General features: G+C 40.2%; 1 protein-coding gene across 2 annotated transcripts; it reads left to right on the forward strand.

Moving 5' to 3' along the window:
• The first annotated feature begins 5,486 nt into the window (after positions 1-5,486).
• On the forward strand, positions 5,487-100,848 carry PTCHD4 (patched domain containing 4). 2 transcript variants are annotated; one of them, XM_050314634.1, is made up of 3 exons: positions 5,487-6,077; positions 29,249-29,729; positions 83,157-100,848. In XM_050314634.1, exons 1-3 carry the CDS (start codon positions 5,652-5,654, stop codon positions 84,788-84,790), a joined length of 2,541 nt encoding a protein of 846 aa, XP_050170591.1. In that variant the 5' UTR covers positions 5,487-5,651; the 3' UTR covers positions 84,791-100,848. The 2 variants fall into 2 exon arrangements, with proteins under 2 accessions (XP_050170591.1, XP_050170590.1); XM_050314633.1 differs by having other exon boundaries at positions 5,520-6,251.
• The last annotated feature ends 29,844 nt before the right edge of the window (positions 100,849-130,692 follow it).

Below are 130,692 nucleotides of genomic sequence, written 5' to 3' on the forward strand. Positions count from 1 at the left end.
ATTTTAATTTTTCAGTCCTCTCAAGAAAAATAATAATATTAGCATTACGCATTTTATGATGCACTTACTTGTTACAGATCTGCAGCTCCTTGCTAATACTGGAAGATTTTAGCTGGTGACAATGTGAATTAGCTGTAAATGCTTAGAAATTGTGAGGATATTTTTGAAACCAAAAGAAAACCTAAACAGAGGAAAATCTGTTTATTTCTTTCTAATAAATTTCCAAGAAACCTTCTAATTTTTGGTTAAAAAACTGAAATTTAATAAGATTTGCAACAGTAATCGGGGGGGGGGGGGAGGATTTTAAATATGTTCCCAAAAACTTTGGGTTTGAATTGACAAATTTTACTTTTCAAAACTAAAATAACTTGTGTGTTGTAGGAGAGACAAAACAATGGGCCAATCTGCTAAACATAGAATAAAGCACGGCATTTATGCCTAGTATTTTTCAAAACCTCTTTTCATATGTGAAAGAACTGACCAAGTTTATCCAACAAATATTAACCCCTTCTAAACCCTGGCTTGACAACCTTTATTCATGTGAGCATATTTTAGCAACTTCACCAACTGCTCTGCAGCTACTTAAGGAAATAGAACCCAACTGGGGGAATAAAACCTTTGCAATAAAGCTGACCATTTGAAAACATATCAGTACATTACACAATACTTGTTTCCTCCCATACCAGAGTTTCAAAGGCTCTTTAGCATCTATTCCTTTTGCTGTTACCATTCCTTTTGCTGTTAAAACCTCCTGCACCTTTACTGACAGGATGACTGTCCATGCTTTTCATCAGTCTCAGATGTTTCTGTATTAAATTCCCAAGGTTAATGGGTGCATGTTTCTGGTCCTACAGGCCCTGACAACCTCCCCAAAAGGCACGAGGTACCTTGGTGTTTCATACCCTCCACTTCTGCAGCTGGCAGGGTTTCCTCAACCATTTTCAAGACCACCACATAACACAAAACCAAAACAGCCAATTCAACCGCAGGTTTTGCTTTGTATTTTTTTCCCAGAGGGTAGCACCAGCTCTTACATCCTTTCTCCAGTGCTCTCATCTCCCAGTAGGATACACAGACACTCTCTGTCTCCCCATTCCCACCCATGCTCACCCTATGAAGTGCTGGCCCTGCACTTTGAGGAAGCTCAGAACTGAAAGGAGAATACCTAAGGGATTTTTCATTAAAAGCCACATTTCTAAAACTAAACTTTAGATCACATTAGAGTTTTTCCTTCTCAGTTCGAGGTAGAAAATCATATAGGTGTATGAATACGAACTGCTAGTCAGTCTGAAGTCTGTTTTACACAGCCTCTGTGGCTATTACGAATCATTCCCCTGCTTTTATTTCACTATTTAATGTCTTTTTATACCATAAATTTTTACTATATCCACCCAGCTATTAAACCATAACAACCTAAATTCACTATGTCAATAGGACCATTTGTGCCTTTACTTGCTTGTGAATCAACATATGGCAGTCTGGCTCCTTGGCCTCCAATCTACCTTTCTCAGTACCTAATCAGTGCACCTATGCCAACACCTGAAGCCTGATAATAATTCTTATTTAAACTAGTGACAAGTTTACTGTGTCTCAGTAACCCCCTGAGCTGAACACTACTGCAGTCACATCAGAGTATTAAAGGGACTGTTCCCTCCCTCCTTGCTTTAGGATACCCTGCAAGTAAATTTGATTTGCTTTTACTTTCTGCTCTGTAATGCCTTTTCCAAAACCATGTCTACCTTACCCTGTGCTGTAATCCCATTATTTCCTTTGTGCCGAGTCATTTGTTTCCAAAGTGGTCTCTTTTCTGGGAATAGGCAACTCCAATTATTTTCCTCAGATAAGAGCTGCATTTTTTCCAAGCTGAATCTTGTTTCAAATATTTCTGACTGTTTTGGATCTCTCTTTGTGGTTCGCTATTTCTCTGTGAACTATCTCTCAGTTCCCCCAGCTAACAACCCTGACATGGCTGTTATTCCCCTTTAAAGAGGATTCATTGGATGACACCAGGGAGGATATAAATATCAGCACATCCCAGCACTGTTCTCAGAAAAGGTGCTGATGCCCTGCTTGTTTCTGAGACGTACTTCCAGCTGACTTTTCAGATCCTCCATGGATTTTGCCATTTGGGATGACCAATGTAATGCATTACTTGCTTTATCATCCATGTTTCCTGCGGGGTAAAGCTTTCAGGCACCTTCAGATCAGCAGTATCTAGGCCACTACATAAAAACAGCCTGGATTTGAAAGGCATGATGTGATTGCAGCACCCATTGAAATATCTAAAAATTAAGCCAGTTTTACCGGCACTAATGCCGGATTACACGTTGTTACCGTGTACTCCCAGGGACAGGCAAGACCAACTGGCAGTGCCCTTTGGCACTATCCTCTATTCTCCTGCTCAGGAAGGAAACAGCATGTACTCAGTCACACCTTTCATTGCACCTCCTTCTTTGCCCTCTCTTTGCATGATCTGTGCCTCAGCAATGCCGTGTTGGAATGTTCCACTGCAGCATCCTGGCACACAGGAGTTGTCCAAGACCTGCAGAACCTGCAGAAAAGAAACATCCTTTGCCATATCTTATTTAGACACTAGAGGGACTTGCTCCTCCCAGGGTGGTCCAGCCTACTCTGTGTTCCTGAACTGTTCCTGCGATCATTTGCTGAAGTGAATTGTCTCATTTGCTTCCTGTGACCTAATGGGTGAATGGGGAAAGGTTTTAAGCTGAAAAAGGGTAAATTTAGATTAGATATTAGGAAGAAAATCTTTACTGTAAGGGTGGTGAGGCACTGGAAGTGTCTAAGGCCAGATGGGGCGGAGGTTTGAGCGACCTGGTCTAGTGGAAGGGGTCCTTGCCCATGGTCTTTCAGGTCCTTTACTTCCCCAACAAATCTGTCCTTCTCTGATCTGGCCAAGCTCCTGAGCCACGATTAGCTCTGTGAAGGACTCACAGGGTAAGGCCACACAACCAAGAGAAGTGACTGCAGGTTTCTCCCTGCCAGATCCCAACATCTGTATAAGCCACAGAAGCAATAAGAGCCAAGGACCCAAAGGCTTCAGGCAGAGCTTCTGTAGTCTCTGCTGAAGTCCACAGTGCTCAGGTATCTCTGCTACCAACACCCACAGCTTAGACATGATGACAATACTCTGTCAAAGGCTGTTAGAAGACTCCATGTGTAGAAATTAAGAATCAGGCTCTGACTTCCCACCCAAGGTCTCACTTATGTAAGTACAAAGGCTCAATAAAGCCTTTGCATTTAGACTTTATTCACTGGGAGCACTCAACCATTGGCATAAGTGCATCATAAAATAGACAAAGAGCTGTAATTTGTACCAATGGAGCTTAGCATTTCCTGGGGTTGTTGAGGCAGATTTCCATCATAGGCAATATCTTAAGACATGCAAATAGGTGGCTGATAGGGGTTTTTTCTCCAGAATTTCCCACCTTAGACCTCTGCTTTGTGTTGCCAGTAAGAAATCCAGCCCACATTTGCAGATCAGCAGTACCTAGGCCACTAAATAAAAACAGCCTGAATTTGAAAGGCATGATGTGCTTGCAGCACCCATTCAAATGCCTAAAAATTAAGCCAGTTTTACTAAGGCAGTTTTGAATATTAGTCACTGATTTCAGTCATGTAGGTTTCCAGTCCAGTGCTCCCAGCATCTCTGTTCCTTGGAGGAATTTCATGTTTCCACACTTCTGAGGAACTTCAGGTTCCTAGTCTGAATCACTGTCTCCACAACCTAACCCATGCTGTCCAAAGCCCTCAAAGGTGAGCTTCTTCTTTGCAAGTCCTGTTCATCAACACAGAATCATAGGATGATTAAGGTTGGAAAAGAGCTCTAAGATCAAGTCCAAGCATTACTAGCAGTAAAAGCATATGTGTAGGGGTGTCAGCGTGAAAGGTATTGTTGAATATGGTGTTTTTTCTTCAAAACACTAATTAATAAATACTTCAAGCTGAGCATAACCTGCTGTTTGTCTAGTCCTGAATTGGGCAGAGGCTGCTAACTGACATTATTGAGCTTCTCAGTTTCCACTCACCCTTCTGTATCTGTAGGGCTTTATTATGGAAAAGCCTTGTTCTCTCAGACTTTGCACAATATCCTTGGTCCCATCCCAAAACAAATAATTTCTACTTGACAAAACTAACAGAAGTATAACAGAAATTTGGTGAAGGGAGAGACGCCAAGCAGAGATCTGCACCATTTTGGTGGATGTTTTTTAATTGCATTTCTGGGATTTAGAGTTACAAATATAAAGCTCCTGCAAAGCTAGCCTGCCTTTCCTCCTGTCTTTCCTGCAAGGGGCTGTCAGGTCTGCTGGGGCTGGACCTGCTGTCCTCAGCAGTCCTGGCTGAGGGTCCCAGAGGAGCAGAGCTTGCTGCCTGGAGAGTTGGTGGGCAGCTCGCCTGCTGCAAATGCATTTCCCTGCTGCTCGCCTTTGGTCCGGAGAGCTGCAGAATTTTTCTCCTCTTATGTAATGGTCTGCTGGTGTCTTTGCTTGGAAAACCTCTTTTTCAGCTGGAGGATGTCAGGAGCCGTGTCCTACCTGTCTTGGGTCACTGCTGAGAGAGCAGCTGGCCGGGGGAGATGTGCCAGGGCGTGGGGCAGCAGAAAGGAGCAGCTCCCCTCCCCTTCCTCCTCTTGTCCCCAACCTTTCCTTGGGTCACCCTCCTCCTTGTAGGAGCACGGGGCAGCTCCACCTGGGCGACCACGGGCAGCAAATGGGGGGAAAGTGTAAAGGGGAAATCTGTGCTGGAGCGCTGTGTGTCGAGTGTCCTCCCGACTCCGAAAGCCACAGCGCGGCTGGGGCAGAGCCGAGCGCGACGGGGGGATGCGGTGGGACTGGGGGGCGAGAATGGAGCGCGGCGAGGGTATGCAGCAGCCGTGGGACCGGGGGATGGAGAGGGAAGTGCGGTGGGGGGATGCAGCAGCCGCGGGACCGGGAGATGGAGACCAGAGTGCGGCGGGGGGATGCAGCAGCCGCGGGACCGGGGGACGAGAGAGGAGCGCGGTGGCTGCTGCTGCTGCTTCTGCTGCTGTGGGAAAGCGGTTCGCCAAGTCCCCGAGCCGAGCTCTCCCTCCTCCGGCAGCCGGCGTGGATGGGGAGGAGGGGGTGAGGGAGGGGCGCGGTGGGGTCGGGGGACGTTAAAATGCAGCATCATCCTCCTGCCCCGGCAAATTCCGTATATGTGTGTGTGTTTGTGTGGAGGGGGAGAGCGGGCAGTGCCCCGGAGCAGCGGGGCCGGGCGCGGGGCTGCGCGGGGCGCGGAGCGGAGCGGGCACTGCGGAGCTCCCGGTGCAACGCCCGAGCCTCGCCGGAGAAAGGGGGGCACCGGGAGGGAGGGGAGGGAGGGGAAGGGGGGCGGCGATGATAGCTGGCTCGCGGGGAGGGAGGAGAGAGAGCAGGGGGGAAAAAGAGAAAGAGGGAAAAAAAGGCAAGGAGCCCCCCCTCCTCCTCCCTCCCCTGCCCGGTCCCTTCCACCCCCGGCACACACACACACACACCCGCACGCACACACACACCCCATTGATCAATATTTGGCTGTCTTGCTGCAACTTGCTGCAGTCTTTTAAAGGAGTAGTAGAGAGAGAGGGAGAGAGAAAGGGAAACTGGCAGGAAGGGGTAAGGAGCTACACATGTCACATGTGCTTTCTAAGACGGCCAGGAGCATCTGCAGGCTGGATCTGGTGGAGGATGCTGCGGCAGGTGATACACAGAGGGCTCCAGTCGTTTTTCTACAAGCTGGGCTTATTCGTGAGCAGGCATCCGGTGTTTTTCCTCACTGTGCCCGCAGTCCTGACCATCATCTTCGGCTTCAGCCTGCTCAACCGCTTCCAGCCTGACACTGACCTGGAGAGCCTGGTAGCCCCCAGCCACAGCCTGGCCAAGATCGAGAGGAGCTTAGCCAGCAGCCTTTTCTCCCTCGATCAATCCAAAAGCCAGCTGTATTCGGACTTGCACACCCCGGGGAGGTATGGCAGGGTGATTCTCCTCTCCAAACCCGGAGGCAATATTTTGCATCAGGCTGATGTGATCCTGCAGATCCACCGAGCCGTACTGGAAATGAAGGTGAACTACAAAGGCTATAATTATACTTTTTCCCATCTGTGTGTGTTGAGAAATCAGGATAAGAAATGCGTGCTGGATGATATTATTTCAGTGCTAGAGGATCTGAGGCAGGCTGCCCTCTCCAATAAGACAACAGCCAGGGTGCAAGTGAGCTATCCCAACACTAAATTAAAGGTATGCTCTTACTGCATGCTTTTGCCAATTAAAGAGGCAGCACTTCATTTCTTGTCCTAAACAGCAAAGAGAAATATAATCATATCTATCTCTCTCTATCGAAATGTGTGTGATCTGGGCTTTCCTTGGGAAGCAGCTGAATCCGGTGCCTTGCTATTGTTCTGGGAGAGGAGGGAGGGTGGGGGAGTGGACGCTACTGAAGCAGGAGAAGCAGGGAGTGGAGAGCCTGAGCACCGGGAGACCTTGCAGTGCCCTGAAGGTTCAATACATGGGGGAAAAGGGACAGGAGATCGGTGGGTGGTTCAGAGCTGGGTTGCACTATCACCTTTTCCAGCCTCACTGCTGTGGTGGGATAATTTATCTTTAATGTGCCCAGAAAAAGCTTTCCTCAAAGACACAGTGAGCTCCTCTATCTGCCTTCCCCTTCCAGTGCTGTAGGAGCACAGGAGGTTTGGGCCAGAAGCATTTTCAGGTGTCCTGCCTTCTTTACCTGCATGCAAAGAAGGGGAAGTGGGATGTTTTTTTTTCTCTCAGTGTGAAAATTATTAACTCCGTCGCTGATGGATAGGCTGGAGTTTTGGGAGGGATCCCACCAGCTGGAGGCTTCCAGCAAAGTTGAAACAAGGTAAAAGGTGGAAGAAGTTTCAGTCGTTCCAATTAAAAGAATAAACAATTTGGCATGAATTATGTCAGGACTACTTCCCTGGCAAAAAAGCTCCCGTCTTCTTTTCCTCCCATCTGGAGCAACCCAGCTCACCAGGACTAAGCTGCTGGGAGTAAATAAGGTACGAAGTTTGCAGGTGGCTCAGGAAAGAACTTCCTGTGGATTACAGTGTATCTGCATGCTCCCCTGGGCATTGCACCAGAGGCAGGATTTATTTAACAGAGTGTAACAAACTCCCTAGCACACTATTTACTCGTGGCTCAGGTCATACTGAGGAGGATACGGTCCTTCTTGTACACCAGAGATCTTTGGGGTTACCTGTCCCCCCCTTTTTTAAAGAGTTCCTCAGGAATGAGGGAGGTAATGCTCTTGCAAGTACCAGCACCAAGATCCTGAAGTCATAATTTGTTTCTTACTGTTCATTTACCAGGAAAAAAAAAAAAAAAAAGTCAGTCCCTGTCCCTAAATCTGAAGCAGAGACATGTCTCTGTTTTTGTTGGTCTCCTTGCTTCAGTAAAAGGGTCAGGTGGGACAGCTGGGATTTGGTCCCATGTAGATGTTACAGTAATTGCTTTGTGCAGAGTTGTGGCTGTTTGAGCTGAGTGTGTGGAAATGAAAAGGTGTCCTTGCTGCTGCTGGAAAGTACTGAGTGTAAGGAGTGCTCAGAAAAACAAATTATTCTGGGTTAAATATCCCTGAACAAATTTTATCTTCTAATTTGCTGCAAAGACAATCCCGCTATTGCAAAATTTGGGTTCTTCCATTCCATTTTGCTTATTTTTAAAGTTAAGACTAAGGTAGTTCAATGGAGAACATTGATAATCTAGACTAACATAATTGTAACACACTTTCATACAGAAATTGTAATCCTACTCTCTCAATCCAGATTAATTTTCTTGTGTAGAGAAACACTAACTGAGCTTGGCAAAACTAGGATGGGGTCACTTGCAATGTGTTTTTTTACTAGAATAGTGCCTACAGCTCCTCCTTTTTTAAAGATAAAAGCAAAGGACAGTATATGTGATCTGGATTAGCGACCTATTGGAATAAAAGTGCTTGGTAGATAATTCACACAGGGAGAAAGGTTTTCCCAAAGCATAGATGTCTGACTCTAGGTACTGCAAAATACTAGCCTAGCACCTTCAAACTCCCAAGCAGTTGTTCTGTATCATCTTCTGGATGAAGGAATAAATGCCCTTAAGTATCTCAGTTTAAAGTTGGACAGAGCAGGCAGCTTTCTACCCACTTTCCAGTGAAAGAACGTAAAGCCACCAAAATCTGTGACTGCATTTCAGAGAAAAGCCAGCAATTACAACCCATTTCTGTGGATAAGGAGAGTTCCTGCTTTTACTGAGAAAAAGAAATACACTTTGCCACAATTTTTTGTCTTCTGGTAAGGTAAGGACTTTGTTGCAGTCAGTCCTGAACCTGCACTGGTCTTCAGCAATGGTTCTTCTTAGAAGGCAGAGTCTCTGTCCACAGAGACTCACCTCCTCTGGTCCCTTTGGTTCCAGCTCCTGGGATTAAATTACTATTTTTTTAGATTAATTCATTAGGTCATCCCTGTCATGTCTGTTGTCCCATCTACCAAGGGTTAGGAAGGTGTGTGCTCTCCTTCAAGCCACGAACAAAGTCATGGTTTAATCGAGGCTCACAGGCTATTTACTGACCTCCCTCTCTTTGCACTCTGAGCAAAGGCTGTAGAAATCCAGGTCTGTGTTGCTTGTTCTGAGGTGTCCAGTTGTGCTTAACCAGAAATATCTCAGATGCTGCACCCACTAGGGTAGATCAGTTTCTGGCTGTTCAGCAGGAGGAAACAAGCCCTGTGGTTGTATCTGCGAGGGGTTTTATTTCTCTGTTCTTGAGTTATGACATGAAGGAGTGATTGTGGCTAAACCTCATGGGACTGCAAATAAGAGGGCCAAATATGCCTGCTCTCATTCAGTGTGGACCAGTGCTCATCACATTCCCTGGTCCATGCCCTTGGGATTCTTCTCAGCTAAAATTTTCTGCATCATTAGGACCCACTAGATCTTCTAGGTTGCCTCATTTTCCCAAAGGTCAGGTTGCTTGATTAATACTGGTAGATTTTGATGTCTTTTTCTTTTAATAATGGCCTCAAATTGAACAAAAATCTTCTAAGAACAATATGGGGATTTACAAACCATGAAGGTGCCCCAGACGTGTTTAGTCTGCAGCTGACATGGGTCAAGTGTCAAGCTGTACTGGTTTGAGAACCACAATGACAATGTTGAGCTGTTCCAACCTCACTCCTGCTCCATATGGGAGCTGCAAAAACACCTTGTAGTTTTTCATTTCCCTCAAGCCTTGTGAGCAGCTCTCACTTTGTCCCCCTTCTCATGTCCTGATGAAGGCCAAATTCTTTCAGTTCTTTCAGGTAAAGCTGGCTGAAGGCTCACTGAGGGTGAACTCTTGACAGGTCTCCCATGGGAACTTTGTGGGAGCTGTCTGAGCAGGTTTAAGCAAACTGCTCTAGTTTTGAAACAGCTCTTATTGGGCTGCAAAATCTGATGAAACTGCTCGACTTTTGCTAAGGAAATCTGTATGTGGAAGGTGATGTTTGTTTAACCATTACTTGCTGTAGTGTCAGAAGAGGTTGTAGCCCTGAATACTTCCATCTTCACTGCCCTTCTGTGAGTCAGGAAGCCTTGGTCTCTCCACTTGCCAGAGAAGGAGCAGAGACAAGGCACTCACATTCAGAGCGCAGGCTGCAGCGTGGTTTCCAATGCCTGAGATGTGTTTAAAATCCACTCTGGCAACACAGGGGTCATTGTAGGCTAGCTCAGGTGAAACAGGCTGTGGGAAAATGCTGGCTCTTGTTGTTTTGGGGACCGTGTCTAGCCTGTTCACGGTTATTGCTACGCTGCAGTCTGCAGCCCAGTCAGAGAGTGACTTGCCCAAGGTCATGCAGATAGACCGTGGCGGAGCAGGAAAACAAAGCTGGATGTATGAAGTCTTGATGGAGACTTTTGAGATATGTCCTGGAGAAAGATTCCTCGTGCTTTCCTCGCTCCAGGACATAGAAATGGTGTCCTGTGCTTGGGGTCTGGATTGTGCCCTAACTGCATAGATTGAGCTAATCTACACCAACCATCAGTCATCAAACTGTTAAATCTCAAGTTCTGGAAAAAGTTGGCATTATTTTTGTGTCAGCTGAGACCTCCAGGATAGTGCCTGGGCATGATTTGAGGGACAGCACAGGAAAAGGTTCACTTATAGCTGGTATATCTACTCTGTCCTCGGCATAACAGTGTGCAGTGTTCTTAGAAGTGGCCACATTGTACCCTTGGCCCCAGAACCAAAATGTGATCTGAGACACAGTTTATTTATTGGTATAGACAGAATTATTGATTACATGGGGATTACTTCTTGTGTAGAGTAAAATATGGGAAAAGAGATTATTTTTGACCCTGATTTTTTAATAACCCCTGAAAATTTGCTGTCCTATTCCAGGAAAAAAAAATAAATATTTCTGAACATAGTCCTTACCCAGAGAGAAAAAAAAACATGAAAACATTTTTTTCTGGTGTTTCACCTTCACTGTTTCTATTCGTGTTTATTTGTGAGTTTGTCTGGGAAGAGATAATAACTGAGAACTTGCCTCTCTGAGATCAGAATGAAGATGACAACTGCTGGTTTAAAGGAATCTTTTTCAACAGATTGGTTTCTGTAATACTGCCTTCAATTAATTAAGTATCAGTCATTTATGAACACTATGTTAAACAGCAGAAAATAAACCAGAGATCTCTATTACCACATTTGTGATAAACACATCAGCTGGATATTGGATCTGTTCTTGCTTAAGCAGAAAAGTTACTTGCATTCACTGAACATCTTGAAAACTCTAATTGCAGATTTGCTACTGGCCAGATTCTCAATTTTTCTCACACTAACATTTGTACTTTTAAATGAGTCTTGCTCCGTTTACGTTCGTGGAGTCTTTCCCACTGCTCTAAGATTAATCCCTCCTTAGATGTCCCTGAGGCACAGGCCATCTCCATGGCACAGAGAGGATACAAAACCAGAGCCCACCTACATCAGAGTAGGCATCTGTGCACCAATAACATCCACAAACTGATTATTCCTTCAGTAAAATCAGTTCAAGTATAAGATTAACTCCAAGGAGCAGATGCTTCCTTGGAGGCAATGTGACTCTGTACCCATTTGTGATAGCCCCTGTCCCAATCCAAGCCTGTGGCTCAGAATCTTGTGAAGTGCTCCGTGGCTGGCAAAAGCTGCTAAGTCAAAGCAAAATAATAAAACATGTGCAGGGAGAAGATCAGAAGAGGAAGGCTGGAGGCTGCAGATAGTTTTCATCTCAGCCTCTCAGATCAAGACAGGATTGGGCAGGCTGTGCTTGGAGCAGCTGCTCAGTAGCATGAAAGCAAGCAGAAAATGTTTGAAGGCTGGTAGCATCTTCTGTCTCACAGGTTGAGAAACTTACTTGAAAAAAAAAAGACCCTTTTGTTCTTCCAGCTGTGTTTCCATACTGGCTGGCAGGACTAGGAAGGGCTCCTCACCCTCCTCAAGTGGATGGGCTGGTGGAGTCAGCAAAGACTGCAAAGAAAATATTCTCCATTGACCTTTTGGGTGACCTTGGTCACCCACTTCATGCCATCACCATCCTCCCAGCTATTCCACCTTTTAGTTTTGTCAGCACTTGCTGGGAGACATGGCCTTTTGAGCAGTGCCAGGCCTTGATGTGAATAATAATAGAGAAGCAATTGGAAGGTTGTTTAGGTAGAGAGAAAAGGAAGATGCAATTACAAACCCCTTCAGTTAGCAACAATGGCTCATCCCCATGGATCTTGGATAGATGTCAATGGCTTGCCAAAGAAAGAAAGCCCAGTAGCACTTTGCCATCTTCCTACAATAGATAGTCTCTGTGGAAATAATCAAAATACTTATTTCCTTTATTAAATATCTGGTTAACACTTGGCAATGTTTCTAAACTGACATACCCTATTCCTTTACAAAATATCTTTGGAGACCCTTTACTGTATTGGCTGTATGAGCTGTTGGAGGGCTATGCTAGACATCTTCAAAACAGTAATCTAAGAGCAAAACCTGTATTAGACCTCTTCAGACATTAAAGGATAAAAGACCTCTTTGCACTCTGCATAGTGGTTATTACAGATGTCACAGTGAAAAAAACTGCTGACTGGTTTTCCAAGTGAATTGAATTAGGAAAATCATGATCTCACATTTCCACTGAAAGCTTTTAATTTATGCAGGCCCCACATCCACTGCACCCTCCTAGTGCAAACAGTGAGACGTGGCTGGGACTTGAGCTGTGAAACTGCTTTAAAAACAGATGAAGAAAAGTCTTCAGAGATGGAGGAAAGCAGGTGCTGTGTGTGATGGAAAGAAGAGGGGAAGGCAACAGGAGGCTAAAGGGCAAACTGTAAAGTCTTTTAAACCTCTCTTTCTCACTATGTTAGTCCTTTTCTCTGTCTTCCTACCTATCAAGGTACAAAATACTCATGTGGAGAATAGACAGTAAAGGAAGTTTTGGAAGTGGGGCTGTGAGGCATCCTACAAAGGGAGAGAGCAGTGACAGAGCTCCTGAGCATTGCAGAGACAATCACATGCAGTGCCACGTGTCATTGCCCTAGCCCTGGATTCACTAGGTGGGAATTAGCCTCAGTTTTACACTGGTCAGGCCATTAGGGAGCAGGAGCTTCGGGTAGAGTGCTGAAGATCTTTGATGACACTAGCAAGGGTGACCTGGTGGCAGCAGGAAGATTTCCAACTTAAAAGAATTATTGTGGAATCAGCTCAAGGGCAAAGTGGCAGTAATTTCTTGGTGGGCAGCTCTGGTATGGAAGAGAAATTTTACTGAAGCTTTTTTTTCCTTCCTTAACACCACTCACACATTGGTGAGCAATTCCTGCACAGTGCCAGTTGTGCATGCCCAACAGTGGCTCTGTGAAACACCAGACATCCCCACAGCTGTGAGTTGGCCAGATCAGCTTTTCTCACTGGTGTTATATTTTGCCATCACACATGCCTTCCTTTGTTCCACCCTTGCCAGCAAACTGGCAGAACAGCCAGGGAGCTGCTGGGTGATCATGGGATGACACACTGGAATGCCACTACCTGGCTGATATTGCAGGAGGTTTTGTTCTTATAATGATCTATAACTAAGATGGAAAAGTTAGTCGGCAGCACAGGTGTGTAACGCTTCCTGAGTATGCATGATGGTAAATGTTTTGCTGTCTCACAGAATAATTTTTCTTTGAAAATCTCAATGGCACAAGCCCTAAAGCCTGCTTGTCTGCTCTGAGGGCACCTGAAAAGGTAAAGGGCAGTTCTGCCTACCTGCCTCACACCTTTGAATGCAAAGCACATCACAAAGACTTAGTGTAATGCAGCCCACCTACAAAGGATATGCAAGCAGAATTAAAGAGGAGCTCCTAATATGGTCCAGTTTGCCCTAATTATTTCTTTGTTCAGTTGGTAGCAGAGCTGGGAGGTGCCATTGAATACCTCCACGTGTATCCTCTCACAATATACAAGGAACATAAACACCACCCAAAGGACTGGTTCAAGGGTACCTAAAATTTATGCCCAAGTTTGGTACTGAAACAACACAGAAAAGTTGCCCTTGTGTAAGACAGGGTCTTCCTTTTCTTACACCTTGTGTAATTGTTTCCACCAGTGTTACCCAAGTGTTGTCAGTCTGGTGGGGAGGTGTTATTCTTACCACATACAGGGTGCATTTTTGCACATGTGTCAACAGCTTCCTAAAGGGTGCTACGATTCAGCAGTGGCCACGGAGCATTTTGCTGCTTCTGTGCTAAATCTTGTGTTAGCTGCACTAAATCATGTATTATCTGTGCTGCACGTAGGGCTGGCCCATAAAATTTCAGATTAATCTTTTCCTATCAGAAGGTACAGTACTCTTGAAACCAAAAGCATCTGTGAAACACTGTCTACCCTGCCCCTAATTTCATTTTAGAGGATGACAAGAGAAGGGCAGGTTCCCTTAATTTCATTTTGACGGGCCCCTAACAAAATGCTTCCTTTTTTTTTTTTTTTTTTTCCTTTTTCTCTAATATTATACTTTGGGTTAGAAAATGAAGGAGATAAAAAAACCAAAATCCCTTTAAAAGGAAATGTTTTCCCATGTTCAAACTTCAGGGAAGGAAAATCACAGCCATCAGGGTCTGCTAGGCAGGAACCCTTCATGGCTGAGGAAACAGCCCAGAACCCTTGGACATGAATGTATCCCCAGGAGGATGCTCTGGCTCTTGTTAATGCTATTTTTCACTGGAGACCAAGACACTGCATGGATGGGCCAAGTGATCCCGGTTTCCAGTTTTCCAAGTAGGTATAGTTTGTAAAAAAATTTGCAGTTCATTAAGAAGAAAGACGTTGTTAGCAGTACTTCATTATGCAACTCCATCTCTGTGATGGGATTTGTGACTTAAATATAAATCACCTATTTCCTAACCATTTTTCAGGATGGTTTCTTTGAGTGGATTTTGATTCGTTAACCAAATACACTAACAAATTCAGTGCAGAGTAGATGAAACCCAAAAATATTCATGTGCATTTTTGTCCGTAAAATCCACACTTCAGTTTTTTTATGTTCTTGGCTCTTACCAAGGAAGGGAAGTTTTATTCACAGATAAGCACAAAACATTCCCCAAAAGAGATTTCAACACACAGACTTTTGCATCCAGATGAAAAACCCATTTCTTCTGAGGAGTGGCTGGAATGTGTGGTAATAAATGCTCTAGTAGTGTTTCTTTGTTAAATAACCTTTATTTTCCTGTCCATAACTGATTTCCCATGTGCACGTAGAAAACACTGGTCACCCAGTTGATGTAAAACAGATTTATCATTGTAAATTGCACAGAAATTTGGGACACCATCAGAGAAACGTGAACATTTCTGAAGATTTACAAATTTCTCTCCACTCTTTTCTTTCCCCAGGCTTCAAGATTAGCACAAGTATTAAGTTTTCGGTATATACACAAAAATAAATTTCTTAAGCTTGATAAGCTTAAGAGTTCCCCTGCTCTCATAAAGTATTTGATGTTTTGGTTTTGAGAATTTAATTATAGAGAAAAGAGTGCTTTGAGATTGGTTTGACTTTTTTTGGTGTGTTTTTGTTTGTTTGTTTGTTTGTTGTTTGCTTTTTTTTCCCCTCATAAAAGAATACAGCTTGTATCCTTACTTTTACCATTTTCTTGCTTCAAGTATCAGATTTTGTAGGTGGGAGAAAGAGGACATCCTTGAAGGGAAATTCATCTTATATAAATGCCAAATGCTGTAATTGCATATGGTCCATGGTCTTAATATCACAATATTCACCTCAAAAGGCAAGTTAAAACAGGTCGTTTGTCACTACTTAACAGATCTGAACAAAGTTCCTTTGGGAACGATTCTTATACTGTTCTTGTGGAAAGCCCAATTACTTTTCAAAGTAGCAAAAATAACAAGGAAAAATCAGGCAGAATGGGATGTGTTTTCACTTTGTATAAAGCAGTTAAAAAAGGCAGCCAGGACAAAGAATAGCCCAGGATGAAGCTCAAAGAGGCATAGATCCACTCTTAAACCACTTGAATTGGTCTTTCCTAGAGCCTGTCCAACAAGGATACAGTGGATAGAAAGGATGGCATTTCAGATACTGTTTGGTGAAGGAGCAGTTTGGGGTGTGGGATGGTGATTTTGGTGCAGCATCAATGTATTCAAGAATTCATATTCTGCCGTGACTTCTCCTTTACATTGATTTTCCCATCATAAAGGAGGACTGTGGTACTGTTGGGGAAATTCAGAGATCTTGTTGGAGTTTTATGAGCAATCTCACACTTCTTCCGTGTAACATCAAGAGGTCAAAGACATAAAAGGTTTATAAGGTCAGTCTAACGCGTTCTCTGGCCTGTGCAGGATTATGAGGAAACCATAACAGAAAAATTAATTCAGATTGGCTTGAATGGGAAATCAGTCATGTGGGTTGGAAACTGGCTGAAAGATTGTAAACGAAGAACCATGATAAATGATAATGTAACAAGTTTATGGACGGTATCTTGCAGGGTATCTGGAGAATTTGTGTTAGGTCTGGTCTCATCTAACATCTCTATTAATTATCGGGAAACAGAACTGAATTGCACAGGAGTGAAGTTCACAGATAATATTAAACAAGGAGGACATGTCAGCAGCAGCTGAGTCAGAGAATTTACACAGACAGAACCAGAGCAGTTAGAAAACCAAACAGAAAATAATGCCATTTTCTGAAGAGTTTTATTTGCAATCTGGTGCCCAAGGGGCAATGTAGGGTCCTCCTTTGGAACAGATTCCCGTTAGTTGAGTTTTGCAAATCAAAAAGTGAAGGTGAAGCACTTAAATGATATGACCAAGGTCAAAGACAAAGTTTATGTTGAAGTTGGGATTTTACAGCCCCCAGGCACTTATATTTACTTCTGACTCTGACACTGATTTGCAAGGATGGACATTTCAGTACTTGATGTTCTCCTTCGTCCTTCACCTTCATGTAAATCAGGCTCTGCAGGACAAACACATCTTCCTATGTTGAGCTTGAACACTGCTTTGGAGGCTATAGATGGTGTGTTAAATTATTGGAGAAGCCTTGGTTGTTCCTTTGCTTTGGTCCTTTTGTTATCTTTCTAGAAACAAATAAGTCCTCTTCTGGAGGCTTGTACTGACTGTGAATTTTTGACAGGTGAATCATCTGATTGTTCCCCAGCATCTCAAATTCAAATATCCTTATGCTACTAATGTCACAAATTGGCTCCATTTCATCCATGTTGAATTTTATCATTTATTAATTATATTCTGGTTGTGCCAGGGAAAGATTATAATGGAAAACATTTTTAAAACTCAAATTTCTGTTCTTTTTTGTCCAACTCGACCATGATTGCAGACCAAGTGTCTAGGAAGAGGCTGGTGATGTTTGTGAAATGAATTGTAGAGTCAGACCATTTTGTCTCCTTTTCTTGACAAATGTCCACAATGTCAGGACCTTTGCTGCAGTGGATGGGACCCGGTTTGGTCTTCAGAGCCAGGCTGTGACCCTACCACTGAGGGTCCACGATGTCTCAGTTTGTGGATGCTCATGCAGAGAGTCACTATAGGATCACTCATCCCAAAGATGGGATCCATTTCCTCTAATCTGAGCCCTTTTCTATTCAGCATCTGACCTAAACTGTGCCCAAGGTGCAATCACAGGAGAGAAGGGCGAACCTCCAGAAGCAATGCATTTCGTTTTTTCTAAACATCTACATTAGGAGGGGATGAACTCATCCTGCAGAGACAACATGGACCAGAGATCTTTACAGAAAAGAGTTACATCGGGTGAAGCATTTCCAAAAGACCAAAGGAATGATCTGCACTTGCACTGACATGAGAAAAAAATTCCCAGAATGATTCCATGGGCAAAATCTAGGCTTATTCTCAAGTCCACTGCAATTTTGTCTCACTCCAAGTCTCTGACAGGGTTTTGAAAAACTCTTTTTGAAAATTATTATTAGACAGTTGCAAAAGAACTAAAATACATTAATCTGAATAAGGAATTAGCTCCCACTGAAAGAACTGGAATTAAATGCCATCCTCCTGCAAAATAGATTGCCAGATATTGGCAGTTTATTGCAGCAGGGAGACAGAGATTTTGCATAGTGCTCAGAAGACAAATGCTAAGATTCCATCATCTGGTAGTGCTTTACCATCTGATTACTCTTTGGCTTACTCTATCAGAATTTTTGCTTAAATATTTGTTTGAAGTCCAAAGGTGGCTAAATACCACAAGGTCCCACCATCTGCAGCATTTTTGTTTTAAAATCAAAAGTCCAGCCCTTCCTGTTCTGCCAGAACCAAAACCTTTCCAAACAGACTATACTGATATAGACTGAAAAATCACTTTGTACTGCAGGGGATTAGGACATTTTTATTTTTCTTTTTTTAATATCTATTGCATTAAAGTAATTGTAAAATGTCTCTTTGGGGATAAAAGTTTTGATGTCCTGCAGGGAAACGTCTCAAATAAGTTGAAAAGATGGTTGTCGATGCTATTATTGTTTACAGTGACTATTCTGCGTTTCTCCAGAAGTCCTTTTACAGAGTTATTAAATAATCATCTTTCTTGATATCTTTAGCTCATTCTTAACAGCAGCACCACGTTAACATCTAGGTACACATATAACATAACTTCAAGCATTTTAGGAAGGTACTGGTCACCGGATACTTTAGGAGGACTAAAATCCCTAAGAAAGAGTTCCTGAAGGAATGAGATTCAGTCCATGTACGATCAAATTTGCCCTCCAGACATGCCCTGTTTTACTCTTTTCCTGGAGCAGGCAGCCCGGTACTCCTGGTATTTCCATCCTGAAGCTTTGGTTAGGCAGCCTCAGGACCCCAGAGCCTAAATTATGACTCTCTGTCGTTGTTCGAGCCTTGTTCTGGCTGAAGAGGCACATCCAAATCAGAAACTCTGCTTGAAGTTAATTGTGTAGTTGAAGTAAGGACAAATACTCAGCTGTGAAATACAGCCACCTTGAGGATGGAGCCATTCAGGTGTAACATTGCTGACATTACCACCAGACTGTGGGGTCTGAGCACAGAAATTAAAGAAACTCTTTGCCAGCTGGCAGCAAGGAGGTGATGAGGGGATTAAATCTTTCTTCTTCTTCTTTTCTTTTTCCCCCTCCTGTTGAATTTGCATAAACCTGGATTATTTCTCCAGTCCCTTTCACCACACACCACATGAACTGCTGCTCCCAAGCTTGGCAGGGAGGAGATGCAGTCTCGGGATGGAGAGGGAAGGGACCTCTCCTTTGGCAGCATCACCAGTTCGCTCTATGAAAAACAGTGACTGAGGAAAATCCAGCATCAGATGGGAAGATTTTTTGAAAACAGGCAGCTTCTCCAGCTGTGTGTTTGCACAGCACATTGCACAGCAGGGTCCTGGGCTGTGCCAGAACCTCACTGGTGACCAGTGATTACGGTCTGAACCGAGACCTAGGCGTCTGCTGTACTTTGTGTGGGTCCTCCCAGTCCCCCACAGCACAGAGGCTGCATTGAGATAACTTTCCAGGCATGCAGAGCTTGACCAGTAGCAGTTGTTAACAGCCCCTGCAATCTTTAGATTAAGATTTTGGGACAACGCAAAATTTTCTGGTTGTCTCACACTGTTGTTTATCACTTGTTTGCCATTGCAAATGTGCCCTGTGGTGTCTGAGACAACACGAGACACCCTCTCCTACAGAGCATGACAAAAAATACAGAAATCTGACCATCGTGGTGTCATCAAACCTTGATTGGGAGAGCTCTCCACTTACAGATGATGCCATGAGCTTCACTTTTTTAACTGGAATAAGAATTTAAAAAAACCTGTTACAGGATCGCACATGACAACACCTTCAACTCTGTAGGCTGCTAAGAGTATAAGATTTTACCGTGAAAGGCACAGGTTGCAAGGTGACCTTGAGAAAGATTTTTATAACTATAAAAGCTATCTGCTGATGTTCATATGTGGGGGTGAAAAATCTCTTTGGACGTACTGAATTCAAAAGTACCTTGGGTGGGAGTCAGCAGATCCCCAGCTTCAGTTAGATTTTAGTGCACAAACACAGGCCTACTTAAATGTCTCATTCCTACTTCCCCTTCCCAGATTCTAGTCCAATATAGAAAAAAAAATAAGAAGAAAAAAGGGAAAGCATCTGAAACTAGACATTTTTTTGGCTCTCTCCAGCTAACAAATGGCCAAACTCATTAAAAACCAGTGTGTGCTGGAGAGAAGGGAGGGATGCTTCACGGTAGAGAAGTTGCCTCACAATGCCAAATGTGAGACTCAGAAAAAGGGAAAAACTGATTAATTATCTCTTAGAAGAGAGGAATTTTCAGCTAGAAGTGTTAAGTGTCCTCAACTGTATCTCCTTTGTGCAGTATCTTTTTATATTTTATTGAGCATTGTGAGAGTAGAAGTTCCTGATAGGACTTGTATAAGAGTACAGCAGCATCTTGCATTTAAAGGCTGAGCTTAGTTAATCCTGCTTCACTGTATATTAACCTCAAAACCACACTAGCCCCAGAATCTTGCCACATCACACTTGGCTCTGTCTTATTCTCAGTTACTTCTTTTCTTCTTGCCTTTGATAAAACATTTTTGCAGTGTTTCAGTACTTTGGCTGCAAGTCCCCAGAGAAACCAGGATGAGCAGAGACAGACAAAATTAAAGAGATGTTTGCCAACATAAAACATAATTTAAAAAGAAAAAAGCACCCTTTTCTGTGTCATTATTGAAACTTCAGATTGTAAGAGCTTAAATGATCCTGTGGATCTGCTTTACTCCTCACTTTTTGTTCTTTACTGTTTGTTTTTTAACATTTCCTTTAAACGGAGTAATAAAACCAGGCAAATCCAATCCCTTTTGTTTCCTGGCAGGTTTCCTTCCTATTTCTTGTGTGCGCTAAACTTCAAGCAGTGTAGGGAAAACAATTAGAAGAGGCACACAGCAGGATGCTCACAAAGCAAGAGGGCCCAGAAACCTGTCAATGAAACTCCTTTTAGGATCTCCTGTTAGGGACGATCATTGGATCCCATTCTTATGCCCCAACTTGTGCTTATGGAGTACACGATGAAGTTTTTCAAGCAGTTTTATATCTTTTGCTTTTGTTGATATGGAAAGAAGACAAGAAAGGGGATTTTCTTGATTTTTAGTATTTTGTACTGTCTTCTTTATTTTACTTTAATAATTAGGATCTTGTTTAACCTATAACTCCATGGACTTCAAGGAAGTTAAGGTTAAACATTCTCAAGAGACAGAAAGCATTCTGGTGGAATACTGTCCTGTTTACTCCATTCAGAGAAAGCCATAGCCCTCTTGAGATAACAAAACTCTCCTGAATTTCACCAGGGTACAAGATAGCTTTAATTCATTAATCTTGCTTACTTTTCATAGCTAATTTCACTCAAATTACTGCATTTGGGACAAGGATTTCTTTATTAAAAATGAACACTTCCATTCTTTTGCCTCCTTCCAAGCAGCTCATTTAACTTTTTTGTTTGTTGAAGAGCTGGAAAATCGACAATACTCTGAGGCTCCCAAAGGCATCTTCCAGGTGTGTCATGGAAGACACTGTCTTGGTGCATCATGGTTTAAAACTGGACAGAGGCTGAACATTGGACTAGATGGACCACTGGTCTGCACTGAAAAAAGCATTTCTTGTCTTGTTCTGCTCTTTGTTATTTTCTTCCTTTCCTTTGAGCATTTTTAACATGGAGTTTGAGCTGTAAATGAAATCAGAATTAATATGGAGTATTCATTGATTAAAAGTATCCATGATATAGATTCCTAGGGATTGCCAAATATGAGAGACGGTAAACATGTCCTTCAAACACATTCCTGCATACATCAGTGTGAGTGTTTAATTGTATATATCCAAGTACTGGGGTTTTGTGCAACTCTCTTGAGCCACTTCTGTGATTCCTGCATTTCAGTGATTCTTTCCTGCATTTCTCCTTGGCACAAAGAAAATCCTTTGGGATGAACAGTAGCTGTGGACAAGGCCGTGGAGACAAGGACAATTTTTTTAAATTGGACCTGGATATTCTTCATGGCTTAGCAACTGTCAGATGCTGAGATATTGTCCTAGTTTGCATAGGTAGAAGGCCACAGCTGCACCATGTGATTCAGGAGCTTGGATTCCCCCTCTTAAAGCTGTGTGTCCTCTCCTTCCAAAAGATGTTTAACCTATCACCTTTGTGGTGATTGCTTTCACCATCACCATTCATCCTGAAGGATTTAGGGGCCAGATGCATCTTCACCTTTTACTCTGTGATACCAGGCAAGATCCACTGGCAGGGACAGGCTGTGAGAAGCAGAGGATGATCCCAAGGTGCTGCCTTGAGGATTTGTAATTCTTGGGCAGGGCAGAGCACAAATCCACCTTCCTCCTGAGTGAACCATCCCACTGGTCCTTAGACTGGGCACCCAAAGCAAGCTGTGCCCTTCATACCTGTATCCATCTCATGGGGCAGGTGAGCAGCCACCAGTTCACCTGCCTGAACTGCCAGTCTCAAAGCTATATCATTGCTGTGCCTCTGTCCTGCTCCTGGTGGAGGGGAGAGAAGAAAAATGCAGATAGATGAGCTGTGCCATGAAATCATCTCCCAGTGCTTGCGCTGTCTGTAACCCCCCCATCTTCCAGCAACACCCTTCCCCACTTAGGGAGGTGTGTGATCCCAGCCAACGTGGGTATTACTCATCAGCTTCAAGGACACCACCGTGTCCTTGGGTGCTGTTTAGGACAGCTGGGGACAAAGCTGTGCTGGGCAGTAAATCTATTTCTCTTTTCCCAGAAGAACTGGGATGGGATCTGAGATGGACCAGGTGAGAACTTGACCTTATGAGAGAAGGGGTCATTTAAGCAAAGAAGAGCTTGAAGACAGGACAAAGAATGAAGGAGTTTTGAAAAGGATGTAAAGGCAAAATACAGTCTAGGAGGGAAGTGGAGTGGAACTGGTCTGGGAGGGAGAGGTCTTATCTTGTATTTTCATTCCCAAAGGATATGTAGGGGAACCAGAAAGTGAAAGTAGAGTCTTTTCTACTTTTCTTCTGTCCTTCCTTTGTCTTGACAGAGATGCCCAACTGAGAGTGGTGAAACACAGCAACAACTTGCCCAAAGAAGTGATATAGATTCCCCATCTCCGGAAACATTCATGTCCAGGTTGGATGAGGCTGAGCAACCTGTTCTAGTTAAAGATGTTCCTCCTCATTGCATGAGGTTGGACCAGGTACCTTTAAAGGTCCTTTCCAACCCCAACCACACTATGATTCTCCAAAAACCTGCTGGAGAGATACTGAAGGAACTCAGAACAGCCTGTCCACTACCAAAAGCTCCTCCATACAGAAGAGCTCTCTAACAGCAGTCACACCTTTCTATTGCACCCTTATGAATCCTTCCTTAATTTGATTTACTTGGAACGAATAGATCTGTGTTAGAAACATTGTTCTTATTCTTTATTATTACTTCTACAGTATATAAGTCTCTTGAAACACTTTTAGGTTGTTCTTGTCTCTTTTAAATTACCAGATAAAAACTAGAAACTCAAAGCTGTAATGGAAAGGAGCACAGTCCCAGAGTCATCAGAAAGAGATGCCAGATGGTTCTGGTTGTCTTTTGGCTGTTTTGGATACTTATTCATTTGAAAATCACACCAGTGGTCAAGGATTTCCCTGGGAGAGGGATGAAGGTCCGTGTGTTTGTTAACCTGCAGGATGTGCCTGTAAAGGGACCAACATGAGCCAGGAATGATAAGATAGGTCACGTAGTTTTGTGTTTGCATTTGTCACTGAAGGTGGTTAATATCTCTTAACTTTTTAACATTATAAAGGTTGGGGCCAAGTCTTAAGTAATCTCATACCTCTGCTTTAAATGGAGAGAAAGAGGTGACTGCAGAGATTAAGTCTGGGTTTGACTTGTACCTCTGGATGTGCCTGACTCTTTCCAGTGACTATAAAACAAATTTGTTTGACATGTTGGTGAGCTGAGCCTCATCACTGCCGGGTAGCCGGAAATAATGAATTGTTATTTATTCCATCAGAAAGTTAAAGGTTTATTTTCTGTATAATTTGTCATGGTCACTTTCATACGTTTCACTTTTGCTGTGTGAACAGACTCTGTGGCCTTTGCTGTGTCCCTGTTCCCAACCAGCCAAAGTGCAGTTCTACATCAAATGCACTGCCCTCAGTGTTAACTTCCTGCTGGATGCTCCCTCCATCCTTCATCCACACAGAATAGCTGCACAGGGACAAGCACTGCAAACATCCTTGTGGGTGAGCAAGAGCGCCTACACAGCTCTGAGAGCAGGAAAACTGCTACGTAAAAATGTATGGAAAATGCTGAATGAATGAATCAGCATTATGTGCAACCGTTGGAAAGGAATGCTTCAAGAATTCTTGGTAGTTGGTGGCTGTGTAATAGGGATCGACTGGTACAAGGTCTCCATGGATAACTGTACCAGTGACAGAGAAATCAGTTTGGTTGAGGAGAAAGAAAGTCCCTCTAAAGTGTTACAGTGAGGCTGAAGGATGCAGGAATAGCCTGACATGTTAAACCTTAAATGAAAGGGGATTTTACCTTTCCTTGAAAACTGGCAACTGGCTGAAAAACAACTGGCTTCATGCTAACCTCTGTGGGGTTTAGCATAATAATTTCTGTGACCTACAGTAGAGTAGGAATGTCCTTATCAGAGGGAGAAACAACTGCATTGATCTCATTAGGATGTTTATCACACAATGTATTTCAGCAGACATTCCTGGTTGTCCTCTGATGAGCATTTTAAGCTTTTAAGATAAAATAGAGTGTAACCAAAATTGCATATTTTCTTCTAACATTTCTATAATGTAGCTTGATAATGATCTATCACTCCAGTTGATGAGAGGTAGCAGTTAAAGAAAAAATAAAAATAGAGATAAATTTGCTGTCAAAGGTCCTGTAGATGTACTTGAATAAAAGTGATCTGGCAGTAGGGAACAAGGGCTCCTCTCCTCACCAGAGATCTAAAATGAGTTTTAAACTCTCACCAGCCCTCACCTCCACTGAGCAGGGCCCTGGGAAGGCAGGAACCATTCCCTCTCAAAGAGACCTCATACCCTCCCTTTTTCCTGTGAGAGAGAAGTCATAGAATCATAGACTAGTCAGTGGAGGCTGATGGCATTCAAAGCAGAGATGAATCATAGAACCATTTACATTGGAAAATACCTATAAGATCATGGAGTCCAGTCATTGACCCAGCACTGCCAGGTCCACCACTGAACCATGTCCCTCAGTGCCAGTCCTCATAGCTGGCATCTTCCCACCATTTGCTTCAGTGACTACAGTCCTACTTTCTTTCTGACTTAATGTGATCTTGGACAAAGAAAATATCCCAGTAGAGGATAAGGCATCCTGCCCAGGGCAGTGACCACACAGAACCCCCAGGGTGGGAGTTGAGATTGCAGCAGCTGCACTGAAATTATTAAGGAAACAAAAAGGTCCCAGGTAATTTAGTAAAAAGAGAGTATTGCTCATATCCCTCTGGGGCTGCATCCTGAGAGGATCTGTGCCCACATGAGCACCAGTAAAAGATATTTAGCTCAGAAGAGCAGCTGGTTTTGTTTAACCTGGGAGGCCCTGCACTCAGCTACGGAGCAAGCCAAACATCACCATGCCATTTACACATCTTCTTAGGAAATTAAGGATCCAAGCATCTCTTACAGATGGGTTTCTAGCCTGATATATGGAAGGGGTTTATTCTGTATCCTTCCATTCACTGTTAGTAATTTTTACTGCTGAACAGACAAGAAGTTTGGATTTTCAACCACCTGCAAGGTCAGGTCTGCATAAACACAGATGGTGAAGTCCATCATGGAGAGGGGAAGAGAAAGGTGCAGCTTTTCATGACTGTCATCTTAGCTCTCACTCTCCTCTCTTTCAGAGTCTAAATATACCAAACAGTTTTGGGGCATGTAGAGAAAGAGAAGGGAGGACACAAAACCCAATTCAATAGTATCCATTGAAGCAAAGATTTTAGCTTGGCCCCTGTTTTAGGTCAAATATCACATACCTCAGCAAGTGATCTTTACTTCATGCCATCTTTAAAGGCGCTCAGATCTGGAGAGAATTAGCTGCCATCAGAATCTGGGAGAGCAGACACTGTGAAGTATTCATTAGATATTTAAAAAAAAATGTTAAAGAGAAAGAGAAAGATACATGGACACAGCCTGGAAATCTGAAATTCAGGTTCCAACCATGCAAGTGACACTGCTAAAGACAGTTAACACTTTATGTTGTAGATCCTCTGGAGATACATGGGTATAAAGTGGTATATAACCAATAACTATTATTATGACTCTACTTTTTTGAGTTTGTTTTTCTGCATATAGGAACAGAGAGTATCAAGAGATATAGGTAAAAATTGTAAGGGGTCTGTAGTCTGAAACATGAAACTATTGTTATGAAATTAAAAATAGCAGCATGTAAGCATATACCAGAAAGGACATGCTAATTATCAGTAGAAAATGTTTTTTCATGAGGAACTATGTGGAATCTGCTGCAAAACCTGCCTGGTTCTTCAGGCATCACTTACACAAGCCACTGTGGCCTCATTTTTCCCAGACCTGAGGCTTAGTCCAGGAGCTTAGCTGCTCATGTCTCCTTCTTTCATTAAGGTGGTCCTGGAGGGCAACAAAGACCTTGGCATAGTGAATAACTCCTTGAATTTCCCATGAGACACCAAGAAAGAGTGAAGTCCCTGGCTTGGAGGCCTCTTGGAGTCCTGTTGCAGCACTAGATCTCCATTTTCCTGCATCAGTTGCCATCTGTAAAATGGGATGAAAGGCTATTTTTCCCCATATTTTTCTGTCTTCCTCCCTGAGATTGTAACCACTGCTGGAACAACCCTACTCAACACAACAGGAACTTTATCCCTCTTTAGAGTGTTTGGCAAAGGCAACACATGAGGGAATGCTTTAAACTGAAAGAAAGTGGATTTACATTAAATATTAGGAGTATTCCAGGATGGTGAGGTGCTGGAAGAGGTTACCCAGAAGCTGTGGATGCTCCATCCCTGAAAGGCCAGGTTGGACACAGTTTGGTCTAGTGGAAGGTGTTCCTGCCCATCATGGGGGGGAACTCAAGGATCTTTAAAACCTCTTCTAGTTGAAACTATTCTGTGATTTTGTGATTCTCTAAGATCTGTATTAGAGAAGGGTTCGATTTTCCCATGTGTTGTGGTGCCAGATTCGTGCTTGCATGTCATAAAAGCAGCAAAGGCAAAGCCCTTGCTTAGATAGGAAAAAATCTGCCTTTGGAAGCAAAGGAATGGACAAAAGGACCTCAAAGAAACCCAGCATCTGTGATTTCCTCGATCCCATCTGAAAGCTTGCTCTCTGTTTTGCTGACATATGAGCTGGGTGCCCTGTTGTACATCAGTGTAAAAAATAGCTGTTATCTGCTGTTTCGTGGGAGATATGGCAGAACATGATTTATTTGTGGCTGCTCTGCTGCCCCTTTTGAAATGCTGCCGTCTCTCAGTGCACTTTTTGCAGGGGAAGGCAGATGGTCATCGCAAAGTTTCCCATAACCTTGCCGTGTGTGCTGCACAGTGAAGCAATGAAACCTGAATTACAGTGCATGGGCTGGGTTTGGAGCTAAAGTTTTGTTTGGAGCTACAGTGCTGCTAAAGCCTCCTGCAGCGGCTGCAAACCTCTTAATGTCAGCACTGCATGTACACTCGCTGAGGAAATATGACATTTCTCCCTAAAATTTCAAAGCCAGTGCCAAATGGGATTTTTAGCTGCAAAGTTGCATCCAATGTGAACCGGGACTGCATTGTTCAAACATTAATTACTGGCTTGGAGATGTATTTTTTGTGTGCATATTAGGTGTGAACTCTCCTTAGAAAAAGCAGAAATAATCCATCAAAACAGGATTCTCGACATGAAATGGTGGGGACGAGGATTTTTTGGAGCCCAAGCAGCACCAGCTGCCCCTCTGTGCCAGCTGTCTCTGCTTGTGTGACATTTGCAATGAGGCTTCAGGTGATTTGAGAAGCTGGCATTAGACTGCAATTCACCTTTCGTGTCAGCTCGTGCCAGGATACCTTGCCAGAAGCCGTTATTTTGGTGGGAAATAACAACTGGGAATAGGGGGAAAATGAACTTCTGAAAAGCATTTTGTCACGTTCCCTGGGCTGTGGCAGGCAAATGCTGGAAACAGTGTGAGCTCCTGCCATGAAAGCAGGCATAGGCAGAAATTTCTCAGTGGGAGGATTACCTCCTTTACATACCTGATTGGAGGCAAGGTGAGTACATAAACCATTTTCAGCACTGTCTCCCAGTTTCTGGTATTTATTTGCTCTATGAGCAGACATGCTAGAAGACATCTATGTTTCATAAAGTCCTGCTTCATTGATTTTTCCTTAGGATGGGAATCATTACCATGAATGGGTCTGGCAATTTCAGATAATGACCTGTGTGAAGCACAGGTGCTTCTAGAAATGGTTAATGTTGGATGTAATAGATTTTAAAGTGTCTCCCTCAAATTGTTCTGGCCTTTTGCAGATAACTGCTTCCATGTGTGTGTGTGTAGGGCAGAGCCTCTCCCAAATTCAAGTTGTCAGCTCATTCCCATAGTGTGTTTAAGCAAAGAGTATTATCTCATGTGAACTCACTGCTGCAGGATGCTTTAGACATCAACTGTCTTGATAATTTTATGTTGTTATTAAATACAAGAGGAAATAAATCTGAAAACTCATAATCCAGTTTATGTGGGGGGGAAAGCAAAATGTTATTTGGTGTGCAACAGACATGTAATCCCTGGGTTTAGACTTTTTTGATCAAAGATATTACTTGTGCTGGGACAGTTTTATCCACTGAGTCTTCTTCCTCAGTTTGCTACTGGATTTAATCTTCTAAATCCACACAAACTTCTGTTGTCTTGGAAGGGGCACATACAGTTGTCCTAGAAAACTAGAATTACCAGTGGCTTAAGACCAAGGACTTTCCTTATAGGACCTTCCTTACTAAACCCTTCCTTCAATAAAAGAAAAAAATGTCTGGTCTTGTAAATAGACAGAGGTTGATCTTGAATGTACCTGATGTGTCCTTTACTGATTGCCATGGAGTTTTTTGTGTCCTAGCATACATCAAAATAAGTAAGACCAGAATAAGGTTTATATTGTTTATACTCCTCCCCCCCCATCCTGGTTAAATCCAGGTATAAGGTAGATTCTTTTCTCTGTGCCACTGATATAAATCCATGAAATCTCAAATAAACAATTCAAAAAGTCTGATTTTAATTCTATTTTTCTGAAGACGGAGTAGCCATTAAACTTTGCGGATCTGTCTACATTTACATCTGTATACTGAGGAAAGAGGCTTTATCTTCTGTACATTTCCAACTTTTAAGAACCATTTCCAAAGTGTCAAGAAACCACAAATTTTCCAAAAATTGATCTTCATCTCAAACTTTTCACAGTAATCAGCAATTTGTCCATCATAGTTAAATGTGGAATGGGGCAAGGAGCTTGCATTCCAGGTTTTGTTCCCTGAACATCTGGGAACACCTGTGACTGCAGCACAGAAGTGCAAATGAGTGTATAATGAGTAAGACAGACTTGTTTCAAGGAGCAGGGGTAGATCCCAAAGCCCACTGAAGTGCATGGCACAGCTCCTGCTCAGTGCAGTGGCCTTTGAGTGGAGCTCTGGCAGTGTCTGTGAGAGGAAGGCAGAGTCAAACACTGTCACTGTATCACATCATATGCAGGATAACAACACGCTCATCTCTTTTGCTTTCTCTCCCAGGATGGAAGGAGCAGTTTTATTGGCCACCAGCTTGGAGGGGTCATGGAAGTGCCAAACAGCAAGGACCAGAGAGTCAAATCAGCCAGAGCCATCCAAATCACTTACTACCTCCAAACGTATGGCTCTGTCACCCAGGACCTCATTGGGGAGAAGTGGGAGAGTGAATTCTGTAAACTGATGCACAAGATGCAACTGGATCACCAAGATCTGCAGCTCTACTCTCTAGCATCCTTTAGCCTCTGGAAGGACTTCCACCAGACCAGTCTCTTGGCCAGGGGCAAGGTTTTGGTGAGCCTGATGTTGATTCTCCTGACTGCTACCCTCTCGAGCTCCATGAAGGACTGCCTGCGTAGCAAACCTTTCCTGGGACTCCTGGGAGTACTCACTATCTGTATTTCCAGTGTCACTGCGGCAGGGATATTTTTCATTACTGATGGAAAATATAATTCTACTCTGTTGGGAATCCCTTTCTTCGCTATGGGTAATTATTTATCTTCATAATAATAGGATTAACAGAGTTTAATGACAGGATTGTAAATTACATCCTGGGTTATAAAGTGCAGATTTTACCTTGAGTGAAAGTCTAAGTCATTTTCATCTTGTTAAATTGATCTGTGTCTTGCCAAAAAAGAAAAAAAAAAAAAAAAAAAAAAAAAAAAGAGGAAGGGGGGGGAAGAAGAAGGAAAGAAAAAGAAAAAAAGAAAAAAGGAAAGAAAACAAAGCAGTAGCAACAATAAAGAGCAAATGACATTGCTGGAATCTCAGCCAATGTGAGAGAGGGGCAGTTTTATTGATCTCTGTTACAAAATGAAGGAGAAATTGTTATTGAAAACTAGTCAGCTCAGCAGACAAAATGAGTACATGTTGACCTGACTCTGATGGGAGGCCAGCTGAAAGAGTAAGTTAAATAGGAGGATGCCGAGAAAGGGCAGATTTTAGCATTGTTCCTGAGGAGGGATTTTCTTCGAGCTCTGTCTGTGGAGCAGAGGGGAACGAGTTGGTGTAAAAATAAGATTGATGGACTTTATCTCAGAGAGGAGATTACTGTTGTGGTGTTTGCCAGGTTGTGAGCATGGGGGCCTGTCAGGATCTGCAGGGGGTAATCCCTAGCTTTGTAAAGTCCCAGATCAGCTGCACAGATTTTCTTTGCATTGCACCCAGAGAGGGGAAGGTGTAGACAAAGAAAAAACGTAAATCCCAGCTCCTTAGGCAGCAGAGTTGATTCCATTCCTTCTGTTCTCGTTCCGGTTCCAAGCATTTTCAGTGCATCCATGTGGTTAATGAGTTTGCCAGGAAGCTGCATTGGGAAGGCAGAAGGAAAGGTGCCCAGAACAGCTGTGGAGGCAGAGTTGCTCAGTATGCTGTCACATCAAAGTTTGTCAGAGTTTTGCCATGTCACGAGTTTGAACCCTAGTGATGACTCTGAGCAAAATCTCAGCAGTGACAGCCCAGACACAAACTCCACCATGCTGGTAGAAAATCTTACCTATGGCCAGAGCACTGCATCTTTACAGTTAATTTCTTAAATTCCATTTATGCCTCTAGTCCTCAAGCCCAAGTACTGTTATGGTGTTGTTATGTAATATACAAAACCACAAGCTAGAGTCAAGGTTTGGAGAAGGGTCTTACATTTTTCTTAAAAATGTCAAAAGACCACAGTTTCTTGATCTTACCCTCATGAAAAGTTCTGTAAGGGTATGCATCCCCCAACTCCCTGCCTCCTATTTCATCTCTCTCCTAATAATTCATCTGTGTCACTAACAAAAAGAACTGAGCTGTGGCCTCTTAAGTCCTGCTCCCAGCATCTCTGGAGCAGCTGCTTGAGGTGGTAAAGACTGGGATGGAGTGGATGGTCAAGATTCCAGAAGGGAAAGAGAAGAGTGAGGCAAAAGCCCACAGGGAATTGCATGTTTGGTTCAGCTTCATTAGTACAGATAAACAAGGCTGTGCCAAAGCCTCTAATTCAATCATCTGCACTGTTAAATTATGACAATGGCCCCTGACATGGGCTGCACTGTGCCAGCTCTTCAGTTGTTCTGTGGTGTAAGAGGAGTTGATGGAAAGAAAGTGCTGAGAGGGGAGAAGGGAAGAATGCCAGCAGAGAGCATTCCAGGCTGTGACAGGGATGGATCCTGACTTGTGTGAAAGGTGTGGGCTTAGGACACAGAGAATGGAGATAAGGATGACAATGAGGAAGAGGGGGTCATGCTTGTTATCAGATTTTGGCAATCTTTCCCTTGGGTGTCGAGAGGTGCATATCAAAGGAGGGACCAAAATGCACTTGTGCAGCAACTTGAAGTAAAGGCAAAAAAACCACTGAAGTGATGAAAAGCACCTTTCTTAAATTGTGTATTCTTCTGCTGATGTCTCTTTTCAGATGGTTGGAGATATGGGTGGCTCATATCCTTTGCTTGACAGGTCCCAAACTTGCCAATCCCAAAAAACCCCAGTGCCTGACGGTGAAATTTGTTTTCAGGGCTGACTTCGAAAGGATCAGCATCCACATTGGGCAGGAGTATCCACTGAAATGGCAGTAACATTGCTTTCAATTTATAGCTTCCCTGCAGTTTCTGAAAGCAGAGTGCCTCAGTTTCCCACTTAACCACCTAGGTAATCCATGACTTTGATTGTTGTCTGAAGAAAAGTAACATTTATAACTTTCTGTTGTGTTTTGCGCTGTCATTCTTGTCACAGCCACTGCCAAGAGCAAAAGAAAAGGGAGAAAAAACAACCTCTCTTGAAGTGAGGTATTTACAAGGATTGCTTCTATAATATTATATTGAATGAACTTCAGGTTGAGAGGGAGAATGTTTACGTAAGCCTTCTACAGAAATTTCATTCAGGAATCTCAGACTGAATTGGAAATATCGTTAGAGAACAGCTTGCAATGCCTGGGAACTGCTGCTTTTAAATATTAGGCAACATTTTTATAGTTTACTGAAGTAAAAGACAGGAAGAATGCCTTACCAAAGTCCTGCTGGGTTAGACCCTGCAAAGAACCATGTGCCTTTAGTTCCTTAAACAGCAGTGCCACTTAATGAGACCTTGCTGTGCCCAGAATGTAGCCAGGGCCTCACACCTGGGCCCTCACAGGGCAGCATTTTCTGTTGAACCCAGTCTGTTATGAACTGAGCTGACATGTCAGAGCAGATCCACTGAATACCCCAAGACTGTTAATTCTGTGAGTCAATAAAGAACTCTGGTGCATATTGTACCAGTGTCCCTTGCTACTGGCACAGCAGAAAGCAAAGAACACATCAAATAATAATTGAGTGAATATAGATGAAAAAGTGTGCTAGGTGGAGTTTCCCTGAACTGCAAATGCCAGATTTGCAAGTCAAACTTTTGAAGTCAAGTCACTTAAATTAAAAAAATAAAACCAGGCAATAACAGTGACAAAGTCCCTGCAAGTACAATACAGAGTACACAGGCAGCTTTAATTCTGGCAGCTTCTGACTTTGGAACACTTCAGCCTGACATTTGCAAACTGCCCATTTAAAGTATATTTGTTTGGTCAAAAATATACAGTTTCTTCTACCATTCACTTTTCAAAGGATTAATTTTAATGGAAATTCTGTGGTGTTCTTCTGTGCTTGTTCTTTTCCCTGCAGAGGTGGCAGGATGCTGCCCCCTGAATGGCAGGAATAACCCTGGATGTTTAGGTCCACAATTCCTCTGGCAGTGCAGAGCTTCTGTGGGTTTCAGTAGCTGAGAGAAGCCTATATAAAAATATTTATTATTTTTCTAAATTTAGACTGAATTACCTACACCATAATTATTTACTGTAGTCCTGCTGTGAGGGAATGGTCTGTTGGGATAAATTACATCTCTGATATACTGAGGGAAGAGTGTTAGCCCCGACTGGCTTTTCTCTTCTTTATCCTTGAAGGTGTAAAACTTCTTAACTTAGGTATGAGGTTAGTGGGGTAAAATCCTGCTTGCTTGGACTCCCTCTTCCCAGTGCCACAGTTTCCTCAGACAGCTCCCTCAGGAAAACCAGTTTCCTCAGTGCAGTGTCTATGACTGCATTTTTGGAGTCAGTGAGGAACAACTCTTCAGAAAGATCCTGTGCAAATAATGCTCTGGTGCCAGGATCTCCTGCAAAGAGGAGCAAGAGAGGCTGATTTTCAGCTGTTCCTAACCCAGACAAATGGCTATGTATTTTGAGTTAATGAAAAGGTGCTTCTTTAGTTTCAGAGCTTCCTCCACTAGGAACTGAACAGGACCTAGTTGTTTTATTTGTCTTTTTTGGTTTGTTTTTTTTTTTTGGTTTTGTTTTGTTTTATTTTAGTAAGGTTTTAATAGCCTCCACATGAAATCAGAATATGGGACAATTCTACCTTGCATTTCTCTTCTAGGACAAATAAAACCTGCAGTTTCTGCTGCAAGTTTTTCACCAGCAGAGCTGGCACCACTGGCTGTGTTTCAGATAGGAGATAGAGGGTGAAATAATTGAGTTTCAGGTTTGTGCTAGCCCTGGTTAGATGTTCACATCTGCCTTTTGTGTTTGGATTCACAACACAGTTTCAAAGGGGTGTTACGTACGTGACATAATTATGGTTTCCCATGCCTAATCATCACTAATTAATATAACCAGAAGGTTAACTACATAATTGAGATATTATTGCTCCCATGATTTGCTTTTTAATGCACAGGAACCAGACTGATATCATCAGGGAGATAATGATTTAACTCAGCTGAGGATCCAACTGTATTTTTTTAAATGCAGGTGTATCAATTATTTCATTTTACATTGTAATTGTTTTTGGCCAGCCCATGAAGTGCCTCATTATATAGATTAGTGGAAATCTTATGATAAAAAAGCACCTACAATATAATTATAGGGTAATTATGCCTTTTGTACTATAAAGTGCATGTGTTTCTTAGAAGACTGGATTCACAGTGGATGTGAGAAATATTTCCTGTCATTTGTAAAAACAGACCACGAAGACCATAAGATCTTCATGGAAACAGCTCTTTGTTGCTGAGTCTTTAGAGAAGATTAATCTCAGTGGATGACCCACAACACATTGCAATATTGCTATCACTGTTATAAACAATAACACTTCTAGTAGTGATGTAGTAAACAGATACAAAAACTTTAGGAAGCAATAGGCTACCTGTATCCAGCAGCAACCCCATACCTGATGCAAGAGATTGAGATGGATGACAGAGATTGTACTTACAGTGCAGAACTTTCTGTTAAAATTCCCATTATTCCTTGCCCTGAGTTATTCAAATGGAAGGAGGAATCAAGGTAAAAGCAGACAAGACTCTAGGCAGCTATTAGCATTTCAGATAGAAACCATCTAACCTCTCTCAGATGGTAGTTGTTAAAATAATGACTAGTAATCGCCTTTCAGTAAATTTGAGATGTCACAGTATTACCATTAGTGGTAGAGTTGTGGAAAATTGGCAGAAAAAAAAGGTCCTGGTACTGATGAGGAATTTTTTCTTTCAAACCTCAGAAGACAAATGTGAAAGCCAAAATGTGCGTTATCACTATTTACCTGTACGTGAAGTATCACGATATTTTAACCTTTGCTTCAAGCAATGGACTTTCTAATTACAACTGTGACTTAGAAATATTTCAAGAATGAGTCTGACTTTGGTTTTGTCCTTTTGATGCAGCAGTAAAGCAAATCCCATGGGAGTCTCATGTTATATGATCACTTCCTATCTGCACAAGGAGCAAGAGAACGACGCTTTAGAGCAAAGGGACCTACTAACATAAACCCCCAACACTCCATGCCTTAGAAATGCAGCGAACCTCTCATTTTAGATGACAGTTCATGTCCCCGCTCAACAGATCATTAAGGGCTTGGAAATACCTTGTTCTTAATTATAAAATGACTGCTCTTGACTTTTACAGTGGGAAATGGGAATAACAGAAAAAATATATAGATCAGCAGGGGGAAAAATGGAAAGAGATAAAAATGTTTAAGATTACCAATTTTGATGGGCAGATAACATAAATAATTCATATGAATGAGATTAGAAATTCTCCATATTTGTAAAGTTGATTTCCCCATAACCTGGTGTATTCCCTGGCAAGTCTATTCCCAGTTGCAGATTTTTTTCTGGATTGGAAATCTGGTTGGATTATTTTCATTTCTGTAGTAAAGGTTAACCTCCCAAGAACAGTCTTTCCTGGAATTCGAGTAGAACACTGAAGTCTTTCTGGGATAATCTTCTACCCTTGCATCATGCAGCCTGGCTCTGCAGCTACGTCCTGGAGCATTGATGTGTGGGCAGAGGCAGCAGGGCCAGGAGTATTCTTCTCTCCTCAAATACAGTCAAGATGAGGTTATCTCTGACTGAGTCCTTTGGCCCTTCTCACACCCAGCAGAAAGGGATATACAAAGCAGCCCAGCCAGCCTCAGTCCCAACAGCAGTGTTTGTAGCCCCTTATTTTGGGTTAACAAATTGAAGTGACACAGCCTTAACTGCCTTTGCAGGCAATGGGAGAAATCAGAAACTCAAGTTATTTGGACCATCGCTAACTAGATATTTTGAATGAGCTGTGTTAATCTCTGGAAGGTTCTATCCATCTCTGAAAAAGCTAGAGGTTACTGCCTAGACTTGAGGTTATTCAGCTGTTAAAGTAGAGTCATTCCTATGACTGGTTTATATTTAGGGTTCTTTATTGGATGCACCTTTTCTGAGTGTTGATCTAATTTAGATTGGACCTTAGGAAGAACTTCTTCACAGAGGGGTGATTAAACATTGGAACAGGGTGCTCAGGGAGGTGGTGGAGTCACCGTCCCTGGAGGTGTTTAAGGAAAGGCCAGACCTGGCACCCAGTGCTATGGTCTAGATGAGAAGGTGGTGTTTAGTCATAGGTTGGACTCAATGATCTCAGATGTCTCTTCCAACCTGAATTTGTTATGTACATAAGCTCTAAAATATGTATCCATGTACAGCAGATATGCATAAACTGCCTTGAATCCCTTAGAGATTGAATTCTAGCCCTCCTTTTCCTGCAGAGACTTAACAGAAGGTCTCTTATCAATCCAAATGTCATCATTCCTTAGGGCAGTTGCTGCACCCCAGGAGATGGGTGTACAGGTCTCTTGGTCACTGACTCTGAGGCTCAGGACAGGTTGAAGCATCCACCCTTGGGTCGTTGTCCAAGCACAGGCCATCACTCCTAGATCCTCCACAATGACAGAGCAAATACAAAAGACATTCCCTGGGTTTGTTCCTTGAGAACAGTCAGCTAAACTCTTCCTCCTTCTGACTCTAGTCGGAACTCAATTAACCCATTTGTCCCAAGAGAAGCCTCCAAGTACAGTTGTCTTTTATTGTTATTGTTAAAACAGCTTCCTCAGCTCTGTCTCTGCAGACAACAGACTGGTAGCTGTCACTGGGGCTGCTTTTAATTTGCTGCAAACATTTCTAGAATCCTTTGGAAAAAGTGGTTCAATAAGAGAAGAGAGTATGCTTAAAGCTAAAAAGTCAAAGGCTGAAAGGAATGGTTTGCTTTTGCATTTAAAATGTATGTTTATTACCCAATCAATATACCAATTCTGTTCTGATAGAAAAGGATATTTCCTTTTCAGATGCTTCACACATTTGTCTGGACACCTCTTGCTTTCATTTTTCCACCCTTTCATGGCAATACTCATTCCTACGACTAGGTTATTTAAAGTTCTTTATTGGATGCACCTTTTCTGCGTGTTGATCTCATTTAGCAGGAGTTTCATTCCTTGTGGTTAGTGCGTATCGATGCACATTACGTTTACATTTGGCTAATTTGGGCTGGAAGGGAGCTGCATCATGGCAGAAATGATTTAGCTCCACGTATATCATCCCTAATAGGGCACTGACAAATCCAGCCTTGAAGAGTACCATAGCTAGCAATTCCATAACCTGCCCTGACAGCTTGTTCCAGTGCTTAAACAACCATATATTTATAAAGGTGTCTCTTAACATTTTCACTGCTGCGCCTATAACTCCAGAGTCTGTCTGGCCTGACTGCGGAGTGCAATTTTTCTCAGTATTTATGTATATGCAAATAATTTTAAGCTATTTTGTATGTAAGGATGTGCTTATTTCAGTTTGGATATTATTTCCTGACAGACCTTTTTCTCTTAGATATTTTAATGTAGTTAGCACTTGCCTGTGAGCTCCATTCTTATGGGAAGATTGATGGTGGCTTCTGGTCTCTGTTGGAGCACAATGGATCTGCAGGAAAGAGTAGATCTGGTATAGGCTGATGATGTGGCCTCGTGTTCTTTAGTGTGTTGTGGAAAAATTCAGTCTTGCATTGCTGTTTCTTTTTAGCTGGGCAGGAAAGGTGGGCTCTGCTGTGCAAGGAAGCATAGAGTGAATGATCCCATGCTCTATCAAGCATGCTGTCTGCTCACCAGGTTCCTCTGCAGGGAAATTCAAAGCTGTGACTCTGGTCTTTGAGTAAAAATAAAAGGTAGAAAATGCTTTTACTCTTTTCTTTTTTCTTTTCTTTTCTTTTCTTTCTTTTCTTTTCTTTTCTTTTCTTTTCTTTTCTTTTCTTTTCTTTTCTTTTCTTTTCTTTTCTTTTCTTTTCTTTTCTTTTCTTTTCTTTTCTTTTCTTTTCTTTTCTTTTCTTTTCTTTTCTTTTCTTTTCTTTCTTTTCTTTTCTTTTCTTTCTTTTCTTTTCTTTTCTTTTCTTTTCTTTTCTTTTCTTTTCTTTTCTTTTCTTTTCTTTTCTTTTCTTTTCTTTTCTTTTCTTTTCTTTTCTTTTCTTTTCTTTTCTTTTCTTTTCTTTTCTTTTCTTTTTTTTCTTTTTTTTCTTTTCTTCTTTTCTCTTCTTTTTTTCTTTTCTTTTCTCCTGGAACACATTTTGTGTGCAAATCATTCCTGGAACTCACTACCATGAGATACGGTTCTGTCTCGAAATTCAGCCCGATGCAGAAAGGGTTGGATTTTTACACAGTTAGGTAAAACATTATTATTAGGTAAAAAATTATTCATTATTTTGAATAATATTGCAACACTAAAACATAATTGTAAGGAAGAAGTATAAAAATTAATGACCATGCCCAAAGACACGGTTCAAAAATGGGTACAAAGAAATCTCACTTGTGAAGAATTTTTCCCATATCTGCCTTCTTTTAGTCTGATAATTTTCCCCTGAAGAGTTAAGAAAAGGATACAGAACTCAACAGACCATTTGCCAAATGTTCTCAATCAATATTTATCTGCTGTATTCATCTGCGATGTTAAAAACTTTGCATAGAATTAAAGGCTTAAAGAGTCTATTGCAAATACCAAGCCAACTAAAGAGACCTCACTTGCTACTGTATCATTTATATGTCCTTTGTGCAGCCACTAGCTAGTTGAAGTTTTAATAATTCAGTTTTATCCTTCCATTTCTGATCCCTTTTCACTCCATTTCCTTCCCACGAAGTGACTTCTCCTCTCTGGTGGGATATCTGCCTGCAGTAACACACAGAATGCTGGACCCACATTGGCTCAGGGCTCACTGCTCCAAGTAATAGCAGCCGCCCATGTTATTCAAGGAGTATCTTTCACTTCATCATGATATGCTTGTGTTCCTGGCCTTCAGACATAGGTCTGACAGCTGTGAATTTCCATGTGTTAGTCCTGCCAGATGTGCAGAAACAGGTCATGTTTCATCCACACTTTTCTGATGACGAAATGAGGAAGGAGATGCTGTTTTGGGTGCTCAGCATGGCAGTGAGAGCTGCAGCAGCAGTGGATGCAGGCACAGGGATGCAAGTGGCACCACCACTGAATGGGATGAAAGCCTCAGGCCCTTGCAGCTGTGGGTCACTAAAGATGTTCTTTAGTTTTTGTTCTACAGGGCTGAGCATACTGACCTCACTGCCTTGACTGGCTGTTGAGGAGGATAATTGCATTTCTATCTTCCTCCAGTTCCCCCTGCTGTGCAGGTTAGATGCGGTGTTGGTGAGCACCGCCTGGCTCCAAGCACTGTGCAGATGCGGCTCTGTGAAGTTTTTACCCAGATGTGGCTGTATTTCACTGGTGAATGCAATGGCCTCATTATGTGGCTCAGCAGTCTCTAAAATCACTCTGTGTTCCCTGAGAATACATAGCTGTGCCTCAGCACATTGTCTTTGCATTTTCCTGCAGTCATCTCTGGTATTTCAGCATTAGGGAATATTTTGCTCATATTCTGTATTCCTAAAGCCCAAGGAAGAAAAACAATCCTTTACAGCCTGGTATGACACTTAGACCAGCCCAACCCACACATCCCAACCCATATTCAAATGTAAATTTTTCCCGGAAATGTTAAATACTTTAGCTTTTCCTGGTGTTATGAACTCCATTGCTGTTGATATCCTGCTTATAAAGAAAACTATTTTGCTAGCACTGCCATGACTGGTTATTCTGTACTATGTCATTTTGCAAACTTTGCACAAATTCAGAACTGTGGATATAACCTACTAGAGGGAGCACTTGCATTGCTTTAGAGAGGGCACCTGATGGCAGATTACTGTACCCGGTGAGACTCTAGAGGATGAAAAATTCTGTGTTTCTTTAGGTTTCTAGTTGATATTTTTACTATTACTGTTGAGAAATTATTATCCTCAGGGGAGGGCACAGAGCTACAAGAAGCTGAAGGCAGGGAGGTGTTCTGTATACTGAGTGCAGAGCTTCTGCTCTTCTACAGTACTTAGAACAGTTTGGTACAAAGGTTTCTGTTAATGTAATTTAAACCTTCTAAAACTAGACTGGGAGACCTGAGAACAAAAAGCCTGTTTGTGCTTACAGTAAATATCACTGCAAAAGGAAACTGCAAAGAGCAAAACCCAAACTGTTCTAATGCACAATCTTCTTATGGTAGCAGCTGAAAGAGAAGACGACCCCACAGGAGAGATGTTAACTACATGACTGAAAGCATTACCAGAAAGTGCCATGCTGGAGCTGTAAAAAAGCTGACTATATCAGGGGAAAAGTAAAAAAAAAAAACAGTGCAAATATCCCTCCCATCTCACTCCCAGTCAACTTCAAGGCACCATTTCTAGCAGTGAGAGCTGCTGGACTCACCTAGTCTATTACTGAAAATGCAGAATCATAGAATCACAGTTTGGGTTGGAAGGGAACTTATATATCATCTTGTTCCAATACCTATGCTGTGGGCAGGGACACCTTCCAGTAGACCAGGTTGCTCCAAGCCCCATCTAACCTGTCCTTGAACATTTTCAGGGATGGGGCAACCACAGCTTCTTTGGACAACTTGTGCCTGGGCCTCACCACACTCACAGTAAAGAATTTCTTCCTAACATCTAATCTAACTCTACTCTCTTTCAGTTTAAAGCTATTCTCCCTTGTCCTGTCACTGCATGCCCTTGTCAAAGTCCCTCTACAACCAGCTCAGTGCCTTTTATAGTCCCTTAGGTGGGCTTTCAACTGCTCTCCCATCAGAACTGAGAAAAAGTGAGGACTTTATCATGCAGTTAGCCTGCTTTTAAATGAATAACCTTGGAAGGATATTGAGGTAGCAAACTCTTTACTAATCATAGATACAGATGTTCCACCTCTTTCTTAGGTTATTGGAAGTCAGGCAATGCAGTTAATGAAGCAAGTCTCAAAAGATCTCTCTTACGTGGATTTTGACCCCTAATATACTGATTCTTTCCCTGAGGGAAAAATAATGGAATCCCTTTACAGACTATTTAAAAAAAAAAAAAGTGTAGAAATTTATGATGATTTTGAAATTGGTCAGGAGGCATGAAAGTAATTGGTGGTCAAGGGCAGTTGAACAAGCCCAAATGCATAAACAAATGTAGAAAACTAGGGCAATACAAGGCAAAAATATCAATCCATTTCATATAAAAGAAAAAGTAAAAAACTATACATGTGGTTCAGTATTGCAGCAATGAAATCGTTAAACCTCATCCACTTGGGAGTTTTGTTCAGAAGCTGGAAAAGATGCTTGTCAGCTTTTAAATTTCAAGAGTATTGTCAGTACTCCAGGAGACCTTTGCTTGTCCTTTGTGACCTCCTTCACCCAACCCTGTCACGTTTGCATACCAACTTCCCTGGGACCTGCCACTGCATTGCCAAACACACAACAAACAATGCATTCCATAGGAAACTTTGTATTTTGACTACTGTTAAATTCTCCTTGGAGTTTATTCAATGTTTCTTTGAAATGATGAGCATACTTTTAGTTTTATTAATCAGTGACACAAATGTCCCGTTTAATATCTTTTACTGGAGCATATTGAAAGATTTTTAATTCATAGAGGGGATTATTTGTTCTGACATTAGTAAGGAAAAGTGAAAGTATCACAGATATTGTTGAAAAACAAAGTCCTTTTTTAGCCTGCAGATCAGGTTCTTTCACAACTTTTCCCATAACAGTGTGGGAAACTGTGCCACTGATCCACTAATAACTTGGATAGGAAAATGGAGTACACTGATAAAGTTGTTAAGAATTACTTTTGTTTTCTCATAGAGAAGATTGGTTTAACTTTACATGACAAAACAAATCTGACATGTTTCAGGATGACAAATTTTGGACTAATATCCCTCTACTGAGTTTGGTATATTGAGTAATGGGTGAAATTAAAAAGGAAATTTAGGGCATCGAATCCAGCTATCCAATCCATCCTATCACTGGATCCCAGGCAGAAGAGCTCAGCACCTCCCTCTCCACATCCCCTCCTCAGGAAGCTGCAGAGAGCAAAGAGATCACCCCTCAGCCTCCTCTTCTCCAAACCAGACAGACCCAGAGCCCTCAGCCTCTCCTCATAGGATATTCCTTCCAGCCCTTCCACCAGCCTGGTTGTTCTCCTCTGGATGAATTCCACTACCTTAAAGTTTTCAATTGGAATTTCACCAAAGCCAGTAAAATTAACTATTTCTCATAAATTCCTTAGAAAAGGAATGGTCAAAAAACCTGTCAGTAGTCCAAGTGTAAGAAACTTTTTACTTCCTCTGATAACTTTCTAGTTTTCATAATTTTCAGAATCTTTACTTGCTATTCTAAAACCTCATTTTGCTTTTCCTCTGGGGGCAAAAATCTAGATGTGAGAAAATGAATAAAGGAAAACATCTAGGAGTTCCTTTTGCTTTTTAAATTGTAAACATGAAGGAGGGAAAAGAATACATTTTATTAAATAAAATATTTAAGTACAAAGGTTCCAATAATTTTATCTTCTAAAAACTTAATGCTAAATATGATGGCAACAGGTGTTTTAACACCCTAGATCAGACATTCATCTGGAAAAAAATCAGTAAATTTTCTGGCACAAAGTTATTTTTTAAATGGTACAATAATTTTGTGCATGATATCATGGAAAATATGTCTTACTAGATAAACCTGATTTTTAAAAATTAATCTCCAAGCTTACAGGAGAAGAGAAACCATGCTGGCATAGTTTATTTAAATAATGGTAATTTGATTTACTCCTGCACAACATTTTGATGCATGCATGTATTTGTACTGCATTAAATCACTGTAGGTTATATTAAATATCATAATGAAATATTAAATCATAAATGTATGCTCTTCCCTCTGTGAAGACATAAATAATCAGGCAAACAAATTTTTCTCCTATCCTATTCAACATCTTTCTCCATGTTCTGGAATGAAAAAGAAATCAATAGTAGTAAACTTCTTGGATAATGCAAGGTTTGGCAGATAAAAAATAATGAAAAAGCAGCCCAAGCGCATCGTTAAGCAGCTCATTTTGTCGACATGTGCTCCATCACAGTTAAGTGCTGGATTATGCATCTAGAAACAAAGAATGTATTCACGTTTGCAAGATGAGCAATTGCATTCCCCAAAAACGAGAAACAATGAGATCACAGTAGATAATGCAGTGAATATGAATTCCCAGTGTGGTGCTGCTGTTTACATGGGAGGATGAAATGGCAAATGTCTGTTAGGGAAAGAATGGGAAGGTGACATCAGTCAGGAGAACAACTTTAGGGAGATGCTGTTTTGGCATTTTGGGTGGACTCATATGGTAAAATGTAGATACCTATCATGTATCCACTGATTCTATGGTACAATTAAACTCTTCCTAGAGTATTTTTCAAAATAGACTACAAAACTGGAGTCCTTCATGGGGAGGAATGCGCTGTTCCTGGTGTACTCAACAGCAGGCAGCTGCACAGGGCAGGTGGAGAGGACATAACAATGTCTGGAAGCTGCAGGTAAACCACTTGATACTAGAACAAAGACGCAATTCTTTTACATGGAAAGCAATTCACCACTGGACCAATTTTTCAGGGATTGGATGATGAACTCTGTATAAATAAAAAATTTAAGACTCAGACTGAATTTTGTAGCGTACAGGCCAGACCTCAAAACTGCGATTTTGGTGTGAAAATGAAAGGTTGCAATGTTTTGGCATGTGATCAGTATGGTTTTCACTAGTCTTAAAATCTATGAGGTTTCTGCTCTGGAAGAACAGAAATTTTGTCTTCTGTCTAGGTAATGAATCAGCTTTGTTTATGCTCAACCTTAAATTTTCAACCTCTCAACTTAAATTTTCATCTTCTCAATTTTACACACTATTCCTATTTTATACCTGCCCTTAGGGAACTTCAGATAATTGTCTTTACCCACCAGGCTCCTACAAATTCCTCCAGAATATTCTTATGTTCATATCTCTGTTACAAATCTCATATTTTGCAAGACTCTGATAACAAAGAACACTCTGCTATTTAATGGCATTTTTAAAGACTGTAACATTACAGCCAACATATCAAAAATCCAAAGTAACTTCCCAAATCTTTCTTCTTAGAAAACTTTGATAAGCATCCAAGGTCCACTGACTGTTTGATCTACGCAAATGTTCTGGTGTTTCGCTTCATTTTTTCCAGAAAGTTTCTAGCTTTTAGTCTCTTCAGAGTAGCTGTGACTAACACAACAAACTTTTCCGTGCCTTCATGGTTTTTGCTCATATAAATACAATATGTGTAAAAAATACTGGAAAGCTCATTGTTCAGATGGCTCACTGGCTTTTGCTCACATTTTGCTTGAACTCATACAACAGTTGGACTGCATGAGGTGTTGCATCATGAGGATTTTATCTAACCAAGACGTGCTTCATCCCCTCTACTGGTCTCTGTTTTCATATCACTTCACTGCTACACATTGGTCTTAACAACACTGCTCTTCCATAAACCCTTCCAATGTTTCTACCTTGTGAAGTCCCAACAGAGAGCTGGTGAAATGCTCATATATCTATTAAACCATGTGTTACTATTCAGCACAGGGATTAATTTCACCTACTTCCCTTATCTGGTACCTTCTTAATGGTATTCCTCTTTAATATTGATTTTCCCTTTTGCCTAGACATTAAAGCTGGTTTCAGTGGGTAGCAATTGCTGCACTCTGCCTCTTAGGATGAGCATCATTAGTTCTTCACATCTTCAATCCTTTGACACTCTTTCTTATGTCTTTCCAATGCAAACTGGCAGTAGTAATTCAGTAAAACTGGTCACAACATTCCCTTCACACTGGTAGAGTACATGAGAAGGCTGAGTATATCATATTTATGAAATGCAGTGGAGGCAGAAGTCTCAGTAAGAGCTCATATTCAAGCTCTTCTTGATCTGAATTTTAGCACTTGCCTTTTAACAAACTTGATAGTTCTGTGATCGTCACGATCTGGATTTCATAGCAGACTAAAGCCTCTAGGCAGTGACTCAGATTGTAACCCAGGGCAGGAATAGGCTACTTAAAGTTTTCTCTCATCACAGATATCCCTTTAATCCTTTTATGGCTTTCTTTTGGTAGCTTGTGTTCATCAGATCACTGCTGGGTACTGGTTTTCCAGTATAACAGATTAGGTCAATATCCAAACCATTTGGGAACTGAGTGTTTTCCGGAAATCAGAAACTGCTGCTGGTATAATCTATGTTTAGAATTACTAGCAGAAGGGAGCAATTTTTAAGGGAAATGGAAATAAAGCAGTTATATTGCTTTTTTTCTTTTTTATCCCTGTTATGACAATTTTACCTGCTGCTGACCATCTCCTAGAAATATGGCCATATTATTTCCCTGCTTCCACAGATTCATCTGTTCATACTTTTTTTCCCCACTCTATTTTTGCCTTCTGTACTCCAGGCTTCCCCTGGTCAATGTAGTTCATCAAATGTTCTTCCTTCACCCTTTCTTCCCATAACCTTATATGGCCTCAGCTCTTCAGAATAAAACTGTGGTCTTTCTTTTTTCTCTGTTTTCAGTTATAGCATTTGATTCCTATTTGCATCAAGCATATGACACTTGACCATAAGCCTCCTTGAACCGCTTTTCAAATCACTTCTTTGGTTCCTAAAGAATCCAAGAAAACAGTGTTTCCCCACTACCTCTCCTTAGGGGCAGCATTCTTGTAAATCCCTCTGTGCCAGATGCATTCTGCCTGCACTGATAATCCCCAAACGAGGTGACATTGTCAAACCATAATCCATCGTCTCCTCGTTGTCTCTTCATATTTGCTAACGCTGGTCTTTTCATAGTCAAACACAATAATCTTCTAAGTGACAACTAAGGCCTCAGCTTATCTGCATGAAGCAGCAGAGGATCCAAACACCCGGTAAGGCTGGAAGGGGAATTTTCTTCCAGTCCATCTCAACAAGTAACTCTGTGATATGTGCTGCCTGCTCACCCAGGTGCTGGTTTGTAGTGTCTCCCCACACCAGCTCCTAGGATCTGGGAAAACACTGTTTCCTCTGAGGGATGGGAGTAGGACTATGGTGAGCAATACTTAAGGGCCTGACTGACTAGAGGGTATTACTTGGCTTTCAGCATCCTGGCACCTTTTCCTACACCTTTTGGAATTGTTTCATTGCTCTTCAGATGATGTGTAGGTAAAATGATCCCACCTATACTGTTAATCTGCACTTTGCTTTTGGGATTCTGATGGGTGAAAACCTGCCATGGGCTGCAGTAGCTCTGTTCCTGGTTACCCAAGTGGGGTCTGTTCATGTTCCTCCAGGTAGAGTCCAGCTCTTAAGGTTTTAGCTGCCTCTCAGACTCCCATCTTATCCCATCAAACAAGGGCCTACAGTAAGGACCTCCACTGACTGGACTGAGCTCTGAAGAGGCCCACAATTCATGTGTCAAGAAGGACCTGATGGTTTGGTCCTGGTTAGAGCAGAGAAATTGGAGCATCATGAAATAGGAGAACTCCTTGTACCAGATACTTCCAAAAACTTTATTAAAATGTGTCTGTATTTTTGCATTAGAAAAAGAAAAAAATATTGTTGGGCTTGTAGTCAGACAAAATATGTCTGTGGTGTGTCAGAGAAGGGACTTCTTTACTTTACCTTTCATCAATCTTACCCCTTCCCAAAACTCTTTGCAATAAATCAGTGTGGAAATGGCAGAAATCATGTCCCTTTCTCCTTGGCTTCTCCTTGTTATGGTTGAATTCACAGAATAAGTCCATCAAAGTCAGTGGAATTGCCTCAGAAATTAATTTGTCTGGGATATTTTGCAACAGATGTGCTATTGACTTCTGCTTTTATTATTGCTGTGCTCATAGCATGGCCCTTTTGTGCAAGATCCATTCCAAGCACTGAGGACCCTGCGAAGCAAACTCACTTCAGAGAATGAGAGAAGGGAAAACAAAAAGATTGGATCAATGTTGCAGAGACTTGGCTTTAGAAATTTAACATCTTCCTTTTGGCTTCCTTGTGTGGTCTGATTTTGGACCACATCACCCAGCTGTTATAGAACATGGGTGGGAGTAACCACAGAGGAGGTCAGATGTCTGCTTGGGAAAGTGTACAGGGCTTGCCATCACTCCATACAATTAAAGAAGCTGCTAAAACTACTTTCTAATTTTATATACTTGTGACTGAAATATTTTCTCTCACTACAAAGCATTTACTTGTAGTAGGATGTGACCGAATTGGGTTGTAATCAGGGACACAGGTTACTTGGCTGAGGACAGTATTGCTGCAGAGGTGGAGGTGCATTGCACCACTGGGGCAGAGCTGTTTCCTTCATGTTTGGCTGTGAGCCACCACCAAAACTCTGTCATGAGGACTAAGACAGCTGCTCTAAAGCTATATATGTCTATGCTGTGCACTCTGGGACCTCCATTCAAGGGCAGATTAGCATTTAAGGTGAAAGAGGATAAAGAAGGGTTGCATCTGGCTCATCTGCTGGTCTATACCCAGACACATTCACCCAAAGAGCTATGAGCAAGAAAGAATTACCATATCTGCTTAGGAGAGCCATAGTGATATTGGGAAGGTCAGAATCTTGCTGGAAATGCCTCAGACACTGGATGATAAAGGAGAAAAGAGGAAAACCTCTTCTGCTCAGCATAAAGATAAATGAACAAGAGATCAGCCATGGTGCCAGAAGAATTGCTACAGGCGCCAGCTTCACTGGAGAAGTAGCAACAGCAATGGCAAATAATTTTAGTAATCCCCAGCTGATATCAGCATCCTTCTGTTCAAATACCTAAGTGAAGTCATGGAATAATTAACCTTGGCTGGGTTATAAGATCAGCAATCTCCTGAAAAGACTTGCACTGAAAGAATATTTACTGTCACATACGTGAGCGGAAAAATCATGTAAAATTCCGACCTGAAAATTGGCATATGGCATTTCACAGATATATGAGCATTTGTAGGAATGAAATATGCTAGAGGTGAGATACAAAGGCTTAGCTACGAGAATTTTTTTTTTTTTTTTTTTTTTAATCTCAGAAGTAGGTACAAAGGGCATGCAGAGTTAAGAGGCATGAGGTTACCAAAGGAGTAGTGTGCTATGTAACTATGGTCAGCAAGGTACTATCGACTGGTTGCATTCTTCTTTAATCCACAGTTCCGCTGACAGGTGTTCCCACACCAGAGAAGGCCAAGAAAACACCAACAGGCAGTTCTGTACAGCTGTTTCTGCATTGTGTAGTGATTTTATGAAGAGACTCTCATTTTTTGGCTTAGTGGGCACCAGCCCATCTGGGGCAGGCAAATGGCAGCATCATTGCAAGGCAGTTGATAAGGCTTTATCCTATTTCATCCTTCAGCATTACAATGCATTTAAGTAAGAAAAAGTCCTGAAATTACCACTTAAACATGGATTAAATCCAGATTTTCTCCTTTAAACATGTTTTATTGAGTAGATAAGAAGGTTAAAACTTGGAAAGTTACTGACTAGCTAATTGCTACTAGGCACAAAATGAGCAACAATAAGCACCTTTATGCTCTTCTACCAGTAAAACCTTCTTGTAAGAAAATGAAAAATCTATCTAATATGGTGAAAATATGGGTGAAGATATTCAAGATGAAGCTCAGGACCAAAGGAAAAAAAAATAAACACACAGAAAACAACCCATAAAATAAAAACACACTAACCCAAAAGAGACAACCACATATCCTGAACCTTTTATCTATTCTGATGACTTTAATGACTTCTTCTTTATACTAGCTAAAGTATTTTTAATATGTTTCCATTGAAATAAATTCTTACTCTGATAGAAGAAAAGGCACAAGTGATGTATTCTTAGGAACAGCTATTACAATTACACTGTAGTTATGATGAAACAATAACATAACTACATTGTAGTTAACTTTGAGATAATTTTCATGCCTGCTTTTCACATAATTAACAGTTCACCTACGTGATGGAGTCATCAATCTTTTAAATTATTTATTTCTTGCTTAATAAGCCCACTTTGTGGCATAAAAAAGGTAACAAAAGCATTTTACTCCAAAATACAGTTATACAGAAACAGCTTCCAAATTACAGCATAATTGAAATGCTACTACCCTCCAAAAGCAGCTTTATATAATGAAGTGTACAGCCATTGGAGTTGTATATTTGGAAACTTTTGAAGTGATCACATACTATAGTGGTAGATCTGGTATGAAACCAAAGCCTGATGCCTTAAAAAATATTAGTGATTCTTTCTTCAGCTGGCATATCAGCTCCATGGAAGGGCCTATGCTAAAAAGTTTCAGTTCACCCATTCTTATTTGTTCGAAATAACATATTAAAAATACACATTATTATACAGTATCTGTCTTCTTTGTTCATTTGAGGATTTTGTTATCATTTCAGCTTTAGATTTCTGTTCTTCTAACATACCCTTAACTGCAGTATAAATGGGAACAAGCTGAAAGTAGGAATCTTTGACTTATGGTTTAAGTTGTGAGTCTGATAATTAATGAATTACAATAGCAACAATGCTGTCTATTTTAAGCCAAATGAAATAAAGAGGCTAGGGGGATTCTTTAATAACAATAAACATGGATCTCTAATTTCTTTTTATGCTCTGTGATCACATACAAAAGACCTAATATAAATAATTGCATTAGATGTCCTATTTTTGGAAAAATGCATAGCTAGTATTTAGAAAGACTCTTATTGCTCTGATTTATCTATTAATGAAGCAAAACCCAGTTAATTACCTAATTTGCATTATATTTTGTATCCACATAGATGCTGGGATGAGCACTGGGGAGAGGTTTTTCATCAACCCATTTTTAATAAGCTAATGAAGTTGGTTGGGCTGACTCTGCAGATCAAGACATTGGATGTTTTTCTCTTGCTGGACTGAGAACTTGTAAATCAGGGTACAGATCCAAAAAGCTTGTGTTCTGAGGAGGGCAAGACCTCCTCCACTATCAAGGTCCCATTATGGTACTGGAGCTGCAGATGAACAACCTGCTTGATGTCCCACACTGTTGTCTCACAGCCTCGAGTGGAGGCAGTGAGAAGGATATTGTAGCTTGTAGCTTCCCATGTCTTAACTTCTTCCCTGTCTGCTTCTCTCTCCCCTTGCTCTGAGGCAGGATAAGACCTTCAATACTACCATACAGAGCTGGGGAAGTCATATCACAGCAGAAAATAGCAGGCTTGCTGCTACTTTTGCATTGTTTTTACAGCCCACCTTCATGCTCTGTGGTGTTTCTTCCCACTTTTTGTTTTTCCCTCCCCTGTCCTCTTGTGTCAGGATGCCTTTTTCAACCTATCTATCCTCCTGTCACCCTGTGCTTGTTGTTTCTGCATTCCATGTGCCTCAAGAAAAAAGAGACTTACACAATTTTCCCTGAAGCCTTCCCAAGCCCTGTGCAGCAGAGGGTCTGACTTGCCATGTAAAGAAGATTTGTACAAGAATGCATCTGACTTAACATGAGCTACTGAAAACCAAGGCACCCCATCTAAGCCAATTACTTGTCCAGGCTGAGCCTGAGGTGGACAAGCAGAGCAGCACCTTCAGGGAATGTTTCTTCCCACCCCAAGGTGAGAGGTGGAAATAGTTTTGAATCCCTGTTAATGTTCTCTCTCTTTGTTTGACAAGAGGAGGAGTTAAGGACAAAGCTCTGCACAGCTGAAGTTGGGAGAGATTAATTTCTTCCTTGAGGTCTTCTGAAATACTCTCACATGCTTTATGCAAGCACAGTAAAAGCGACATTAAATACAAAAACTGGTGAAAAAACCTAAGTTTTAAAATGCAGATGTCTGCCCCTGTAGAAAAGATGACATTTGGCAGGAAAGAGCTTTCCAAAAAACAGTCCACAGTCTTCCAATCTCTGCTGCATCAACTAACAGCTACAATGTATGAGCCATTTAATACTGAAAAGAGGGCAGACCCATCACTGGAGATAAATTACTAGTTCTGGAGACTCAGCTACAGCATAAAAGTAACAACCAGCTAAAAAAATATATTGTCCTAATTACATCGGGTCATATATCGAAATATGGTAATTTGACTGCTGAGTCACCGAGACTGCTGAGGGAAAAGTTTTTTCTATAAAACAAAATTGGTTAAGTCTATGCTTCCTGTTTTTAAAGCCATAATTGGGAATAAGATAAATAAAACCACATCAGCTTTTGATCTAATCATGCAATTGTGCTTGATTTTAATCTATCTTTTTTTTAAATACATTTGGAGTTTTACTTAGATTGTTTACCTTTGTGTCAAACAATAATTTTAACAACTAACAAGAGACTGAAGCTCAAAGAACCATTTGAGCTCCTTATTATCCAGGGCTGAAAGACAGTGGCTAACTTTGGATGCAGTGGAGAGAGGTAAATGCCTTCATAAAAGTTCATCTTGTGTATCTTAGCTATCCAAAACTTAAGGTTATAGACTAATTAATTGTCTTAACTCTTTTGGTAATTGCTGTTGACAAGGAAGGTACACTAGAAAGTGATCAGTCCTAGATATTTTACCTAGTTAGTGGTATGGCAAGGCATCTGTGTCTTTCCACTGACTATAGATGAACTCTGACAACCAATCTGGACCAGATTCACAACTTTTAGATGTTTAAAATTAGTGAGATGGATCCCACCTGTGCAGTAGATAAATGTCCATGTGCTCCTAAATTTAAAACTGCATTGCATTTAGAGCAGGCAAAGCATATATTTTTACTCCAATATTCAAAGCTGGGGTGGGGGGGATGGGAGGGATTTGTTTGATCTATTGTAGAGGAGGAGTCACAGGTTGGACATTTCTAGCTTGCTGACATTAAACATGAATGTTATTTAAAGACAACACCTGCCTAAAAGACCCACTGTGTGGGCTGAATAACCTGGTGGGTACCAGCTCACTGATCATCTGCAGCTTCTCTGAGAATAACATGAAATCTGTGTAGCTTTTGTGCTCATGAGACAAACCTCTCATGGCATGCCATGTAAACATTTGTAAGAGGTGAAAAGACTTCCAAATACAGGCTTTAAATAGCACTTGGCTTCACTGAAAAATGTCCTGGCAGTTTTGGTTTCCCTTGCATTGTGCAAGGGAGGACTAATGCCAACTGATAACAGAGAAAGAAAGCAAGATGATAAAAGTCTCTAGGGAAACCACCAACCTTCTCTGTTTTCTAAATGACTCCCTGATCTTAGTGCAAATTATTGCCAGAGGGCACTTTTGATATTTTGATCTGAATTTCCTAGTTGCCAGACAGACAATGAAGCAGGGCTAGCTTGTGACAAAAAGGATTTCGCCATCATCCTACCTACAATTATCATAACACAGCATGCATAACACAACATAGGGACACAAAATTCTATGGCAATTTTTCCATACTTTCCTTCCTGTTTTAAATTCTGATGTTCTTGAGGAATGATATAAAAATTTCCAGTTCTATTAGACTAGAATTTCCAGCTCAAAGTAGCACACAAATGTGTGGTGGAGTCAACATCAATCAGTCTCGGTTTGATGAAGCTTACCACAAATTCAGCCCTGCTGTTTTACCCAAATATTTTTCCCTGAGCATTATTTTCAGCCCTGGGTGACGCTCCAGTGGAGCCCATTGATTCACACAGCACAGGTTCACAGACCCAATCACACAGCCCAGCAGCGTGTCCATATGCATCAGGATGGCATTGCTACCAAGTATTGCTGGGCTCGGTTTTCTAACCATAATGCTGGAAAATTACACAGAAAAAACAGGTAGTAGAAAAACTGTCTGTTCTAGAATTTCATAAGGTATCACCTGGTGACTTAAGAAACTTAACTTTCTAAAACAGATATATGAGAACAAAAAGGAATAGAAATTAATCCCTTAAATCCCCTCCCTTCTCCTCTCTTCTTTTGCTTTTTTTCCCAAACATTTTTCTGTCTTGTCTTAGAAATCACTGTAAAAGTTACCTCTGGGAATAATAGTCCAGGCATCCCTGAGATTAAACTTTGGTTGAGAGCAAAATAATGGGATTTGTCTTTAATTGCCATAAACTTAGTGCACATACTGCAACTAGATATGACATTTAGTTACTTTATCCAGTGAGATGAGAAAATGATCTTAAACTAGAAATAACTATATATATATATATATGTTTGTATTTCTGAGGATAGAATTTAAGTGTCTCATTTCATTTGTGAGAGCTTTGCAATTTTTCTGCAGCTGAATCTGAGCTCTGGCAAAGTAGGAACATTCTCTCTGGGCTGCTTAAACCAAGTGAATTTCACAGTGTTGGCAGATAAGGGTTGAAGGTCTCCTGATACAGTAATGGTGCCTACCCCACTCCCAGGAGATAGGAGAGAGTTATTTCAGGTTTGCTGAAGGCTGGAGTTTTTATGAAGGCTTTATTGCCACATTGCATTGGGGTGTGCCGAGAGATCCTCTCTCCATGAGGAAAAGCAGCTGGCACCAGCAGTTTTCAAGCAAAACTTTAAAGCATGTCAAATTCTTGTAGAACAGAATAACAAAAGCACCATTTTGTGCTTTCTGATGTGACCTCCCTTCCAGCACTGACAATAGAAATTCTTGAATTTCTGGAACCAAGCGAACAAAGAAAGAAAAGAATGAAAGATGAGAAGGTCTCATCCTCCTTGCGCTGTTACTTACTTCAACTCCACTTAATTCTGTGTGAGCCCCAGATTCATGGCCCTTGTCAAAAGCATAGATGGAGAGTTTTTTCAAGATGGTATCCCAAAGTGACTGAAAACATCTGAAAATGTAGGCTGCAATCTTGTTATACCCCAAGGCCAGTGGATTGGGTCAGGCAGAAGGAAAACACGCAACAGGCAGATGGTAACTGGGAAGGAATGTGATCATGAGGAATAAACACATTCATGAGGAGAGTATGAGAGCAGGGAGAAGCCCTTGGCAGTAGGTACAGTTCCAGTGAGTTTGTCAGTAATGACACCCCAAAGGAAACCTGGCTCTTGCAAAGGGGGGAAAAAAACCAAACCAAAACAAAATACAGAAGGAACTTTCATAGAGAGGAAAAGAACTAAGCCAAAGGGAAAGAAAAAGTGCATTTACTTAAGGACTGGCCATGACAGAAATATTTTCTAGTGAGATGAAAGTGGTGTACACACTCCAGGCTTCTCACCACCTTATAGCCTGTAACACTGACAATCAGAGCCATATGTAAAAAAAATAACAAAAAACCCACCGTTATCATCACTGTGTGGATGTTTCCCCACTTCCAGCACCTGTTGATGCAGTTATTCCCCCTGCAGTCCTTGGTCTGCAGAGAGCATGGCATACCCTGCAGGACATCCTAGTCATTGCTGAGAAACACATTTCTTCTTTCTGCTGTGAGTTCATTTCTCATTCACTCCTCCTTGCACAGCATTACACCTCGCTCCTCTGATGATTGCACAGTCCTTACTCAAACACAAAAGCAACTCTTAAGTACTTGTAAACACTTGTAAAACAGGGGAAAAGATTGTGAGGGTGAAGTTGGTATGACCAGATTTTGTTCCTTTCCTGATGTACATACTCATCTGATATTTGGTACTGGGTTCCCTTTGCTTCATTTTTTTATTTTCCTCAGAGCATGATACAAAAAACTTCCTTCCTCACTGGGTTTTGAAGACAGAAAGTCATCAAGAACAGCCTCTGAATCAGAGCCCTTTCTTCAACTCCTGTTTAGTTTCTTGGAAACTCATAATATCCTCTATTCAAGACCTTTCTCTGATGTACCCTGAGGCTCCCCCTGCTCTCTCCTAACTTCAGGCACTCTGAGACTCCTGCTTGCCCAAGGCTCCCTATAGCCAAAGGAAAAGAAGGATCCTCAGCAGGTGTTTCTGATATCAGTAACCCCTCTTCCCAGTGATAAAAAGAAAGACCAGTGCAAAAATTACTGGTGTAGATACTTTTAATTGCCTAAAATTGAGTGGGATGAGGCCAGGAAGCAGCATGTAAACTGAATGCCAGATTCCATGCAGAAGCTGTAGAGTTATCTTACCCTCCCCATCTCCATGCTATTGCTGACCTAAACTAGATGAGCCTTTCTTTGAAAACATGTAGTACAAAAATCACCTGCTAGATCTGGATTTTTTTCAGCATTAAACATCACTTATTACTCCATCACTACTCACACGAGTTATAGGATTGCTTTTTTCATAACAATTTTCATTGTGACTTCTTCTGGCCATGAAAATAACTCTGTTGAGGTTTTTTTAGTGGCATTTTTGAGAGACAGTCAGCTCAGGATAGAAGAAAACAAGTTCAAAAGAGATGATCTCCCTTGCAAAGAGACAGACCCCACTCCCAATCTGGTAAACTGAAGGTGATCTCTTATTCTTTGATCTCTCTAAAACTTTAGTTCCTCTATTTTTGAATTAATGAATTGTGTACAACTCTGAGCAGTGAAGCTGGAGCCTGGGAGGCTAAAATATGAGAGCAAAATCTCATATAAACTTTGCTGTAGAATTCTGTGATAATTGCATTCAGCATCATTCACCACAACCAGGGAATATTGCATGATTTATAACTTTAATCTATTTCTTTGTTGACAACTTTTGCCAAAAGGAAAAAAGTCTGTGGATTAGCTATTTGACTGACATGAATAGGAATAATTCCACATCTGTGGTCTTGCAAGAGCCAGGTTTTGCAGATGCTTTTCCTTAGTGCAAAATAACCCAAGATTTTGACTGCCATATAATTAAATAACAATATTAGTAAAAGTACAGTGTTGTATGCAGTTGGGAATATTTATACCCTTTTTTTTTTTAATTATTATTTATTCCATACTTTGAGGAGCCAAGCAAAAATTTAATTTTTGTGAACTGGAAATTGGGATGGGAGTAATCACATAATATTAGCTGGCCTCACAAGGGAAATTATTTTCTCTCTATTTAGTGCTAGTGAGAACTTGCTTTATTTGCCTTTACTGTGTTAATTGAGGTAAGCAAATTTATGAAAATTCATCTCTAAAATCCTGCTACTTTCTTTTACCTTCAAGGTGTTGGTGTTTCTCCTAAGATTGAAGCAGGAACAGAAATTTATGCTGTTGTAATTTTATAACGGATGTCTCTAGCAGATGGCACATTTTAACGAGGTTGAAAAATCCCTACGGGCTCAAAAGAAGGACAGAGAACATAACAAACGTTTCATAAGGAAGCTAAATCCAATATATTTAAAAACAAAAAAAGACCTTTTTTTCTGGTAGCCAACCTATACACTGAATGTTTTTATTCTCAGGGGTTTTTAAAACAAAACAAACCCCAACCATTTTAAATGTGCTTGAAAAAAATCTTTTTGGTCTCCTCTATGTTGTTTTTCATGAGTATTTCACCTCTGGTTTCCACCATAGGGACACTTGAAGAGTTCTGTAGAGAATTACTGAAATGACAGTGTATTTATATTGCCTAAGGGCTATGACAGAATAAAATCACACCTTCCCCAATTTCTATCAAGATAGCCTCATGCTTGGTGCAACTTCTTAGATGACTAGAGCTCTACTTTGAATAAAATGAAGTTGAAACAATGGAGGTCATTTATGCAGGAGTGAATCCAAAGTAATTGAAGAAATTGTAGCAGATGTACTTGGGTTTAAGACAGTATAATTGAGATGACAATTCAGCAAAGTATTTAAGCACAGACATAACTCCATCTCTGTTCATGCTTAGCTTTAAACATGCATTAAAATCCAATCACTTAAATACATGCTTAAGTATTTCCTAATGGGATGCTTTCTTGAATCACAACCTAGAGTCTAGAGCAATGTTCACATTTTATGACGTGCAGTATATTTAAATAATGTCACACTTCACAGCACCCAGAATGGGAAACTTAAACTCGTAAGTGATATTTTAGAACAACCTTACTGTTTTTTATGCAGACTTGGCTTGTGGCGCTGTGTTTAAAACCATTTTGACTTTATATTTCTACTAAAAAAAATAATTTAGATCCCTTATTTTCTTCCAGACAGCTGCAGTTCCTTCACCATTATATTTTGAAAATTTAGGCAGTAGTTCTGGACATCACCATGGATGATTGTGAGGAAAATCAGGGCCTATAAAATAGAAGGGGAAGGGCATTTTTAGCAGGGCATTTTACAACTGGACAAGGGGCAATGGTTATAAACTGAAAGAGGGTAGATTTAGATTAGATATAAGGAAGAAGTTTTTTACTATGAGGGTGGTAAAACACTACCACCATTTGCACAAGGAGGTGGCAAATGCTTCATTCCTGCAAACTTTCAAGGCCAGGTTGGACTGGGCTTTGAAGAACTTGATCTAGTTGAAGATGTCCCTGCTCATGGCAGGATGGGTGGATTAGACAGACTTTAAAGGTCCCTTCCAACCCAAACTGTGCTACATTGCAAACTGTGTATGTGGAATTTCAAAGTTCTGTTGGAATACCTTTTCCATTCAAAGTTGAACTATTGAGATTAGCCACTTTTGTTTCATATCCAAGCAGTTGCAAGGCTCTCTCTTGAAACACACACAATGTCTATTTACTTTTTCTCAGACTCTGAAGATTTCTGATACTTTAAAATTTCAGATCTCACCTACGCATTGATCTTCATAAAGACTCTTTTGAGAGATTAAACTCTTTAAGAAGATCAGTCATTACAGGGAAGAAAATGAGGAACTTGAGAGAAAAAAAAATCTCTTTATATCCTTTTTGTTGTCTAGTATGATCAAGTCTTTGAATATTATTTTGAAATAACAAGGCCATAATTATTACCAAATACTTCTTAATATTTCTCAGAAAAAAGATGTACCTCTCTTAGTTACCTGAAGGGTTTCCTTTCTCTCTGCAGTGCCCAGAGAGGGAGCAGAGGTGATCATTTTGATGTAGATTCCTTTCCCCTTGGCTGAAAGTAGGGAAGATGACTTCCAACCACCATTGGCAGCCATAACGTCATCTTTTCTATGGACTGACCATTTCTGCAATAGAGAAATCTCCATTTTCAGACACTTCTAGATGCCCTGAGACCACAATGCAGTAGCTGAGGGAGTGTGACATAGTTATGCTTCATTATGGCATTTATACAAGGAGTTTGGAGGATTTGCATTTATGTTCCTCTTTTTTTTTTTTTCTTTCTAAAACCTCGCTGATCAGAAAACAATTTGTTGAAAACATTCTCAGCTTAAGAATTTCTACATGAGAGCACATGCTTTTCCCCCCTGGGGCAATGCTTGTTTGACAAAAACAAAAGAAAAAAATTGATTCTGCTCTTCAGTTAACATTTTTTTTAGCAAAAAAACCCCAAGCAAACTGTTTTGACTATTGACATATGAAATTTTAAGCAGTTTGGGATTGGTTAAAAGTTTCAGCTACCTGCAACTGGAAACAGTAAAAGAATTAATGCATCCTTTGAAAAACTTAACCAGAATATGAATTTTCTGATAGAAAATAACTTGCTTTTTCTCACTGACTCTGATAGTCTGAGCTGTTATTTTTAAGCACAGCTTCTTGAAATACTGTGCAGTGTTATTCTGAATGAGATTTGCTGTGGGTGTGGGGCTAATTTTGTGGAAACATACCTACTGTGTTCACCTACATGTGTTCAGATATGTTGCATAAGAAAAGAAAGTGGGCTGATATTTCTTCACACTTCGGGCTCTTCGTGTTCCCTACGCCCTCACATTCCTGAACTGAGAGCGTTGCTGCTGCCACTACCACAACACTGCAGCTCAGTACTCTTGGCTATTTTTGCAACGAGATTTTTGTTTAGCTTAGTGTCATAGAAGAGAACTTCTTCCTTCCCCCACATTAGAATCTCTTCAAATAACATGTACTATAGTCTTCAAGCTATAAAGAACCTCTGCTAATGCATTTCTAATCCTGACAGGTGTCTTTGGACAATGTTTTAGTAAAACATATTTACTGCCAAATGGCTTTTCAAAGTTAATGGTCCATTGTTAACAATGGAATTTCATGGTAATTTGATCTCTTTCTGAATTTAGGACACTTCACTGTGCAAGAACGTAACCTCATCAGAAAGATAAATGAATTACTATGAGTTGTATCCTACTTTAGTTTCCAATTTACACCTTCTTGCCCAGTACAACTAGGTCTGTTTTGCCTGAGAAACAAACAGTGAAATAGAAAGATGTTTAAACCCAACAAGTGTGTTTTCCAAACCCATTACTATTAAAGCTTGCAATGTGCTTTGCTGGCATTATACCTGAAAAAGAAATGCTCTGTGGTTTTCCCCATCTCCTCTTTTTTAAAAAAATTTTGGCAATCTAATCCAATAGAGTGGGAAAAGGGAAGAGCACAAGGGAGGCTGCAAAGGTATTGGAAGGACATCCTTTCCTTCTCTCAAATGACAACCCCTTCAGTAAATATGTGACCTTTTGCAATCTGAACTCATCTTAAAGCACACAACCACTCTAAGATACTGTAAATTTGTCTCCAAGATGAACTACAGGTTTAAATCAAAGTAAGTGCTTGCAGAAAAGGTGAAAAAATTCTGTTCCTTCACATCCATACCTCATCTTTGGAAAGATAGGAAGGAGGAAAATAACATTCTTTGATGTCATCTTTTCCACAGCTACAGATCTAGCAAAGTCCAAGTTTTCTGAATTAAACTTTTCCATTTATATTTACTTTTTTTGTATTCTTCGTGATGTATACAAGACTCTGCCATTGTTTTCTGACCTCACAGAAAATGCTTGCTGAACACTGCTTAAAAAACTTGACTTCCAGACATTTTAGTTAAGATATTATAATATCTTAACTAAATTTTATTATAAGCATACACCACTTTTTTTTTTTTAGGTTCACCTTTAGGCAAAACTTCGAATGTATTTGGATATCTTAGCCCACTGATAGGTGAGGGTTAAGTTCCTATGCATCTCAGAAGATTTAGGAAGAATCAGAGGCTTTTTTTATTCATATGCCCCCTCTACCAATCAGTTACAGGGAGAAAAAGCACAGAATTACTGAACTGTGTTAATTATTTATTCTGACAGTCTGAACAAGCAATTGAATTGAGACAGCTTGGGAGTCTCTGTTGACTAATAGGAGAGAAATATTCAGAGTTTAAAGGCAAAGAGTGAATTGAGAGTGAGTGTTTATTAATACATGATTGAATTTACTACTCCAAGGAGAAGTATGTTATAGCTCTTTGGTCTTCATCTACAGAAAAGAATAATTTGGAAAGGCCTTAGAATTATTAAGCAGGCTCTGAAACATAAAGTCATTAAGACAGTGAAAAGTTATAGAGAAATTCCTGAAGGAGAACAGATAAGATGTACATTGATCATAATTCCTATGCAAAGTATAAAATAGACAAACAGGAAAGAAATAAAGTATCTGGATGAAGGAATTTTTTTAAAATGAAGACTAAAAAGGAAGTACACAGATTAAAACATTTATTATCACAGAAAACCTGAAAGACAGCAGACTGATCCTGAGCTTGTTTTATTTGGTTTAACTCCCTTGGTTTCAGCATTATGATGCCAACTAACTCTTACTAAACAGTAAAAGCTTTATAAAAAATCAAATTAGAAGACAAAGCTTAAATTCTAAAACTCACAGAAACCAGAAGAAATACAGGGTGAGCTATCCACAGTGCATAGCTCTCTGAGCTGATTCCCTCAGCAGGTCATTGTAGGTTCTTTTTGTAGTCAATGGGATGAAATGTGCACTGTTGAGTCATAGTTCATCTGTCCTGATTTAGAAGCCTTCCTAGACTGAAATGAATTGTCCCCTTAAAAGCATTCCTCTTTTGTGGACTAAAAAGAGTGTCTAAACAGCTAGCTCAGAGTTACACCTGTTCAAATGAATCCCATTCCGGGTGTTTTGTAAGTGCATGAAATTCCAAGGAAGAAAATGGAGTCTATTTGGTTCTAAGCAGAATCTGTATGAAGGAAGGAAGAAAAAAAATTGTAGCTTGCACTCCCATTCTCTTAAGTTTTTATGCATCTTTCATCTCTGGAAGCAATGGCTGTACCAGTTAGCAACACTGTGCCACTGTTTATTCTTTGTGCTGGAGGCCAGCTGGCATTATCTGACAACATCCATATGTTGCAGTTCTCCCAGCCTTCAAAAGAGAGTGGCCACATCCAAATTTCCTATTGGGAACAGTTTCTGGCCCATCATACACCCTAAACTGTGCCTGGGAACTATTTGGGAGAATATTACTTGGCGCAGACCAAACCGGTCTCAGGGACCTCTCTGACAATCAGAAGTATGGCAAATAGTTTTGTGGTGTCTGTTCCAGGGCAATGTTTAATGTAATGATATAGAAGTACCCACTGAAAATGAGTGTATAGCATAGCTTTAAAAATCTGGGTTTCAATAACCTGTAGCACGTTTCAGTAGGGACAATGGTAAAAAAATACATCAGCTCTTGTTGGATTTAGCTCTGAGTTACCTTGTCTCCTTTTTCAATAAAATATAAAAAGATATTTGTAAGCTACAAAAGAAGGTGATAATGTAGTGAGAATGACTGACAGCTGGTGCTGATAAAGTGGAATATTTGCTGGATAACCTGAGTATATATGAATATTGGAGATAGAATCAATGGGAAACAGGTATTAAAGTCATCACTGCCAAAAAAATTGAAACCAAAGCAGACCAAAAGAACAGAAAATTACTACATGGTTCATTTCTGATCGTTTTATATAAGACATGAATCAGTCATAACAAAAAGCTACATTTATAGTTTATTTTTTAAGTCAAGAAGAGGATAAATCTGGAGTTTGATTTTTTCATTAATAAATGAGTAGTGAGTGGTCCAGTCTAACAATGGGTATGTCCTGACAACTCACACCCAGTCTCAGTGGGAATTCTCAGTGGGAATAGGTGGAATAAGAATGTCACCAACCATAACCCCAATTAAATTCCTAGATCAATCTGAAAATATAGACTTGCAAGGAGAAGTGTGATTAAAATCCAGCCTGGGCTTGTGGGGAACAACAGACATGACCTGGATTGTTACCATTATTTATTAGTTGTACAGTAGGATTATTGCAAAATGAAGGCTTTTTCTATGGAAGAAAAGCATTACAGTAAATACGATATTAGAAAAAAAAAAAAAAAAAAAAAAAAAGGAAAAATTATTTTTACTTAGGAAAAGCAGATGTTTGCCCATCTTGTGCAACAGACATTGATTCAGTTGCTTAAACAACCTGATTCAAGATAAGGATTTCATGGTTCCCATTGCATCAGCAGAGGTTACAGCTGGGATTCAGCTGCTTAAATGCAGATATATCCTGTGCAGTTTAAGAAGCCCTGACATATATTCTGTCTGGCCTCCAGCTGTCAAATGAATGGACATGAAGAAACGTGTATCAAATTATCCAAAATGTTAGTGGGTATCTGCATTTCCACTAATGGGTTTCATCACCAATAAACAAACATAGTCAAGACATCCCTTCAGTTGATCCAATTTGTTCCGTATTTCCATAAATACGTTCCACTTTGAGGACTTAGTGCAATTTTCTAAGAGTATGAATCCTGCCAGTCATGTTTGGGTACCTTCAATACTCAAGACCTGGACACTTATGTTTGGGGATCTGAATGGAGTCCCTGGTGATTTTGGGTAACCACCTGTTGTCAGATGAGATACATGTCTCCAACCCAGCAGAGCCTAATGAAAATTATTTTCCAAAGGTTCGAGAGGCTATCTGAAATAACCTTGCAAACTTTAGCAATCATTCCCTTAGGAATGGTGGAGGTAAGTTCTTATCTTTAAATAGCAGCATAACCAAAAGGATCCATAAACTTACAGACCAGGCAACCTGTTAGTCACAAAGATAGGAGAGAAGGTTGTTGAACAATCAGTTTGCAAACACTAGCAGAATAATAAGGTGATAAGAAAGAGTTAGCATGAATTTACCAAGAACAGGTCACATCCAACCAATTTGCTATCCTAGAAGCATAGAGTTGAATGTAAAGACATCTAAAGTGATTTATTTTAGTGATTCTTATATTTTCATTTTCCCATAAATAATGGATTCCACATCACTAGTCCCTCTTCATGTGCTTTATATGTCTGGCATGTGTCACAAGCCTCTGTTTAATGTGTGTCATAATGATAATTGACACTCTGCAGTAATTGCCTTATCTTGGCAAAAATGAAACGAGATGTATGTACCAGAATTTGTGATGGAAGTATTGACACTATGAGAAATTACTCATGTTCTTGAGGGATTCCCCCTTCCTGAATCACAGTTCTCTCTGTGTCTCTCGTGGTCAGTTTTGCTCAGTTAATCACATTCTGCATTGTTGTTATCAGCCCAAATTCCCCAACACCTTCCCTGGCACTCAGAATGCCATGATCATTAAATTACACTGATGCAAAAGATATATGGATCAAGATCTTGATTTACAGAAACAACACAAAATTCAAAATCCCTTTTAGAACAAAAAAAAAAAAGAATTCAGTAAAATTACTCATGAAGAACTAAAGTCCTTAGGATTCAATATGAAAATTATTGACTGCAATTTATGAAAGCCCAAAACCTCACTCTGAGTGCTCTTCTGTTAAAGGTCTTATAACATAAATGTCTACAATGTTCACCTTTCTTTCCCACCCCAGAACTGTCATGGTGAACTTTTCAGTGCGGGCTTCTAATCACATTTTATTACATGAAACTTGCACTAAATTATAGGTTGGCTTTCAGTAAACATTTCAGCAAATAAAAAGATGCTTAGATACCAAATAAGCTTGGTGCACTCCTCTTTCTCTGAATATAGACTGCTAGTACTTTCTCAGCTGGTTTAGTTTAAACAAATTCTCAAGAAAATTGTAAGGGTGACATTTGTGAATTTGAGCACAATAAAATTTCAAAAGTTTCTAAGGGAAAATTGTCAAATGTTAATATGTCTACACACACATACATAGTGGGATTTTCAAAGTTGTCTTTGAGGTAGAAAGAGGAATTCCTTAGATGTCTATCAGTCAGTTTAGGTGTCTACGTACATTTTTAATTGACCTTTTAATATTAAGAGTACCTAAAATGTCATCTCGCCTAGAGTTATCAGCCTGAAAATTAGACTTCTAGATTCCCTCAAGAGTCAGTGATGTGAGGTGGGTGTCCCCAGAGACACCCACCTATTTTAAGGTCCAGTTAATCATTTCTTTGTCTAAAGAGGAAGCTCAGGTGCCTATCTTTGGCTTGGTGCCTTTGAAGAGTAAATAGTAAATATTAGGGCATACCATGTTCAGCCCTGCAGAGAAAACCTCTGGGGGTGGGAACTGAGGATCCAGCATTCTGGTTGTTTCCTCTTAGTTAATTATGGACTGAGAAATGAACATGAACAAGCTGAGCAAGTAAGGTGTTAGAGTAGGACTGTGTGTATTAAAGCATCTAGAATTCATGTGAAAGTGTTTACTGAGGCTATTCTCTTACAGAAAAATTTTTAGGTTCTTCTTGCAGTTTTCTAATATATTTTTTAAGCTCTTTACAAAGTCTTTAAAGTCTATCAAATTACATTTAAGCACTTAAGGATTTTCTAAAGGAGAAGAAGGCCAGTGCCATCCTGGCCTGTATCAGGAACAGTGTGGCCAGCAGGAGCAGGGAAGTGATTCTCCCCCTGTACTCAGCGCTGGTGAGGCCGCACCTTGAGTATTGTGTTCAGCTCTGGGCCCCTCAGTTCAGGAAGGATATTGAGGTGCTGGAGCAGGTCCAGAGAAGAGCAACCAGGCTGGTGAAGGGACTTGAACACAAGTCCTATGAGGAGAGGCTGAGAGAGCTGGGGTCGTTTAGCCTGGAGAAGAGAAGGTTCAGGGGAGACCTCATCACTCTCTACAACTCCCTGAAAGGAGGTTGTAGCCAGGTGGGGATTGGTCTCTTCTCCCAGGCAACTATCAGTAAGACAAGAAGGCATGGTCTCAAGTTCTGCCAGGGGAGTTTTAGGTTAGATGTTAGGAAAAAATTCTTTGCAGAGAGGCTAATCAAGCACTGGAATGGCCTGCCCAGGGAGGTGGTGTCTTAAACACCTCTGTCCGCTGGAGGTGTTTAAGAAGAGACTGGATGTGGCACTTCATGCCACAGTCTAGTAAGGTGGCAGTGGATGAAGGATTGAATGTGATGATCTCAGAGGTCCTTTCCAACCCATCTGATACAATGATTCTACGATTCTATGAAAAGTTCTTCATGAATTTGTAAAATTCAGGTTCAAGTTGGAGAGTCTCCAGTCTGAGAAACTTGCATTTAACTCTCCATCCTTTTCTTGATAGAAAAAGACAAGTTAAAAAAAATACTTTGACATAAAATATTCTATTTGTCCTGGATCACTTTTTTTAGACCCTGAGGGAAAATAAAGCAAAGAAAATGAAAAAAAAAACAAAAACAAAACCCTGTATTAACAAATGATGAAAAATATCCCCCTTCTGTCAGTAGATCAGTGGAAAGAGAACCTACACTTGCTTAGATCCAGTTCCAGGGTTAATTTCCCTGTCTATCAGAGAGAATTAGCACCCACTTGGTTCACAGTCCAGCACAGTCTCTGCATCACCATGCAGCAGGAGCACTGGGGGTGAGGCAGTGCCTGTCTAGGCACTATTAAGTCTACCCTGGCAATATTTGTTGAATTGAGATTGAATTGAGATGTCACTGGATTGAGTCCCAGATGAGTGACATAATCCCCAAACAAGGCAGTCAGTCTCTGTTCTCTTGCTTTGTCTCATCTCGCTTGGCTTAGGCATTTAAAAGGCACTTTTAAAGCCAACTCCTAAGAACAGGGGAGGAAAGAATTATGTGTTTCTATAAAAAGGAGAAAATTTAGTTGGCTACATGTGTACTCTGTAAATTTACAACAAAGAAAACCCAGACTTTATGATGCAAGACAGCAACTTGTATCAGCAACAGTGTGAACATCAGGAACCAAGGCAGTGATTGTTGCCCTGTACTGGGCACTGGTGAGGCCTCACCTTCTTCAGTTTTAGGTCCCTCATGACAAGAAAGACACTGAGGTGCTGGAGTGTGTCCAGAGAAGGGCAGCAGAGCTGGGGAGGGGTCTGGAGCAAAAGTCTGATGAGGAGTGGTAGAGGGAAAGGGGTTGTTTAGCTTAGAGAAAAGGAGGCTCGGTGGGGGCCTTATGTCTCTCTACAACTCCCTGGAAGGAGGTTGTAGCCAGGGGAAGTTGGTCTCTTCTCCCAGGTAACAAGTGATAGGACAAGAGAAAATGGCCTCAAGTTGCACCAGGGGGAGTCAGAAATTAGGAAGAATTTCTTCACTGAAAGGGTGTTCAGGCACTGGGACAGGCTGCCAAGGGAAGTGATGGAGTCACCATCCCTGGAAGTGTTCAAAAAGCACTAACACAGGTAGTGTTTAGAGACATGGTGTAGTGATAGACTTAGAAGTACCTGGCTAATGATTGGACCTGATGATCTGAGAGGTCCTTCCCAACCTTAATGAGTCCTATGATTCTAAAGTGAGTTATAATGGCAACAATTCAGTCCTGACAGAATAAAGATAAAAGAAAATCCCACCAAGATTCCTCTTTGTTCCAAATCTACTCCCAAATAAGACTAAGACACTCTTTTGGATTTTAAATACTTACCAACCACTCTAAAGTAATTCCTCCTCTTTAGTAAAAAATAAGAGGTGGATGGAAAGGATTATTAAGACATAATGGGATATTTCAAGAGCCAAGTGATGGCAGTTGCTGAATGTAACCACAATAAAAGGTTTGCATATATCTCGTTATGATTAGCTGCTTCTTCAAGTCAATATTCAAGTTAAATTGTTCCTGTGCAGGGTAGTGTATGTCTTCAAAGCTCTTCTTCAAGGTAGAGTGTTTGTGGGGTGAATGTGTGAACAAGTTCCCTGGCTAAGAAACCTGAAAAAATAGGCTAAACAGGATCCTTGCTTTAAGTAACTTCCATACTTGCATTTTTTAGATTAGACTCTTCATTGTTGTAACCCAAGGGCTTAAAATTGCTTCTTCCTTTGAACAAAAAATTGTGATTTCCATCAGAAATTTACCTTCTCTTTAAGGCAAGCTCAGGGCTAACTTGACTAGTATTAAAGTTTTCGCTCTCGGAGACAAAAATAGGGGTCATAGAAAAAGTGAGATCATTCTCAACAAGGTTGGGATTGGATTTCCTGACAAGCTGCAGAATCACAACAGTGGGAGTCACCAAGTACCAGGGGACATCGAGCACCCTTCAACCATGGAATAGACCTTGAAAAGAAGACAGTTACACCTGAATAAACAAATCTGCAAAAAGGAATTGAGAAAGGTCTGTCAACCACCCATGATAAAAGAAAAAAGGAGAAAAAAGGCCAATAAGAGAATGAACATTTTGTTTTCTGTTCTACTTAGTTCATACCTGAAAGGCCAGAAAGCAGACAAGAGAAGATATATGAGCACACCCTGCCTTCATCTGGGCTGCCAGCAAGTCTAGTTGGACACACCACCTCCCAGTCTGCTGTTCCAGAAGTAAAGAAATCTGCCATCATTGCTCTGCTAGTGACAAAGGCAAAGAAGAATTTTCTGCAGAATGGTTTGTGAGAAAATTAATTGACAATAGGCTTCTTGGCAGTTTGCAACCATAACATTTGTATGATCTGCTGATGCCACGGTTTTATTCCCTGCTAATCAGATATTGCTCTCTTTACTGTGCAAGGGCATCTCTTCTAGCTGTTGTTGGCATGGAAAAGGCAGACCTCCTAACAGTAATAATTCCACAACAACTTTCAGTCCATATCCATATGCATATTTTTATAAGGTCTCAAATACCCCATGGAGACAACCCCAACACATAACAGCCAAAATGTGACCATCTGCTTGATCACTTCATGGCGTGGAAACTCAGCTTTGCCAGCCACCTCCTTGGATTCAGTACAAATCCCTACCTCACCAAATAAGCCCGTTCTTTAGAGATAATTGTAGTCTTTATTTAGATTCTACCTGGATTCAACCCACCTGACACAACTGAGCTGTCGACATCTGAAGCTCTGTCTCCTTGAGCTTCCTCTGTGTCAGTGGAAGGGGATAGACAACTGTAGATCTGCAATAGACAACCTAGATTGTCCTAGAATTGAAGGGGAAGAGGGATAATATCTGGCGTGCATGAGACAAGCTGTGGGATGACAGGTCAAGGTTAGAAGGATGGGATGCTATCCAGGACCCTCAGATTGTTACTCTGAGATAAGCTGAGTACATTGGAACACACCTGAAGTCTTAAGGAGATGAGCCAGGGTCCCCTGAGGTAAGAGAAGCCAGAAGGGAAACACCAGGGAAATATCTCAAAGGAATTAAAAGGTGTACCTCTAGGAAGGCAAGACAGCTGACAGCCCAGCTGAAGTGCCTCTAAGGAATACACGTAGCACGAGTAAAAAACAGGAGAAGTCAGAAACCATGCTGCTAGAAAGCTGAGATCTAGTGGCCATTCCTGAAATTTGGTGAGGTAAATCCCATGACTGGAGTGAAGCTATTGATGGCTACAGGCTGTTCAGATGAGAGAGGAAAGGAAGAAGAGATGGAAGGAGTTCCCTCTACATCAAGATGTGAATTGAGTGTGAAGAGCTGTGTTTAAGAACATGAAAGCCTGTGGGTAAGAGTGAGAGACGAAGGCAATAAAAGGAACCTTTTATTAGTGTCTACTACAGGCTGTCTGATCAAGGGGAGCCTATTGATGAAGACTTCTTGCTCCAGCTATAGGAGACATTGTGCTTGAAGGTGCTTTTCCTGTTGAGGGACTTCAACGACCTCAGCATCTGCTGGGAAAGTAGCACAGCAAGCTGTAGGCAATCCAGGAGACTCCTGGAATGCACAGAGGATAAATTCTTGAACCAGGTAATAAAGACCTCTGTCAGAGGGGACGCAATATTGGATCTGACAATCACCAACATAAGTGAACTAACTGGGGATGTCAAGATTGGAGGCAGTCTGGACTGTAGGGATCATGCACTGGGGGAGTTTGCAGTCCTGAGGGATATGGGTCAAATGAAGAGTAAAGACCTTGAACATTAGGAAAAAAATTCCAGTTCTTCAAGGAGCTAGTCAATAGGATCCCCTTGGAAACTATCCTCAGAGACAAAAGAGGGGAACACAGCTGACAGATCTTTGGGGAAATATTTCATAAAGCTCAAGAGTAAGAAATCCCAAGGAGGCAGGAATTGGACAAGGAAGGCAAGAGACCAGCATGGCTGAGTAGGGACCTGCTGGTCAAACTGAAGGGCAAGAAGAAAATGAACAGGCAGTGGAAGTGGGACAAGTATCCTGAAAAGATTACAGGGACACAATCTTCATGTGTAAGGATGGGGTGAGGAAGGCCAAGGGGCACCTGGAACTGAATTTGGCAAGAGACACACCAAGGGCTCCTAAAAGTGTGTCAGCCAGAAAAGGAAGGTCAAAGAAGGCATTCACCACCACAAGCTGGCAAACTGGCAATAGCAGGTGAGGAGAAGGCTGAGGTTCTCAGCCCCATTTCTGCCTGAGAAAACAGCACAGAACTGCAGTGATCTGGTGCTAGAGCAGCAGAACTCCATGTACATGGGTATGTGAAGATTTCATCTTCCCATTTAAAATGAGAAGATGCCTAATTTTAATATTTCACATGAAAGAATAACATTATATCTAAAAAGAGGTTACAAAATACAGATTGTGTAGCAATGTTAGGGGGGTAAACTATGCTGGTTTTGATTTTTTTTTTTTTTTTTTTGTAACTTACTGCTTCTCTTGAAAAATACCCTTTGGAATCATAGAATCATAGAATGATTTAGGTTGGAAGGGACCTTAAAGATCATCTAATTCCAATCTCCCTGCCATAGGCAGGGACACCTTCCACTTTCCACACAGGGGATATCTTAGAGACTGCAGATATTATTGTTGCAAGAAAATGAATTTTAATACTCCTTGCTGTCACACTTCTATATTTTGCCCTAGTGCTCTGGTTTCTTTTTAGCAATCTTTTAAGTTTGTGCTGTGCAGTTGGAGCCTTATGAATGAAAACACCATTATCACAATCATTTATCAGCTTGAGAGATATAGGCTGAAACGGCACAAATTTCTGGCTCAGTCTTATAATGATAACTCATGACAATATCTAAAATCACTTTTAGTTCTTTAAAACTGAAGGGAAAGAGCAATTTGCGATGTCATTGTTTGGATGAATGGGCAACATTCTCAGAAGCAATCAACTAAAATAAACTGATATATAGGTTCCTGTAGGAGGCAAGTAATCTTAAAATCTCTTTCTAAAACAAAACATAACTTTGCATTCTGTCCCACATTTAAATTGCACTGATTTACAAATACAGTTTGGCTTATATTTATTGTTATTTGACTTTCTGAGTAAATTCAATGTACTGAGAGTACATCATGAAGTGCTTCTCACAAAGCTTTGCTGACATAAAAGTAATAAAACTAAGCAGTCTGTGAGATCAGTGATTCATTGAGAACTGTCAGCACCTTGCCTCTGGTGTAGATTATAATTTTCTTTCTTCTGAGCTTAGCAAGCAAAACACTCTTTTAGTAACAGACTTAAGAGGCTGCTTCTCTCCAGATTTTTTACATCTGTGAGTTATATGTACCAAGCTATTAAATGGGATAGGAAGTCTGGGTTTGGGTTCTATCTGCCTTACACCCATTGCAATGACTGACAATGCAACATTTTAAACTGTATGAAAAGCACTAAAAACAAAGAGCTTAAAGTCGTTTGATCCAGCAGTTTCCTCATTCCTCCTTTTTCTTTCACAGCTTTGGGCTTCTTATAAAGGGTAATCTATTTGTCACACCTTTTAGGAAGGAAGGACCACTGAAGCAGCACAAAAGATGAAAAGAGAGGAAGAGATCATTTCCTCAGTTTTTATTGTATATGCTGGTTTTAATGATCATAGAAATTAATGAATGCACACAATAAAGTCAGGTGGAAGTGATGGGCTCAAAACAGCTGAGGCTTTGGCCCTAAAGTTGTCATTAGTGATACACTGTTTTGTCAGTCACTCTGTAATGCAAGGCAGCCCCTTGCCCTCATACGAGTACGCTTTCAATCAGTGAAACTATCTCTATAAAAACATGATAAACTTAATTAGCACACTGTGCACTTTTATAATGTCCACAAAGGGATTAAGACACACATACCCCAAGTGTATAGATATATACATGAACATTAGGTACCTCAACAGGACTCAGAATTTCAACATCAAAGGGATTCTTGTGCACTTGAGGTGGCAGAACAACATCATCCTTTGGCTAAAGCCTTTACTAGAAAACAGAGAAGGGCCATGCCTGTGACTGTTAAAGAGTATTAAATTTTTTGCATGCTCCCTGGCATGGTTCTGCCCTGTTCATGGCACTTTCCCAAGTAATTCCCTGGTGCAAATTAAGGTTTGTGCATGGCCATTCTGCTCTAGAGGCTAAAGGAGTAACATGCCATAGTTTATGTGCTTAGATTGCACCAGCTGGCTTCTGTGACAGAAAATTAACCCTAGAAATAATTAATTCATTAGAATGGATGCAGATTAGGAATCTCCAATGACCTCCATAGGGACCTATGCACAACAAAAGATTCATCAGAGAAAGCACTCCCTCTCCAGACTCCTTGAGGTGTTAAACATGTTCAAACTAATTTCATGATCAAAATTATTCCCATCTGAAACTATGGATATTCAAAATAATAATGGGGAAAGGACAAGCAACCAGCTGACTCACTGCTCCTGCTATTCCAAGCAAAAAGAACACTCCTCAAAACAGAAATGTGTCTTATATATTGTTCGAAGACCATAGTACAGCCTTAAACTTTCAGGCTGGGTTTAGCCAGAATAATAATTAAGAGAAAACCTTAATGATCTCCCCCTCGGGATGGACTGCTAAAGGTCAGGTTTCAGATACATTAATGAGCTGCTAAATGCTGCTCACTCGGAAAGGCTTTTTTTAAGTCCTGCACAAGCCAGCCCACTCATGTTTTTAATGCCAACACCGGGCATATCAGATGTCTGTGGGAGTTTTGCCATGAAAAGAAAGCTCCTCTTGTGCTTTATTTACAACCATTTCACCAGCGTTTATGAGAAGCAGCTTGAAGGTGAAGCCATGCCCCACAAAACTGAGAAAGAGCTCCTTGGTCTAATTCCAGCTCTTCACGGGGTCCTCTGGCCAGTGATTCGGGGAGTGAATCAGAGCCATGCAGGGAAGGAGTCCTTTGCTGGTGGCAGCCCTGCCTCTTGGAAAGGCTGAAGAACAACGAGGGAAGGAGTCTAGGGCTTGCAGAAAAAGCAGAAGTCATGTGCTATCTTAAACACTGCAGAAGCAACATATTTTAACAGATGTCTATGAGTTTTTATGGTTTAATTCCTCTGTGTCTTGGTCTAACACCCAAGATATGAATCCCCAAAGTATGACACATTATATATTGATTGATACCAGGCTTCAAGCATACAAATTGTAACAAAACTCCTGTGCTACGTGAGAACAAGGCTGGCCAATGCCACATGCTCACTTCTGGTGATCCTTCTGGTAGTTTAAAACTAGATTTCTTTTTGCCTCAATTTCACTGCCATAAAATTGGTGTAATACCCATAACAATCTCACAGAAGTCAGGATAGTCATTCATGTATGCAGTGCATGAGGGAACTGATGCATGCACCGAAATATCAACCCATGGCAAAATAATCAATTTTTAATCAGTTCTCTGCACAAGTGGTGAGGGTAAACGGGACCTGAGACCAGGCAGTGAAAGAGGTAAGTATCTGTAGCAATTTAAAGACAGATTTCTAAACGGTACTGCTACAGTGTTAAAATTAGTAAAGTCAAAAACTTAAAAGCCAGATTTAAGGGCCAGAAGAGCTGCACGGCTTTAATTGATTCTTCCTGTGCATTTGGATTTTAATGCAGTCAGCTCCATGAACACACAGGGATGTAAAAGCATTCAGACTGATTCAGGCCAAAGGGTTTATCTAGCTCAGCATCTTATTTCTGATAGCAACCAATGGTAAATGCTTTAAAAATGAGGATTTCAACAGATCAAGCATCAAGTCATACTGCTGCAGCCAAACGTGTTGTCTCTGACCTTACTGACCCTTTCCATGGAGTTTTTCTCCCCGAATGTGTGCAAGTTCTTTTAACTTCCTGAATGGTCCATATTAGTGTTACAGGGTTTTGAACCAATTTGACACAAGGGTATCTGAGAGCCCTGGAGCAGCAGGCAGAGCAGAAGTGTTGCACTTTTCATTTTTCAGAAGAGCTGTATAATGAAAAGGAGGGAGTAGGATTTTATTCCAGTCATCGGATAAGTCATTTCTTCTCTCTTTGGTTTATTTTGCTTTTCACTCTTTGTCTAATGAGAAGAAACTTTTAGGTCCAAGGAAAGGCTTTTGCCCACGCAGAGGCATTCTGAGGATCTTCATAACCATGTGGCAGTTCACCTGGATGAATTTCTGCATCTACAGCATTCCCTGGCACTGCTGCTTGATAAATGGTGTATACGTAACCTACACATCCCACATTGGCAATCTGTGATCCCTAAGCTAAATTTATAAGCCCAAACTGGGAATAGAGGAGAGGCTGCTGCAACCCTAGAAGTGTTATGGTGTGAGCAGCATGGCCTGTGTATCACAGAGCAGGGCAGCAGCCTCGTCTCTGCATCAGCTGCTTGGCAGCTGCATGTGTCTCTGAAGCAGACAAATAGGAGGATGCTTCCCAGCATGAGCAGTCCCACTGGTGGGACAACCCGAGCCAGATCCGTGGTGCTGCAGTGCTCCAAAAACCATCCCAGGCTTGGCAAGGGCAGCAGAGCAGCCTTTCTCCACATTCCAGTGCAATGCAGAACCTGGGCTTTCTGGGAAGGGAAAGGGAGATTTAATACCTGCTTTTCAAACTGCTGAGTCAGTCCCCATATTTCCTTCACTCCCAGCAAACAGAAACGAAAGGTTAATGTCTCCTCCCGCTCTGCCTTCCCATCCCTTTTCTGAAGTAAACAAATGTCAGCAAATCCTGGACTAACAGCACTGTTAAAAATATCACCCTTTCAGCAGACGGGTTCATTGCCTTTGGTCTGAAGCTATCTCTTCACTGCAGAAAAGGTGTGTTTTTACATCAAGATAAGAAGTCTAGATGGAAACCTCAGTGGCTGAAGGAAGAACATAAGTGTCACCAGCTGGAGTAATTTCCAAATAGAAATTATTAGTGTAGGAATTTGACAGGATTTGACCCATTAATTACCAAGGTGGAAGCCAGCCCTGCTTTAATCAGATAGAACTTGGCCTTGGGCTTGTAAGTGAAAATAATCTACTTTAGGCAAGATGCAGCACTCACTCTCTCCTTAGCATATTACAAACCAAGCTAACCACAGCACCAGATCTTCAGCCCGAGTGAAAAAGGTGGTGCCCTATTAGACTTCAGAGCTGTATGAAAAATACTCATGTTCAGAGAGACTATATCCCTTTCAAAGAGAGATAAATCCCCACAAAGCTTTGGCCAGGTGTTTTTCTGTCTACTCAAGGAAGGGGACTGTTGTTCTGGTGACTAATTTCACTGGGGAAAGTTAAGAGTGAACTTTTTCTGCTTGTTGCTTGTTATGCTCTAGAATCCTGCAGTTCAGAAACTTCAGATTGTACAGACAAATGTGCCTTGTCAATGGAAGGCAAAGGTTTTCCACTTTCAAAACTGGGTCCCTGCACTGATAACATTATGCACTTGCCTCATGTATAACTCCAGAAATAGGTCCCATTCCCTTCAAGCACTCCTTCACTGTCTTTTTTAGCTCAAACTTGCAAGTGCAGTGGTCATTTTTTGGACATGTATTCTTTTACACCTTCTATTTACTTCTATTTACTTCTCCAACTATTTAACTACTTTTCCTTGAAGAATTCACAATTGATCCCTCTCTGCCAGAAATCAGCAAATTACCAAATATATTATTTGTTTAATGATTCAAGTATAGATTATTTTTGCTGGATACCATAATCTACACTTAAACAAAGTATTTTCCTTTCTTGAAAGGAAACTAGTACCTTATTTTTTTAGATGTTCCTGAGCTATCAAATCCAGGTGATAAAGTGTTCTGATCAGTGTCACAAATTCCTCCTATGGTTTTAGCATAAATGAATATATAATAAATTCATCAATGGCTTGATCTAAATTCATTATCTTGTCTTCTATGTCACTTAATCTCCCATCAATGAATAGCAGATTCCATATGTGCAGTTCTTGTTTACAGTGTTCATTAAAAGGCTTAAATGAGAAACAGCGAAAAGTGCATTTTAATTCATTGCTAAGCACAGCAGAAAACTAAGCAGGATTCCAACTTTATGTACAATTTTCAGGCAGTATACTTTAGCTCAAACCTAAATCTCCCATAATGAGGTGTGCAGTCCAATAAGTGATCACATCCACTGAAATGTTCTCTGTGTTCAGCTCTCTTTCAATGCATGGGGGGATGGAGGGTGTGTGCTATTAAATGTTTCTGTTCCTTCTAACAAGAAGAAGGGAGCTTCTAAGCATGAAAAATTGTAAAATTTGACCTTAAAATGAACTACAGCAAGTGACTTTGAATACAGAGTGATGTCACTACAGTTCAGTCAGAAACATGCTTGTGTCTGGACTAGCAGTTCTTTGGCTCATCTCCAATGCTCAGCCCTGGGCTTCTACCCAGGGATGCTTATGGTGAAGCTCTGGAAAGGTCTTTTCAATAAGAAAGATCCAAACTTGGATAAGGTTCAAAATCGGAGATGCCAAATTCTTGTTAGCATTAATTATTCTTAATTCAAATCAAGATCAAGGTCCCATCATGCTGGTCTCTGTGTAAACAGGGATAACAGTGTTTGGCTTGAGAGTCTGCAAAATGAGAAACAAAAACTGATGAAAGACTGAGGATGTGCCTAGAGGATGTGATGTGTAAGCAAATGATCACCATGTGGTTTAGCCCAGCTCCCATAGTTGCTTGGGCTTCTGCATATTGTCTGGGACCACATTTATTTAGAGGTGGATGGGAAAGGGTACAGTGAGGGGCTGTCGAGGACTGTGGAACTAATTAACTGAAGAGGGAACATACCAGAAAGGAGACCAGACGAGCAGGTGAACCAGCACTTTTAATCTGTATTTCCAACAGACTCGTGTTAATCTAATTTACAGACTGGTGTTTCTTAGGAAATTGGAAGGCGAGGGAGGAACTTAGCCACAACTGCCACATCATTGCACCATTTTCTTCTTCTGCAGGCATCTGCAGCTATGGCTGTGGTTGAGCAGTTAGCAGAATTTTATGGGAGCAGTGTTAGGCTGATACTGAGATTTTTGAAATGTCATTATATGGCCAAAACCAGACAGAATCAAATGTTTGCCTCTCTCCTCAGAGCTCTTCAGCCTCAAACATTCATGGGATTGCTGTCTTCCAGGCTCCACTGAAATACCCACAAGGAGACTAACTCTTTTTTGTTTTGGTCTAATCAGCAATTCCCAGAATTATTTAAAAGGCTTTCAGAAGTGCTCATGCGAGCAGAAATAAGTGCAATTACTTGGAGTACACATGAAGGCATCAGTCATAGTCTGTGTGGTTAGCAGAAGTGTCCCACCATGCACTGTTACTTTTCAGATGGGGTTCACATTGTAATGGGGATATGCCAGAACTTGGGAGCTGGAAGTCACTGATGTGTTCAGGCCTGCAAAGTGGCCACAGTCTGGCAGAAACGTTTTTAAGAAAATCAAAATATCTGTTAAGCATAACTGACTTCATTTATGATATTTGTGATAGATTTAAATTCATTTGCTGTATTTGTCAGAAGTGCTAAAATCCAGGAGTAAAGAAATCTCTTGTGTAGCAGTAGAGGTGTCCCTGAGGTCCTTGTCACTAAAGACTCATGGTTCAACTGGCTGAGGTTTCATTGCACTTGGTTAAACATTCTTGCTATAAAACCCAGCTCTGTGAATTAGCCAATTTATTATGATAGGGATCTGTTACTCAAAAGAACAATTCTACTCTGAATACTTTTTGAGAAAGAAAGGCACAGCAGGATGTAAACCCCTCTGTCAGCATGTCTGCATAAATCTGATTAGAGAAGAAATTGTGATGATGTGGCATCATAAGGAGAGTGGACCTAGAAAGTATTTAATTTCTGTCTAGATGTTTTTGACTATCACAAAATGCCATTTATCAAATGAGCTAAAGAATTATAAGTTCAGTCAAAACAAAATTTCTGCAGGAAATTCAGCAGCAGATCTTGACTGTAGATTATATATTTGTTACTGTAAGATTTGTGACATTCAGAAGATGTAAATACTGTAATATCACTGATAATTCCTACAGCTCAAGGAAACTCCTCTCTTTGGACAATGTTAGTCAGCAGTGCATTGACCCTCTGTCCCCAGCGTCTGAACCTTCACAGGCATTTTGCTGATAGGAGGTCTGACTTCACTTCTTGTACCGAAATTCTGAAGGAAGAGTACCCCACTAAACACTGTGAGAGTGATTTAGTCCCTCATCAGTAACCCTTAGTTACTCTAGTTACCACTAAGGCAACACAACAGCTAAAGGAAAACTAAATAAAGAAGAAGTGATCAACAATCCTACTATGTGAACAATTCAATTACAATCAATCATTTTACAAGTATGTAGACAGATGTAAAATTAAAACCATTCTTTTCCTACCTACAATTTAGATTAGTTTTAAAAAAAATTTCTCTATCTTTTCCTTACCCTTAATCAAGCTGGGAATTTTTTCTCAGAGTTGTGGTTCCACTTCTTATCTGGATGCATTATGCTGAGATTTACCTCTATGGAACAGGATCTAGATTCGGAACACATTTCCTTGTATATCCTACTGCTACTTCAAGTATTACCAAGCTTCAGATTCTCATTGGCTTCTACATCAAAGACCCCAAGGATTTACTGATTCTTCTCAAAGAAGTAGTTTAATATTTTTTTCTGTTTCTTCTTCCCTCTCTGAGATATGGATGGTCTTTGGTGACTGTGATTAATTTGTTTAATCTCTGTGCTTCATTTTTTAAGTGTAAGTGGGGATACTAATATTAATGACACTAATGTTAGTGATTTAGCAGAAGAACAAATGCATCCTACATTGCACTGTGTTGGGATGCAAAGCTCCTCCTTTGTGAGAAAGTGATGATGGGACCCTAAATTATCTACAGTGGGGTCCCCAGCGTAAGATCCACATTGTCCTGCTGGAGCTAGTCTAGAAAAGAGCCAGGAACATGGTCTAGTGGAAGGTGTCCCTGCCCATGCAGGGAGTTGGAACTTAATGGTCCTTATGGTTACCCCACCAACTCTAGAATTCTAGAATTCTGTGCTTCAATATCCTACTATTGTACATTGCCCCTACTATCACAGGGTGTTGATTAGATAAAACAAGAATGAGTTTTTCCAGGATGTGAATTGGCCTTTCTACTACTAAAGAAGAAAAAAATCTTCACGTGCCCTGTTTGCTTATTCACTTGGGAAAAAAAAAAAAAAAAAAGTCATTTCCACAAATAGAATAAGGTTTCTTTCCAGTAGACAGAATTATAATGTGAAAAAAGAATTATAGTGTAAAATTATACTTACTGCCCACCACTATCATTTAAAAGTTAGCTGTTTCTGCATCCTTTGTATACATGGAAAGTTTACATGTGTGGCCATTGATGAAAACTGACTACAATATTTGGATTTCTTAGTGTAGAAATGCTGAGTAGAGCTGTGCTATGGCACTTACTTCTAATATTTATTTGAAATATAACCTAGACAACAAGGTTATCATCACATTGACTGCTATCACCTATAGCAGCAAATAATCTTCTTTATGTGTTGATCCAAAAAAGTGCAGAGTCATTCTGATCTTCCTTCCTAGAAGGTTTACAAAGGCTGGCAGTATCCAGCCTCTCCTTCCAGCAGTGCCTCGTGGCTTCAGACTGCAGTCTCAGTGGATGTTATGTGGAGCGATAAATGCAGATCAAATTCCTATGCCAAGAAGCTGACTGGTTGTGGCAGAAGCAATAACTAAACACTGAACAGGCATGCTTTGGTTAAGGAAACACTGAAGACAGACTGGTTTTCGTGCTTAAACAATCCTAAGCATCTTAAGTCAAATTTAGGTATGATGGTATGAAAGAGACCTCAGGAATCTGAACAGGATCTGCCTTGCAGCATTAAAACAGAGTGTACCCAGCACTCACATTAACATTTATTAATCCAGCCTTTAGACTTGTAAGGAGGAAGACTTTATGAACCTCTTGTATAGTGTGTTCCAGTGTTTAATGAACCTTGAAGAAAGAAATATTTGTTTTTTCTGGTGTCTAATCTAAATGGTGGGGTGTTGTGCAAATGAAAACATGTCCTTCTCCAAGTAGAAATGAGAAAGAATTGATTTCTGTCCTCTTCTTAATAACTTCTTTCATGTTGAATGTTGTTGACTTACTATTGAAGTTCCAGTCTATAGGAGGAAAAATTCCAACTAATTCAGTTTTTGCTTTTCATTTTTAAATAACAGATCCCTATTTGCTGGTTTTCTTCTCCAGGGTGTTCACCCTAATTTTTCAACTTTTTTTTTTTTTAAATGTCCCCACTCACATCAGGGGTCTGGAACCAGATGATCTTTAAAGGTCCCTTCCAGCCTTCCAGCCCAAAATCTTTCTGTGATCCAGTGAAAATACATGCCCATTTTCAAAACAGCACTCCAGTTTTCCTTTTTGAAGATACATACTTTGCTGCTTCTCTCCATTCTTCTTGGACCATCCCATCTACCTTCATTCTCTAAGATGACTTCTAACAGTTCTGAGATTGATTTGGCTTAACTTTTTAATTGATTCATTTCTCCAGGCTCTTCCAGCCTGAATAAGTTTAACTTAATCAAGTGGTCTTTAATCTGTTGTTTCACTCTTCTTTTTTCTATCCCTATTCTCTTCAAACTTATTTTAAATATCTGCTCACAATTAATCTTTTGGTTTTGAATTTGAGGCAGAAAAAACATTATTTATTTCCATCTTCTCTGCAGCCTCCCTTACTTGCTATCTTAACCTCACAAGTAATGGGATAAAAATTTCTCCTCTCTTTTTCTCTTAAGTAGTCATAGGCCATTGCCTGTCTGGCAAGTAAAAAATTGCAGTACTTCATTTATGTCATGTTAGTACCAGAGAAACTTGGCAGTTTTGACCCAGAGCCAAAGACCCTCTGAACCTTCCTAGAACTGCTCAGTGAACTTCACTCCACTGTCAGTGTTGTCAGTGACATAACAATGAAGCTGAAGGAGCAGAATTTTACAGAGTGAGTGTGGTGTCTGAATCATCAGAATTGTCAGATAATGTTCAGAAAAAAATGGATTTGTATCCTTGTTGGGGAAGGGGGCTAGACTTGTCTATGTGGGGAGAGCAACAGAGGCTGACTGGAAAATTTGGTATCCAAGTAATGGTGGGGGAAAACCAGTCAGGTAAAGATTTCTTTTTGTGGCAGCAAGGAAATTACTGCACTGTATTCTCCAGTATCTGTATTTGTGTGATAGAACTGAAGTTATTTTTAAAGGGGGATAAGTCGAAATTTCACATTTGTGTATTAACAATCCTAAGAAAATCGGTGCCAATTTTCATCCTCATAGAAGTTACAAATATCAATATTTTTTTCCTTAAGTTACTACTTGTTCTGTTTGTAAAAAAGTCTAGAGTTTAATTACAGTATTTTAATTTTCAATATTTTCACAAGTTTGTGCTTACTCATTAGTGCATACTCTTGAGTATTCCTTTATACATATGTTTGACAATATAAAGCTCCTTTCTATTAGTCATTGTATACCTACCCTAAGATTAAATGCACCCAGGAATTCTTCACTGAGACTGTGAGACGCTAACATTTATAAGTTAATAACAATAAAAACATGATAAAGACGCAACTGTGAACATAAACTTGCAGGAGGGCAGATAAGTGAGATTTTTGAATAAGCAGAGAAAAGACAATATTATTGTTAATTGTTGATAGAGCTGTTAGAGCATTGCTTCACCCAGCCTGGTGCTGGAGCACATCCAGAGAAGGGCGATGTAGCTGGTGAAGGGTCTGGAGCACAAGTCTGATGAGGAGTCACTGAGGGAGCTTCTCTACAACTCCCTGACAGGAGGTTGTAACCAGGTGGGTGTTGGTCTCTTCTCCCAGGTAACAAACAACAGGACAAGGGGAAGTGGCCTCAAGCTGTGCCAGGGGAGGTTTAGACTGGATAATAGGGAACATTCATTTTTCAAGCACTGAAAGAGGCTGCCCAGGGAAGTGGGAGAATTACCATCCCTGGAGGTATTAAGAGATGTGAAGATGTGGCACTGAGGGACATAGTTTAGTGGTGAACTTGGCAGTGCTGGGTCAGCAGATGGACTCCATGACCTCAAAGGTCATTTCAAACTTAAATGATTCAATGATTCCTATACCATTAAATTTAGCCTTGCCAGGACATGGGCACTGGAAGTGGTGACCAGCCCGTCTGGTCCACACACTGCAGGGTACTTAGGCACCTGCTTTAAGGAAAGTATAAGACTGTATCCAAGTCTCTGGATTCTGCAGCTTTACTCAGCTGAAGGAGCCAATTCTTTCTGCTTGGCGGTCTGAAAATGACAGTGTGCAATGACAGCTGTGCCTTGCAGACTTTGAACAACTCACCCTAGACTTGCCAGGGAATTCAAGGTCCCTCCTGAACTGAGATGCTGATTCATAAGAGAGCAGCATTTCCACGCAGGCCTTTTGCTAACTGCAAGACTTCTGTAGTACTGTATTTTTATCTTTCACTGGGGACACTGATTTGCAGTAAAGCAGGTAACATTCACAGAACCTGACAGTTTATGCTGTAATTTTCCCTGTCTAGAATGGCTGTCAGGAGTCTGCTTTGGGCAACATAAGCAGCTGTATAAATCCCAAACAATTTAAATCTAAAGACAAACTCAACAGTCCTTTAGTTGTACATACTTGATTATTTGCAAATCTCCTGTTGTCATATTTCTGCTTTCGATACAAGAAAATTGCCTTTGTGCATGCTTTGGTTCATGTAATTCTTCTGCTACAGAAAGTGAAGGCCCAGAAACAGAGGCAATTTGCTTCTACTTCTTTTCCTGGTCAGTAGTGTGTTTCCTTACAATGGCCAGAATTTTGTCAGGGCTTGATCCAAAGTGCAGAGAACTTTCTCCTCTGAACCTAAATTTGTGGTTTTATTTGTTGTCCAAACTTTATTTTGAAAGCCAAACCATTATGGCTTTTTTTGAATGTTAGTTTTTATATTTTCCCACCAATTGAAATTCTCCAATGGAGGGAGGGGCAAATGTGTATATGTGTATGTATATATATTTTTTCAACATATACATTTTATGAATGTGTATATATATTTAATATCTTTACTAGTTAAACCTAAACTAAACTAGTTAAACTAATAAGATCAGCTTCTGATCTTTGTTACCATTCTGTCACAAAGTTTAGTAGCTTTAGACTTCATAGACTGTGACTGTGATAAGTAAAATGAAAGTAAGTATGTATTGATCATTAATTTATTAAAAAATCATACCCCTGAAATACTTCTTAGGGTGGAATATGAAGTAAGAATGTGTCATGGTCTGACTTTTCTGACTGTCCTCTCACGTGAGCTAAGGGAATTCCTTGTCACCAGGAGGAACTCTGGATAGCTGAGAGAGAAACAGAGGGAGTTATAATCACAGAAAATAAACCCATATGTTTTCTAGACAATGAACATGGACCAATGACTTAGCCATTATTATACTCTCCATCATTACCACCAGCATGTCAACTTTCATATAGTGTGAAAACTTGTGTACTACCACTGAGAAGTTCCAATTTCACTCAGCAGGCAGAGAATTACGATACAAATTATTCTGGTTATTTCTACTTACAGTATAATTTCTCCTTCATCCAGCATGAAGAACCAAGATGTTCCCTTCTCGATCACACCCACTCATTTCTCAAACCAACGCCTTTAATTTATGCTCTTTGGAAGAAAATGTTGTTACTTGTATTTTTAAGTGTTTCAGATTGAATCCCTTGAGCCTTGAAAGATGTAGTGGGATGCCACAAGGAATTTCAAGAATGAACCCAAGGCTTGAACCAAACTTCATGTTCTCCTATATATGCAGTCCCTTTGGGAACTAATTCAATGTCCATTAAAGTAAAAGAATGTCTTTTAAAGGGCATTTCATACTTTCTTTTCTGAGCATAAAGAGTCTCAGAATATCAGGTTCGTTAATTTAAGCACCTACATATGAATTCTGGTATCCAGCTTTAGACAGACTATTCACAATTTTCCATTTGTTTAACTGGTGACCAAAAAAAAAAAAAAAAAGAACAAAACTTAGCTGACAAATATTTTTACTGCTGGAGGACGAAAAACCTGCAGGATGACTGGATCCTCCCTCCCTTTTATATATATGCATATGTATACACTTTGTTTTCTCATTTCAGGTCATGGAACCAAAGGAGTGTTCGAACTTCTTTCAGGATGGCGTCGAACCAGAGAGAATCTGCCATTCAAGGACCGGGTAGCAGATGCCTACTCAGATGTCATGGTCTCCTACACAATGACAAGCTCCTTGTATTTCATAGCCTTTGGCATGGGTGCAAGCCCTTTCACCAACATCGAAGCTGTAAAAGTCTTTTGCCAGAACATGTGCGTCTCCATCCTGTTGAACTACTTCTATATCTTCTCCTTCTTTGGCTCCTGCCTGGTCTTTGCTGGCCAGCTGGAGCAGAACCGTTACCACAGCATCTTCTGCTGTAAAATCCCTTCAGCAGAGTACCTGGACCGGAAACCTGTGTGGTTCCAGACCATGATGAATGATGGCCATCACCACACTTCCCACCACGAGACCAACCCATACCAGCACCACTTTATCCAGCATTTCCTCCGAGAGCACTACAACGAGTGGATTACCAACATCTACGTCAAGCCATTTGTGGTGATACTGTATCTCATCTATGCCTCTTTCTCCTTTATGGGGTGCTTACAGATCAGCGATGGAGCCAACATCATCAACCTTCTTGCCAGTGAGTCTCCAAGTGTCTCCTATGCCCTCATACAGCAAAAGTATTTCAGCAACTACAGCCCAGTGATAGGCTTCTACATTTATGAACCTCTGGAGTACTGGAATGGTACTGTGCAAGAAGACCTAAAAACACTAAGCCAGGGGTTCAATACAGTGTCCTGGATTGAACAGTATTACCAGTTCCTTCGGGTGGGTAACATCAGTGCAACCAACAAAAGTGACTTTATCAGCATCCTTCAGAGCTCCTTTTTAAAAAAGCCAGAATTCCAGCACTTCAAAAATGACATAATTTTCTCCAAAGCTGGAGATGAGAACAACATAATTGCTTCTCGTTTGTACCTTGTGGCCAGGACTAGTGAAAATACACAGAGGGAAGCAGTGGAATTGCTGGAGAAGCTGAGGCCCCTCTCTCTTATACAGAGCATTAAGTTCATTGTGTTCAATCCTACTTTTGTTTTCATGGACCACTATGGTTTATCAGTAACTATGCCTGTCCTGATTTCTGGTTTTGGCATCCTGCTGGTGTTAATACTGACCTTTTTCCTAGTTATCCATCCTCTGGGAAATTTCTGGTTAATTCTCAGTGTCACCTCAATAGAGCTGGGTGTCCTTGGCTTGATGACTTTATGGAATGTAGACATGGATTGCATTTCTATATTGTGCCTTATTTACACTTTGAATTTTGCCATAGATCACTGTGCACCCCTGCTTTATACATTTGTACTCGCTACTGAGCACACCCGAACTCAGTGTATAAAGAACTCCCTCCAAGAGCACGGGACAGCCATTCTGCAGAACGTTTCTTCTTTTCTTATTGGGTTGGTCCCCCTTCTCTTTGTGCCTTCAAACTTGACCTTCACACTGTTCAAATGCTTGCTGCTTGCTGGCAGTTGCACACTTCTGCACTGTTTCGTTATTTTGCCTGTCTTTCTAACCTTTTTCCCACCTTCAAAAAAGCACCACAAGAAAAAGAAACGGGCCAAAAGGAAGGAACGAGAAGAGATCGAATGCATAGAGATTCAGGAGAATCCTGATCATGTTACAGCAGTCTGAAAGGTTTAGAAAAAAATAATAGTATATTCTCTTTTTAAAAAAGTGTTGCACAGAGATGCAGGGAAAATAGAGCAAAGATCTCAGCTGCTTGTGCTGGCCAGGCAAGGCAAAGGAAGATCAAGAAGGGGTATTCATGACACCTCAAGGTGCAAATTTTTTTAACAAAAATAATGGAAGTAAAATAATCTCAAATGTTTCCTTTGAATCCTCATTCTCCACCAGGGAAGAGGCTGTTGGTCATTAAGTGTTCCTGAATCTCAAACTGTAGCTCTAATGGGAATTGCTTAATTTGTCTCATGTAAGCCTGAAGCAAAGGTGAAAAAAAAATAGTTGCCATTAAGTACACAGGAGGGAAAAAGACAGATTATTTTGATTAAATTGTCCATGGAAGAGAAAAAGAAACATTTCAAATGAGAAAAGGTTACAAGACCAAGTGAGATTAAAAATGCCATGGCACTCTTTTTCACCAACCTATGCACTTGGGAAGTAAATGTTTAAAAGACTCTAAGCCAAAGTACTTCCCAATTCCAGTATACCATATATATCTGTAACACCACAATTAGAGCATTACTGCAAATAAGGTTGGCAAAGCTAAGGGATAGAGGTACTGTTTATATAGGAGAAGAAATAAGCATAGCCATTTGGAAATTTAATGTTTAGTTCCTTTAAATGTAACATATTATTTTTATCCCTAGGTCACAAGTTAATACCATACACACATTTTGGTATTTCTGAATTGTGAATTTCCCCTTGAACTAACAGATCTCACAAAACTAACACAGGCCATCACCACTGCAGAACTGTTTGCAGTTCCTGCAGTGTAACACTTTTGAATTCTAATTTATCAGTGTTGACATGAAATACTGGGTATTAATCAAGCAGGAGCTTTAAACGTAGTGATGGATTGCATATCCCAGGCATAACGTGATCGGGTATCAGCTGAGTCAGCTCTGGAGCACCTGCACAGTATTATCACTATATAATTGGTCCAATGGACGAAGGGATATGTTTGCTGGTCCCTGCAATGTGCTGCAGGAAGTGGGATTTTCCCCTTCTTTAAACAAAATGTCAGTCAAATAATTGCCACACACACACGAAAAAAAAAAAAAAAAAACCAGCCTTGTAAAGGTTTGCACGGGGCTGGATCAACAGCTAGTTCTAAAAAGACAGATTGGTCCCCTGTGGGAAGGGGAGGGTAAAATGTCTTTTTTATTATTATTCCTAAATATTTGAGTGTTCATCATCTGCAACATAAAGCTTTGTTATGGCAGTTGAAATTTCACAGGAGAGTGCAGTAAATCCACAGTTACTCCGTGATGCTAGAAATTGTACTGTAAAGGACTATGAATGACTTTCTCTGCTTTGTAAACTATTCAGCTTAGTAGCCCAAGAGAAGGGATCAAAACAGATCTAGCCATTTCAGTTTGCTCTCAGCCCAGTGCTGCACTGGACCTTGCCATGTCGATCTCTCCTTTTAGTATTTTAAAAGGGCTTGCTTTCTACTCTCTGGAATATGGTATAGCATCACCTCCATGAGCAATGTCTTCCTGAATCTATAGTATCCATGAGGACACTATGTAAAGATATCACTATATGGAGTGTTTATGTCTACTTTGTATTACTTGTGGGTACCTTTAAAAGATTATCTGGAAGCTGTTTGCCTTCCAAAATGTGTATACATGTCTATATGTGGCTGACAACTCAGTCTCAAACCCGCAGAGTTCGCTGATGAGGGTGTGTACATATGTTTTACTAAAAAGCTCTCTGCAAGACATTAATTCTTTGCTATGTGATATGTCTCACCTCTTCCTACTGTTTTGTGATTAGGGAGAGCCAGAAAAAATTCACCTGCAGCACAAAGAAAAGCCATTTGAATGCCAGTTCTAAAGTTCATGAGCTGCTTCTCTTTCCAAGGAATGCAATTTCACCTCCTCTCTATCCTTTCTGTACTTTGCCGTTACCATTTGCCAAAAATGACCTCTGTGTTTTAGGAGTGGTCAAAGCTCTTCATTGTTTGAGGAAACTTTTGATTGCAACATGTGTTAAAGAAAGGTAAACTTTCTAGACAGGAAAAGCTTCCAAAGTTTCAGGGTAGATAGATCAAGGTTACTGGTTTGACCCAAAATATTCAAGGGCCAGCTGCAAAACTGAGATCTAAGTAGTTTAGTAAGATTTAGGAGCAGGGGATGTTTTAATGTTGGGTTATGGCTTGTCTCTAGCTGGGAAGTATTTACTGACCCTGATTTGCATCTTGAAGGCATTGTGCAATATCCGCCCTTTTTAGAACAGTCCATTATGAATGTCAAGCTTCCCATTTCCTCCACTGTCCTCACAAAACCTGGGTTGTTGTAGCACTGTGACCCTTGGTTATCACTTCTGGAGCTGTCGCCTGGAAATTCCTGGTCTTCTTTTGTACTGCCAGGTGTATCCCAGGGATGTCTGTCATGCATCGTATTGAGGAAAATAGCACTTTCCAAAGCCATCAAAGCCAGGATTCATCTCCTCTAACTTCAGATGTTGGTAATGTAAATATTTATATTTGAACTTCCTTTATGGCCATAAGAGAGGGACAGACACTTCTGATCCATTTTACAGCTGTGCATTGGGAGCAAACAAATCACACTTTTTAAAATGCAGATTTCTGTCCATTGGTGATCAAGGAAGCTCAGCACAATTAGTTCAAACATAGACATCGGAAATGCAGGCTCATCCACAGCTGGTGAGATTAACCCTGCTTAAAATGACCAAATATCAAGTGAAAGAGCAAAGATGAAAGCCGTAGAAACTTGCCTCCCAAGATTCTATTTTAGGCATACATCCCAGGAGTAAATCAGATTAAATTTTATGTTTTGCTTATGAGGCTTTTATGCAGAACAGAATGTTTAAAAATTGCCCCTGGCATTCCCCTAGGAGAGAATGGTGAGCCAAGAAATCAGATGTCAATATTGAAGGTGGGCTCACATAAATGAACTAGAGTTTGATGAAGTGTCAAACCAGCTCCTCTCCATATAATGCATGTGCAGGAGCACTTGTGTAACAGACACCAGAACTGGGACTAGAAGCTTTTTATTTCCATGCCAGTGCAGGAGTAGAGAAGAAAACAAACCAGATCTTCCATGGTTGTCATTTTGTTACTTTTTACCAACCATTTCCATAACTATCAAAAAAAGGCCAGTGCAGCTGTTACTTCTGTAGATATGTTGGTCTCTGTGGAACAACGAAAGCTTTCACTTCAACCTAAAAATAGATTATTTTCTTCTATAACCCAGTTCACACTGGAATAATTTTGGGATGGATAGTCCACATTATTTAATTCCTTTTCCCTTTTTTTGCTTATTTTTCTTTCAGTCCTTTTAAAAAAGTTGTACCTTTTTCTATAGCACCTTTCCAGCTCAACTGGAGCTACATCTGTGAAGAAAGAGCATAGCTCAAGCAAAGGAATATGACCCTATGATACATGCTGCATATTTTTTCCCAGTTATTGTAACTCCCCTGCAATATTGCACATATTTCTTTAATGTTTGACTTTATATATGGTCTAGATAATCTGCCAAGAACCCTTTATGTATCTCCTACTTGGTTTGGTTTCATTTCCTCGAAGTATATTGGTTTGAATTCATTGTTGAGATAACTGTGTTCAAGTCAGCAGATTTATTGCCATGATATATCTGACTTTGCATGCTTTCTATCTGGTAAGAAGTGAAATCATGACAAATGATCCTCTTACATTGTTGATATGCTTGTTGAACAATATATCTGTCTATACTCCATAGCCACTGTTGCATGCTGCATTCAGGAGGCTGCAGTGAAGGTATATTTCTTGACACTTTCCTCTGTGGACTACTTTAACCTTGATCTATTCATTGTCTTTTTTTTTAGAGTTAAGCCTTCAGCTCTATAGCACAGTACTTGATATAGATTTGGATTAGATATTTGGCAGAAATTCTTTGCTGTGAGGGTGGTGAGGCCCTGGCACAGGTTGCTCAGGGAAGCTGTGACTGCCCCATCCTTGGAAGTGTTCAAGGCCAGGTTGGATGGGGTTTTGAGCAAGCTGCTCTAGTGGAAGGTGTCCCTGCCTGTGGCAAGGGGGTTCAAACAAGATGATCTTTAAGGTCCCTTCACACCCAAGCCATTCTATGATTCTACATTTTGTAAATTTATTGCCTAACTAAGCATCATAATTTTTATGGCCAAGATAGGTATGGATTCATGGCACCTTGCATGCATAATTTAAAGAGATTATCTCCAGGGTTATTGTTCTCAACCTTTTACTTCAAACAATTTCTCTTCAGAAAGTTAATATCTATTCAAGTTCCTTGAACAAGTATAGTTCTGAAATTTTCTCCACAGGGAAGAAAAGAATCGGGGGGAAGGAAGAAATATGCAGTTAGGTAGTTGTGTAATCAGTGTTCTTTTTTCCCCAAAGGCTTTCACTGCTCTACTCTTAATTAAGTCACACTGAGTAGTGACTCTAGCATAATTAAGATTTATTTCAATGGAGTTATTCCATATTTCATTGTGACAAGAGCTTGGCTTATTGTCTTTATGCAAGTACCATGCTAAGTCTCTGATTAATTTTTCAGTAATTATAAACTTTAATAAGTTATTTTTCATTGCAACACTAGGTTTTTGAGTACCTCAAGCTCTCGTTTGACGTTCTAGGAAACACTGTAAGGAAGCAAAGTTAGTCAGTCAGTGAGCAAGAGATGTTGTAGTGTTGCCTCTTCACAAAGAGGCAGCATATACTCCAACAAGGCTTTAAATAAAAAATGATGCTCAGGATATCTCAGAAGATTAATGTGAAGCGGAAACCAAGTGAAACCTTGTTGGGAGGGTAGTGTAGTCAAATCATGGACAGCCAAAAGTTGGATTTTTCGTCCAGAACTTCTTACACAAGCAAGAAGACATTTGAACAGGGAAGGAAACTGAATACAGAAAGCAGCTCATCCACCACTTAAAATCATTCATTTCACTGCAGTCTTGCATAAATAACGTCACAGACCAAGTGAGTCCAGGTTGTCCCACCTCAGCATGGACCTCTCCATGTCCTGTTTTCCATGTACAGCAAGTAAGGGATTCCATCTTGGGTTTCACATGCCCTTGGGGAGGAGATTCAGAGCTGCTTCCTTGCCTGACAGAATTGTATGTGAATGAGAGCTGAAAGATGAACACCACACTGCAAGCACAGGTACTGAATGCTCCCTTTGTTCTCTCCCCACCTTCTCATGAGCAGCAACACCATGAACTCCTGGTACCAACCTCACTAAGTGCCAGCATTTGTAATTTCCCTGGGAGAAACCTGGAATTTGTGATCACAAGCTGTTCACAGGCTGACACAAGCTGATAGATCTCTGATCAAGAAGACTTCAGGGATTTTTTAGAGGTGTTCTTTGAAAGATACCCACTTTTCACTATAGCCCCATCCCTCACCTCACCTGCCCAACACTGGAGAGGTGAAACTTCTTCTGACATGGTAGGCAGGTAGAAGAAAATTTTGTGGAATCTTTTGCTTTTAATCCTCAAGGCTTTTCCCACACTCTTTTTTTTTTTTTTTTTCTCAAGCGTTTCCCCATCTGTTTCTGCTTCCTTCATGGCTTAAAAACAAAGTCTCCCATGCAAAATTTGGATGCTCATCCTACCCATAGTGATGTGAAACATCATTGCTTAACCACGAGGTTGAGGTGGGTTATTGGCTTTCAGGCCAAATACAGGGATTTGGCTTCCTAGCCCAGACAGGCAACCAAAACCCTGCTGAAAACAAGCAAATGTGAAGCAGTTCTGAACTTCATCTTTCCTAGTTCTCTTTGTTTTCTCGGTGACATATCGAGGTGTCCACAACACTATTCTCATTTTTTTCCTGGCTCCTCATTAAAAAAACCAGCTTCTCTTTCCCACTCCCTGAGGCTATCTTCCCTTTGCAGCTTCACTTATTTTGTCCTTTATTCTTCTCTGTGTGCTCTCAACCTCTTCAAAATTTCCCTATTTATATTTGAAAATTATGAGAGCATAACTCTGTTGAAATAAATGGAAGATGCCTGGATGCTTTTAAAGTGCAGACTGTGGTACAGAACTAACTAATTTATAACAGTGCCCAAATAGCTAAATACTTTCTTCAGACAGAAAACTGTCTGTAAGAAAACTTGGAAAATAATTAAGCCTAAATTTCCATTTTTTATCTCATAAACTTCTACTTCTTATGATTCTTTTACCCTAGGCATTTCTTTTTTTTCCAGCATGCTTTTATCATGGAAATGCCTGGTTTTTTCTCTGCTTTTCTCTCTCAGCAACAAAAATAAATGGACATTTCTTCATACCCTCAAAAATAAATTATTGCCCCCGCTTGGAACACTTTTGTGACAATTTTCTGTCCAGAGCATATTTTCCAGCCTGAATTATACATACCCCTGGAAACAAGCATTCCAGTGAAAATGCTGATACAGCCTTGACCAGAGAAAAATGATTGGTACATCAACAATGTCCTGCTTAACTTCAACCCCCCTGCATCAGCCTGCTGGATACTCCAGGAAGTATTCCTATTTTGGATTGCTAATGGTCTTTTCCTCATTACTGGCACCACTGTGTGGACAATATCAGCTGTATAGTTCTCCTGAACACCCATCAGTCTACCCCGCTTACATTGTAAAATCATAAATAGATTGGCACAGCTTTTGCTGGAGATTGGATCTATCCCAAGCTAAGGCAGCGGGGCAGCCTCTACTCTAAAACTACGTCTCAGTTTCCCATCTGTATGTAGGATATTGCACAGTTCCTCTGTAAAGGACAAAAAGCGTCACTTTTCTTTCAATAAGCCGTTTGAGGCTTATAGGACATGAAATCTTTTAGATTTAGTCACGGATAGAAATTTTTACATAAGAATTTGAATTAAGATGTCAATTGAATAGAGTAAAAGTATCCATGAATAGAGAAATCTTAGTCCAAAACATCTTGCAATTCTGGCATGATACTTCTCTGATCTTATTTCCTTTCATCAATAAGGACTGAAGTTTTTTCACACTTATCACACTGAAGATAATCCCTGACCTACAAAAACATCCTGTCTGCCAGCAGACATTCTCTTGGAGGAAATCCCATTGGTTTCAACTCCATGTCAAGAGAGATTTTGCAGCATCTGGCATAGCAGTGGTGTTAGTATGTACCTATCAAGACACAGACCCTCCTTCCTGACAAGCAGACCCAAACACTAAATGTGTGGGATTTGTGGGATGTGTGATTTTGCCTCTATAGAAAAAGAAAGTTTGTTGTAAAATTCAGTTCTGATTTTACCATGAGATGGGAAAGCAAAGAGTGACCAACGTTATCAGCCTAACTGCAGTTACTGTGCCTGTGTGAGAACTTCAGAGAAGGCTTATCTAGCTATGAAAGCCTAAGCAGTGACAGTATCTTGCTCTGAACAAGAATTTGTTCTCTACTCACTACCTCAGAGAGCCACACGTGTAAAACTACTCTGTTCCTGACCAAACCTGATCTAAGTCCTGGGCACAATGAAGTCAATTGAAGCATAGAACTTAGGGTGCACATTCTTAAGGCCAAGTGATTCCAGGTTTTGTAATGACACAGGTATTTAATTTAATGACACTGGAATTTAATCTTCAAAATTATTATCTAGAGAAGTCCCTGGCACAGCTTTGCTCCAGAAAAACATCTCTCTCCCCAGCAATTCTTGGGAACAGTCTGGGTGCTGGCACAGCCCAGGGATCATTCCCACCAGACAACTTGTTTACAGTTGCTCATTTTTCAGGCCACAGGAATGTTTTATAATATGGACAGTGACAGAACACATCAGCCTCCTTTGGGACTGCAGAGCAATCCTGACATTGCCTGATTCACTCCCAAAGTTATAACTTTAGACAGCAATGCAGCCTATATTCATGGTGGTATTTTACTTCTGAATATCTTCATCTGGCAAAGCACTCAAGTAAATGATTTAGTTTAATCAAATTCTTCATTCTCATGGACTGGGACATCGTTAAATTTAAGCATATGTTTAAATACTGAACTAAATAAGAATGCACTTATCTCTGTGCTTCAAGTTAAATAGGAGCTTTGAAGAAAAAGAGGTCTTAAAAGAAAAGGTCTTTTTCCCATAACATACTAAATCCTACAATTATAGTAGCAATTTCACAATATATAGAAAAACTGTGCCAAGCACATATATTTTTCAGGGTTTCAATTTCCCTGATGTAAGACATCTCAGGGACATTTTAGTGATTTGTTACAGTCATACAACATTCAGGCAAGAACAAAGTCTTGCTGAGCACTTTTCCTGGAAAAAAATAGCAAGATATTTGACTCAGAATGAGAATACAGTATTTTATGACATTAAAGCTCATTTTTAAAAGAAAAAATGAAACTTTTCATTTAATGTAATTTATTATTTCTTACAAGTGACACTCTGGAGAAATGCTAGATATGCCTCTATTATGGATAAGAGAGGAAAACTGCTTGATGAAGTTAAATCCAGGTTTGCCAATTAAAAAATAATTAAAAAAAAAAAACCAAAGCTGGCTTTGTGCCAGTGTAAAATTTTCTGTGGCATCATCTGCTGCTTTTTCATTAAATTAAATGTGAATGGTGGCATAAATGGGGCAGAAGTGGAAATCAAACTGTACATGTCCTGGGGCTGCGTCTGGTAAGGAACACTTACATACACCAGGAAAAGAAATTGAGCCCCCACTCCTGCAAAACCAGATGCAGCTGCCAAGCCATAAACATTGTGAATAATCCCATTGGCTTCAATGGAGCCATCAGGATGCACATAAAGATTTGCCCCTAAGTCTTTGCCAGTCTGAGGACTGGGATAAACTGATATTCTAATTTGAAAAGGAAATAGAAGTCCCTAAGCCAGATATTTCCTCAGTGTTCTTATCTGTGCTTTTTCCAAGAACCATGCTTTTTAAAAACTTTTCCTGAAAACATAAATTCAATAGATACACAGGCAGTATAAACATTTAAGAGGCTCACGACAAACAGTGTCTTTTCATGAAACAAGCCTTCCCCTGGGATGTCTGTAGCCAGTACTTTATGGAAGCACATGATCAAATGGAAAGGGACATGTAAAAATCAGATATTAGAGGTCTCCCCTCCTAGGCTATTGTCAAAGGAGAGAAACATGTACTACAATTCACGGAGCTCAGACAGTTACTTTAGAATGAGGACCCTTGCACACGCCTGGCAGCAGAGACCAGAGCTGGTGAATAGTCTGGGATAACCAGTTCATACACTTGAGGGCACGTGTATAAAGTGGGGTCAGACTAATCCCTCTGAGGCATCTCCATTCATTGTAACTGCGGGGAAAATGCTGAGAAGTAATTTTGGGGTGATGGGCAGTAATCAGTTTGACTGTTCACTTTGTTTGTTGGGGGGTTTAAGGTGGGTCATCAGGGCTCCAGGAGGGCAGCTGAATGACTGGAGCAGTACAAACAATGCAGCTGTAGGCAGCCAAGAGTCACTACAAAAAGGACTGAATCAAGCAAATTCTCTAGGGAAGATGCAGGTCATTTTTTCTCCAACTGTTATTTATTTCCATTTGCACCTTATTTAAATGTAATGCTTATTACGTTTGTTTTTTTTTTAGCCAGTAATGGTCAGCCTTTCTACCTCCCTTTAAGCTGCAGAACTTGCTTAACCTTTTTTTAATATGAATTTAGATTAGATGTTTAATTAGTGGGATTTCTCAGGTGTAGGCAACTTTACTATGCTACAAATAAACACCATAAGTCAATATTGATTTTCCTCCCTAGTAAAGCTCCCTCGTTGCTGGAAACTGTTAATATTTTTCAAGGTTCTACCACAACCATATTTGTACAAAGCCTTTTACTGAGCTTGAAATTCTATACCAAATACTTATGTCTTTTAAAGACTGAAATCTTCAATAAAACATGTTACTCATAAATATTAGAATTTTCCCTTTCTTCAATAGAAAGATATTGAGTATTAATCCATATTACAGGACCATTTTTCCCTTACACTTAGTTTTAGAGGAAATGAACAGGTTTCTTAAAGACAAAATGTGGAGCTAAGACTTTGGGCAGCAGCAGGAACTGGCACATCCATCCTCACGGGAGGAGCAGGGCATTTCAGGACTCGGGAAGAGTAGGTCAGAGGCAGGAAATTGGCAAACCTGAGCTGGCATATGGCCCCTAACAGACTATCTGCAGATAGACAATTTACAGGTGCCCTGAAGCTATGCTACATGCAAGCAAATGTTTCAGTTCTCCAGACAGAGCTGACCACATAATGGTCTCCCTAGAACATAATCCAGTTCCATTCTTCGCCAAACACTGATGCCAACAGATCCTTTCTCACCAGGTTTTCTCTTGCTTTCTCCTTCAGGCTTCTCCCCCCTCCTCACAACCCTGGTAGCTCTCAGCTCCTCTTCCCACAGTGGCAGAGTTGGGATTTCAAGATCTTCCCATGCAAAGGCATGGGGCATAGTTTTCCCAGGTTTTCTCGACTATCTCTGGGAAGGCCAAGGGCACCTGCCCACATTGCACCCAGCACTGCCCCGTGGCTGGGAGATCTACCCCTGCCTCTGTGCAACCACTTCTCTTGCCTTTGACAGTACATGATGGTACCAGCATGAGCATCTCTCAGATCCTTGAGTAAATAGTGAGCTCAAAAGGACACGTTAAATCATGTATTTTACATTTTGTCTATCCAGTGCGAATGGGAAGCTTTGGGGTTTGCCTTGAAGTCTCTGTTGTATCCTGAAGTCCTGGTCCGTGGGACCCTGTTCAGGTAGAATGTACTGGACTAAAACTCTGTCTTCATCCATGTACTTGGTTACCTTTCAGGTGAAAACAGGCAGAAAACAGAGAGCAGGAAGTTCTACCTGAATGCGAGGAAGAACTTATTTATTGTGAGGGTGACTGAGCACTGGAACAGGTTTCCCAGAGAGGTTTTGGAATCTTCTTCTCTTGAGATATTAAAAAACCATCTGTACATGATCCTGAGTAATGGGCTCTAATCCCCACCCTGATTGAGGGTGGTTTACTAGATGTCCTCCAGTGGTCCCTTCCAACCTGAACCATTCTATGATTCTGTGTGAAAAGGAGGGGATCAGAAAACATGACCTTGCCAGTCAGAAATAACACCTGACCCAGGATGTAGGTCTGTCCATCTTTGTCAGGTTATTTTCTACAGATACACCGTTTTTCCATTTCTAAATCAATTACCATTTCCCCAGGTGAGTTTTCCGGCTAGTGGCCCCAAAAGACACTGAAGAACAACGACATTGCTAGAAAACTGCTTCTATTGGTTTTGCTGGAAAACTCCCTTGGTGAAAGAGACAGGTTGTCATCTCACATGGTAAAGGAATATCTCTATTGTGTTTTTGAGCTGCTAAACATCTCCAGTGCCAAATATGGGTAATAACAAGGGCAAAAAAAGCATTCTGGTAGAATTATACTGAGAGTGTTCATCTGAATTGCAAGAAATCACGGAATTACTTCAGTTGAAATATTGTTTGTCATCAAAATTGCATGGTTGATGTTGCAAATCACTAGTCATAAGACAGTAATTTTCCAAGTTTCTATCTAGAAATTCAGGACTACCAAATGCTGCAGCCTACACAATACACACCCAGTTGTAGCGATGTATCTGTGCTGGTACCATGTCAAATGCCCTCCTGTCAATCTGTTGCACAAGCTCTTATGGAAATCAAGCTAATTACAGCTTACCAGAGTGGTTCCTGCATGTACAGCCAAACATCTCAGCTGATATAAGTCAGCCTGAATCATATAGCCGCCCATGAAGCACAGTTTCTTACCTGCTGGGGACTTTGTCTTCAGATTTCTATGTCTGACTTAAGGCTTTTCTATCAAAACCATTTAACAAACTACTTTACTAAGGTTGTCATAAGACTTTCTTTCTTTTTCTTCCATTTTTTCTTTTTGTTTCATTTAACTAATTTGGTCTAAAGTAAACAATCTTCTCCATTCTTCTTCTGTCAGATTTATTTGAAGGGAAAAAGAATTTTCCTTGATTATATCACAGCTACTTATATAGCCTTACTTGGGAGACAGAGTTCACATCAGCCAAGGTGAATGAAGCAGAGAGCCACTGATGCTTCAGAGGCTCTGGCTTTGCATGAAACCAGAAATCAACACTATATAGTGGCTTTAAACTGAAAGACAAAAGTTTTGAATTAGGTATTAGGAAGAAAATCTTCCCTGTGAGGGTGGTAAGGCACTGGTACCAAAGTTGGTGCCAACAGCTTCAAGGCTGCCCATAGAAGCTGTGGCTGCCCCATCCCTGAAAGTGTCCAAGGCCAGGTTGGATGGGGCTTTGAGCAACCTGGTCTAGTGGGAGGTGTCCCTGCCCGTGGCACGGGGGTTGGAACAAAATGATCTTTAAGGTTCCTCCCACCCAAACCATTCTATGATTCTATGATTCTGTTTCTTCTGGCCTGAGCTGGGTGCTCAAATTTCTACTTGTGTTAATTCTGTGCTAGTTTCACTTTCATAAACGGGGATGCAAATTTGACCCAAAGTTACAGAGATATCTGAGAGAATGAAAGAGCTTTTTTCACTGTATTCAAAGGAATAGTTCAGAAACTTCACAGATTGCTGTGAGTGAAAGAAGGTAGCCCAGAACTGAAATTAAATTCTCCTCCTCATTGCCAAGGACAGAGAAAAATTTGGCAAAGATTTCTGTGCATGTTGCAACTGAAATTATTTCAACCACCAAGGCCCTAAACCTGCTGAGCTCCTAGAAAAGGGTAGTCTATATCTGGCTGTAAGTAAGTTATCCCAAAGGCTTGGGAGTGTGTGCAAGTTTGGTAGTAGCCATAACATGATAAGGGCTTCTGCAAATATGTTTGCTATAAAAATTAGAGAAACGTTCAACATGATTTTTGGAAACAAATTTCACTTCCAGGAGCTCTCTGGCCATGGGAAGTTTCACTCCTTCCCAGCCTAGATTTGGACTGGGAACTTTTAACAATTAAGAAAAATAAATGACAATGTGTCTTTCAGAGGCAGGTCTGATATACTGGCTGCAGCGTCTCTTGTTTGTAGCTGGTCACTATAAAGAAGCAGCAATTATTGTTCTGGCAGATAAAGTCACTTAGTTGAAGATACTGGGGTTTTCTATTTTAGCTTATATTGGTACTTGTGCTGCCCTCCAGTGATTTGCACAGTTGTTCCAATCTGTATTCTAGACTTCTGTAGAAGTTAATTTCTGGTCTTTGCTCAATTCACACTGAAAAGTGCAGTTCTCATTCCAGAATTTTAGCCAGTTCTTGTCTAAAAATAATAATAATAATATAGCTCCAGTAAAATTTATAAATAGTTTTTTAAAAACTAAGAGTAAATACAGATCAATTTAATGCGAGAAATAAAATGTAGCATGGATTTAAATAGGAAAAAACCATAAATGCATCATTTTGGACCTAAAGTTTTAAAAGTTAACTTTTCACTAAAGTTAAACTGTCACCAGTTAATATGACTTTCAATTAAGTAATTTTTTAGATTTACATTTTAGTTTTAGTCCTGCCAAAAACACATCCATGATCATTCCTGTTATTATGCAAATAACTTCCTTATACTCTCAATAGTGGATCCATATGGATTTTGGGGCTGTGTTGATTAGAGTCTGTTCTGAGTTGCTGGTTCTTTCCCATGCGTCTCAGAAGTCCATGTATAGTGTGGCAAGCAGGTGGAACATTCACAGCAGCACACAGAGAAATTATACAGTGGTTGTATGGATAGAAATGGTTTCTTGCTTTTTATTAGGCTGTAATTTTACCAATCCTTTTGGTCTAGACTTCCTTACAATAGCATTGAATAAGAGCTTGCAGAAGTCTGTGTAGCATCCAGGCAGAAATCTTGCTGTACAGGTTGTACTTACTGAAAGAGTTAATATCTGAAAAAGTTTTCAGAGTATCCTCAGGGCTTGCTGGATTTAGGTCTGGTTTTCAGCAGACAGTTCAGGAAACAATTTTATGTTAACAGATGATGTGCCTGAAGGTAGCATTGAAGAATGGGCCCAGGGATGGAAAAATACAAGACCTCATACCACACCAGAAGTTTTTTCATCCTTTACACAATTGGAGCTGCCCTCCTAATTATCTCAATCTGGGCCAGGTTAATTGGAGCCTTCCAAGCCGTGATTCAGTCTCACACGTTTTCTACATCTTTGCTAATTAAGACAATTTTCACCCTTTATAGTTGCTTTAGTATTCAGAGCAGTTTGCCATGGGCTAATTATAATCATCGAGTGATGGCTTTAAAATTTCATGTTTGTGATGACATTTTATCACATTAAATTGGAATCCCATAATGCTTCTTGAGCTATGATAGACATGGAGGTCATCTCTCTTCTGGAATTTATCCACTGTGTGATATTGTGCTGATAATGGGCATTTTCTTTCATAACCATTTCAATCTCTCCTACTCTTCAGCTGAAGACATTCAGCTGATTCCAGCAGAACACAAAAACACTGAGTTCAAGATCCAGGGCACAAGCCCTTTGCTTTCATCCTGTAGATGCTCTTTCTTCATGTGATTTGAGAGAAATCCCAGGTATGGAGTCCTGAGGGGCTGGAAGGAAGAAGCCAAGGCAACATATTCTTCTCATCGTTGATCCTCCATTTCCAAATCCTTGGCATTTTAAGAGCTTTGTCACTGATGTGGTCTGGAAAGTCTTTGGTCCCCTTGAGTTGAAGGAGCAAGTAGGGGAGCTCAGTCTCATCACGCAATCATTGTTTCTTGCAATCAGTGCTACAGCACAGCTTACAACAGCTTGTCCCTGCTACTCTGTGAAGGTGAAGGCTCCTGCAGGTGCTCTCAGGGGCACAGTTTACTTAGACTCCTCCTGCAGTGTGCAAGGATTTACTGGATTAAAAATCTGTGCAAACCTGTAGCCTTGCAGAGAGTCTTTCTACACCGAGTAGTGCTGCGATGACGAGAAGACAAGGCAGTTTGCAGGCACAGATGCAGGGCTGTGTCAGCAGAGCTCTGCACTGGAACTCATCACTCCTGCATTGAAACAAGGCTGTCCTGTGAGTAACATACACCAGCACAGCTGTGCTGCTTTCAAAACCAAACTAGTCCCTTTACTCAGATCCTCTACAACTAACACTGGTATCCACAGCCTGGCATAGCTTTACAAGCACAAGCTTACTCACTTTTACCTGTATCTTTCAAGCACAGGCTCACATCCCACTGGTGTCTGTAGGAGAGAAGGGTGTGTTTATGAGCTTTGTTCATGCAGGATTTGAGGAGTTTATTGAACTGTAAGTAGCTGGGTATTTAATTCCCTCTAAGGCAGGGAAAAAAAGAAAGGCCAGTTGCAAATGGGATTTGCTTTGTTCTTGGTTGAGGAAAAAAAGCTACAAAGCTAAAAATGAAATTTAGAAATGCAAAGAGGCAGCCATATCATAACCCTGCCGTTCTTCTTGGCTTCTTGTTAGAACTTTAAATGCTTCTGGATAAGATGATAACATTAAGGCAATAGTTCAGAACAAATCAGAATTTGTTGATGTTCCATCTTTTCAGCTCGTGGTGCTGGAGTCTGTTTTACCAGATTTTCAGATAGACTTGAAAATTTCTATCTAACGTGGGTTTTTGCTGAGGGAAATAGTGTCAAATATAATGATTGAGTCACTATGACCATAAATTTGAAGCTTAGGACTTATGACTGATCGTATACATCAGACTGGTATTTATTCTATCTTCAGATGAGGTAAATATAGCTCATATGAAAAATGCTACTAAGTATCTACTTTTCAGGACTAGTTAATAAACTGTGCACCTGTGGCAATACAGAACTGTATTCTAGAAAACCTCTCCAGGCTCCAGCATTTTCAGAATAATTTCAGTCATGCAGCATTTTCTTTCAAAGGTACTTGCAAATATCTCTCAACAAAGTTCGCAGTCCTAATAATTTTCTCAGAGTGTATCTTAAAAGAAAGCATCTCTGAAGGAGTCCAGAGCCCTCAGAGTATTAGTAAATCTACTGTAGCAGAAGGCAAGGGAAAACTCACTCCCCTTCTACAATTATAATGTCTAACCTCAGCCAAAAAAAAAAAAAAGAAAGAGGAATAGTTCTATTTTTAGAGCTTTAATTTAATTTTTTTTTCCTTTCCCTTCCTGGCAATTATCCATATTTTGGAGATTGCAGTCATTTCTGTTGGCAGGAGAAATCAATAAAGAACTCAGCTATTTCTTCAGCATCCTCCTCTTTCACCTATGAGGCATGTGAAAGACACAGGAGGAAGCAACTTCACAGAAAGCCTCCTCTTTCCCCCTGATTCAAATCAAGAAGTGTCCCATGGGTATTTTTCAGATCTATGCTCCACTCTGGCTGTAGTCTTGGTTATTTTTACAGCTCCACTTTCCTAGTGTGTTCTACAGTTTTCTTATCTGTCCTTCCTGCACTGAGGTTCCAACACCCCAAACTAGTGAAGTCAACCTTTCCACATAGACCCCACGCCCTCTGGATAATGTCACAGGTTTGTGATGGATGGAGATGTTTACGTTGTTTCAACTCCCTGGCTCCATATGTGAGCTGCATATTCCATTTTACTTTGTCAGCCTTTTTTTCCCCTTTCTCACGAGGCATATCATAGAGTCATAGAATGGTTTGGGTTGGAAGGGACTGTAAGGATCATCCAGTTCCAAACTGTTGCCATGGGCAGGGACACCTTCCACTCGACCAGGTTGCTCAGAGCCCCATCCAATTTTGCCTTGAACACTTTCAGGGATGTGGCATCCACAGCTCCTCTGGGCAACCTCCAGTTCCTCACAGTCAAGAAATTCTTTCTAATGACAGTTCTGAAATATGTCTGGAGGTAAAGGGGGTAATTAAAGCAACACCAACAGAAGATCTGATGGTATGCGCTGTAATCAGGGATGGTTGTGCTCAGCCACAACACTGTCCTTGGCTTTTAACCTCTGAGAGCTCCAAATGAAACTAAATTTAAGGTTTGATATTTACAGGCAGTTCAGACTGTTGCATCTATAAAGTACTGTGTTACATCCACCAGGCAAAATAATTAGTCATTCACTGAAATCCTTTTTTCCTGCTATCAGCAGTGTTTCAGCTTTTGCTGTAAATTTTTAAGATTATTATTAAGATTATAACTGTGATCATAAAAATGCAGTTACACTGGAACATATTTCCCATCCATATTCAGCCATAGAGATGATAGACAACTTTCTAAATGAAAAGGTATCCATTTCTGCACTGTGACGTGAAAACTCTTCCCCTATCAATTTGTACATGGATGGAATACAAATAAAGGTGATCTCATTTTTTACTGGCATCCCTATAATGGAAAAGCCTCAGTTTAAAGAGAATGTAATTGGTAACAACTGACAGCTTGGTAGCATATGAATTTTGTGTACTTCTGTACATTATTATTCACTCATTTTTCAAGCATTTGATTTGGCCCCTGACATTCAAACACTGGTGGTCCTTCTTTCCTTAAAACTTCATTGGGACATTATACAGCAAGGTCTCTAAATAGTTTTACCATATCATTTTGGCCAACCTGTTATAAATAGCTCATCTCTTTAGCATAAATTTGCACTCATGTTCTCAATCAGCCAAGTTTCTATTTTTAATTCTTATGAGAAATTCCCCGAGGGACAGTTCTTTTAAGACTGCAGAACTGTAAGGGAACTCCTGCTCATAAAATCTAACAAGGAGTCCCTTGACAGCTCGTTCCTGAAAAATGTGAATAATGTGCTGACTTGCTAAAAATAGATGTGGTTGAACCAAAATACAAGTTTTGATGTAACAGAAACCCCCTTGAAACACTGCCAAAAGTATGAGCAACCTCCATAAAGACTAATAACCCAATCTCTACAAAAGTCAGGAAACAAGGTAGAATTTTTAAGAGATTCCTAAAGGTGGTGCTTGGCTCCCTATTGAGGCTCAGTGCTTAGGATTTTTTAAAAATCTAGCAAAAATGTACTTTTATCATTGTAAAGGCTTTGAAAAGCCTGGCTGTACAGCAGCTTTGAGATTGCCTTGTTAGTGGAGCTCCCCAGACTTCAGAACTTCAAGAAGCCCGTTTTTCAGAGCTTGTACTTTCATCACTTTTGTACCCAGTAAGGGACATCTAATCAAGCACTTAAAAATCCTTAGACATGATTGAATATCCTGGCCATCCTCGTGCTAATGGGAGAACCCAAAAAAATGTGAACTTGCCTAGAAATAAAACTAGAAATAGAACCTTGAAATAAACCAAATAAGTTTCACTGCTTTTGAAAAGTGTATTGCAGAAAGAAATGGGAAGCAAAGCCAGTTAAAAATGTATTAATCTTCTAAAAAGTCATTCATTTTTAATAATGTAAGGTACAGGTTCCACTATTGATTCAGGGAGAGTCAACTTAAAGAAGCATTTTTAAATCCTGCCAGAATACCTTTGATGTCTCAACCCTCTACCTTCAACAGCACAAAGGAAAAGCTCAGTACTGTTCCCTAGATCCAGACAGAGACTCATATTATATAGAGCTGACCCACTTGCATGATCAGCTCCTCAAAAACAATGTCTGTATTCTGCAAGATAAATCCAAGCAAAAAATGAATTCTATTTAATCACAGTTTAAGTGCTAAAATTGAAAATACTTTGGGAAATGTGCCAGACAGTTCTGTGGAAATTGCATGTAGGTGGAGGAGAGGCAAGGGATGTACATAGTTGAAAAGGAAGCAGAAAACCTCTACAAACAAAGTTTTTTTAATATTTAGGCAGCACATTGCCCTTCTCCCCTCTGTTCTACAGGTGGTCTGAACTGCCCTGGCATGTCTCAGGTCATACAGAACTATTTCAGAGATCTCACTGATGATTTGAGAGCACTCATCTTGAGCCATAATCTTTGGATTAGAACTTAAAATGACAGAGTTGCTTATCTGAGAAATGAATCATATCCATACTGTCATTTAGGTCATTATAAAGTGGAAACAGCCTGGATCTGGGGATTTTGTTTCACTCACTGCACTATTTGGGATTTGGTGTAAAACTGTGCCCTAATACGGTTTGTGCTTCTGTTTTGAAGTTTGGGAACAACTGTACCTGAATGCTTGTTGTCAGAAACTGAAAACCATGTAAATAAGAGCAGAACAAAGACTGTCAAGTCACTGAGCACCTTTCAGCTGAGTAAGCCAGGAAATAGAATGATTTTTCCCTGTGACTAAATCTTGATAAAGTTTAAGCAGAGCAAAGCAAAATAGGATCTTACTTTCTAATTAGATAAAGTTGGCAGAAGAGACAAACTATTTCTACACCAAAGGCATCTACCAAGAATATATTGTTATTGGCATCTAATTTATAATTAGCTTTATAAACAAAAATCCTTGAAAAATTAGGGAACTGTGCAGATCACAGGGATCTGGGAAACTTAACACCACAATAAATGCATCCACAAGGCTGTCAGGAATGGCAGAGAGAAAACTTGTGATGTGGTGTATTGCTCTTGGATAATTATGTCCAGGTACCATTAATTTCTCTGGGATCAATAAGAACAAAAGAATTCAGAATTTCTAGAGTGTGTGAGGAATTAGATTGGAGGCTTTAGATAAGGGCATATCAGAAATTTCTTTTTATGTCATCTTAGTAGCTGACAGATTGACATTGCTAGAAATATAATTCCTTGATGTAGCCAGAGCAGTGATAAAGCGTGAAATGCAAGATAACACAGTGAAAAGTGTATTGAGGAGGTGAAGGGAGATACAGTAGATAGCAACAGAATAAGAGGAAATTGTTAGAGTGTTAATCTGCATGAGCAGCTTCTTGAAGGAGTTGTAAGGAGCTGTGCTAAGTACACTGAATTATTCCATCCTGTCATGGATTATGTCTCTTTGAAAGATATTCATGTCCTCCTCAGTAGTGCACGTCTCTCTGCTTCAGCACATTGCCCATGGTGTTACCTTTGTGTGTAAGCTTTTGCACGGCTGTAAGCAAGTGGATGCTCTGCTTAACTCTGACACAATGTTGTCCTGGACAAAGCAGGTTTGCTTTGGTACCCTTTCTGGATAGAAGGATACAATTATTTATCTGCTGGCGGTGTGGATACCTGTTGTCCTGAGAGAGGTGTGTAAACACCTTGTGTGTGTATTTGCAAGCGGTCAAGGACAATTGTTTGCTCAAAGAAGTGTTGAGAGTTAGGTTTTTCATGTATGATAGGTTTACCATCCTGGCCCCTCCAACCCAAGCCTTTCTGTGATCACATTGCACTCAGCAACATATCCTATCAAGTTTTCTCTATGTAAATTTGAAACAAATGTCAAACAATAGAGTAGCCACAGGTAGGGAGACTCCTTGGTTGAGCTGTTATCAAATTCTCAAGGCAGCGGTGGAGTTTCTGCTGCCCTTGGGGCTGTTAATCACGAGCAGAGCTGGTAAGATTCCCCAAATCACACACAATAAACTGACTCCTCAACATCAGCTCAGCGTTAAACCCCATTTGCTGGTATTTTTTGGTATGATGAAGAGTTTTTGTGCAAAGGTCTATTTCTCCACCATATGTTAGTCTGGCTCTACAGCCAAATGGCACATTTCAACGGGGGGGCAAGGTGGGGGATCTATAAGTCTCCCTTAAGAAGGGGAAGCATTGAATCCTGGGGGAATTCTGTTGGCATTGAGGAAGAGGAAGCCCAGCTTCGAGCCAGTCAGGATACTGAAACCACAAGGCCTAAGAGGAGGCAATGTGCCATGACAGGGAAATATAGTTTAATATCCCAAGGACAAGAACTGAAAGAATTTGAGTAAGTTCAACAAACTGAAACAGTATTTTGAGGCGAAAAACATTAAAATGCTTCATCCCATTTCAGACACACCAAAATGAATAATTTATAAATCCATCTATTTCAGGATTTAGGAATATAATTAATAACAGTAATTACTAAATAGTCAAAACCAACTGTAAAATCCAGCTTTTCAAGCCATTTGTAAGAAAAGCCAGTGTTAATAAAGTATCATTTTCCAAGGACAAGAAAGGGGGTTGTGCTGAACCATTAGTTGTGCTGCAGAGCTCGCAGGGCTCTGCTGTCTGGGATCTCTTGAAACAAAAGAACCCAAAGATTGAACCAAGGCAGCTACAGGTCTGGGGAGGTGGAAGAGGACACACAGATTTAGGTAGAAGAAATAATGAAAAAGTGCCAGTAAAATTTAACAGATTTGCAATAGATTTATTGTGCCAAAAACCAAACAGAGATTCAGCCCTCACATCTCTCTCTTACTTTCATAATTGCCTTAGGTTTTCTCTTGTGGCAGGTGGAATTAGACTATGCTCAACAACAACAACAGTAACAAAATATAGCAAAAATAAAGGAGCAAGATGCTATTTCTTCTCTGCTTGAAGGAAGGCCTGGGCAAGGAATGCCATGTGTTTTCCCATCTGTGCAGAAGTTTTTCTGATTTCTCTGGATCAAAATTTAAGGAAGGAGGGACACTAGGGATTTTACTTCAGAAAAAAATGTTGTACAGCACTAGCAAGAAAAGTTTCAGTGAAATTTTGCATCCCTATTCTTGTTTTCCACTGCAGGGATAAATAATGGATGAGCAACCTCATGTTTTATTGCCAAATGTAAATAAATGATTAATTTATTTTATAGGTGTATATATATATATTTAAAGAGCTGTTTGTAATCAAATGATAAATTTTACTAGCTCATGACCCAGAGTTTAGTTCATGCTCTGTGAGGATGAAAATTTACTGTATGAATCAGCAAAGAGTTCTGCTTTCTCAGCACATGGATAGGAATGGCTGATGTCTCGTGCACCGTTCAAACAGAAAACTCCTCATTTTCTGTTTCTGTGCTCCAGCTTTTCCTGTTAATAGTTACCACTGAGCATTAAATTGTCCAGCATTTTAGTAAAATCCTTTAGATTATGCTCTTGTAGGGGCAGTGTGTCTAGTGTTGGCCTAACAGCTGTTTGTGAGGCTCTTTGCACGCTTTCATGCCATGACTGTACAAACATCAAATGTTTTGAGTCCTGTGGAAGCTTATGAGAGGATTAGTTACAGGATAGCTTTTAAGACTTGAGTCCTTTTGGATGGAGGCTCCCACTCTGCTCACTCTTCATTTCACTTGCTTGCACTGAGGATTCCTCCACAGCCTCCTGGAGCTGTTGGAAATGCTCCCTTTGACTGCAGCAGGGTTTTGCATCAGCTGTGCAGAGGGACAAGAGTAGGCTATTTCCAAAATCATTGGCATGACTTGACTGAAATATAAGTGACTTTAGCCTTTTATACAGAGGTAGATAGCTTGAACAGTAATACAAGGAAAAATGCTAGAACAATCCTCAGGGTAATATCACTTCCATCAATCTTATATTTTGAGTCCAAATTTTTCCCAAGATCCATTCAGTTATTAATGGTGTTTTCAGGACAAAGAGGAGATAATGCCATACTTTTTGAGCTGTTTCATTTTGACCTTTCCTTCTTGTTTTTAAATTTCAGGACATAAAATAGGAAGGGAGACAGTTTGCATTTATTACACGAAGTTACCTTCTGAACTCAAAACTCAATTTCATGTTTGAAATTGAGCACCATCTCAGTTAAGTCAAAACTTCAGTCTCATTAACAACAAAAGATTAAATATGTAAGATTTGTCTTACACTTCTTAAGTATACAGTACTTCTAGTTACGAAATACTCAACATTTTGAAACGTGGAAGAGCTTGAAATGTATCCATGTGTTCAGCCAAACCACCTGCACACCATAATGTTGATTCTTTGAATTATGATTAACTGACAAAAAAAAAGAGAAAACTCAATTTCATTCTATTTTCTTGTTAGAATCTTCTATCCAACTGTGTTTTCTTAGCTAAGACAAATCCATCCTGCAGCAAATCGTGTGGTTAGGAACTTCTGTGCAATTTTAAGGTAGCAGATTCCTGAAAAGTATTTAAATCAGGCTTTTTAGTATGTTTGAGCTAAACAACCTCACTGGCTTCTGCAGTTAAACTTTGTCTGACCTTGATCAGTGCTGACAAGTAAGTGATGACTGCTTTTGAAACTTTCAGCCCAAGGGTATAAATATGAAACAACCCTCCAACACAAAAGCCTGAGATTTTCCTGACCAAAATAAGGACATTTCTACAGTCCATGTGTGGCCAAAAGACATAAGCAGGCACTTCCTGGGCACAACCTATTGTGTCATAATAAAGGTGGAAGAAAATAGGAGAAATGGATCATGCCTAAAAGTACCTACTTCTTTCTGCTGATGAGTAAGGAAGCTTGGGAGCTCTGGTTGATGCATGGATGGACTATTAGATGCTCTAGTTCATGCATAGATAACATTGCAGAGGTAAGGTGAGGTGAGTGTGATTCTGAAGGGATTTCTTTTAGAGCACATCTCCTCTGAGGATGACAGCCAACAGACAGAACAATGGGTACAGCCAAATATCCAGCAAACTTATTCCCAGGGAATAACAGGAAAACTACAAAGATCAGGTAGGGCACATCCTGACACCTTCCTGAAACCTAGAAACAAGTAGAATATTTTTATGAGCACCAGGGGGCTTCAGAACAAGCTGAGAGAACAGTCTGAGAATGTTTTGACAAATGCACCTACAGGGGAATCAGCAACAAAGTGTCTACCTAGAAGAGGTGCATTATTGCTATTTCATTGCTGATCCCAATGGAGTGACAACAATTAACTATTTTCGGTAGGGCCTCCATTACAATCCAGACTTAAAGCTGTATGTTTATTAACTTGGTGGGGAGTGGGGTGAAATCACAGAAAATTACCTAGACAGCATCTAAAAGTTGGTAATTTAACAGTGACTATTTCAGACAGTGCAATATACTTGCTCAGTGTAGTAATAAATTAAGTGCAGTTTGCCAAGTAATTTACCCAGTCCTCTTTTCATCATTTCAGCTTCAAAATGCTTTAAATAAACTGTGACATTGTGTAAATGACTGTGTATTTATTTAACCGTTTCTCCTAGACACTAATCATGCAAGCGAGATACTACCGGGTATTAAATGGACTATGCAAAATAGACACAAAATCCCAGACTTTAGGCTCTGTTCTATTAATTAGATATGAGTGATAAACTGTTCATAATTAAATGAGGAACATAAGGCGATGTAGATACTGTATATTCATTTTTCATATGAGATTTCATTTCACTGCTTGTACACTTCTTTCCAGGGAAGCAGCTGCTTTGTAAACAAACTTTGGGCTTTTTTAAGTACCCCCGCATGTCTGTGCATGGTTGAGTTAAGTAGTGATCACGTCATTTAATGCAGTTCTATTAAACTGTCCAGGTTACAGTGTTGCACCTTTAGTCAAAGTCTCTTTGTGCCAGTCCCGTGTGAATGGAGTGTTCAGCTGGAGCATCCTGATCCATAGGCATGCCCACACTTCATAGGCAGCACAACACACCAGCACAATGTTAGCAGCTCTCCAGTGCAAAATCTGTATGTAAAACTGCAAGCTTTACTGTGTAGTCAATTTAATCTCTTCATGCTAATTGATACTTGGATTTTTCTTTTTAAAAGTACAGTGTTATAATCATCAAATTTGCTATGTGTTCCCCTGCAGGTTGTTGTTTTGCTGAGTTTAGAACATTAAAATTCCATGTATGTGTTTAGATCCAAGCCTGCTGCATTTTCCACTCCTGCCAGTCAGAGTCACAGAAAATGATTAATAAATCATCAAATATTAATATCATCCCTTCAAGTCATAAAAGGCTGCAATATACATTTATGATTTTTAAACAAAAATTGATGACTATAGGGGTTTTTGTAATAGGTAACATAGTGGGAGGGGGGAGAGATAATCTGATGAATGCTGTTATTTATTTTAACTTTTATATTAGGTTCATGAAAAAAATATTCTCTCTATAACCTACTGAGATTTATCAGCCTGTGAAATTTTATAATAAAGAAAAGACTGATTTTTTAATTAAAGATTTGTCAAATAAAGAAAATAAGTGTGCATGTATTTTCTGTCTTTGGGGGACAGTCATGTGAAGTAAAGTGGTTTGCTTCATTAGCAGAGAGCCATGACAACACATTTCCTTGCTCTGTGCACATCTATTCCCACTGCCCTGGAATGAAAGCAGTTGCCAGTGCATGTGGATAAAACACACAACAAGACCACCTCTCTGAATGATTAACCTGGCATTAATTTCAAATTCAGCCTGCCCATTTTTGATGCATGTGCCTGATGTTCTGAAAGCCAGCAGGGCTGTGCCAGGGGATTGTGTCACTGTCACGCTGATGTGTGGCAGATTATCCCATCCTTACCTCTCCACCAACTACCCAGAGAAACCAAAGACACAAGGTTTGTGCTTTGATTTTTGCTCCACAAGAGGTAAGATGAATCCAAGGTCTGGATTTCCACGAGTGAGGTGAAATTCCTTGACAAGTCCTGCCAAAACCACCACATGCCACCACTTTTTCATATGGGAGGGACTTCTTAACACCACCAAGAAGGAGAGAATGCCCACCAGGTATGAACTAAATATCTGGAAGACAAGATTCAAACCTCCTAACAAATGTAAGGGGTTTTATGTTCTTATTTACTAAAATTTCTCTTGCCATTCTTGTTATCCTTGCAATCACTCACTCCCTCTTTGAAGGTCACTATGGTCCACATAGTACTGCTGAGAGCAGGAATTCCACAGACCATAAATCATCTGAAAAAAAAGAATACCCTATTCCAGGGTGTAAAATTTTCCACTACTTGATTTCTTGTTGGCCTTGTGCTGTAGATTTCTCTTTTGCTACCCCTAAATCAGTCATTGCTCTGCATACCCTCATCATGTTTCCTCTTGTAAGCATATTTAATGCTGTAGCATTAACAACCCATGTCAGAATCTCAGCCTTTCACTGGGATCACATTAATTAGGAAAACCCTCAAATTTCTATTCCTTTATTTTCTTTCATGGAAAATTCTCATGCCACTCCTGTGGCTCCTGAGACAGAAATGTATTTTTCAGAAGTAACTGTTTATTTTAGAAGCCTTGGGCACTGTGGCATTTTTGGCCTTTCAGAGGAAGGTTAACCCATTTCCTGGGTTTTGTTTCACTTTCCCTTCCTCTTTGCTCTTGTTTCCTTCATCTTTGAAACACTCATAATCAGCCTCATGCAAAAGGCATCTCTTTGCAGGCACAAATAGTCCATTAAGCCCATTTTGGAATACCTACAGTCTCTCATCTCTGCAAAAGCAGCACTAAGCAGTGGTCAGAAGATATTGCCTGGACCACAGTTTATAACAGCTGCAATGTTGAAAATCAGTTTCCTGACACCCTTTCCACATTAATACCTACAAAAAAAATTGCAGCAGCTCTAAAATATTTAGGCCATTTTTATACTATTTAAGCTTTGGTACTTCCTGTTTTGCCTGTTTCATGTCATTGCCTTTGTTTTCACCTCAAACTGTTTTGCAAAGACCCCATCAATTTTCTTTGAACATTTGTGAATAAAGGTGAGGACTTTTACTGGGATATCAATAGCAACTGTAGCTGAAAACTTCTGTCTGTGGGGAACAGAAGTTCTCAAGGCCTGGGATGCATTCTCTTCTCAGGAAGCTGTGCCATGACTGATTTGAAGTTAATCTCTGATGTAGCTCCATACATGCAAACACCCAAGCAAGAGTGAGAACATGGAGATGATTTCCCTATGCAAAATTCAGTGTGGTGAATTCCCTGAGTTCGTCCCTAAGTCAGGTGAACTGGTTCCCATCTCGTCTGTTTAACAGTGGAGAAGAGCATCCAAAGAGGGTCATATTTGAAACATTTGAAGTTTTATAAGTCAGTCTCACTTTGCATCATGGTAAGGGTGGAAGGATTTTGCAGTGGTTACAATCCTGGATCTGCTATTTGCATGGGACAGGAGGTCATGGGGCTAAGCAGGGAAACACAGCCCAGACTCCCCTTCCAGCTGAGACACTTGCTGAAATGCACACCCTTCAAAAATGGGATCCTCTCCTGATATAGTGCTCTGCATTCTGCATTTACCAGTGTCAGTGTTAGTAAATTGATATAGAGGGAAAAATTTATACAGAGCATGTGTTTTCAGCACACCAAATCACACTGTCTCCAGTAATAAGGGTGGTTGCAAATGAGAAGCTGGTTCAATGAGATTGCTCAGCACAGCTTTCTGTGATGACTAAATTCTCCGGGATCTCCAAAGGATCCTAAAATCCGCATTTTTCTGCTATACATTATGTATAAATATGAATTTCTAATCAAGATATGCACTCTCCTCCTGGTATATATAGAACAGTCCTGAGTTAGTAAGAAATAGCTTTCGGCTCTCTTAAAAATTGAGATTCTTCTCTAGTGGGTCTTTAAATCTTTGTTTCAGGAATTGATCATCCTGTTTTGACGTCAATGGCCCATACTGAGGTTATGGAGTACAGCAATTTTACAGCCAGCTCCTCTGTTTTCCTTCATGTTTTACAATTAGCCAAAGTTTTAGCAGAAATATCAGCTGGGAAGAAAGGCTCTTGTCATTTCAGATTCATCAGTTGCAGGAGTCACCAAGAAAGGTCGAAAACAAAAGCAAACATATGTCTTCATATTTACATTTAAAACAGGCAGCCCAAACTGCAGAGAGCTCTTTGCCTTTGTTAAGCACAAACAAAACGTTCTCAAGTAGTGAAGTGTGAAGGTGACTGGTAAATCAGTCAACAATATTTTATGCTAAGTGTTTACAAAAAGAAGAATTTAGGGCAGAAAACCTTACTTGTCCCCTGAGAGTATCCTTACCCATGATTCCACCTTGAAAATGGCCCCACATCAAGAGGGAATCTATCTTATTACCTTCATTCCTTTGTTTCTATTGTTTACCTAGCTGCCAACTTTTCCTTTTATTCCATATTATTTAGTCTCCAAAGACTAATCTTCTTCCTAGATTGTTGCTTTTTTTATTCACTAGCACAATATTTTCTTTGTGCCTCAATATGTAGAGCTGCACAAGTGATAAACCAGAGCAAATTTTACCTATTTACCTATGGGGTTTATGGTTTTATTAGTTATATTATTTTTTCCCTATTGTTTTATTTATTTACTTATTGGTTTTCATATAGATCATCCCCTAGCTAAATTTCACAGGTTTTCTGTTCACATGAAAAAACTGTGCATGCTTTTCATAACCTTGGATCAAACTTGCTGACATTGTGCAATGACCCAAACTCTGACTGAAAAATATTTAAGTATTTCCCCATTTTTTTCTCTGTAGTGGCCCATTGCCTGAACCACTTGTATCATGAGAGTTACATGGCTGCACACATAACTAACTGTGGCCTATAAGATGGGCTCAGGCTTCTAGTCACAACGAGGGATAAAAATGTGATGCATTTGGTCCAAATTTTGTCTTGTAGTGTCCAATTACAAACGTTCCCTCCCAGTACAATAAGGACATTGCCAAACTGAGGGGATTCCAGTAAAGGTCACTGAGATGGTGAGGGGCTGGAGAACTACATGACATAGGCAGAATGAGGAAGTGGGATTTATTCAGACTATTAAAAAGAAAGCCACGTGGTAGGTCTCATAGGAGACTTCCACAGTACAACTTGGATTAGAGAATACAGATAAAGCCAGAGTTTTTTCCAGATGAGCAAAATAGGAGGACAAGTGACAAGGGCCACAAAACACTACAAAGGAAATTTTTGTGAGATACAAGGTAAAAATGATTTCACTGTAAGGGTAGTCAAATATCCAAAGAGGTTGCCCAGAAGAGTCGTGGAACTGCCATCTTTGGAGATACTCAAACTCAGTAGGACATGGAATTGTCCTCTGAAACCCAAGTGATCTTGAAGATAGCCCTATTTGAGAGTGGATTTGGATTACCTGATCTCCAGAGGTCATCTTCCTCTTCCAAGCTAAATTAGTCCGCAATCTATGTAGATTTTATGTTTTAATACCTTTTTTTAATTCTGTAGAGATGTTCAGATTGTGCCAGTTGACTTCTGCAGCAGAGAATGGACCCTGACACTATTTAATTCTAGTACAGATGGAGCTTTCCTGCTCATAAAAATTGGGCACTGTGTGCCAGAAGTCTGTTATTTTCCTTCCATGTCTTCTGTGATTATTCACAATGCCTATATGAGGCACTGCATACATATATAAAATATATATCTGCAACAATAAGTCTTTGTGTGGAACAGGAAACAATTTTTACATTATTAGGCAAAGCTTTTTCTATTTTTATTTCCAATGGAAAAATTTTAGTAGCTATTAAAGGAAAAAGAAAAAAGCACAAAGGCTTTCGTAAGTGTTGCTTTCTATTTTAGAAAAAATGAAAACTAATGAAAAAAACCAAGATTCAATGTATGGGGTCAACTTTTCATTTAGAAAAAGCCAAGGAAATTCTACCACATTTCTGAGGTTCCAGTTTTAATTGCATCAAGGTCAGCCAATTGATATCAACAAAGTATGATATATTAAAAAAATTATAATAAATATAGAATTTAATTCCAACTGATGCAGTACACACAGCGCCTTTCAGGACTAGAGTGTTCTGAGATGTCTTGCAGATAATCCATTGGCATGCAGGTAAGGAAAACAGAGCTCCAAACTTCATGTCACAATCAACAGAAGGGACAATTAAATAAAGTGTCAGTGTGGGTTAATGTACAGGCTACATGCAGCTATTTAGCCATTTTCAACAGAGTCAGCTTTGGAGATGGCCATGGCAAAGTTCTGCTCCTGTGTTCCTCTGATTTCCTCTTTGCTCCTGTTGAGATCTGATGCTCGATCCTCGTTGCTTTCCTGAGGATGGAAGTGGATCCATCACCTGTGGAGCACCTTCAGTGTGTGAAGGATCAGTGAACTCTTTAATACATATATGAAAAGAGACACATCCAAGTGACCATTCAGGATCTTTTCCTTCCTAATTCAGACCTGAATCACTCAAGTGGTTAATATATACAATAACCTTTGTACTGTGCCTTTACCCCCAAGGAACAATGACTGTGATTCATACGGTTCATTATGTGCTACGTTTGGCACATTGTCAACAGTTCTACCTTTTAGAGAGCCAGGATAAAGGGTAATGGAATGGAAAATTTCCTTTTATCCCATTGCTGGTTCAGTCTGGGTGTATCCCATATATTAGCTTGCAACAAAACAGCAGAGTGTGTGTCTTCAAGTCACATGCCCTCTGGGAATTTCTAAAGGGAATACTACCCACACAAAGGAAAAGGAAACAAAGTGATGTTCAGCAACTTGAAAGAATTAGTTCTTTTATTTTCTTTCCTTTTTCCTTTTTAGTTGGCCTTGCCAGGTTCCTACTAAAAGCATAATTCAGTCAGAGGCTGTCTTCCTTTCTAATGCTAAATATGGAGGTTAAAAAGTACCTATTTTCTGGAATTTGAGGTTACAGATGAAAACCATTCACCTTCCTCTGACAATGCAATGAGTGCCTGGCACCAGAAATTGGGTTGATTTCAGAGGATTTTACAAGTTGTCTTTCCAACCTCCACCAAACTCAAAGAGTTGGGGTTTTTTTCAGTCCTAAAGCATTGCCATATTTCAGTTACTATCTACTTTTATCTCAGACCTGACAAATCTCTTTCCCTTAAATTGCCTGCCTATCCTCTCATACAAGGCAGTCCAACAGCTGTGCCAGCTGTGAACATCACACAGTTATAGCATAGAATTATCTCATTTATTGTACTTCTCAATTATTATTGGGTAAAGTGTTCATATTCAAACTGCCTGGTAGAGGTCATCTTGACTACTACTGAATATAAATTCAAGAAGTCATCAAATAGTTCCTGTTCTTTGTGTCTTACACACCCAAGATTTACTCCAAGCTAAATGGAAGGTCTTAGGTTAGGGAGGCTTGGCCTCTGTGATCAGTTGTTGCTTTCCAGGATTCAGCTTTAGACAGAAAGCTTAGATCCTTTGTGAGAATGGGAATTACTGAAAATAAGTATTTACAGCAGTCTGACATTCTAGACAAACTGCACATTTGCCACTGCTGCATGACTAAAACTGGAGCTGAAAGCTGTATGGATACATTGGCTGTTGGATTGTCACATCAACAGGTTAATTTCAAGAACTGTGCACAAAAGAAGTGGTGATGAACAATGGTGATTTATTAAGCTCAGTGGCAGAAAACAATTGGGGAAAAAACCCTCAATATTTTGAACAGTGTCTATCCATCAACACTTTTGTTTCAGGAACCAGGTATTACACACCAGAAAAAAATAGGATCCAAGATCTTGCCCTTGGTTATTTTCCTTTTAATTTGTTGCATTTCCTACAGGCAAAAGCATCATCACACTCACTCTTTGAAAAATGCTATTCCCTTGTCTTCTCTTAAGCTTTGTGGTAAATTCTCTGCCTCCCTGTCTTTCTAAAATAATGTGCATGGCCTCAGGAATGTCTTTATCTCATTCCTGCTGCATGCTAGGTTATATTCCATTCAGTTGGCCTGATCCATATGCATTTATATTTTCCAGCTAATTACATTTCTGTATTTGTATCATTAGTTTTATTGTTGCTGTTTCTAAGAGGCTTTTCCTGACTAAATAATTTCCAGGGGTTTTTAAAAGTTTTTTCTGAGATGCTGAGTTACAGGCAGCAAACCTCTTCTGCTCGTAATCACAATCCCCAGTTTCCAAAACCTTTGGGCTTTCTCATTTCTTCTGGCAAAAGGCATTTAAAAGCCATTATTTCCCTTCTTGATGCCCTATAGCAAAACCAGGTTTTCTCCATATAAAAATTCCCACACATATGGCATTTGAAGGTTACCCCTGGAATTTTAAAAGCTGAATATAAAGCACAAGGGACTTGATACCATAAGGAATCTCATTCCCTCAGGTGCAATACCCTGTCAACACATTTTTGGGCAGGAACAGTCTGTACCCAGGCAGTGCTCTGTCACCTTCCCAGGTCACATCACCACCACACAGCAGAGCCATATTCTCACTTGGTCATACAACTTGCAGAAAAAAACCCACAGGATTTTTCTTTGCCAAAGGCTGTGCCAGAAAAATTCGATGACTGTTCGATGTGCCCTTATATTCTTCTGACACCACTAAATGATCAAAATAAAATAAGAAAGACTGAGTGGCTTGAAAAGACTGAGCTCATAATGAGAAACTGGTTTTGGGTAAAACTTATGTGCGAAATTCATCTCATTTTGTGTAAACTGCAGTCAGTTGTCCTCCAAGAGACAGTCAGCTGTCTTCATCTGTCCTTCAACATCCCATCTGCAAAAGCTCATGAGGTTAAGGTGAGGACCACAGTCAGGACTTTGGCCTGAGTCACCATCATTGTGCTTCACCACTTTACTCCTGTATAATAGACCCAAATTTCCAGATATGTAGCCATTAAACCAAATTTTCATCGAATATTGAATTGGATCAACCCATAAGGATCATCAAGCCCAACTCCTTGCCCCCTCACAGGACCACCTAAAACTAAACTATTTTCCTTAAATGCACAAAGGTTTGAATTAAAGACATCAAGGAATGGAGAGTCCAACCCTTCCCTCCATCATTTGTTTCAACTCTTAATCAAGAGAAGTACTTAAAACAGATTATCCTAGCTTTTATTATTTATTTTATTTATTATTTATGTTCTCTATTTGTATACTGCAAATGTAGTCTCATTTGAAATATCTGCAAGATTCAGTAATAGGACAAAGTAATTATAGTGACTTTGTTCCAGGATGGAGGAAAAATGATCACACTCAGCTGTTCCTGGAAAAAACTGCTTGTTGCCACCCAGTATTAAAGTAAGGAGCTGCCACTGCTTAACCTGCTAGTGTGTCTTGGTGTCTCCCCACATCAGAAAAGGAGGTGGGTCAGACTGGCTGATGAAGGTTGGCTGTACCCAGGACATGTGCCCACAGTCTCCTCTATCAGTGTGGATCCAGCTCTGGAAGGAGCTGATATGCAGCCCCAAAAGCACTGGAGACTTCTTCTGGCTTTGTGAGTATTGCAGCAAAACCTCCCAAAGCAGAAACGGCATGTTCAGGGAGACCTTGGAAACATCTACTGGGAACTGCTGTCTCTTCATTTTGATTTTACCCCAAATTTCTAGAAAAAGTAGGGCAACATCCTAAAGGAGCTAATGTTAGTAACCATATGCACACTAAATGTAGCAATTTCAACTCAGCTTTTGATCCCATTTAGTTGGCATTACCTCTAGTGTCAATATTTGAATGAACACAGTCTTCACTGTGATATTCCTCAAAGTTTATTTATGCTTCCTTTGCTACTGGTATACACCTGGTCCCTGTTAGCAGCAGAGGAGGAAAGAAGTAAATTTGTGACTAGCAAAGGGATTTTTCTCTGGACAATAACTTTCCATTCTTTAGCCCTTTCATAGGCTTGAGACTCTAGATTTTTCCCTTCTAGAAACACTGTTTTGCCAAGGAAGCCTATTACTAACACAGATCTGTCAGAGGTGTCACATTATTCCTAACTTCTGCTGAACTTGACCTCATTGAAGCACCAGGCTCGTTTGCTGTATGGAAAGAGAAGAAAACCCTGTCCTTCCCTAGCTGCCCCACAACTTCCTTTTCATCCAGTTGTCATCCTTTAATAAGCAAAGGAACTTTACATGGAGGTAAACAAACATAATAAACTGATCTCTTTAAAGATGAATTGCCCTTCCTATTTATTTTTTCTTTTTGGAAGCCTTCAAGACTAAAATCCAAATAAACAGCTCTTCATAAGATATCTACTGTCACTTTTTATTTGTCTGAATCATTTTTTTCCCATTGGTATAACTTTCAGCATTTACCCAAGCCAGAAAAATTCTACTTACTGACATAAACAGGCTTGCAATATTTAAGCAAAGCACATAAGCTATTTAGAAAAACCAGGCTGACAGCAACATTTCAAAAATGAGACTATAATGCAATAAAAACATTATCCTGGTTTGTGTCTGATCAGGGAATAAGAAAATGAATGAAATGTTGCAAAAAATGAGAACTGGGAGAATTTTCCAGAGACAGGAAAAATGAAAGTGGAGCTGGAGAAGAACAAAGCAAAACCTTCTGAAAAGGTCATGTGAGAATGACTTGACTGTAAGAATTTATGGCTTCTCTTCTTATCTCAACGAAAGCACTCCCCACACCAAACCTAAATGATTCCTCAGCTGTCCACTAAACCCTTTTTCTTCAAAAGGCTTAACCCCAGTCACATGCCCATTGTATTTCCACAGAATGGTGTATGCATGTTTCAAATAACAGAGCTTAATGCATCCCTGAAAGTGTCCCTGTCACTGATGTTACCAGCAATAAATGTAGCAGACTGAGGATATATTCCCAGAAGGGCTGTGACAGTGCTTAATGTAGGTCCCTATATGCCTACCTGTGTGGAAACAAATCTGTTACTTGATGACGTCTCTTTCTACTCAGCCATTCAGGTGAAAACCTTTCCCTTGCTGTCATTCTTTGGTGAGACACAGCTTTTCTGTAAATAGCACTGCAAGGTTGATTTCTTCCTTCTGTTCCTGCAAATCTTGAAGCAAAAGCTCTGGAAACCACAGGCTCTAGCAGCAAAAGTGTGAGAAGTTTACAATACTCAACGTGACTTTTACTCTGCTATACCATGCCCTGGTGCCATACAGCCTTTTCTGGTATTAATTCCAGCATCATCCCTGGAGGGTTGTTTGTCTCAACCCAATCTCTTTGTACAGATGGAAGAGAAATGAGTTATAGGAAACTGCACAGTTACCTAACAGCATAGCCAATGCACTATGGCCCAATCTAGCAACATAAGCAAGTCAAATTGATGTTGAAACTGAGAGGAACCTTTGGAATAAAGGAAGTTCTCTGATGAGATGGAGATAAAAAGAAAGGAGGTGATGGAGTACAGCCAGAATATTACTGTGCTGCAGATTTTGCTTGCCTGTCTTTGAGAGTCATTTTGACCTTGGAAGAGGTTTGCTATGCCATGAAGCTGTCCCACTCTTCCAGCTGTGCACAAGGGAAGAGCAAAACAGATGTAAAGCCAGCTTGGCATACCTCTACTTCTGCTCAGCAGAGTTCAGTCAAAGTATATCCAGTGTTAAGCTTGGAATCACATGTCCTAGACTCTGAGATTTCCCTGTTCATGTAATGCCACAGCAGTGGTACATCAGTAGAAAAGGTGAGTGTGCAGCTCCTGCACATGCACTGGTACCTCAGTCCAGGTCATGAAGAGGGAGAACCTGGAGGATAAGAACCAGAGGATAAGCAACTGCATTCCACTCTTTTTTCCATGGTTCAACACTCCATGGAAGTTGGCATCATCCTTCTCTCACTCTCTTTTCAAACGTGACGTGGCTTGCTATCTGCTCAAAGACAACTGTGATTCATTAGAGCACTAATATCTACTATTTTCTACGCAAAACTCCACATGACTAAACCCAGTGCGTATTTCACACCTCTGGAAGGTTATGCATTGGATGAGAAGGGAGCAGGAATAGAAAACTTCAAAGCTTCAAATGAGAGCAAACTCTGTCATTTAAGCTGGCTGTTTTATCTCTGAGTCATTCATGATGTCTTTAGCCTTTATTACACTTCCTTTCAATAATCATCAACAATACTTTAAAATATTTCCTTTTTTTCATTATCATCAGATCTACCTTACTGTACACATGGACAGAGCAGCAAACTGCTTTCAGCTAGAATATCATTTTCTTCTTTTTTTCCTCTTTGTTCTTCTTTACTTTTTCTGCTGATTTTCTTCTTCATATAGTAGAAGTTCTTGTGGGTTCCTGAGAAAGGCATAAAACTACATCCTGTGGTTATTGATTCATACAAAACCCTAAGCACCTTTCCAGGCATTCCACTAAGGAATTTCAAAACCCACACAATTATTCCAGGAGAAATTCTAAGTATTGCAAGATTCATCTCTATTTAAAGGAATGAATCCCTTGCTAAAAGACTTTTCTTTCACCATGGTAATGAAGAACTGTCCTAGGAAATAAATCCAACAAAGACTGATTTCATAGTTTAACATACTGGTCACTGAGATCACATTCATATGAAAAAAGTTTAAGTATGGTTTTGGGGTAGAGCTTTCAAGGTTACAGTTTAATTCCTCAGGCAAGAGCTCTTGTTCCATGAAGGTCATCTTTAGTCTGATGAGGAGAAAATAAGAATATTTATTGGAAAAATATGGATATGAGTCTCAATTTCTACTTCTCAGTCTCTTCAAAAGGGCAACTCACTTTGGCTAAACAGTTAAATAACAAGTGGACCAGAGAAAAATAGAGAAATTAACTGTACAAGCATGTGACCAAGATTCTTTGAAATAAAGCGGACCCTTATTAAAATCCTTTTTCTCAGTGAGAGGGAAGGGGCACTTGAACCTTCATCATCCACTTGCTCTGTGTGCACCCTACACTACTCATCATCCTGAATCTTGAGTAAAGCTTTCATAAGTCATAATAAAAAATGGCAAAAACATCATTATTATACTTGGCATACAGGTGAGGCATTTAGGCAAAGCGCAGAATTTTACTGAAGTCTGACATTTGACTCCCACTGGAAGTATGCAGCCTTTAAGTCCATCACAGCTTTCCTACTGGCAGTCATATTTTAAGAACAAAGAAATTCTGAAAAGTTATTTTTAGCCAGTAGAGCTGGAATCAAAAGTTATCCCTATCCATCAGCGCAAAATCAAAATTAGAAGAGTCAAAATATAAAAGATAATGCTTCAGAGGAATGAGATCAGTGAGTGACCCACTTCAAGCTTTGTCCAGTTGAGTATTTCCCCTTTCTGATTTCACTGTTGTTCTATTTGACAGTTTAAAGAGAAGGAACTGAGAAAAAAAATCTAATGCAAAACCTAAGTTTTTTTAATTTTTGTTGACCACCCTGAAATACCCTAAAATGGAACTGCCTTCCACAAGGTAAATATCCATCTGTTTTAAACATCAGGCACCTAAAAGATAACTTGCCTTCACCACACCACCATACTTTCTACATTCTGAACCCCTGGAAAAATGGCAGTAAAAGTAAAGATGGGTTCACACAAACTTGTTTTCTTTTTACACAACAATTTTACGAGTCTATTTCTGACCCAGCCAGATTCCCACATACCACAGCCCTGCACCTTCGAGGACTGCAGCTACAGCCAAGCTGGGGTTTTTAAAACTCTGGAATGACACAAACCACTGGCTCTGTGAGATTTAGGGTTTCTCCAGCACCACATCATAGAAGTACTCATGGTTCACAGTATTTTATTCCTGAAAATCAAAATCAGATCAAGAACAAGCCTTAGTTTAATACAACAGTGAGATCAGTATTTCATACTGAGATTCAAACTGCTGTTTCATTGCTGACTGCAAACTTGGGTTGTTTTAACATCCACATGTAGGTGTTAGATGCACCAGAATCTCTTCTCTTTTTTTTTAAATCCTGAAAAGCTTACCATAAGCAGAAAGCTCCTCACTAATCTCCAAATCTCCATGGAGAGTGCATCTGTTATGGTGCTCCCTCTGATCTCCCAGTTTTCCTACTGATCTAAAAATAAATATTTGCTCATAATTTGTTTTAAAAAGCCAGTTTCTTTTTCGGATATCAGAGTAACCGCTATGAAAGAAAGGCAAAAAAAAAAAAAAATCCATTTTTTTATTCTGGCTTTGAAAGAAGCTAATAGAAATAACTCCTGATTCACCCAGAGAACTATTTTTAAGCCATTTGTAAGCATGACCTTCAAAGAAAGACAAAACACCTTTTTCCATGGCTTGAAATACCTGTCGCTGGATCTAAAGCTGCATCAGTGAAATCAAAGCTCAGTGCTCTCGCTCACTGGACCCACAGGATATAGGGAGGAGCATCCCTCTCTGAGGCCATTAAAGCAGGTTTGCTCAGCACTCCTTGAATGCTTTCTCAGGTAACACGTTTTATGTCACCTCTGTGGGATCAGACCCTGCCAGGAAGGGCTCCTGTGGTTCCTAAAGAAAAGTCACTTTGTCCCTTCGCCTTTCTGTGATCACAAAGCATCTCTGAGCAGTCAGGCAGTGGCACAAATTCTCCTGTAGGATGAGTGCTCCCCCACCACTTAATGGTGTTCTGCCAGAGCAAATTGTGTCCTTTCCTGTGCCTCATGCCTGATGTTTTATACTGGGAGGTTTCATTTGGGGCCTTCCAACTCCTGTTCCATGAAAAAAATTGTAAATCTGTTTCTTTCATCCTTTCCATGCTATTTGAGGTCCATAACATACCCCATCAGAATCCCCCTCTCCCAAGGTGAGTCCATTTAACCTGCCATTGTACAGAACGCATGTTAATTGTATAGAAAAACATTTTTAACAGGGTTTTGCTGCCCTTCACCAGATCTCTTCCACCATTTTTCCTGAGACAGGGTGCTGGAGCTGTGCACGGACAACACAGACATGGTGTGCCAGGACTTCTGACAGCAGCCTGGCACTATTTTCCAGCTCAATCCCTATGCTTACAGTTCCTTCAACCACTGTAGCTGAGCTCACTGTGTGGACAGAGTAAAATGAGGTTGAAACACTGTCATATCCAGTAGGTTCCACCCAGCATTCAGTTTTGCACTGATGTAATCTCCTGTGTTTTCCAAGCCCTGGTTGGCCAGGTTTATGCACAGGTTAGTGCTGAAGGGGAAAGGATGAGTCTGGGAGGAAGTGCCTCCACCCACCCATCTCTCTGTACCTGCTACCAGCACTGCCTGGCAAGGTTTTCCACTGTGTGCCTGTTGTCAGATGAACAGAATGAACCCTTCTCCTCAGATTTCAACTGTCTGCAGACATCTCAAAGGAGAACATGGCAAAGCTAATATTAAGGAGGAGACCATCTCACTTTGGTGCATTCTCAGGGAAGAGCATGTTAAAACCTGTCCATGTAGCACTGCACTGAGCCAGGATGCCTGAACCATGGGAAATACCAAACCCTGATTTGTAGGATCCCTTGGCCAGAGCTGTCAGCTGTCTTTTGTGGTCAGGGGGGCAGAAGGGAAAAGAGGCAGAGAAAGTATTTTGTTCTTTATTTGGAGAATTATTTTCATCAGAGTGGTTGCAAAAACTCCTTAAGTAGAGGCTTGAGTGCTTCTTGTTACACTGAATTGGTCCTCACATATTTTTTGCTGCTACTCAAGTCATAGAATCATAGAAAATCTTGGGTTGGAAAGGATTTAAAGACCCTCTACTAAGGGCAGGGACAGCTTTTAGTAGACCAGGTTGCTCAAAGCCACATCCAGCCTGCTCTTGAACACTTCCAGGGATGGGCCATCCACAGCTTCTCTGGGAAACATGGTCCAGTATCTCATCATAGTGAAGAATTTTTTCCTAGGATATAATCTAACCCTACCTTCAGTCATGGCAAAGTATTTTACTACAGACATGTGCAGATTATGACTGGCACTTAAATGGCACCAAAAGCAGCCCTGGTGTGAAAACATACAAATTTGTGATCAAAACCCAGAGACAAAACTACAGGTAACAGCACTGATCCAGTCTCTTGCTTTATTTGAAAGCATATTCAGATAACAAAGTGCAGAAAATAAAGTCATGCCTGTCGTGTAATCAGTTTTGTGTTTAGAGGAATAAAAAGAGCAGAGAAAAATGAAAATCACCACTATTGTTCCAATACAGTGACAGCAAAGTGTCCCCTTATGTTAAGTGCAGCCAGCAAGTGAGGTTCTCTACTGCTTCATAACACAGTGTTATATATTAACAACATATTAACTCAGCAACACCGCTTCAGAACTTACACAGTTATTTACAGGTTCGCTCCATAAATTTTGTCTTACATTGGTGATTGCAGTTCCAGACGTTGCACTGACACACAACATGTTGGAGACATTTATGGACACAAACAATTGAATTTTATACCGTGAGTTACAAGATGGTAATAGTTTATGAACTCTCCCACCGCTCTGACCTCTGAGGTTCATTAATCACCATATTCAGATATTTCATTACACTTTGAGCTCCAATGTACCAATAAATTCAGTAATAAGTATTCTAGAAAGTTCTGTATTAGTTTCTTACAGCTTTGAATGTTGCTTACAACACCAACAAGCTATTTCTGATGCTTCAGCTGAGTAGTCCACTAGGCCATTGTGAAGGTCAAGGGCATCTTTTAAGGAATATAATGAAACAGAACATGGAGAAAGCTGAAATCACTCAACAACAGGAACAAAGTGGCCTTCAGCCTTCCTCACCTTTAAGGTACCAGTCAAGTTCAATCTTTGCTGCAGTCAGTAGGTACCCTCAGCAAGAGATATCCTCTTAGCTCAACCCAGTTATCTACGTCAGAGCTGGAGAACCAGCTCCCAGACAGTGGTCAATACAGCTGGGATTTCCTGGGTCCCATAAAATTGAAAAGATACATCCACATTTTATTTATATCACAGTTTCTCATTGTATTTCTATCACAGTTTCAGTGTAGTACACTGATTTCAGTGGGCTTGCTTCTGGTTTATCTTATCCTCAATTGGGAAAGAAGCCCAGCCCCTGCCTGCTTTCTCCCTTCCCTATGGACCCAGACCCCCTGTTGTAGGCATTGTAAACCAGGAGCACCTCCAGCAAGGCTGGTAAGGCTGCTGTGGTGGGAGACACACGAGAGAAAGGAAACACCACATCCTCATTTTATATAAGAAACTGTAAAGAGATGTAGACCATGGACTTCCAAGCAGATGTGTGCCTATTTTTAGCATGAAGGAATCTGATCCCCTAAGCAGGGGGGAAATGTAGCTAACACGTGCCTGTGATTTCTTGCTGTATTATACCAAACATAGACCAGTATTAGGACACTAAATGTGAATACAATTCTACTGCCAACAAACTGAAATAATAAATACAGCGCATACACATGAAAAATTAGACTTGAAATTATTTCTTAGGAGGACACACCTTCAGTAGCAGGAATATGTTTCTATACAATTAATACACCTAAGCTTTGAGATGACAATCATGTTGCAGTTATTTTGGGTCAGTATCACTAAAAGTTTATTGGTATCTCGCAAATTTAACTCTATTAGAAATACAATTCCTAAGAATGAAAATGTAGATCACAAACCACTAATAAATGTTTTTCTGAAGGTAATTTTCTCATGTAATTTCCCTGTGGTTATTTGGTATATTTTCATTTAATCACACTGAGGTTCCAGATTTATTATCGCATTCTCAAAAGCTCGATAGCATAGCTGAAAATATTTTATTCCAATAAATTGTCTATGGCAGTAATTACAGCACTTTATTTCAGCTTGAACTGCAAGTGTTGCAGAATGATACCTCTCTGAAAAGCTCATCTAATAACTGCAAAAGCAAAGCTACTTCTTTCATAATAAAGTTTAACTTGGCATCTACACATACCTCTGCATTGCACCAACTTTGGATTTTGAAACTGCTTCATTAGAAGTGAAGTTTCACTCTATGACAGGTCTTTTGAAGCTGGTTTCAGTGTAAACAATCTAGCTGTCAGTACAGTGAGGTCAGCACTCATTCCTCCAGCAGTACAGATAGGTCCTAAGGTGAGATACTACCAGTGTTTAAATTGGGAAAATGCTCAAAAAAACAGATATCAGGACTAAAAATGGCTGTTCAGGAGTATTTCCAGTTGTAAATAATTTCTGTTAGTGTATTAGACAATCTATTATTGAATCATGCCCTACCTTCTCCCCTTGAGAACTCTTCCAAAGCTTGAATGTTCCTGTAGTTCAGAAAGTCCCATTCCAGCTTTTCCTGCTTTAAGTTCCCGGTTTGATCTCCCATTCCATCACCTTCCAATAATTCCCTGAATAATTCCCTGCCTTCATTTACATTATTATTGCCTTAAAGTTATCTATAGACTGATATAATTTACTCTCAGATCTTTCCTCTTCTAGGTTAGTTAGCTCAACCCTGCCATCCTCTCCTCTTAGCTCCCATTGCTAATACCTGGTCACTTTTTTTCTTTCCTGTTACACATTCTCTAAAGCTTCACTTAATTTTGGGGACCAGAACTGCTGGCAGACAGGCAGGTTCTCCACACACTTACCAATCTGAGATAATGGCTTTTAATTGAGGATTGAGGAGTTTAAGGGTTTAAGAGATTGAGAGTTTAAGAGATCTACTCCCAAAACTCCCTTGAGATGCCGTGTCCAAAATACAGATCAGTAAGTTTTACTGACTCAGGGAACCTATTAAACCTTTATCAGTAAGTTTCATCCAGATGTTGTAGTCATCTGATTTGATACTGGATATCTCTGTCAGAAAAGATCTCTAACAAACTACGTAGGTCTTCTTCTCTACCCAACTGAGACACAAAACTGTAGTCAGTGACTGAAAAAGCCTCATTATTCATAATTAGTGAGGAATCCTTTAAGCCCAGAAGTCAGGAAAGTATGAAAACCTGTAACTAAGCCTAGTATTTTAACAGACTTTTGTTCTGACTGACAGGTTCAAGACCCATTCCACCAGCTCCAAAGTGAAACAGGCACAACCATGGAAGTGAAGATCCTTCCAGGCAGTTACAAAAGTCACCCTATCACTGTACTGTGTGTCAAGCAAAGGGGAATACAAGTCATCCTGAAAAGCCCTTAAGTGAGAGGAGGGTCAGTATGGAATGCACGGTGGCTCAAGAAGACAGAAACATGGTGATGGTAACGGTGTTGCTCAACAACAGCTCCCCAGAAGTTCTATTTTCAGGTGGTTATGTGTTCTCCCTCAAGGCTGAAGAACTGCAAAGACTCTGAAGCTTGGGAAGGTGCAGATGTGGAGGAAACCAACCAAACATCCATCTGTCTTGGGAGAGAAATGGGCATTATGGTGAACATTATTTGTTAAGAGCTTCTTACCCACGGCAAGACTCATCTGGGAGCCTCCTGAGCTGGGAGAAGTTAGCTAAAAAGATGCCAAAGCAGCTTCCCTGAGGGATGCAGATTGATATATCTGAAAGTTCCCTGGTGGGAATAAGAGGTAGAAACACAAACATAAAATGAATAACATAGAACTGCAGGAGAACTAAGTGTCTCTGGTCAGAGCAATTCAGATTTATTCTTATGACCAAGATCACCCTGCACACTGGAGGTGGAACAGCCTCCAAAAGACACTGTCAGCCAAGAGTAAAGTTCCACCAAAGGGCACAATTCACTAGCATTGTGCCTATCAATTCATTAATCATACTCTCTTTGTATGAAGATGTATAAATTTTCTCTTTTGTTTTCAATGCCACAAAGACAAAAATCTTCTGCTATCAACAGTCTTGTACTGTGGGCCATAAATATTTTTAACAAACCACTCGTTGGGTTGGGGTTCTTCATTTTTATTTACAGCTCTAGAAATAAATTTTGATACAGCTGCATTCACCTGCATGGACATATACTCTCTATTCTCTTCCAAAATGTTACAAACATAACTTATGCTTTTTGTACTTTACTTATTTCAACTTTTTCTTCATAAAAGTTTGCTTGTTCATATTTTTTCCCTGTCAACAGATTTCCAAGTCTGTAGAAGGTTTATAGTCATTCTTCATCAATGACCAAAAATTATCAAATTAGAAGTTTCCATATCCACATGCTTTGCATAATTTCACTATCACCTCAAAATACAGTGTTACTCTCATTATTCTTTTACTCTCACTGGGACAATCTTACTGTCTGGGTCAGCTCATTATCTAAGTGGAGTCAACCTGTGTCAATTACTTCCTTTAAGTCACAGACAGTGAATTCAGATAAAATTTTACTTCTTTCCAGCTCAGTCTGAATGTGCACATAGGTTACATAATAAAAGATTCTCATTTATAGTTATTATTCTTGGTGGCATTATTTTCATTGAAAAATACTTAGTTTAATGTTAGTACATAAAAAGAGGAAATTTCTTACTATACTAAGAAGACTGAAATATTGAAAATGCAATAAAGAAATCTTCCTTCCGAGTCATATCCCTTATTTATTCATCACACTGAGTAGGTTTTATAACGTTGGTGCTTTGACAAAGCTCAGATCGCAAAATAGCATGTTTGAAACTTGCAAAACATTTAAAAGATTTCTTGAACAGCAAATTGAGAGATTCACTGTCTTTTAATGACCTCAGCCCAAGGTGACATACCTCAGTTTTATATAATAATCAATTATCAGCCTCAACACATGGAGAGGAGAAAACTGTCCTTAACATCAGTGGCAAATTATTATCTCTAGAACCATCAGGCTACAACCTTCAAATCAATTCAAAGTCGACCTTGAAAATTTGAATCCATAATAAGACCCTTAGTGCTCTACCACTGGGATCCCAAACAGAGCACAAACTAATTGTATCAGCTGCTTTATATGGAAGTAAACAAAGAAAGTGCTCCAATTCTCTTTTATCAGTGAATCAAATGAGATCCATTTGCTCTTAGGTTCAGATTCTGCATTTAAATTACAGTACTGCATGCCAGAATGTGTATGTCTTGCTTGATTCAGGGAAACATCTTTCACCTGAACACATGCTCAGTATAAGCATGTCTCTAACTCCTGCTCAAGCTGGAGTCCTAGAGTTTCCTACAGAGCAAGATACTATTCAGTAGTGGTAAAACCAAATTTTCAGACAAAAAATAATTATGGCACTGAATAAAAAAATAAATATATTTAAATCATGTGAAAATAAATATCTTGAAGTCATGTGAAACATGTTTACCATTATTCTGAAAGTTCGTAATTAGAGTTTACTAAACTTCTGAACTATTTAGATAGCACATGTATCTAGTACATTCTGTATACTGGCATCCAAAAATACTTTACAGCTTTCAAAAATATAAAATTCAGCCCTACTGCAAGTGTGTATCTATTACTGGGATGACCCAACAGCAATCCTGAAGAGAGTACGTAATTTTAACAAATAAACAAAAATAACAAAAATATTCCAAAATTTAAACTAGAGGAAGGGTTCGTGCACAAACTGTGAGTTGATCAACCCTGAAATCTGGCCTGACTGGTAGGCAATTCTTACAATCTTTCCAGTAGTGTTGCTCCAGCTAATTTGCATTTATAGAGCTACAGTCCATAGGAGTTACATTAGACCTTTGTTAGGATAAACACCTATAAATACAAACAAAAGTTTGCCTGAATGAAAAAAATAATAAAATCGGCAAGAAAATGGAGAGAAGGTTGTTAATGGCTTCATAACCAAGACTGCAAATATTTTGAAGGATACCTTCTCTGGATCAATTCATGACCACAACTTGCAACCATAGCCAAGAAATAAGTTTGTCTCATGCTGAAAGATCTATAGAAATGAAAGAACTCAGCTTCTTGGGAAAACTTAGCACAAAACACTGTATAGGTAACGTGGCAACTGTTCATACCTATGTAAGTTCTCTTACTATTTATTCAAACTTCTTTTGCTAAACCATTGCAGAGAAGGAAGAAAAATTTACCTCTACCCAGCTTAGGAAATTCAACAAAATTCTACTTCTGCTACATGGTCTGAATATCATTTGAGAAAATAGCAACTGCAAAATGGGAGTGCTGGGATATGCCAACAAACATCAGATTAAACCTTTATGATATTATTGTATAAACCAAATTAACATCACCACGGATCAGCTCCAAAAGAAGTTCAGTTCAGTGTGGCAGGAAAGGAATGTTAAACACAATTGTGAAACAACAGTAGAACAAATTAATGTTAAACAGAAAATATTAAACAAGAAAACAATTGAAACTCTTTCACAAATGCTTTCTTTCCTTAAAGGAACAGCTCAGAAGAAAGCTTCACCCTTGTAACTTTCTTTTTTTTTTTTTTAACACACACAACAGTCAGTACAAATCTGTGTGGGAGACTTTCTGATTTGCAATTAGCTTATTTTTAATAGAATCATATCCTTCTCAAAGAAATTACATAGAAACATCAAAATCATTATTTTAAGCGTTAAAAAATGTGCTTATACCAGACTGCTAATTTTTGGTCTGTAGTGATGTCTCTCCTTTAAGACAAATCCAAAACAGAAACAGATTCAACTCAACTGTTTTGTTTGTCTTACTCTGCAGATCTTTACAAGGTACATTGTTTTTCTATTGAGTACACTGGGAACT

The sequence above is a fragment of the Myiozetetes cayanensis genome, unplaced genomic scaffold (genome assembly GCF_022539395.1).
Source record: "Myiozetetes cayanensis isolate MyiCay16 unplaced genomic scaffold, myiCay2020 scf2-11, whole genome shotgun sequence".
NCBI classification, from domain to species: Eukaryota; Metazoa; Chordata; class Aves; order Passeriformes; family Tyrannidae; genus Myiozetetes; species Myiozetetes cayanensis.

Bases quoted from the DNA above. Each gene is read 5' to 3' on its own strand.
- PTCHD4 (XM_050314633.1), top strand. From the start codon at position 5,652: ATGTGCTTTCTAAGACGGCCAGGAGCATCTGCAGGCTGGATCTGGTGG. The intron at 6,252-29,248 runs GTATGCTCTTAC...TTTCTCTCCCAG, and splicing joins ATCCCAACACTAAATTAAAG to GATGGAAGGAGCAGTTTTAT. The intron at 29,730-83,156 runs GTAATTATTTAT...TTCTCATTTCAG, and splicing joins AATCCCTTTCTTCGCTATGG to GTCATGGAACCAAAGGAGTG.